The following is a 104360-nucleotide window of genomic DNA, read 5'->3' on the forward strand; positions in this document are numbered from 1 at the left end:
TTTTTAATTATATAATCGATATAAAAATTAATTTTTAGTGCGACAATAACACTTGTCACCGATATTTTGTCCTCTCATAAAAAGTAATGGTCCTAAATTTTAGCATGTGAAACACCATACACCGTCTTGAGTTATTTTTCTTTTGAGAAACATAATTTGCATATGCTTTGCGTTTATCGATTATTGGGTATGGAATGATGGATATGATTGCGACATGGATGGTTGTTTCATTTTATAGTAATTATTGTGTTGAAGATATTAGAAGAGAATCAGATGTCCTTTCCTGTTAGCGTTTACGCTTGTAGGAAATGGGTAACCTGAATCCTGCATTTTCCCTTAGTACTTAGTAATAGAATGGAGTTACATTTATGTAATTTAATCTAGAATAGTCAAAGAGTCTAGAAGGTCAAAGTTGTTTTAAGTTTGTTAAGGCCGGTTTGTTATAAGTTTGTTACAATAATCATTTCTGTTATAAATGTGTAACAATGTTTAATGTAATATAATCCAGGTGTCTTCATTCGGTGACACTATAAATACCTGTAATAGTTTCAGAGAATCTAATAATGAAATTATGTGTTTTAGTTTATTTCTTCATCCTCATTTATCAAATATGGTATCAGAGCCTTTTTAGTCTCACGACAAAAAATGATCCACCATTGATTAGTACTTGAAGTTAATCTTTTCAAAGCAATCCACAACCATTGATGAGTGATTAAAGCTCTTTTTTAAATCAATCCGTTGTTATCTATCTGTGATGAGTGATGGAAGTTTATGTCTTCAAATCTTCGTTCTTTCATCAAAATTTCAAAATCAAGATAAGTTTCTCTCAATTCTTCTTCAATTCGAAGTATTTTTCATTCAATTTGATTCTGGTTATCTTGTTTTTCAATACAAGGTCATCAGAAAGAGTTCTTTGAAACTTTTTTATCCTCAAATCATGACAACTTCAAGTTCTTCTCAGAACATCACCTTTTATAACATCAGTAGCTTCATTTCAATCAAATTAACTAAAGATAATTGTATCTTGTGGAAATCATTGTTCATTCCAGTTCTGTCAAGTTTTGATTTGCTTGGCTTTGTTGATGGTTCAAACCCTTGTCCTAATAAGTATGTTGAAACTACTATTGCGAATACAACTACAAGAGTTATCAATGACAAGTTTCAAGAGTGGAAAAGGGGAGATCAACAAGTTCTAATATGGCTAAATGCTACAATTTTTAAGTCTCTACTTCTTTATGTGGTTGGTATAAATTCTTTTTTTGAGCCATGGTCTGTGTCAGAGAATAGGTTTTCTGCAACTATTACAAGAACACATATGCTTCAATTGAAGAATAACTTGCAGATGATGAAGAAGGGATCTAATATTATGGTTAAGTACTTGCAGAACATCACGGAAACTTGTGAAGTCTTAGCAGCGCCTCAGGCAACATTGTACCAGATAGTGATATCATCTCCTACACTATGAAAGGACTTCCTAATGACTACACTTTGTTGAGCTTCCAAGTGTACTCAGGTGGATGGCCTGGTACTTTATATGCTGAGATGCGGTATATGCATGATAAGATACGGTGCATGCATGAAATGGTATGCATGGAATGCTATGCGTGCAATGGTATGCATGTGTAGATGTGAAAGACATGTTTATTGAAATTTAAAGGTATAAGTAGACAAGGAAAGGTGAATAAATGACTTATCATTGTCATTGAATGGCAAGACCGCTGTTCTTTGGTGGGGTTCGGGTGTTGGTGCGTAAGTCGGTGGTCATTGGGCTTCCAGCCTGTATCATAGGTCATTATGTGGTAATGCTACGAATTCCAATTAATTTCCTTCTTCGAGTTGGTCTTGGATGTAGTGATGTAGTGCGCGACACTACTTGTTCGTTGGGTGGCTGCATACCTAATGAAAACCGCAGTATTGCCGCCCTTTCATTTCTCAGATTTTTCGGATGTCTAGTTTGAACCATCGATAATCGCAAATATGTTCGAGGATGTAGGAAGGACTACGAGTCAATTGGGGTGAAAATGCGTGTTTGTAATCCCGTGTGTGGTTGTGCATCTTCATCGTGTGCTAGTGATGCCACTATGTGGCTGAATAGGAGGCCGTTGTTGAGGGTGAGGGTTATCGGTGTCATTGGGGTGGAGGAGATTTCTAACTATACAAGCTTATTTGCTAGTAAGTAGGCTTGGATTAGCGCGATTTGAGCTTGGAGCACTTCGTTAGCTGATTTGTAATTTGCCATTGTAGGATTGTCGGTACTTTGGTCAGAGAGTAATAGGTCAGGTGATTTGTATAATTCCTCTTGTGACGGCGCCAAATGTAAATATCAAAATGAGTCTATTTAGAACTCACTCTAATATTATACCAAATGAGACTAGGACTAGGCTAATCTGAGTTGGATGGGAAAGGTTTTGGGTGTTTGTTAATGACTGCTCTCCTTGGTGAAAGATGCATACATACCGGTTAGAAAGAAGGATCCGGAATCAAGCCAATGTAGTTCTAAGGTTGGCTTTATAGACCTGATGTGAGCATATGAATCATGATGGTAAAGAATGGGTCATGGCCAAGAATATGGCTGTGTTGTACGGAATGGTATGACTGGACAATGTAGTTGTTGGAGAGGTATGTTGTTGTGGTTGACAGAAGAGATGATGATTGTAGTTGGTGAGGCAAAGGCGTCATGGTGCTGAAATGGTGGATGATGGTTTGTACTTGATGTATGTTGGATGGGGGAACATCCTAGACTTGGCTCAGGGCGTTCTGTTAAACTGTATTGAGGTTCATAGCTCGGTTGGTTGAATGGATGTGATGTCGGTGGAATGGAGAAGACCATAGAATGTAATACTTGAGTTGTAGTTCAGTCGGTCTGAGCGAGATATCTTCTATTAGTAAAGCGATGTTGAGTACATGTAGAGTGTAATACCTAAATGGTAGCCCGGTTAATTTGGTCGAGATGTCTTCTATTAGTAGAGCGGTGTTGAGTATAGGGTGTAAGAGCATCTTTAGGTGAGATACTATCCTAGCATCAAACACCAAATTTAGTTGGTGTTTTTTCATCTTCAGGAGACTCACATGTTGATGAAATCATGAAAACCAAAAAACACCAAACCAAACACCAAATCGGCCAAAATTTGGTTCCAGCTTTAGTGCTGTATCAAATCACTCACGCGGTTTTGCTAACACCGTGCGGTTTTGCCAACACTGCGTGGGCTTGGGCTTCTAATTGGGCTTATATGGTGCGGTTTTCTCAAAACCGCGGTTTTTCTAAAACCGCATACTCTCAATGACAACAACAGGTAAAAAATGGCTATATTTTTCTTTCACTATAAATTGAAACACTCACACAATAGGTTTTACACTCACTTCTTTTCTCCTCTCTACTCTCTACTCTCTACTCTCTACTCTAAACAAAATCACAATGACTAGTGAAGAGCCAAAAACAAAATCTAAAGGGGCTTCATGGATACAAGAAGAAGAGTATTGCTCTCACCAATAGTTGGCTACAAGTTAGTCAAGATGGTGTAGTAGGAAATAAGCAAAAGTCAAACGAATTTTGGAGTAGGATTCTAAATGCATTTCATGCAAATCTAGAAAGAGTGACCGAACGCAACTTGACAAGCATGAAACACCGTTGGGCTCTCATTCAAGCTAATATCAACAAGTTCCAAGCTATTCTTTCTAAGATTCAAGCATCTCATCCAAGTGGCTATAATGACAATATGATTGTAAGTATTTACTTTTTATTTGTTATTTTGATTCACAAATACATTTTTCAATTCTAATTTAGTTTTTTCTTAATTAGTAGGTTGAGGAAGCAATAAGTGCATATGGGATGCATAATGGGGTTTGTAAGTGGATGCAATGTTATAATATGGTGAAAGACTCACCCAAATGGAAGAGGCTACAATTGAGAAATGAATTGCGACCCACCGAAAAGTCGAAGTCAAATAATGGGGAAGGAGGTTCATCAGTTCCAATATCAACTGCGACAACTCAACTAATGGATTATGATCCACACCAAGTTGATGGGCTTGAGGATATGCTTATTGGAAAGAAAGAAGAAAAGAAAAGAAGGCAAAAAAAGAAAGAAGAAGGTGATTCTAAAGTGGAGGAATCCGCTAAGAAACTTGATGATTTTATGGTGGAACTTTTTAAAACCACCAAAGAAGGCTATGAATTGGAAGCTCAAAGACAATTGAAGAAAGATGAGATGGAATCCGAAAAACTTCAATTGAAGAAAAATACGTTGGATTGGAAGCTCCAAATCCAAAAAGAAAAACTTCAATTGAAGAAACATGCGCTCCAAGTTCGAGAAGATGAAAATGATGCTAAAATACTATGAATAAAATTAGAAGGATTACCCAAAGATGAACGCGAAATTTGGCAACTCAAAAAGGCAGAAATTTTACAAAAAATGAATAATCGACTTGGCAATATCACTGGTAGTAGTCAAAGTAGTGCATAGTCTAAATTTGAGTTTGTATGCCTTTTAATTTGAGTTTTTAATTTATGACGTACTTTAATTTGAGTTTGTATTTTGATTTTAATTAGAATGTACTTTAATTGAATATTTTATTTTAATTTGAGTTATCTTAATTTAAAGTTGATACTTTTTATCATTCTAAAAAATTCGGCAGAGTCTACTTTGTATTTTCAAAATTCTTATATACACAAATCCTTTCATAAAACCACAAATACATAGAAATAAACTTGAAACACAAATACATAGAAATAAACTACATAGAAATTGAAACGATAAATAAACACAAAGTCCAAATGAAGTCCAAATAAAAAGAGAAATCAGCGCTGACCACGCCTACTCCACAAATGCTCGACCAAGTCATTATTCAATCTATCATGAACAACTTTTGAACGAACCCTCTCGATGCCAGATCCCCAATGAGATAGAACAAAGTGGCGTCGATCTTCAGAAGCACCTTCTCTACTTGGCCCTTCATAATCAGGAATATACTGCGGGATATCCGTTTCGCGTTCATCTTCCACAATCATATTGTGTAAAATGATGCAAGCCCTCATAACAATAGCCATGGTCTCCAAATACCATAACCTACACGGATTCACTAAAATAACCCAACGCGACTTCAATATACCAAACGCCGCTCTATGTCTTTTCTAGCAGCTTCTTGCTTCTTTGCAAAATATTTGTCTTGTGCAACAGTCGGTTTAGCAATCGTTTGAATCAAGGTGGCATAATTAGGATATATGCAGTCAGCCAAGTAATAGCCCATATCATAATGATGGTCATTCACAGTGTAGTTACACGGAATAGCTTCACCATTGACTATATCATCAAATATTGGTGAGCGGTCAAGCACATTAAGATCATTGTGAGAACCCGCCATTCCAAAAAAATCATGCCAAATCCACGTGTCACGAGAAGCAACCACCTCTAGAATCACTGTTGGTTTATGCACATGGCCAGTATGAGACCCTTGCAACACGGATGGGCAATTCTTCCATTGCCAATGCATGCAATCAATGCTTCCTAGCATTCCAGGCCATCTGCGTTCCTCAGACTCTTCAAGCAAACGCTGAATATCTACAACATTTGGTTTGAGCAAGTATTCACCTCCAAAAATTCTAATAATTCCATCACAGAAATAGCGATGCATTCATGAACAGTTGGCTCAGCAACATGTAACATGTCATCTACTAGATCAGCTGGAGACCCCTAAGCAAGCATTTGTATAGCAGCAATTACTTTGATTTTTTGGTGAATCCCAAATTTACCCGCATTATTAACTTTTTGTTGAAAATATGGTACATTATGGTTAAGATGATTGAAAATACGAGTAAACAATGACTCAAACATACGAAATCAGCGTCGAAAGTCGGGGTCACGAAATATAGGATTTGCATTGAAGTAGTTAGCATTTACACGAGTCAGTGTTGCCTCGTACTGACAATTCTTGCATTTTCTTCCTTTCTTCAAACCACCATGTGGTTTATAAGAAGACTCCGCTTCTTGCTGACGCAATAAACCCAAACAATGTCGGACCAAAGGTAGAGCAATAGCCACTAATTTTTTACTATGCTTAATTGCAGTGTTATCATTTGAAGAGCTCGAGCTCGATAAAGAAGAAGATGATGAATCAGAAGAAAATGAATCAGAAGAAGATGAATCATCTATTGAAAAATCATCAAAAGTTTTGGTAGTTTTTTTTTTTTTTTGCTAAGGAGATGAGTTTAGGATGAGAGGGAACATGAAAAATGAATAGAGCCGTGCAGGATTAGAGGGTTAAATGAGTATAGCACGCAGTTTTTGGAAAACCGTGCAGTTTTGGCAAAGCCGTGTGGGCTTGGGCTAATGGTATGGGCTTCAGTGGCGCGGTTTTGGGAAAACTGCGTGGGCTATATGGCATGGTTTATCCAAAACCGCGTCATTTGACATCGAAAATTTGATGTTTCTCCTAAAGTTGGTTGGTGTTTTGTTTGGTTCAAAAATTTGGTGTTTTCTTGGTTTCTCTCCTAAAGATGCTCTAATACCTGGATTGTAGTCCAAATAGTCTGGTCGAGATGTGTTCTGCTAGTAGAGCGGTATTGATCTGAGTACTCTTGTACTTGCGTTTGATGGTTAAACCTGATGTGCTACTGATCGACTTACCTTCCACGTGTTTTCTTATGACTGGTGCTTGAGGTTGGATGAATATATATACTTATTACAGATCTCATTAATATACTTTATTCTAAACAAGAAAAACTCTCGTTCTCCTTAAATAATGCAAGTTGGGGGATTTTTAAAATCCATCAAAATCTTTAATATATATACTATATTTCAAACAAGAAAAACTCATGAACTTAATGATTCAACAAAGAAATTTAAAAATAATTGATGAAGGATTGCCCCTCATTTAGTCAATTTAATTTTATGTGTAACAGATGTTGGTATTTTATATATTGGCAAATTTGCCCCTAATTCAAATTTGTAAAACTTTTTTTTTTTTTTTTTTTTTTTTGATTTGGCAAAATATTTTCATTATCAAAAGACCTAAGTCAGTTGTTACAAGGGGCTCATCTAAGCCAGAGAAGATACAAGGGATTGTTGAGTGAGAACCTCAACAATATGAACATGGGCTACATCGCCACAAAAAAACAAAACATTTACCACAAAGGAGACAAGGCCTCATCTGCTCACAATAAGGGCGTCCCAATTAAACATAAAGTCGGCAAACGTAAATTGCTTCTTGTCCTTATGAACTCCCATCCAAAACCATATAATCTCCTTGATAGCTTGGATAATGTTTTCAATACACAGGTTGCCATCTCTGAAAATCAAATTGTTCCTTGCATTCCATACTCCCCAAATAACTGCATAAGGCAAGAGTCTCCACATAAGGGTAGTGAATCCATTATGTACAGGTGGAGGCCATTCCTTGAGGAGGTGGCAAATCGAATGAAAAGTGGAGATCGTGACTGGAGATAAGTGACTCCATACTTGAGTTGTGATAGAGCATTGGAGGAAGAGACGTAAGATTGTTTCGTCCCCATTCTTACACAGAGCACATCTATTCGGAATCGACATGCCTCAAGCGATTAAGTTATCCACCGTCAGAATTCTTCCCCATAGAGTGCACCAAAAGAAAAACTTTATTTTAGATGGGATCTTAACCTTCCAAACAATCTCATGTGGAAACGAAGAAGTAATCTCAGCATCATTTCTACTAGCTTTGAGTAGTTGTCGATAGAAGGATTTGATTGTAAAAGTTTTTTCCTTAGTCCACTTCCATTCCCAAGAGTCATCCCCATCCCCAATATGAGCAGTAGAAATAGCATCAATGAGTGCATTGAGAGAAATTGCTTCACTCTCTCGGATATTTCATCTACACACTTGCAGGTTCCAATTAACACCATTCGTGTCCATAGACATATGGTCCATGACTGTGCCCTCCTTCAAAACTGAAATCTGAAAATATTCTGGAATCGCAAGGAAAAGGGTTCCTCTCCACACCAAACATCATGCCAAAACCTGATATTTCCATGACCAACACAGTAGCGAACACCACTGAAGAACAATGATTTAGATGCTAAAATGCCTCTCCAAAGGCTACAACCATAAGTGTTTGTCACGTCAGGTGGTCTGCCCCCCATGCTTTGAGGACCATACTTGGCAGTGATAATCTTTCTCCAAAGAACTCCATGTTCAGTACCAAACCTCCATATCCACTTAGTTAGGAGAGCTTGATTCATAAGCTTTAGATTTCTAATGCCCAACCCACCCTCCTTAGTAGGAGTGCAAACCTTCTCCCATGCTAGGAGATGGAATTTCCTCTTTTCTTCACAACATAAAAAATCTAGCATAATTTTATCAAGCCGGTTCGCCACACTAGTTGGGATGGTTAACAGAGAGAGATAATAGATCGGTAGATTAGACAAAACACTTTGAACAAGAGTTAACCTTGCTCCTTTAGAAAGGAGCTTACGCTTCCACCCACATAGTTTACCATTGAAAGCGTTCACAATCGGATCCCATACCTCGACACTTTTGTATTTGGCACCGAGAGGAAGACCAAGGTACTTACAAGGAAGTGTATCAATATTACAGCCCATGATGTTGGCTAATATGTTGATATTAGTCACTTCACCCACTCCAATGATGGAAGACTTAGACAGATTAATCTTCAATCCCGAGACCGCTTCAAACATAAAGAGCAAAGATTTTATCATGAGCATAGCATTTGGAGTGGCTTCCGTCAAGAAGAGAGTATCATCTGCAAATTGGAGAATTCCAATATTTAAATTTTCAGGCCCAATAGAGAAACCTTTCAGCATGTTCAGCTCCATAGCTTTTTTAGTCAATCGAGCCAGAGCCTCCATCACCAAAATAAAGAGAAATAGTGAAATTGGATCTCATTGCCGAAGCCCTCTTTGTGCTTTAATGTTGGTCTCCGGTGCTCCATCCACCAAAATTGACAAATGAACCGTCGAGACACAAATACGAATCCATTTCCTCTATTTCTCACCAAACCCCATCTTTACAAGAATGCAATTCAAGAAAGACCAATTCACATGATCATACGCCTTTGTAATATCAACTTTGCAAAGGACCCCCTGTGTATCTTGTCGCAATCTGTAGTCAATACACTCGTTTGCTATAAGAACACTATCAAGTATCTGTCGACCACCCACAAAAGCACCATGATGACTAGAAATGATTTTGGAGAGAACGCCTCTTAGTCTTGTAGCGAGAACTTTATATAGAATCTTGTAAATACCTCCAATTAGACTAATGGATCTATAATCACTCAACCCAAGAAGACCTTGCTTCTTCGGAATCAAAGAAATGAAAGTGGTGTTGTTATGCCAATCTAAGAATCCTGAATCTTGAAATTCTCTCACTACTTCCATTATATCTTCTTTAAAAATGCCCCAAAACCTTTTATAGACAAATATAGGGAAGCCATCTGGACTCGGAGCTTTATCGTCAACCATATCCTTAAGAGCTTCTAAGATTTCCCCTTCGAAAAATCTCTTTCCAACCACTGACTCTGGGTTTGATCAAGCATATAAAAATATAGCCCATCTAGCTCAGGTCGTACCATGTGTGTGTCTTTGAAAAGGTTGGAGTAGAAGTCTTCAATGTGCTCTCTAATCTGTGTGCCATCTCTACAAACAGTGCCATCAATCAACATACATGACAAACTATTACCTCTACTTCGCATACTGGCCGTTTTATGGAAGAATTTAGTATTGCGTTCTCCATCAATAGCTAATTGAGATCTGGACTTTTGCCGCCAACTAACTTTTTCCATTTTAAGTAACTCATGGAGATCCCTTCGCAAATTAGCCCTTTCGATCATGTCATCACATGACAAATCATCGTTCTCCTATTTCTTATCAAAGCCTTCTATAGCTGTAATCTTGATCTCAATCTTCCGGTCTACTCTCCTAAAGACTTCTTTATTCCATACTTTGAGCCCAGTTTTAAGCTCTTTAAGTTTACTCCACCACACATAGCTAGGTCTTCCATGGACCACAAAAGATTTCCACCACTCCATTTTCTGGGTGAAGGAAGGGTCCTCCAACCACATGATTTCAAACCGAAACGGCCTCGGCTTTCTAGCTACCAGAGTACAGTCCAACATCACTGCTCTGTGGTCAGAAGTAAACTTCGGTAATGCTACTAATTTTGCATCACTAAAGTGAGTGTCCCACTCTACCGAAGTTATGAATCGATCAAGCTTCGACATAGCTGGGTTAATACGATTGTCTGACCAAGTATAAGTAGCACCTTCCAAAGGATACTCCACCATCTCTTGCATACCCTTTGTGAATCTAGTTCTCCCCCTCTTTTCGAATTCAAATCGAAGTACATTGAAGTCGTTCCAATACACCATGGTAAGTCAGACCAAGCTCTAATATCTTCTAGTTCTTCCAAAAATGTTCCCGATAACTCTTAACACTTGGACCGTAGACACCAGTAATAAGGCACTTATAATCATCATCTCTAATTGAGCAGCAGAAAGAGAGAGAGTAGCCCCCTTTAAGTTTGTCTTCAACCACAATTTTATTAGAATTCACAGCCATAATGATACCTCCAGAAGTTCCAGAGGGTCCAACCGAAGGTATATAATCCCATTCCCAGTCATCTAGCAATATACCACTGTCCTCGATCAGTTCCTGATCAGCAAGTTTAGATTCTTGAATAATTATCACATCACCTTTTGAAAACTTGACAAGTTGTTTCACACTACCCTGAGCTGCTAAATTACCTAAACCCCGTGCATTCCAAGAAACAATTTTAATCGTCATTTGGAGCGGTGTAGCCCCTAAGAACATCATTGGCGTGAGAGTAATTCCTTCTCTCAACCTCATCTTCATTCAATTCATCTGTAGCTTGATCAAATTTCTCTCTGCCCAAAGCATACAAAATTTTCTGCACTCATTCATTTTTAACATTCAAATTTGTAAAAACCCCCCATTCAAATTTGCTCCATTTTTCAATCTCTCATTCATTTTTCTCACCAATTAAATTCAACAACTCAATAAGCTTTATACTATCTTGCGTATCTTCATCAGGCCATTGAAGAATTAAAACATTTTTAATAGCTACATGAACTTCAAGAACCAGTTTATGACAAATCGAAATACCCATACGACTTTGCCCCATTTGCACCAATGAATCCTGCAACAAACCCATTTGTAGTTCCCTCCACCATACCAATTATCACTGTACACCCGAAACTGTACCTCCTACTAACCCTATCACTACACCTTTGATGGTGCCACCAGCAGGCAATCAAGTTCCCTCATTTCTCGCAGTTCCTATTGCACCGCCAACAATCAATAATCCAGTCCTGCATCAGTTGCGACAAGATAAAGTAGATTTGTAAGCTCACCAATACTTGCAGAAAGTTTGCCTTCAAAACTATTTTATGCCATATTCAAAAACTTTAAGCTTTTCAAATTGGAAATTCCTTTAGGGATTTTTCCTGTCTGCACTAAGTTCCTCCAGTTTTTTTCCATATTCCCAATTGTCTTTGGTATTCCCCCCATTGAACTTGTTGTTTCCAATTATTAGATAATCTAGCTAGGCTAGTCAATCTTCCTATTTCTGATGGTATTGATCCTGTAAGTACATTCCTGGAGAGATATAATCTTACAAGTCCGGCCAAACTTCCAATATCTGGGAAGATAGGTCTATTGAATCTATTTTGACTAGCATCCAAGTATGACAACTAGCCCTGTTAGATAGATTCACCAATATGGAAGCTAGATTTCCAAAGAAAGAGTTTACACTGAAGTTCTAGATACTCTAAATTCTATAAATTCACAATCTATGCTGGAAGACTTCCTAAGAAAGAATTAGTGTGTACTGATAATTCTCTGAGGTCTCTGAGCAATCCAATGGTTGATGGTAATTAAGCTGACAGTAAATTAAGTTGTTTTCGTTCAACACTAATTGTTTCAGCATCTTCAGGTTAGAAAGAACTGGAGGAAGTGTATGAGTTTATCCTAATTGTTAGATTGTTCTAAATTTTTGTAGAATTTGGAGTAATTTTTTAGCTGAGTATGAGTTGAGTTTAAACCAACTCTAGTTAAACCGAGTTGACTCAGTGGAACCAATTCCGATATTTTTTGTTGTATACTTTACAGTTTACACTGAGGAAATGAAGAAATGGGTTTGTCCTAATTGTTTGGTAGTTGTTTTGTTCTTGAGTTGTTGAATTTGATTGGTGAGAAAAATGAAGGAGAAATTGAAAAATGGGGCAAATTTAAATGAGGAGTTTTTACAAATTTGAATTATGGGCAAATTTGTCAATATACAAAATATTAACGTGTGTTACATAGAAAATTGACGGAGTGGGAGGGGCAATCACTAATGATTTTGAAAATTGAGGGTTTTCACAAAAAAAGGTACAAATTTTGGGGGCTTATGTAAAAAAACCCCAAAATTTTATGGTATTGAATAAATATTTGTGTATTAGAATAAAAAAATAATTATTAAATATATAAAAGGGAATTATAATTTATAAATTAAGGTAAATGGTTCGACCGGATCAAACCTAGGTTCAACCGGGTCCAACCATTTGAATAGAAAATCGGTTCGATGACTGGTCTGGTTTTCAAAACATTGGTCAAAATTTTGGTTTGATTATCTTGTTTTGTTCAACTCCCACATTATCCAAAATTACGTGAACAACCCGTTAATATATAGAAGTTTTATAGAACGCACTCCGGTTACCGTTTTCTAAACACTGTATAGAACGCATACCGAGAAGTACAATCTTGGTTGAGGCTGTTTTTTCATTTTACATGTGCCAATACTATATTTAACATTCTCGTCCATTATAAATAGATAGCTAAGGAATAGCTAGAGATTGTAGGAGAAAAATGGTTGCCAATGTTGCAGTACTCCTTGTTATGGTTGCCATCAGCAGCAGCCTCTTCATCTCCAAAGCTGTGGCTGTCGAGGCGACACCAACAGTTATCATAGTTGGGGCAGGAATGTCCGGTGAGTATAGTACTAAGTGCTTAGGCTCACCCGAGCTGGTACATTGCACTTGCACGAGCATCTAGCCATGAACGTAACTCCTTCATGAGCCTTCGTTCTCCTACCTCATTTCTAATGCTTTGTTCTTTCACATTTTCAGGGATATCGGCAGCCAAGAGGCTTTCGGATGCAGGAATAAAAGACATATTAATACTAGAAGCTACTGATAGAATTGGTGGTCGTATTCATAAAACCAATTTTGCAGGACTATCTGTAGAAATGGGAGCTAACTGGGTTGAAGGAGTTAATGGTAAAGAAGTCAACCCCATCTGGACAATGGTGAACAAGCTCAAGCTCAAGACATACTACTCTGACTACGAAAATTTAACTGCAAACACTTACAAGCAGGCGTATGTAACGGCAAATCAAACACTTCCACATACTTGCAGCACTATCATAGCTAGTCATATACATTTTTATGCAAACATGAATAGTATTAATAGGCTTAGCCAGCTTGATTTAATGTACTAAGTTTTATGATATATTTGTTCTTATTAACATTTTTTGTTACTTTTTTATTTTGAAGTGGTGGACTGCACGAAGAATCCATTGTAAAAGCAGTCTTTGATAAATCGGATGAACTCTCGGACTTCAGTGAAACGTTATCGACGTCTATGTCATCACGGAAAGAGGAAGATATCTCGATCTTGACATCTCAACGACTTAAAAATAAGTAAATTAAACTCCCTAAACTCTTTCAACATGAATATGTATTATGGCATAAGGTTTTCTCCACGTAGCCTAGCAGCAGTAGTACGGGGAAGAATGCCGAGCGCAACTGTTGGTGCAGACTGTTCCATAGATGCGCCAATCCAATAATGCACTAGAGAATACACATAAATTAATGTTGAGAAGATAAAATCTTGAAAAATGTGATTACAGCAACCCATTAAACATTTTAAAATAGGAGGCAATTTCGCTCTTATGCGGCCACCCGCGTAGGAGTATAGGACAGATAACTCTCTTATGCTAGTATCACTCCACCACAATAATGAATTCTTTTTACTGTCAAGTCTTTTTACTTAATTGGTAGTGGAAAGTTGAAACTACATGCTAAAGATCGATGTCTTTGCCCTTTGGGTTTTATTGTCTTGGTTGATAATTTGTGAATCGACGAGTTCAATAAAAAAAAAGAGTAAAGAAAAGACCGATTACTTCCCAAATATGTTTAACTCTTTCAGTTTCAAATTACTCATGCAGTGTCCCATCAACTCCAATAGAGATGTCTATCGACTACTACAAATATGACTATGAGTTTGCTGAACCACCAAGAGTGACAAGTTTACTAAACACAGAACCTTTGCCTACATTTTCCAACTTTGGTGAGGATCTTTATTTTGTTGCTGACCCCAGAGGGTATGAAAGTGTTGTTCATTTAGTGGCCCAAGAGTTCCTTCAAGTTGACAAATCCGGAGTTATAACAGATCCCCGACTTAAGCTTAACAAGGTGAATAAAAATCAGTACATGGAATTTGATATTTTCTTTTCAAATATATGCTAGAAAATCACTAACATGCTAGAAAATCACTAACATGCCATATAGGCGGTTATAGAGATACGCCATTCAAGAAGTGGCGTGATCGTTAAGACAGAGGATGGCTCAGTATATAGAGCCGGATATGTAATGGTGTCGGCGAGTGTTGGTGTTCTTCAGACTAATCTCATCAACTTTGAGCCCGACTTACCGGTTAGTCTATCTCTTGGTTTACTAACTAAATTAAGTCAATACCTCTCTCTGGATTATAAAATTTTATTTTGTTATTTTTGAATCAGACATGGAAGATTATGGCAATATATCAATTCGACATGGGTATTTACACCAAGATTTTCCTCAAGTTTCCATACAAATTTTGGCCAAGCGGTAATGGCACGGAGTTCTTTTTGTATGCGCACGAAAAGAGGGGTTACTACACAATTTGGCAGGTAAATAGATAAGTATTTTCAACTGAATTTTTTTTTTTTTTTTTTGTATCACCTTCAATTGGATATGACTATATGAGTACTTACGCACCTAGATAGGGCCACTGTTTTGAACCCTTTTCGTAAGGCCCGTGTTTCATTCTTGCAAAAGTTCACCTAAAGCAAGTGGTGTCTAAATTTAAGTCTAAATTGCACATAATATATACGCCTTAACACTATTCAAGAATTGAACATTTATGACTTCGATTTTGTAGCAACTGGAGAGGGAGTACCCTGGAGCCAATGCTCTTTTAGTTACAGTAACTGACGATGAATCAAGAAGAATTGAGCAGCAACCAGATTTTGAAACCAAAGCCGAAGTTATGCAAGTATTGAGGGACATGTTCGGTAAAAACATCCCAGAAGTAACTGATATACTGGTTCCAAAATGGTGGTCAAATAGATTCTACAAGGGCACATTCTCAAATTGGCCGATTGGAGTTACTCGATATGAGTACGATCAGATAAGGGTAATATATTACGTCTCAATTTCTATATCTATATCTATCTATATCTATATCTTTTTTTTTTTTTTTTTGATGCAATCTATATCTATATCTTAATCTTAATCTTAGTATTAAAGCTCCCACAAGAGGTATTTTTCAAACCCTATTAAAATTCCACGTCATCTCCTATTAAAACGGAAATCCTATTTGAAAAACGGAAATTCTTTTTTACAATGAGAATTCATCTCTTATTATAACGGAAATTCTTCTCCTATTAAAACAAATTCTATCACTTTTAATTGAAGCGGGAATTCTTATCCTATTAAAATAGAAATTTCTCCCTATTGAAAATTAAGAAAAAATCTAGCGTATCTAATTAAAACGGGAATCATTCTCATATTAAAACTGAATCTCTCTCCTAATTGAAAAAAACGGGTTTTTAAAACTTAATTTAAAACAATTTGTTATAAAATTAAAACGGGTTAGCAACTAAAACGGTAGTCCCAATTTTTTTTAAAAAAAAAAAAATCAAAATAGCTAGTGCATATACACGGGCCTACAAGCTAGTCTTAATATTAAAACTCCTACAAGGGGTATTTTTCTAGCTCTCTTAAAATTCCACATCATCAATTTCTATTAAAACGGGAATTCATCTCATATTGAAAAGGAAAATTATATCACTTCTAATTTAAACAGGAATCATTATTCTATTATAATGAAAATTCATCCCTTATTGAAAAAGAAAAATCTAACACTTCTAATTAAAATGAGAATCATTCTTCTATTAAAAACGGGAATCACACTTCTAAATTAAAACGGGATTCCTCCCCCTAATTAAAAAATGGGGTTTTAAAACTTAATTAAAATAATTTATTGATAAATTAAAATGGGTTTTTAAGACTTGATTAAAATAATTTGTTAGGAAATTAAAACGGTTTAGCAACGAAAACAGGATTCACGATTTGTTATAATTGTTTAGCAAGTTTTTAAAAGAGCCGGTGCGTATGCACAGGTCTACTTTCTAGTCTATATCTATATCTTAATATTAAAGCTCCTATAAGGGGTATTTTTAACTCTATTAAAATTCCACATCATCTCCTATTAAAACGAGAATTTCTCTTCTATTTGAAAAATGAGAATTCTCTTCTATTATAACGAGAATTTTATCCTATTAAAACAAATTTAACACTTCTAATTAAAGGGAATCCTTCTCCTATTAAAACTTTATCTTTTCCAATTGAAAAAAAAATTGGATTTTAAAACTTAATTAAAACTTAATTTAAAACAATTTGTTAAAAATTAAAACAAATCATTGACTAAAGCGGTAGTAAAATTTATATGAGTTAGAAAAAAAAATCTAAATGTTTTCAAAAGAGGTTGCATATGCACGGGCCTACAAGCTAGTCTTAATATTAAAGCTCCCACAAGAGGTATTTTTCGAGCTCTATTAAAATTTTACATCATCTTCTATTAAAACGGGAATTTCTCTCCTATTATAACCGGAATTCCTATCCTATTAAAACAAATTCTAGCACTTTTAATTAAAGCGGAAATCATTAATATATTTAAAATGAGAATTCCTCCCCTATTGAAAAGGGAAAATCTAAGCATATCTAATTAAAACGGGAATTATTCTCCTATTAAAACACGATATCTCTCCCAATTGAAAAACAGGTTTTAAAACTTAATTTAAAACAATTTGTTAGAAAATTAAAGCGGGTTAGCGACTAAAATGATAGCCCCAATTTTCTTAAAAAATCTAAATGTTTTCAAAATAATCTTATGCATTTACGGAGACTCAAGTTAGTATCTTAATATTAAAGCTCCCACAAAGGGTATTTTTCGAACTCTATTAAAATTCCATGTCATCTCCTATTAAAAGGAAATTTCTCTCTTATTTGAAAAAAACGAATTTTTTATTATTATTATAATTATAACACTTTTAATTAAAACGGGAATCATTCTCCTATTAAAATGGAAATTTTCTCCTATTGAAAAAGAAAATCTAGCATATCTAATTAAAACGAGAATTATTCTCCTATTAAAAAGGGATCTCTCTCCCAATTGAAAAAATGGGTTTTAAAATTTAATTAAAACTTCATTTTAAAATAATTTGTTCAAAAATTAAAACGGGTTAGCGACTAAAATGGTAGTCCCAATTTTCTAAAAAAAATATAATTTTTTTCAGAAGAGCCGGTGCATATACACGGGCTTACAAGCTAGTTTTAATATTAAAGCTCCCACAAGGTGTATTTTTCTAGCTCTCTTAAAATTCCACATCATCAACTCCTATTAAAACGGAAATTCCTCTTTTATTGAAAAGAGAAATTTTAGCAGTTCTAATTAAAACGGGAATCCTTCTTCTATTATAATGGAAATTCTTCTCCTATAAAAAAAAAAAAAAAAATCTAACACTTCTATTAAAACGGGAATCATTCTCCTATTAAAAATGGGAATTACACTTTTAAATTAAAACGGGATTCATCTTCCAATTAAAAAACGGGGTTTTAAAACTTAATTAAACCAATTTGTTAGGAAATTAAAACGAGTTAGCGACAAAAACATGAATCATAATTTGTTGTAAAATTTATATATGTATAGTTATAATTGTTGAGCAAATTTTTAAAAGAGCTGGTGCGTATGCACGGGTCTATTTTCTAGTCTTAATATTAAAGCTCCTATAAGGGGTATTTTTCGAGCTCTATTAAAATTCCACGTTATCTTCTATTAAAACGAGAATTTCTCTACTATTTGAAAAATGGGAATCTTTCTTTACAACGGGAATTCCTCTCCTATTATAACGGGAATTCATTTCCTATTAAAACAAATTCTAACACTTCTAATTAAAGAAGGAATCATTCTCCTATTAAAATGGGAATTCCTCCCCTATTGAAAAGGAAAAATCTAATATATCTAATTAAAACGGGAATTATTCTCCTATTAAAACATGATCTCTCTCCCAATTGAAAAAATGGGGTTTTAAAACTTAATTAAAACTTAATTTAAAACAATTTGTTAGAAAATTAAAACGGGTTAATGACTAAACGGTAGTCCCAATTTTCTAAAAAAAAATTAAATGTTTTCAAAAGAGCCGGTGCGTATGTACGGGCCTACAAGCTAGTCTTAATATTAAAGCTTCCACAAGGGTCTTTTTCGAGCTCTATTAAAATTCCACATTATCTCCTATTAAAACGGAATTTCTCTCCTATTTGAAAAACGGGAATCTTTTTTTACAACGGGAATTCTTCTCTTTTAATAACGGGAATTTCTCTCCTATTAAAACAAATTTTAGCACTTCTAATTAAAGCGGAAATCATTTTCCTATTAAAATGAAAATTCCTCCCCTATTGAAACGGAAAAATCCAGCATATCTAATTAAAACTGAAATTATTCTCCTATTAAAACAGGATCTCTCTCCCAATTGAAAAAATAGATTTTTAAAACTTAATTAAAATTTCATTTAAAATAATTTGTTAAAAAATTAAAACGGGTTAGCGACTAAAACAGTATTCCCAATTTTTTTAAAAAAATCTAAACGTTTTCAAAAGAGCCAGTGCGTAGCACGGGCCTATAAGCTAGTTTTGTTTATTTTTCCCAAAAAATTTAGTATTGTTGGAGTTATCCCTCACATGAGGAGAGAAACAGAGCTGGAGAGAAACGGAGCAAATTCGGGATTCGGATTCGTCAGGGAGCCATGGGCGCCGAGTTCCAAGATCGTAGGGGCGACTGCGCCAAAGGGCGACACCACTTCCACTTTGTTTTAGCCGACGCGCTCGGAAGAAGCGCCAGCGTGTCTAATTTTCGTGGGCTTCGCTACAGTAACCGCGAAATTTGGTTTTTTGGAGATAAAACCAAAATCAAGGTTTTGGAAAACCTAACCAAGTCAGAAGGATTGGAATCCAGACTAAAACAAAGAGAGAGAAACCCAATCTTGAAAGCTATCAAGATTGAGAGATAACATTTACAGAGATACAACCCTGTAAAGAGATAAGAGTGATCTAGTAAGGTGAGAGACTGAAAGGAGAGATTGTAATCTTCCTTCCCACTTTAATAAGAACTGGCTCTTGTGGAAGTAGGCATCATTGGCCGAACCACGGTAAATCTTTGTTTTGTGGTTTGCCTTTTATTGCTTTTACATTATTATTTGTTGTTGATAGTTGTTTAGCGAGTTGGGCATGTTAGTATAGGTAGTTGGTGATATTTAGAATTTATCTGGAGTTGAAGTGTGTTCATACAAGTTATCTGTGTAGTGGGGGAACCGATTGGTATTGGTATAATCCCCAACAAGTGGTATCAGAGCCTTGGTTAGAATAGCCTAGGGTGTTATCCGAATCTTAGTCAGAAGGTGTTTGACAAAATTCCTAAGAGAATATTTGAGGTTAAATAACTTGTAGAGATGGACCATTCCGTAAACACTCGTATGATAAGTTTGAATAGGAATAACTACACCATCTGGAAAGCCAAGATGGAAGACTTGCTATCCGCAAGGACTTGGCACTTCCATTGAGAATGAGGAGTAAAACGGAAAAAGACCGATGAAATTTGAGTGGAAAAAGCTTGACTGAAAAGTGATTGGATACATTCGACAATGGATTGAGGATAGTGTCTTTCACCATGTGTCCCAAGAGACTACAACCCGATCCATGGAAGAAACTTCAAAAGACCATATATATGAGAGGAAGGGGTGGAAACAAAGTGCTAGTCGTTAAGAAGTTTGCGGAACCACGAAGTACCAAGATGGTTCTTCAATGTCCGAAAGCATCTTAATGAAGTACATAATATCATCAATCGGATGCATTTGATGAAGATCGATTTGGGAGACGAAGTTGAGGCTTTGTTTCTATTAGGCTCTACCCGAAAGTTGGGGGACATTAGCGGTTTCTCTACATGGAGCGACCCAAGGATGGAATTGTTACCATGGAGATGGCTACCATGTCTTTGTTGAATGAAGAGACTAGAAGGAGTGCAAAGAAGCGGCTCCTCACCACTCAGAAGGTCCTTTTCACGCAGAAACGGGGAAAGGTTGAAACGAAAAACCATCTCGTTCTAGAGGTGATGGCGGAAATAAATCTAGGGGTGAAGCTAGAACTCCTAAGGCGGAGAGGCAATGTTACTATTGTGCCACCAAAGGCCACTTCGGATATGAGTGCGTAACGAAGAAGATGGATGAGAAGAATAAGCGCGGTACATGAAAACATGGTGCAGGAGAGCGAAACTGGCAGGAGATACTCACCGCACTAGTCGGCGACCTAGTGGGAATTGTGTCGGTTGTGGTGTGTCTTTGTCTTAGTACCTCATGTCGATATACGAGTGGGTGATAGATCTGGGGAGCATCCTATCCGCCACACCGCGATGGGGATTCTTCACTACCTACAACCGCGGGAATATGGTGAAGTAAGGATGGGTAAATGCTGGTGGTGTCTCAAGATTATAAGCATTGGAGATGTTCATGTAGAAACCAATGTCGGCTACACCTTGACACTCGAGGATGTAAGATATGTCCCCGACATATGGTTAAAGTAATTTAATTTGGTGGAAATTAGATGACGACGGCTTTGTAAACCTCGTTTGGTAGCGGGGTATGGAACCGAAAGGCGAGAGGTTCCATTGTAGAAGCGGGAGGAAAGAAAACTTGCTCTCTTTACAAAAACACGGCTAGTTTGTGTAAAGTAGAAGCGCGCGTAAGAAGAAGCTTCATCCGAACGTGGCACAAGAGCGCGGTCACACGGGCATAAAAGGGATGGAAGTTCTTGCTAAGCAAAAGGCCTTGCCGGACATCAAAGGTACACATTTAAATACATGTACTCATTGTTTGGTAGGAAAGCAACACGGGGGTGTCTTTCCAAAGATTCCCGTCTCACGAAAGGACAATCGCCCTAAACTAGTGCACACGCGGACTTATGTGGTCCTATGAGAGTAAAGTCCCACCGGGGAGCTTCGTACTTCTTGACATTCATTGATGATCGTTAAAGAAAGATATGGGCCTATAGTCCCGAAGACCGAGGATGAAGTACTTGGCGTGTTTGAGAAATTCCACTGCATGGTGGAAAAGAGATGGGAAGTTGTTGAAGTGTATCGCGCTCGGATAATGGGGGTGAGTACATTGGGCCATTTGAAGAGTATTGCGTGAGTCACGTGGATTCGTCATGAAAGCGGACCATTCCCCAAGACACCGCAACAAAATGGAATAACAGAGAGAATGAACCATACCATTGTAGAGAGGATGAGATGCATGTTATCTCACTCTAAGCTACCTAGAAGCTCTTGGGTAGAAGCAATCGCATCTGTGCGTGCATGTGATCAACTGTCGCCGAAAGCCTCCGAATAGTAATTATCCGGAGAGTATGGTCGCAAAGATGTTGATTATGGATACTTGAGGGTATTTGGGTGCGGGGCATTTGTGCATATTAGAAGGATGAGAGATCCAAGCTTGATGACAAAGCCAAGCGGTGTATTTTTAAGGTTATGGAGATGAAAAGTTTGGTTACAAACTCATGATCCGATTAACAAGAAGGTAATCCGAAGTCGAGATGTTGTGTTCTTAGAAGACCAAACCATAGCAGAGACTTTGAGGAGGGTGAGAAATTCTGAGGCTTTCACCAATGATCTTGTTGATTGAACCGAAGTTCTACCGTGGAGCGTCGTAAGAGCATTGAGAATGCAGAAGAACCATGAGTTTGAAGCTCATGATGAGAATCCTATTGCTTCATAATGGGATAGAACCTATTGGTATAGAAGATGCGGATGAGATGCATGAACCACCACCGAGCAAGCGAAGTGCATCCTCCCGAGGCACCGGCCAGATGGGGCGAGGAGGTCCGGCGAGAGGGAGACTAGCTTCAACCGGTATCCACCACATAATGCGACGCGTCTACTATCGGATGGTGGAGAACCCATGTACTATCAAGAGGCACTTGAAGGTACGACAAGGAAAAGTGGTTGAAGGCCATGCATGGCGAGATGGATTCTTTGCATAAGAATCACACTTATGAAGTTAGTTGAGAAACCCACGAGGGAGAAAAGTTCTCAAGAATAAGTGGATATACAAAGTCAAGCATGGGAGAACAATCCTCACCTGAGCCAAAGCTTCGCCTTGTTGTGAAGGATTCGGTCGAAAGGAAAGGAATTGACTTTGTTGAGATTTTCTCTCTGTAGTGAAGATGACTTCTATCAGGGTGGTATTGGGTATGACCGCAAAGTATGAACCTAGAGGTTGAAGCGACTAGATGTTAAGACAACTTTTCTTCATGGAGACTTGAAGAAGATGTCTACATGGACCGACGAGGAGGGTTTGAGGTCAAAGGCAAAGGAGCACCTAGTATGCAAGCCGATAAAGAGCTTGTATGGGTTGAAAGCAAAGCACCGAGAGACGGTGGTACATAAAGTTTGATTCCTTTATGGCGAAGCAAGGATACAAGAAGTCCGCTTCGAGATCATTGTGTGTTTGTTAGAGATTTCGGATGGAGATTTCATTGTCTTTATTATTGTATATGTGGATGATATGTTGATAGTTGGCCCAAACATCAACAAAATATCAAATTTGAAGAAAGACTTGAGTAAGTCCTTTGAGATGAAGGATTTGGGTCAACAAAAGCGGATACTTGGGATCGCGGATCACTTTCGTGATGCGAGAAAAGTGGGAAGTTGTGGCTTTCAAGAAAGCTACATTGAAAGGTGTTGAAGAGATTCAACATAGATAAAGCGAAACCCGTCGGTTAATAAAACGGTGGCCAATTCCGCATGACCAAAGAGATGTGTCCAAAGGGTGAGCATGAGCAGAGTCAGATGGAAAAGATTTCTTATGCATCCGCAATGGGCAGTTTGATGTATGCCATGGTGTGTACTAGACCGGATATTGCCTTCGCCATTGGGGTTGTAAGCAGATTTCTGTCAAATCCGGGTAAGGAGCATTGGGAAGGTGTTAAGTGGATATTGAGATATCTCAAAGGCACTTCCAAATCGTGTTTGTGCTTTGGTGGAAGTAAACCCTTACTTGAAGGCTACACCGATCACCGGACATGGCGGTGATGTTGATTTCGATGAAGTCCACCTCCGGCTATCCGGTTACTTTGCGGGGGAGCGGTTTCTTGGCAATCTAAGTTGCAAAAGTGTGTTGCCCCTCCACTTCTGAACCGAAAGTACATTCGCCACCCGAGTGTTGCAAAGAGTTGCTATGGATGAAGAGGTTCTTCGACGAACTAGGGCTAAAAGTAAAGCGGTTTGTAGTTCTATGTGATGACGGTCGAGGCGCCATCCACTTCGAGCAAGAATCCGAAGTTTTCATTCTAGATCCAAGCACATACACGTGCGTTAATTATCATTGGATTAGAGAAGTACTCGAGGACAAGCATTTGTGTATCGAGAAGATCCATACCGACAAGAGCGGGTGGGATATGATGACCAAAGTCTTACCGAAAGGAAAGTTTGATGTTTGTTGTGCTATTTTTGGAATGGCAAAGACCTCCTCTGATTGATTTGGAAATTGCATGGAGGAAGCCCCCACATTTTGTGAGGAGGGGAGATTGTTGGAGTTATCCCTCACATGAGGAGAGAAACAGAGTCGGAGAAAACGAGCAAATTCGGTCGGATTCACGGCGAGGCCCGCCCGCCGAGTTCCAAGATCGTAAAGAGCGACCAGCCTTCGGCTTCCGATGTTTTTAGCGACCAGCTCGAAAAGCGGCGCCAGCGTGTCTAATTTCGTGGGCTTTTCACGGTAACTCTTGAAATTTGGTTTTTTGGAGATAAAACCAAAATCAAGGTTTTGGAAAACCTAACCAAGTCAGAAGGATTGGAATCCAGACTAAAACAAAGAGAGAGAAACCCAATCTTAAAAGCTATCAAGATTGAGAGATAACATTTACAGAGATACAACCCTATAAAGAGATAAGAGTGATCTAGTAAGGTGAGAGACTGAAAGGAGATATTATAATCTTTCTTCCCACTTTAATAAGAATTGGCTCTTGTGGAAGTAGGCATCATTGGCCGAACAACGGTAAATCTTTGTTTTGTGGTTTGTCTTTTACTGTTTTACATTATTATTTGTTGTTGATAGTTGTTTAGCGAGTTGGGCATGTTAGTATAGGTAGTTGGTGATATTTAGAATTTATCTGGAGTTGAAGTGTGTTCATACAAGTTATCTGTGTAGTGGGGAAACCGATTGGTATTGGTATAATCCCCAACAAGTATGTGGAAAATTTAAGCACATGTTATTCATTTGATGTAGGCACCTGTTGGAAGGATTTATTTCACCGGTGAGCACACAAGTGAGCACTACAATGGTTATGTTCATGGTGCATACCTTGCAGGTTGGTAATCAAGATCAGCATATATAATAGTGATTTCAAGTTGCTCACTAGAAAACTGTCTAGTAATAATCATTTGTAGAATTCAGGTTTAACATTTCACGTTTTTTTTCAGGTATTGATAGCGCCGATATGCTGATAAAGTGTGTCAAGGGGAGAATGTGCAAGTATGATGTAATGCCGAAGGGGACCTAGTGTCGATACCAATATTAATTAGGATTATTAAGTATTTAATCTTGCTATGACCTTCGGCGTATGGTCTGGTCTGTTGGAGAGTTCGGCATTTTTCTTTGGGTTTTTTCTTTTTGGCCTTTTTTCTTTTACTGAAAACAGTTTCATCTCAAATAAATAAGCAGTATTAAATTCCGGTGGATAGTAGTAGAGGTCAATAGGACCTTGCTTTCGCTAATATTGCATGTTCTTGATTTGCATTCACATTTATGTTATGGGACTTCTGGGGAGAGATAGATGTCAATCACCATATATCTTCCCAGACGTGGGGACTGGAGGGAAATTGAAGAGCAGTCAGCTCCATCGTATTCCTCTGAGACTCCCAGGATATGGTGATGCGTCAGGCTCAAATAAATTTGAGATCTAGCTTGGGCTTGTAAGCTAAAAATGCGCTAAAATTGCTCGCAATGTATCCAACTATTTTAACTTTCTGGGACTTATTGAGCCTATCACTCTTCCAGGTCCGCCCCGACTCCATAAAATGTGCAGTCGTGCAGAACACCTTCTAACACAAGCCCACAACTACCGTAACTAATCTGCTTATATATATACTTGAGTTGTTGAGTAGGAAGGTAACCATCATGCCCTCCCACTCCAGTTCCCCACAGTGCAAGAGTTTAACTGTACAGGTGACCTTTTCCACGATGCAACAGTTGGTAGTCTAGAGTATAGTAGAAGCACCACAACCTCGATCTAGATCCTACCAAGTCTTTTTGTATGTATGTTTGCAAAGGGTAAATCCTCCACGATAAGATGATGATTGATCAAGTTAATGCTGCACTTCAATAGAGAAATTGGCTGTGTGTCTAAATCTGAGAAGATTCGACTCATTCTAAAGATGAATCTATTTTCCAATATGACAAACCATTCGACTTAAAAGTAATAACCTATTTGAGCAATACCATTATCAAACGTACATATACCGAGTAATTGGAAAGATTTGTGACAAGCAACTGCGATATATATGGTACCAAATCAATAGGACATATATCCACCAAAAAAAATGCCGTGGCTCTCCTATTTTAGGGTGCAAGTGGATATCCAAATATTCGAATCGGATTCGGATATTATTCGAAAAATCGGATATTATCCAAAAATTTCAGATATCGGATTCGGATAATTTTTTATATGATTACGATAATGCCATATCCGCATCCGAAAATATCCTATCCGATTTAAAATTTTAATAGTTATTTATATATAATTTATTTATTTATTTGTTTGTTCTTTTTACGGAGTGTGGAATTTTCACGCTGCAAGAAATTTAGATGGGTGATCAATATAATATTCATATCTCATAGCTCAGCATAATTGCATAATTGTTAATATTTATCCGAATAATTTAATATATCCGCACCCATTCGACGGGTTCAAAAGCTAGTCTATTTGGATGGTTACAATGAAAGTGCGCTATAAATAAGGAGAGAACGATCTCTCCTTATCATTTGCCATAAACCACAAGGCCACCTAAAATTTCAAAGACGACCGTCCTGTATTATCTTTTCCTATAAAACCTAGAGCCAACAGACATGACTATTAGTGCGAAACACATATTGTCTACACAGGCTTTGCTCTTTGCTTAGGGATGCAATTGGCCTCCACTCCTCTCTCTTCATGTCACAAACGAACAACTGATCATTGTGTTGCACCACAAGCTTCAAGTTATTATGTACCTCCATTATATCAACTTCTCTCGGTGCAATGACGCAGACGTCCGTGAACACAAAGTTCCCAGGATTATCTCGTAACAAGTAATCATCAACAGCTGTTTCATTAAATATGGTACCAGGATTATCCCGTAACAAGTAATCATCAACAGCTGTTTCATTAAATCTGAGTTTGACAGTTTCAACATTTAAAGAAACTAAGTAATAGGTATCATCATCCACTACCAACCAATGCAACTCCTTGTTTATAGAAGAGTGAGACGTCCTAGTCAGTCAATTAGAGTGATTATGTTGTCTTCAATGTCCCAAGGCGGATTCTATTGCTGTCCAATATGGGGATTCCTCAATTGTGCACCTTCCAGGATATAACAACCACCGTGGCACCGTGTCAAAAGGGTTACCACAACTTGAGACTGTTTTCTTTCGAAAGAGTTGAGACTCGTAGCATTTTTTTTTTGAACGAAAAGACTTCAACAATGCAATTCTTAATCAGTGTAATAAATTTTTCCAGAAAATGGCCTCTACTACTCGTCTTGATGGTGGTAAGCCCTTCAATTTGTACTCCGTTTGTTGTTTGTTTAAAGGTCGTTGTATCATCAGTTTAGAGAAACTTGCATTAGAGGTATTTGTGGATTGAGCATTTTGGTTTTTGCTAATTTTGTTCTCTATCAATATCACTATCACTAGAGCTTTTGCTATTGTTACCCATTTTGATAAGTTAATGAAGTCTATATTTCTCGAGCAGCAAAAGCAATACTTCTAGGATTCCACAGTTTTGTCCCGCAGAAGTAGTTATCAGTTAAATGACTTAAATCTTATCATCCACAAACTACTGTACTTAGACCTGGTGTCTTTGATGTTTAGGTTGCCAAATGTGTGGAAGCCAGACTGACTAAGCTCATTGTGTTGCTGATATTTTCGCAGGTGATGCTCTTTTTCTGAATCTGGTATACTCAAGACTTTGTTAAAATAAAAGATTACGATCAAATTATATAAATGTTAGACTAATATTTTGAGTTCTAGTTGAGTCATGTACTCAAGACATTGCACAGCCCACCAAGAAACCTGTAAAAGAAATAAATGAATAAAAAATAAATGTCCGTTTAGTGGGTGTAATTCTCAGAGTTCATACGCAGTGTAAACACTTATGTGTGCATACTTCCATCTAAGCTTTCGCTTCCGTAACAAGCAAAGCAGGGAGACCTTCTCAACAAAATTAATCAGTAAGCCAGAATTCTTGCTTCATAATACATTCCAGTATCTGACAGGACCAGTGCATGTAAGAGAGCGAAGCATAAGTCTAATTATGTTATTGATAGAAATTTGATTTGAGGGAAAAAACTAGAAATGACCAGCCCTAATCACCTGCTGTTTTCTGGAACTAGTGGTCCTCAAGGCAGCACGCGTGATTTTTTGGGAGGAAAGTACCAGCTCAAATATATGTGCTCACCTAAACATGTATTCAGTGGTTGAAAAGTTAGATGTTTACAGATGTTCATGGGCATTCGAAAATAAAATGGTGTGAGTGTGTGTACGTGTCCTTTTGTGTGGATATGACGCTTAACTCAGAGTACCCACCAAGAGATATCCAAAATTTCCTACACATGATCAATACTTGGAATAATTTTCTGAAGAAATCTATAAGATGGTCTTGAATTTGAATCACCAGTACAAGATATACAATTTACCAAGTGGAAAATGAATATCTGTTCATCACATATTTGTTGAAGCCTATTAGACTTAGTACATGGTGAAGCAGTTGATATTGAATGTAAATAAAAGCGAAGTGGACAGCCGTAACAAAAGCAACGTAAAACAAAAGTCCAACAGGGAGGATTGAAGGCTGACCTTGATACATTGATGTATCCGGAAGCAATTCTATCCTACATTATTTGTTGGGTAAAGAGGGTCATCAATGTGAATTGGATCGATGCTACGAAAACGGTGTAAAACCATTAACTAATAAAACTTACATAAACTTTACTGAACAAAACAGCTAGGCAAAATATCAAGTTACCTATGCCCACTTTCTCTATTTGCATAAACTCCACTTCCTTGGATGGATATACGCATTTGGCGTGGATTGAACACATTTCTGAACAAGCCACACAAAAGAAAGCTGTAATTTATTTGATCCAATAAATTCTCGGGCCATCAGCCCCTGACTATACTACGGAGTTTTCAATATGAAGACAAGTTAAGAACATCAATTAAATAATGCAATCAGAAATAGATTCCACTTTCAAAACCAAATATATAACATACCCAAAGAAGTAGAGAAAATCCATAAACAGGCTTCCAACGTTCTGCATAAACGCCCAGAAAATGTGACTAATACATGGAAATGATTCTATCACTTTAAGAATTATACAAATATTCAAATATGGATGACATGATAACAATTCCAATGCCTGAGGTAAGGTGGTATCAAACTGCATCCAAAACATTCCTATACTAGTAGGGCAAATACTTCAAGCAGACCGTATGGGTTGGATTGGTCCGGATATAGATAAAACTGATCTGCCTATTAGAGTCCAGATAATTATAGTACATGTTTTAGACTTTTAGAAACCATCGTATAATTGTTTATACACGGAAATATGGAGGAAAATAAAAAGATAATTGTTTATATTTTGCTAAAAAAGATCGGACACAGTCATGCAAAATGTGCCTATTAGAGTCCAGATAATTAAGTTTTTGCCACCAACCTATCAATGAACTCCAGGAGTTAAACCATTCTTCTTCAAAAACCAGGGAAGCTTTCTTAATATGAACAAAATAGAACCTATCACCTATGTAATCACAATATACCTCTCTAAGTTGCAAGGAAGAATTCTACGGTTATCTGTCAATTATACTAAGCACCAAACTCCATCATTTTAGATGGAATGCATTTACGAAGTGGAACATTTATCCATTTCATTTATTCAATCGAAATAACTGTCTATCTAAACTCACAAGAAAACTGAATCAAGCCTTATGTATCAGCCAATGTACCAATTAGGAAACCTCCATATGGACGACTCTCATACCAGGACACTGCTACCAAATGCTTCAGATTAGGGAAGCTCGTCTTGGTCGGCCTCCGTAAAGAAATATTTTCCTTCAATAAAATTGTAGTGTGTAACCTGATAGTTACAGTTTTATGGTTTAATTTCAGATGATTCATGATCCCTTTTCAATCAATACCTTTACATATTTATAATCAATACATTGACATATTTATAATCATGTTCTCAAAAGCCACCTTTAAAATCCACGATACCCTGAATTCAGTAGTTCCATACTCCAGGTCATAAATTTTACATTCTTCCTACCAAAGTTTCCCGTCCACATCACTTTTTGAAGAATCAATCCAGATGGTTTCCTAAACTATCATCTGTAGTGATTCTCCAGGATGGACAACATGTTATGGCTTATAGGCAACCATCCATTGGCATCTATTTCTCCTCCTTCAAGATTGGGGGCTCCATCTGTCAATCCCAGACACACTCTTCTCTTACAAGATGGTACTCCAATCCAGGACAAACTAACATGTCTTAAGCCTGAGAGACTACCCCACACCAGATTATAAGACTTATCCTTTTGCCTTGGAATCTCATTAACGATTTTCTGCCCATTTCAAAGACTTCCATTTTCCCATTATTACTTCCACGCTATGAGAAACCTATGATGCAATTGGGCTTAACAAAAGGAGGTTGCCGACAATAGAACTTGCATACTACTACAACAGTTCCATTTTGGCACCTTATACTTTGGGGTCGATGTAATTTATCTTCAGAATCTTCCCATTCTATAAGATCTTCTATTATTTATCATATCAATCCCTAATGAATCATGGCTGCAGACTTCAAGGAAGTAAAGACGCATAAAATTTGAAAAGACAAGCAAGGATAACAGGATTCAGATGACCGCTTGTAACAGAGATTCAGGGCATTACAAAAACAAATGTTGGTACTACAGAACTTTCTTTTAAAAACATTAAAAAAAAAAAAAAAAAAAAAAAAAACAAAATAACACAAAACTAGCATATTATACTGTTAATTGCATGGGTTTGATGTTGAGCAGTTAAAGTCAATGAGATATATTGACCAAAATCACCAAATCTTTAAGATATATTAAAACTCGGCAGTTTGCCAAATTCACAAGGTTCGCATAAAACTAATCTCAACTAGCACCAATTTGCAACGAAAATTCAAGATTTACTTGGTTAATAGGCCGCCCAAGGTGATACTCATGCTGAAGAAACCATACCATAAAACCTGCACAATAAAATGAAATGATAACGTAGCAAGAAGCCGTGTATAAACCATAAGACACAATATATTTCTAACTTCTTTTCCCTCACATATACAGAATTATGGCATTGTGTACACCATTTCTAAAAAGTCTCTATGGTTTATTCTTTTAAGCTATAAAACACAGTTTTAAACTCTACTTATCTATATCCAGTGGCAGCTCAAGGTAATCGGGGCCATAAGCAAAGTCCCAATAAAATTGTTACATCTTATAGATCGATATGATTTGTTTATATTATTTTATATGAATACAAATGCTTAGTTTATTTAACAAAAAATTTAGAAGATAACAATTATTGTAAAAATTGATCATAACATTTTCTTTTTTCTTTCTTGAATAGTCTCCCCCACAAACATTTTTTTTTATAACAAAAAATTTAAAAGAGAACAATTATTATAAAAATTGATCCTAACATTTTCTTTTTTCTTTCTTGAATAGTCTCCCCACAAACATTTTTTTTTATAACAAAAAATTTAGAAGATAACAATTATTGTAAAAATTGATCCTAACATATATTTTTCTTGAATAGTCTCCCCCACAAACATTTTTTTTTTATAACAAAAAATTTAGAAGATAACAATTATTGTCAAAATTGATCCTAACATTTTCTTTATTTTTTCTTGAATAGTCTCTCCACAAACTTTTTTTTTTAATTGAATTTTATTGATAAAAAAAACATAAATACAAAGTGAAGTAGAAACATAGGAGTGTTGTGAGGGAGATCTTCACATACAGAGAGATCTAAGATAAAGCACCACAAATACATGAGGAAGAGTGGAAGAATAAAAAAATATCCTACACCTATAACATCATAGCAGATCATAGCCAAACAACAATGTCACAAACTTGAAATTTTAATAGATTTATTTAACAAAGAATTACACAAGAGAGAGAGAGAGAAAGAGAGATTCTACACTAAATTAAACAATATATAAAAACCAAATAAGACAAAAGAATGATATAAATAATATTGAAGTGTTGACTTCAATTTGATAAATTGTCATAGGGTGTTGAAGAAGTTTAATTAGTTATGGAGGCATGCATGTTTATTTATTGGAGAAGGCGAAAATACTAGGGAAACGAAGGGGTTTAATGTGATTTTCTAATTTCCAATAAAGCACCATAAATACATGAGGAAGAGTGGAAGAATAAAAAAATGTCCTACACCTATAACATCATAGCAGATCATAGCCAAACAACAATGTCACAAACTTGAAATTTTAATAGATTTATTTAACAAAGAATTACACAAAAGAGAGAGAGAGAGAGAGAGAGAGAGAGAGAGAGATTATACACTAAATTAAACAATATAGAAAAACCAAATAAGACAAAAGAATTATATAAATAATATTGAAGTATTGGCTTCAATTTGATAAATTGTCATAGGGTGTTGAAGAAGTTTAATTAGTTATAGAGGCGTGCCTGTTTATTTATTGGAGAAGGCGAAAATACTAGGGAAACGAAGGGGTCTAATGTGATTTTCTAATTTCCAATTTTTCAATGTAAAACCGTTTATCTAACAAATTAAAATAAATGAAAAACAAATATTGAACTTTTTTTTCACAATAAAACAATAATTGACTTAGAACTGTAGGTGGGCTAGGATATATTAGGCCCCTTGGACTGCGGGCTCTAAGCGGCTGCTTATTTTGCTATAAGGTATAACCGGCCCTGCCTATATCTGACCCTACAAGCCTATGAATCTACATTCATAACTTTATAGAATGCAGCTTATCTATGCAGTATAGTAAATAATAATAGAATTTGAACAAATAGCTTAGGACACGGGATAGGCACTGACGAGTTGAAAACCGTTTGAATGGTAGTCCACCTCTACAAATTCATTTCCCATAGTTAAGATAACCTTCACCTTGCCGCTTTGCGCCGTCTTGTGTACAACACAAGTTATTAGCATGTACAGCGACATCTCCAGTTCAATGTTTGTCCCGAGGAACAGAGTTGAATATTTGGGCGGTCTCTTCTACCAACTAAACTTCACCTTGGCTACTCTGGCATCAGGCCCTGCGGTTTCAGAAAACTCTTTCTAGTGTAAGTAATGATGAAGGCCGGTGGTCTCCAGTCGGCGAGTGAAGTGGCTGCGCTTGGTCTCCCTGCATAAAATGTGTTTGAAAGCACATGAATATCGCCCTTGAAACCAGAATTTCAGGAGCCAGTTTTTATATGAAGTTCGCGTGGAATCAATGATACTGTGCCTCCTTAAATGGTTGTACACGTACATTATGAAAGGTCGTGTGTCTATTACCTCATCAATAAACGCACTTTTGGTTTAGGTGGTGGGGTTCCTATGGGACACATGGTTGCTGACCGATGTAAACATATGAGGACCGCACCCAAGGTTTAGCTCATAGTCTACTGTAGGTAAGAGCCCCTGGTCCAGCATCCATAGCTTGTTACACGCCCTCGTCAAGTCTGTAAGGGTGTGTTTGTTATGATGGAAACACTATGAAAAGGAAAGGAAAATAAGAGTGGTCCACCTTTTCCATAGTTTTGAAGGCGTTTGTTTATCCATGGAAAGGAAATGGGCTTTTCCATATGGAAACAAAATCATAGAAATGGAAAAGGTTTTGTGTCTTTAGCTAACCCCTGAAATTTTTGTGGAAAGGAAAGGAAATAGATAGATAGGACTTACTACTAATACACCCATGACCCAACAATACAATTATTCCTTTCCATAGCTTTTGCAAACAAACATGATTATTCCTTTCCCCAGTTTTTACTTTCCTTTCCTCAGTTTACCAAACACATACTAAATTCTTCATCAGTGACAAGTTCTCCAATGGCCCAATCTGGGTCCATTGAAAATTGAAATTAAAATATACGAGACCAAAAACAAAATTAAAAGATACGAGACAAAAAACAAAAGTTGACAACTACATATATATATAACACTGCATATACATGGCTTTGTCCATCCCACATTAGGCCTAAGCCATCCCACACAGATTAGGAACTTGCATAGCATGGATAGCATGGCTTTGTCCATCCCACACAGATTAGGAACTTGCATGGCTACATGTGCATCTTACGTGGTATATATATATAATTATATTTTTTTAAAAGGGTGTCGAGGATAACAGATGTTGAAATTTATGCATATCATCCACAAAAACTTATCGGTGTGCTCTCTCTCTCCAAACTATTAGATCTTACCAGTGTGTGTGGTAAGTAGGGATATTTACATAAGTAGGGACTAGATATTATGATATGATTAGATCTCTCTAAACTCGATGATGTGTTTTTAGTGGTTCTCCTTCTCGCAGTAATGTTAAAATTATCTTGTTTTCCCTGAACGAATCAAATAATTGTTAAGTTATCAAAATAATAATAATAAAAAAAAAAAAAAAAAAAAAAAAAAAAAAAAAAAAAAAAAAAAAAAAAATCAAATAATTGTATAGTAGTAGCATTATGGTCTTTACCATTGCATACCACTGCCTCGACTCTCAAGAACTGTGTTTCCACCATGTGATCTTCATTGCTAACATGGAAGCCGGATTGATCTTTAATTTGTTGTTATATTGTGGAAGAAATGAGCTTAATGTAATGTAGATTACTTGGCATGGATGCGATTCCTGCGTATAGCCGGTGATTTCACTAATATTTGTGTATCACGTCAAACCAATTTTGAGGGGGTTGTTGCTTCTTTGAAAGAAGTGATCATGTCCATTACGATGTAAGAAAGACTGTAATTCGAAGACGATATAGAGTTTCAATTACTTATGCCACCACTTTGCTCCTGGTTTTCACTGTGTTTCCATGTACTTTATTTTATGGATTGTAGAGTCCTTAAGAAATCATTTTTATGGAAATCAAAGTCTACAGTCTACACCCATTTTTCAATGAAATATAGGTACACTTTTATCTGCTTATTGTTGATTGAGACATGGTTATGGTTGTCACCATTAGAGAACTAATACACTTGATATTGTTAGCCTATCAGTACATACCATTTTATGTCAATTGATAGGTACACTTATTGTTCTTCACATATATATGTTTGGTTTGCGAGTTTTATTTGTGCTGTACCATTTGAATCCCTTGATTATTAATTTAAATCTCGTAATATTATTGTGCTGTACCATTCAATGGCGATGTTTTCTAAAATACCAAAGATTCATTAAAAAATAAAGTTATGGTGTAATTCAATGGCGAGCTCAAATTCCTATTTTAAGTTTTACTTTTGCCACCAGGCTTTTTAGATTCATTAAAAAATAATAGTTATGGAAATCTAATGCTTTGTGCTCACATTCCTGTCGCTCAAATTCCTATTTTAACCTCGAGAGTTTGTCTGATTTGGCAAACCTGCATATTAGGCTTTGATTTATTACTTATTATTGTGGTTACACCATAACTGCACTTGCAAAAAAAATTTCATTTACTTGGGAAAGTTCAGACTGTATGTGTTTACCATGTCATTTGCATTCAGTCAGTATCAACCTACATCAGGATTCAGATTGATATTTTTGGATTTGACTTCATAAATGGCTTTGAAACTAAGTTTACAATTAGTAATTATAGTTACTTGTGTTACTGCTATGTTATTTTAAAAGTCAACTGGTCATACTATTTAGCTAAGAACTTGTTATTGCGCAGATGTAAATCGGTCAAAAGGGGAGAGTTGATTGATATTTTTTTTGATAAAATTCATAAATGGCTTTGAAACAAAGTTTACAATTAGTAATTATAGTGGAAGGTATTCTTGCTATGTTATTTTAAAAGTCATGGCTGGTCATCCCTTTTAGCTAAAAACTTGTTATTCTTGCGGATGTAAATCGGTCAAAAGGAGAGTTCAATGTATTTTTGATAAAATACTAAAGGAAATATGTTGACTTTTAAAAGTTACTTTAATTTATTTTTTTTTCTACTTTAGGCTTTGGTTTAAAAGTGTATAATGGATTCTCTTGGTGTCGAGCTTGGTTTAAAGAGGAACTTTACCTTTTTTGAAGGAACCCATTCGGACAAAACGAAAACTGAATGGCAAATGCTTGAGTATTACAGTTCGGCTTCTGATAAGACCCCCGAAAATAGTCATTCAAGAAAGGTACATCTTGTACTTGTTAACATTCGTCAATCCTCGCCTATCTTCAGTTGTTAATAATTTTATCAGTTGCGTGTTTGTCTCTTAAAGGTTATTTTGACCGTGTGCCGTATCTTGCAGGGGCGGCTCAAGATAATCTGGGGCCCTAAGCAAAGTTCGGGAATCTTCTATGATTAATATATACTAATAAAATTTGTTATATATATATATATATTTATTTATTTATTTTTATTTTTATTTTTATTATTTATTTTTTTTTCTCACAACATCTTATTGATTTGTTTACGTTATTTCATATGATCCCAACTTTTTCTTTTTGTCTTTTTTGAATAGTCTTCACACAAACTTGAACTTCAATTGATTTATTTAACAAAAAATTGCAAATAGAGAAAGAATGTAGAATAATTATACACCAAATAAAACAAATATAAAAAGAAATAGAGATTATAGGGAAAACCCATAAAAGGCAAAAATATGATATATGTAAGATTGAATTGTTGGCGTTATATATACTTGATTATTTGTTATAGGGTGATGAAGAACTTTAATAAGTTATGGAAGCATGCTACTTTTTGTTAGAGAAGGCAAGGGAACCGAAGGAGTTTAAGTGTTTAACACTACTTTAACAAATAAAAAAATTGTTACATCTTTTTTTAATTTTTTTTTTTCTCACAACATCTTATTAATTTGTATACATTATTTCATATGATCCCAGCTTTTTTCTTTTTTTTTTTCTTGAATAGTCTTCATAAAAAAGTTGAAACTTTAATAGATTTATTTAACAAAGAATTGCAAAAGAGAGAGAGAATACGAGAATAATTTTACACCAAATAAAACAAATATAGAAAAAAAAAAAGAGATTATAGGGAAAAACTATAGAAGACAAAAAAAAATGATATAGGTAAGATTGAATTGTTGGTGTTATACTTAATTATTTATTATGGGGTGATGAAGAACTTTAATTAGTTATGGAGGTGTGCTATTTTACTGTTGGAGAGGGGCGAGGGAACAGAAGGAGTTTAAGTGTTTAACACTACTTTAACAAATAAAAATTGTTATATCTTTTTTTTTTTTTTTTCTCACACATGTTATTGATTTGTTTACGTTATTTCATATGATCCAAACTTTATCTTTTTTTCTTTCTTGAATAGTCTTCGCACAAATTTGAAACTTCAATAGATTTATTTAACAAAGAATTGCGAATATAGAGAGAGAATCTGAGAATAATTATACACCAAATAAAACAAATATTGAGAGAGAGAAAGAGCTGAGATTATAGAGAAAAATCATATAGAAGCAAAAAAAATGATATATGTAAGATTGAATTGTTGGCGTATATATACTTGATTATTTGTCATGGGGTGATGAAGAACTTTAATTAGTATTGAGGTGTGTTATTTTTTTGTTAGAGAAGGCGAGGGAACTGAAGGAGTTTAAGTGTTTAACACTACTTTAACGTGATTTTATGGTTTCCAATTTGCCAATATAAAAACGTTTATCCAACAGTGAAAAATAAATGAAAAACAATAGTGGGTTTTGGTTTTAATTTTTTTCTTTATTTCCCCACTAATAAATCAATAGTGGACAATGACTGGATTATATTGTGGGGGCCCTTGAGCTACGGGGCCCTAAGCGGAGGCCTACTTTGCTATAAGGTTGAGCCGGCCCTGGACACTTAGGTGAGTTCATGATCACCTAAAACGTCGAACCTTTTAAGGAAAGGAGATAGTAGTTTCACGTCTATTATTCACCTATTTTTGTGCCTGGCCACACGCCTTGCTTTTGCAAACTTTTGAAATTTCTTGTCTAATCTCGTTGTCTTGCTCATTATTATGCAAAATATACAAAGGCCTAGTTAAGAAAAATGTCAACAAAATCGCATGCATACATTTAACCCAACATAACACTAACATGTCATTCATGACACATTCAATGAATACTTTGGGTCATTCCCGTCACATTCAAGGAATACCCATTCCTACATTCCCGTACACTCAAAGAATACAGTCAACCTGCAAGGTGAATGTCTTAGTTCCTCTCTAAGGCGGCTTTTCACATGACATCATTAGTCATAAACATTTCATTTCATTTCTTTTCATCAAAAAGGTGTGGAGAGATCTAAATATGTGGGCAACACATTTAATTTTTCACCAGACTTTTTACAATACTTTTTAACACCCAAGAGTTATCATATTCATTATAATATTCTCATCATAAAATAAATATCTTCTCACACAGTAGAATTATTAGTAAAGATTCCAAGTACAATAGTCATTCATCTCGCCTTAATATCAATTATATAAACTATATATATCAAAATTCTCAATTATGAATAACACATTAATTAATTAAATGCCTCAATACCTTTTAAACAACCACAATCACGTACACAATTAAGTACTAACATTGTATACATATAGTTATCACAACAACTAACTAATATATAATATATTGGCTGCACTTTTGCTCAAAACTGTCTACGTATCCAAATCTTTCAAGATTGGAATCAAGTCTTCGTAGTTCTTATCAGCCACATAGTCAAAATCAAAGTCCATCAATACCAATATATATAATTGCATAATACCACATCAAATCTTTATTATATAATGACAAACATATTTATATAAGTTTCGACAACATCCTATTATTGGATTTGTCTACTAAGTTCAATATGTCAAAAGTCTGAAAAGTCAACAATCAAAAAGTCAATGGTCAACAGTCAAAGTCAACGATCAACAATCAACAATCAAAGTCAACGTTCAACAGTCAAAGTTGTGTTCAACAGACTCATGGTTCTTGGCTCATGGTTAAGGTCATGGTTCATGGTCATAGCCATGGTTCAAACCCAACTAACTAAAACTAAAGACTAAAACCCAAAAGATAACTAAAGACTAAAGCCAAAAGTCTAAAACAAAAACCCCGGCCCATGACAACTAAAATAGATTCACATAAATAAACACTTAATATGTTAAAGGCCCATCCCACACAAAATTAAGAACCGGCCCCTATAACTAAACCAAGCCTAACTAGAACAGATTCGGCCCAAAAACAAACTCTAACCAAAGCCCATCTAAATTAATAGAATCCGGTCCACTTAAAAATAAAAAGACCCAACACACAAAAATAATAGAAACCAGCCCAACAACTCAAGGCCCATCTAAATTAATAGAATCCGGTCCACTTAAAATAAAAGGACCCAGCCCACAAAAATTAATAGAATCCGATACGAGAGCAGGGTCTACTGGTATCGGCTCCACATTTACTTCCACCAACTCCTTGACTGTCGATATCTTTCGAATTTTATCCCATGCCAAGGTCACTGTGAATCTTTTAGAGTTCCCTATGGTCCACTGAGGACGATTTTTTAACTGTGAAATCGGATCTTTGATAATGATGGAATTAGGGGAGGAAGTAATAGAGTTCTCAAGTCTATGGTTCTATTCCTGCGAACCCACCAAGATTCAGCAGCATAAACGAGAAAGAGGCAGCCAGTTGTGGTGATGGAGTGGGCATCCTTACTTCAGAGACAACTTCTAATGGTCTACAGGTTTAACTGGAAAATTCCGAGCTGCCAGATTTGATGACATTAAAGTGTGGCAAAACTTTTGCCCATTGTCAACATGTACATTGAAGAGATGTAGATGGCTCTCTAGTGTGGACTCAAATGCATGCTCATTCATTCACTTGTGCGTTTGTTTCTAGTATACGTTAGTACTTTGGTTTTTGGTCTATGTTTCTCTTCCTTACAGTGTATTTCCCTATTATAACGTTCCATTGATGATATATTCTCTGGTTCTCCCTTTCATTGTGATACCTCTAGATTTTGAAAAATGAATGTCTTTTTGAACTGAGTTATCTGTCAGACGGGTACAAACACTTACAGAGATACCAGATTATCCCAAGCCGGTACTTTTTGTTATATTCTCCAGCAGTTCTAAAAGTTATTCTCTATAGATTGGAGATAAGATACCCAAGCATTCTTTATGTTTACCACCTTCTTTTACTTCACCGCAAAGGTGGCTAAGCGCCAAGGAAAAACAATAATTCTAGTGTGAATGCAGGTAACAGAAGTTTAGCAGATTGTGTGCTCATACCTACATTACTCTGGGATCTATAACAAAGATGATTCATTGAACTGAAACATACATCAATGAACGCTGAAAGACTACACCAAGGCAATTATTCATTAGCAAAAAAACATTTTGTCCTAAATGCCCCATTTTAAATAAATGGATAAGTTTGGAATCAAAAATTACAATCAAAACCTTAAAAACAAAAAATAACATTGTCATTATCATTCAACATTCAAAACCAGAACAAAACGTTCTGCATATCATCACATTCCGTCCCTAGAAACCGCAAACATCGATTCGATTCGTCAACAACCCTTTTCAAGCAATATACTAATTACACAAAACAACCCTTGTAAGAGCAAGAACAAGGCAAGACACCCCAATAAAAAACAAAGTAACAAAATCTCTTCCAGACCATCTTCTCACAATTTTAGCCTCAACCTTTAAACTCTTGGCCCTTCGAAGCGCGTCAACTTCCTTCAACAGATCAAACTCCACTCCTTTCTTCTTCAATTCCTCAACACATTTTCCCAGAAGCATCCCATCTTCTTTCTCTCTTTCCAGCAACTTCTCCATATGAGTTTCGACAGCAGTCTTATACCTTATAGCCCAAATTATAACCAATGAACACAGAAGAGAACAAAGAGATGGTATCCAAGATCTATGACAAGATTCAAAGTTAGGTTCTTTTGAACTGAAGAGTAGAAGAAGAACAGTTGAATGGAAAAGGAAGTAGAAGCAGTAAAGTTGGGTTATTTCTTTGCGAATGGTGTCGATTTGAGTTTCTTTAAGTGCAACACGAGAAAGTATTAGTTCTTCTTCTTTAAGCCATTGTTTGAGAAGAAGCTTGTGAGTTGGGCTTTCTGCAATTTGGTGAAGTGGATGTTGTGAATAATGTTTTGGGTGTTGTTCAGACATCATTTTGTTGAGAGAAATGAGGGGTGGTTCCGTGGTTTTAGTGAAGCAGAGCAAATTGTGATGTTTGGAGAAGAAGAAGATAAAATATGACCGTTTTATATTTAAATTTCAAGTTTTCTAACGGTCGGATCTGGGAAATAAATTTAGTTTCTGATATTACCCCTCTTTGTTTGAAGAAATGAGAGCATTCCCAATGTAGTGGACTATTATTCACCCTTCATGTAAGCAGTATTTTCTCTATTTTCCACCGTTTTAGTGAAAAACAAGGTGAGGCTGCCTAATGCAAAGATGAATATTAATCTCGGACGGGATGTTAGATTCCGTATGGACAAAATCGAAAAAACGCTCCGGACGGAATGAAACATCCCATTTGAAATTTTTAAAAAAAAACGAAAAAAAAGTCGAATGCGAGACGGAATGAAACATTATGTCAAAAAAAAAACACGAGACGGAATCCAACATCCCGTCCGAAGTTTACAACTCAACCACTATCTCGGTTGAAAGTTTCACCTTCGTTTTGACTTGGGAAAATAGTCACCACCATATTCACCTTTGCATTGGGAAAAAGTTTTGAACAAAAAAGAGGTGAATAAAGTCACAAACCCTCCATATCCACCTGCATTGGGAATGCTCTGGTTTGAGACTGGCCTCCATAACTTATATATTTTCGTTAAAACTTTCTTGGTTATATATATGGGATTAATAACAATGATACTAACTAATATGGGATTTGGATCGATTAACAATGCAGTAGTACTGTAGTAGTATTCTTTTCTCGTAGTATAAAACTATATATGATCTTACACAAATCACAAATGCATTAGGTAAATCCTAGACAAAAATAAATAAATAAACGTTTTAGTTGTATATTAGTAACACTTTATTGACAACATCTCAGCAGCTAATAAAGGAAAATGTGCGACTAGCATGCTGATAAGTTCACGACATTCAGATTGCTAGTTTTACTTACTATCGTGCAGCTAAGGTGCGTGGACTTTTATGCCATCAGCTGCAGAAAGGACTTAAAACAAGAAAAAAGAAAGTGCAATTGATAATGTTAGCCAAAAGGTATAGCAAATATTTACTAACAATCTGATATTGACAAGGCACACTTCTAGATCCATGGAAAAAAACATAAATGTTATAATGGTTCTTATCAAGTAAAGGGAACATCTAATTAGGAAATAACGATCATACCAGAGATTGATGGGGCCAAAATACCATCACTGATAAGCATACTAGTACCCAAGAGTACAGCTAGGAGTAGTAAAATGCGAGAACTGCAATGATTCTTGAAGTGCTGTTTTACTAATAAGCTTGTTCTTTTCCTTCACAGAATTTTCAGAATTGTAAGCAGATAAGTTACCTTCTGCGGCACCGGAAGAGTTCAGAAGGCCCATCTGGGAGTCTCGGCAGAGTAGTGAGTACAAAGCAAAGATTCCACCTGTTTTTTGTGAAAAAAAATCTTAGATACAAAGCAAAGTCTCTTCTCTCACTATTTTAAACAGTGAGTTGATTGCCCATAGACTAAGTATTGGGAAGTACTTTCACCATTGTCATCTGCTCCTAGAACAAATATTATATACTTGCAGAGAGGAATTAGAGTCAAAGTCCAGAAAACCAAAGAAAGTAACCCAAGGATCTCATCATCGTTGTCCTGAAGGCGTGTCCTCCTTGAGAATGTGCTTGTGAATACATAGACAGGTGAAATGCTCAAGTCGGCCAAAAACAACACCAAAGCTCTGATAGGCTCTCAACAGTGTGGTCGAGTAAGCTTTCTGCAAGTATGACAATATGTATCCAGGTTAATAAAGTAACTATTGCATATGCACAATATAATGATGAAAGTACTACAAAGAAAGTGGGAAATCAAGCAGTTGAACACCATAAACAACACCAAGAAGGATACTCTTCAATGGTTACAAATGCAAAAGTGCTTATCACAGTGCCACAGTAGTTGCCGGTTTTTATATATACCAATTAATATCGTTGTCCAACACAAGACCGTAAAAATTCTACTGCGAAAAGTTATGTGATCTATTGCTTATTTGCTTGCATTTTACTTGCATGTGTTTCTAGAGAAAACACATGCAAGTAAAAATACTAAAACATGTCGAAAATCTAAATGAAAAGAAAAGGAAGCAATGAAAAAATGAAAACTCACCAACCAAGATTCACGAGACTGGCTACCAGATTCAAGGACCATTCTCAAACGTCGAGAAACAAAATCAAATCCAATGTTCTCTAGCTACCTCTATAAAGCTCTTCTTTTGGAATTCACAGTGACAATGAAAAACATTCTCACTTCGTTGAAGTTAAAACAGAAGCTAGTTTTTGAGAGAGGAAAAAAACATATTTAAAGACAACCGGGAAAACCAACGAACTGGTCTGGGATAGTTCCAATGTAATACATGCACGTACTAGTACACTTTGAGTTCTAACTCTCCTGCTGACATTCTCTCACAACATTCTGCAAACTAAAAGATGGTGTGAATGGCAGTTCGGCTCACCCATAAATTTGTCCATATGTATCAGCACAGAATCAATTACAAATATATTTTTTGAGTGCAAATTCTTTGACGCATTTTTGAAAGACATCAAAAGTTGTATGTTAATTACAGCCAGAATAGCAGTTACTCAATTGGCAAAAACTTGTTTTCGACATCTCATTTATAAGGTAGTAATCGACATTTTTTTCAAGATGGTAAATTGAATACAAATAGGATCAGATATTACAATTTCAAATCTGTAAAAAGCTTCGCCTCAGGTGAATGAGCTTGATAGATGACGAAGCAGCAATATATCCAGAATGATATAATACTTCCAGCAAAGGGTAACATACATCAACAGCTAAAACAACACACGCTGGTATATTGGTACTTCGACCTGTAATTTTACTGAAGAACGTCTTCCAATGAACAAGGCTTCTCTTCCAATGAACATCTTCCAAATATTCCAAGCAGATTGAGCACGAGCAATGGCACATTTTAACATGATATTCTGAATAATTCTGCTGTTCAAGACTCTGGATCTGTAAAATAATTGGGGCTTTCACCCTCGTCCATATTTGCTGACGCAAAAGACTCGGTCGACGACTCAATTGTCGAAGGGCAAGAAGCACTATCATCAGAATCAGATATACCATCATGAATAATCATATGCCCTTCGTCGTTATCTGATGCTTCTGACCCAGATGTGCCCATGAGAAGCTTGTTGATTGCTGCCTTTGCAGTTTCCACAAACCATTCATCCTCTGGTAGCGCACTAGAAAACATAAAGTTTAAGTAAATTAATGTGTAAGCACAGAGAGAGAGAGAGAGAGAGAGAGATGGACCAGTACTTTTGTGGGTCAATGCCTCTGGCAGAGAACGTTCTGACAGCTCGAGCAATAATGGCAGAGGAACTCTGATGAACATTTCGGGATGGGTAGCCACCACAAACAGCAATTTCCACGATGAAGTGCATGTCAAGAATTAGCTGACAAATGAAAACTTGTGTCAAATTTGAGGCCGGAAAAGAAAAAGAAATGCAGTACAATCAACAAAATCTGCCAAATAAATCTTCATGTAATCCTTAATTCGAGTTTGCATTGCTCAGAGTGTAGAAAAAGCCAAACAACATAACCAGATAAACACCCTGATCTCTATCGATCATGCGCCACAAGTAAAGCTATGTAGCATTGTAGCCATAGTACGCAGTAGAAAAGCCTCCTATGCTTTCTGATATATTTCATGGTAATAGAAAAAGACTATTTCTCAAATGATAAGGGCAGCTCAAAATCCCTGGTGCAAAGAAGTAGATGTCCAGAGCAATTGTCTTAGAGGGGTATATAACGTTGGGACTACAATACTAAGATAACTATTATGGTCATGATTCTCCCAAAAGTGGATATAATTTTGGGGTCGATCATTGTAAACCAGCCAATATATCTACACTTTCTGGTATATCCTGTGCAGTTTAATCGGAAATGCGTTGCTAATGGTCCAGGACCGACTAGCGATTGGCCTAGTCGATCGGGGACTAATCACAATTAATGAAGAGATTCTCCCACACGGCCACACAATCTTTTTTCGGATAATTCTCTCGAACAAGAAGATTAACTAAGGTAAGAGTAAGGTGGTTTTGGGGGCTTTGCTTGTTATGGTAGCTGGTTCCACTACTTAAATACATACGATCAAAACATGGTTCACCTGAAGGTTTTATTGGATTTGACAAAAGAATGTGAAAGTATGAAACTATCCTCATGCTCAACGAGATCGGTAAGAAGTCAAAATTCAAAGAAGATCAATCATACTGATAAAAATAACAATAAAATTAACACACTGCTTCATGTTATGTTACAGAGAATAACTGAGTTATCAGAAGTGAGGATCATTGAGGAGGACAGAGATTTGTTGGAAAGATAACAGACCTGTTGCAATCCAAGTGGTTGTAGTTCACAAGAATCATCTTCAAACACATCCCAAAACTCTTGCTCATCAGATAACCACATTACCACAGTTTCTGTCAGCCTGGCAAGCAAAATTTTCTGTATCTTCTCTTTCCCAAGCAGTACATCCCCAGCAACTGTTGCCAACTGCTGCAATTTTGCAAACAATGCCTGCATACTTGCACAACCTCACTATTAGGGTGTAATTATCCTCAATTTGATTACCAGGGATTTACTTATTCTATATTTCATTTTTGCATGTCACGTTTTGGTAAAAATTAACTTGCATAATGGACATGGTATTGTATGTGATGAGTGGAATGATGACACGACATAATGGATGACTGCATTAACTGTGAGCAAGTATCACTACTATAATTTAAAGAGTGAAGACCATTATAGAGCATCTACAGCAACATAAACAATTCTAACAATAAAAAGACCACCGTAACTTCAGCTGACCAATTAAAGGAATAACATATGCACTGGAAGGCAGAGCCAGCCAGAATGATCTCTATCCCACTGAAATGATGACCCGTTTTGGGTAAGTAAATCCCTGCCCAAGTTTACCTAGGCCTCAAAAGATTGAAAACTATAAGAGAGATTGAATCACCTGGAATGGCAGTGAAGGGAGAGGGTGGGAGTCCCAAAATAGATCATTTCCTTTCCCGCTGAAATATATTTGTGCATCTAACTGCATTTTGCCTTCTCTCGAGTAAATGAAATTCAAAACATATTGCCGACAGAAATGATCTCTGAGCTTATCCAAGGAGTGCTGAAGATGGCGTCTCCAATCCTTGAAGTCTACACTATTACTCGTGGTAGGACCTAAGTTTTCAGAAGGCCCACTTCCTGGTTCTTTGCTTTCACTCTTCCCACTCCAAATTCTTGATACAGCCATTGGTAGCAAGTCATCAGCAACAGTGAAAGCAGTTCCCAAAAGTGAAAGTTGTTGTGCATCAGTTTCAACCCTGAAGTTTAATACTTCTTTATGCTCGGTGAGATTGTCATCTTCAGAGGGCCCAGGTAAAGCTTTAATTAAAGCATCGACATACTTATCAAATAGGTGAGAAATTCTGGTTAAAATAGTTCCTCCAAAATGAGTAATTGCAAATGGCGTGAGCTGTTCAACAATATCCTGTAAAGGAAAATTAACATCTATAACTTGGTATCGGAACATTAACTTTCCTGCTATAAATCAAAGACATTTTAGTTTGTTCTAATGTAAGAATAATAGTGAAAACAGTTCAAAACCCATTAACTTCTAAGACTTTTGCCAATACAGGCATAGACTGATATACACATGCACATAAGATTTTGCAATAGAATGGCCATAAACGCACATGGCCACATGCACATAAGATTTTGCAATAGAATCGCCATAAACGCACATGGCCTTATTGATGTACCTCTTTGGGCTGGGAAACATAGAAGTTGATGCTGTGAGGGCTAATGCTTTTAATATATGGCAAGCGTGTGCATCAGCAAGTGGAGTTTAATATAACAGAAATTAAATAAGTTCTTCCAGCGCAAAAGATAATTTTGTTACAGCAAACACATACAAATGTGCAGATATGTGAGTCAAGGTCAGATTTTCTTCATGGGAACTCAGTTTTATTTGCAAATGTGATAGAGCACAAAGGTACCTAATTTAAATCTCCATGGACCATGGCTACAAACTAGATATGTAAAATGTATGTAATGTAAAAACTAAAAAGATGTCAACTTACTCTAACAATGAACATGAATCTTGTTCCACTATCAATAACCGCATTATCCGATGATACCATGGGAGACAGAGGAGACATGGTGTGAGGCGACAAGGGCAAGGCTCCATCATTTCCTTCCAAATCAAGGACCATTCTTCTAGCTCGCCTAAAATTCATCTCCAGAACCTCTTCAAAATAAGGGCGTAAAAGCGCCTTAAGCAATTTATCAAGTTTCAGGCCTTGTGATTCCAACGTTAAGCAGTGACTAAAACTAGCCTGAACACAAATACTTGCTGACCGTAAAGCAGAAACCATCTCAGATGGCGGTGCATGCTCTTTCACCAATCTTACAAAAGACTCCAGTTCCCATTCTGCCCACTGCAAATTTCTATTTGTATAAGCAGGTGTGTCACCAAATATCAAATGAGATTCCTTCACCATCAACAAGATTGTTGAAAATACAATTTTGGAAAGAGAAGCAGAATACGTTTCAGGATAAACTGAACATGATGGAAGGAACAGCTCAATGTTCTTCTGAAGACGAGATCCATATGCTTTCAGCAGTATCTGATGTGCCAAAGTACCTTTTCCAATTTTGAGTAAACTAGATAAAGCTTTCTTAAGTTCACCAATGCCAACAGATGGCTGCTCACTGATCTCAACAAGTTGATCCATGAGCATTGCTTTCCTTTGCAGGAAAGCCGACTTATATGAGGAGGTTTTGGTAGATGAGGTACCTTCTGCGACATTCAGCTCAGGTGAGTTTCTTTCTTCCGCATTTAGAGACTCCAGCGCTTCTTCAACTTTATGCTCAGCCAAGAGGACATCAATATTCTCCAAGAATGTCAACTTGTGATCTTCTAACTCAGTAATCACTGGATCTTGACGTTGAACTGTTTGAGAGTCTTCTTCCGCTTCTGGACTGTCAGAATCATCTTGGTTCCATTCTTCCAACTCACGGAAAACACCACTCATCAAATCCTGTACAAGAATACCTTGAGTTGACACATGCTTTTGTAGTTCAATTAACTCGTGCTCCATCTCTACAACCTCTTCTGATATCCTGCATGCAATTTGTACGCCAGTGACATACACTGTTTAATAAAATGGATGTGAGAGAAATTTAATATTTCAACCTAATTACTGGACTATATAAGATGCAAGGAACATCCTTTATAGACCATAATATGATGCTTCTCTGGAACATGGATGGACAGAAATGTCAATATTCTTGGGCCTGGCTAGTCTTACAAGAGCCATAACTCTCTGCAGATTGGTCTAGTAAGAACGCAAGAAGAAGCTCAAGTTGTAGCAAATGCTCCTATCACGTCCCACAATCCCCTACCATTAATAATAGTATTCCCTCTAAAAACAAAATGATCAGGGCAACCCGCAAAATAAAAAACAACAAATCAAAGCAAAAACAAAAAACTAAGATCTCAGTGTAGAGTGTATCCTTAAATGGGAGAAGAGATTTAGCAGACCACTGTCACGTGTTATCAATTAAAACCTAAGATGGCTTACTATTGTTTCCGTTTTCTGTAATTTATTTGCTATACCAAGTAACTTATTCTCATTGACCATTTTCATACCTATCAGTCAACAACTACATAATACAATTCCCCAGCTAAACACATCAGTATTTATCAGTAGTCAGCTTCCAATTTCACATATCTGAATACATTGTCATTTTACGTACCTGAATTCACAGGATATGAGTTCCAGCTATCTACATTTTGCAATTAATGTTTCTTGTAAGGAATATTAGCACTTGTTTAAATATATTCTTATCTAACACTGATTAATCATAAAAGACCAAGAGCAGGTTCAGGTATGAGTTCCAAGTTCAAGGAATATTTTCTATCTTTGAGTTTCTTTTACCTCCTAAAATCTCGTGGATACAAACTTCTCTGTATTTGCAAAAGGACCAAGACAAAATTTGATCACCAAATGTCCAACCACCTTGCAGTGGTTCCAGAAGTTAGGGCCTTTTTACCAACAATATACTCTTTGCAAGGTTGATGTAAACCACATTACTACTAGCATATTATTTCAAACCTTTAAATGTGCAATGACTTGTGTAAATACCTGTGATCTATTCTCCTTAAACATAGAAATTGCATGTATTACCTCAGGAATGCAAGATACTTGGACTGCATATTCCCACATAAATTTTCCACTGCATCCTTGAGGTCCAAAAGCTCACAACATAACTTTCTAATTCTCTGCACAAAAAAAAAGAAACATACACACTTCACAATGAAATTGCATAATAAAAAGTGTAGTTAAGCTGAATTGAAATGCTTGTCTTTAATATATCACACTTATAAAAAAAAAAAACCAAACTTGAAATAAAATGCATCTAAACTATTCAAAATGAAGATTTATATGACAAAAGAAAGAGCCCCTTTTGGTTATTTCATGTATTGAAGTTGAAATAATGAGTGGGCCATTTCAAGAAAGAACCTTTTCAGTGTTGGATTGGTAGATGGAGTTAACTTTGGATTGTGGTGTGATCCATTCGTGTGTTGGGAAGTCTTCTTCTTCTTCACTGCTCTCCATCTCTCTCTCTTGCTCACAACACTCAGTGTTGAATGAAGAAGAAGAAGAAGAAGAAGAAGAAGATGGAGTTTTTTTAGGACAAGCCTCAAAATCTCATCTGATATATCGAAGTTTTATATTCAGTTCAAAATTATCGGTTTTCTCGATATTTACGACTATAATTTGAAATATATCGATATATTATATTAGTATACTGCATAGCCGTGGGAGCGTGAGCGGAGCATAACACTTCATTGGACTAAAATACGATCTTATCTTATTATTTAACTATAAATTTTCTTTTGAAAAAAAAAATTTATCACCAGTTGGACTAAAATTAAAAGACTTTGAAAAAAATTCAAAATGTTCAGATAAAAGATTAGGCAAACCACGTAACCATGTTTATTTAAAAGATTGAAATACTATGTTCTATTAATAGGAAAGTGATTGACAATTTCAAAGCTGTGAAAGTTTTAAAAGAAGAGGCCAATGCTAACTTTGAATCCATTGAAATGTTACTAAGTGAAATGGCAAAAGAGAAACCGAGGCGATTTTCATATGGAGATCTCAGAACTGTTACATCAAATTTCTATTTTAAAGTGGCTCTGGTTACTATGGAACTGTCTCTGGGCATGCAATTACCAGTCGAGGGTCTAACAGAGAGTAAATTTAATATTTTTTATTCGTAAATGTCAAAATTTCTTGATATTTACGACTATGATTTGAAATGTATTGATATTTCTCGATATATTATATTATCTTTTTTTTTTCTAGGTTGTTTCTTTTGGTTAACTGTTAACATCAATTACTTTGACTAATTTTATATAAGTGAAGATGGTCGTATTCTTGTATGCATAAATTTATTGTGCTTGTTATTCTCTCAATTGACAAAAAGAATGACTATGAGATATTTTGATGCACACTTTTCTGCTTGTTTGAAGCTTATAAAAAGATTACAATGGTTACAAATAGTCCCACGTTCTTATAGGCTATATATATAGCAGCATTGCAGCAGTATGAGGCTTAACCGCTTAAGACACACTAATTTATGGAGTGTATTCTTCAAGACTTCAACATTTCAACCTACAAATTTCATCTGCAAGCACATCATAAAGTTATTGAAAATATTCAGATCACCATTCCTATTAAACCAGATAAACATTGAAAATAGGAAAACATAAATAATCTAACAAAATAGTAAGTATTACTAATTTACTACCTGCAGAAGCGATATTGAATTCTGCTAGCCTACAAGTCTACATGATATTAAGATAGTTATGAGGTGAACTCTTTCATGTTTATCATCACTAGCTGACAGAAAGAAATAAGACTCAGTCAAACAGTGACCCATGGTCAGAGCTCGAACCATTCTAAAATTCTAATTGTATATGTAAGCACTAAGACATCCAAAATACCTGCTAAGAACAATCATCATCCAGTTTAGTTTCGCAGATAGGTTCAACAGATTCTAAGAAAACAAGTTACATAGTAATCTTCTTTCAGATATATTAGCAATATGAAATGAAAAACATGGAGGTTTACAAAGAAAGAGGAATGTATGTTAGTTTGTTCATCCTTTCAGAGATATGGAAACTTGTTAAAGCTATGTGTTGGGGAACTGAGTGAAACAGAGTCAATTCTACAACAAAACTGATCTATTCAGTAAAGCAATACCACAAACCACCTCCAGGGACGGAACCAGGATTCTAACTCTGGAGGTGCGAGTAGTGGAACTTCTGAAAAAAAGGGTGCAGTAATAGAACTTCTTAAGAACTTTCTGGGTGCAAGTCCTTATTGTTTGGGCATACTTCTAGCAAGTTCCTAGTACAGTGGAGGAGTTTTTTCCAATCTTTGGGGGTGCAGTTGCACCCCCTTAGATCCATCCCTGACCACCTCTCAGCTCTCTCGCTCTCTCCTCTATTCTTTTTCTGTCTCTAGATGTGTAAACTGATGCAACAACACAAAGAAAGAATCAGCATACCAGTAGACACGCCCATACCACCAACATCATATGTGATGATGCTTCTGCAAACACTTTTGCTAGCACAGTAGCACTGACTAATTCTCTCAACTTACTTAGCTCTCTCGTGACAGACTTGGGTTGGCCCTTCATAGTGACATATTGGACACTCAAGTGTGAACAATCTCTCTCCTCCTCCGTTTACTTCTTCCCCATATAGAATCTTCTACCTTCATCTTTCAACAACTACCTATACTTTTACTATAAGGGTACATAGCCTACATCTTCTTTTTTTTCCGTAAGTTGGATTATCGGAGGTTTAAGATACTCTGCAATTCTTCTTTTTTAAATTTGACAATAACACAGCACAGCCCACAACAAATTTGTATAGCTTAGATGTTACTTGCCGCATCCCACCAATCAGGTTGATTTCCAGGATGAAAAACTTTAAATCAAACTTTTGATCGCAAGCTGCTCTTCATTCTTCATCAAACTTTTCAACAAAAAGGATAGAAAAGCATGTTCTTAAATTTGGTGATTAAATTCCAACATATCGATTTCATTAGGGAATTACTGTGTTATTAAAACAATGAAGAAGACATTGTTCGTAAGTCAATGATTGTTGTCGAAAACAGTAACGGTCTAACTCAAACGTAGAGAACCCTAGGAATCCAACCTAAAATTAGTTTCGACTTCAAGTGTATATAACCCTTTCGATTATCTACATTCTACATTGTGGGGAAAACAAAAATGTATGAAGGTCCACTTTTGCATATGTAATCTGCTCATCAATATCTCTAAACATTCTCGCTACAATTTGTCCACATTGCTCTCATACCATCTTTAAGGCATTACACACAAAATTTGTATAGAAGTTAAACCATATTCAATCACAGCATACAAGACTATCATTGAAACTAAATAAACCATGCTTTGAAAGAAGATCAAAAACCATCTATTCTTCTTCCTTCCATTTGTTTCTAACAATTACAACCACATTAATGTAATAGTTTTTGCATTATTAAAATATCCAAAAAAAAAAAAAATTACCAGATGCTATCTTCTTCTTTTGAAGCTCATGATATCCTCTTCTTCACTCAAATTATGACAAGACACTCTCTTCCCTCCTCTACAAACACCATTCCTCATTCTCAACTCTACATTATTAACCCCTAACGCCAAATCCATCCCAAACTTAAACTTCACTTTGGGACGCTTAACCGGCAACAACTCCTTCTTCTTTTTCTCCACATTCACTCTCTTCCTCTCAACATTCCCATCCACTAAACAATCACAAACATTCTTCTCTTCTACAACAACTCCAAACATCTCTTCTCTACAAACCTTAACATCAACATCTTTATAAGTACTAATATCAGGAAGTCTTGGCACCCAAGTAGGAAAATGTGAAAACCTCAAAACTTGATCACCCCTTACATCAAAATCCATTCTTTTACACTTCCCTCTTCTCGGTATCGGTTTTGCAAAAGGAATTTCATCAATTGCGTCAACAAAAATCATTATATCATTCAAAACACTAGATTTTAATAAACCATTCTTTAAATTTGAACAACCTTTAAACCCTTGAACAAAACTCATCTCTTCAATTGCATAAACAATGTCAAAAACATTACTTTCTGTTCTTCCACTTGAATTTGCACTTAAAAAAGCTGTTTTTGAGAGGGTTTTGAGGTAATGAGTTAATATGTTTGATAGTGCATTTAATGCTGATGATTGGGTGAATTTGAAACCAACTGATTGACATATTTGAGATACTGAAATTTTTGCTATTGTTGGTTGGAAGTTTTGAGGTGATGATGATGAAGTTTCTTTCATGGTGGGAGGTTTTTTTTTTTTTGAGGGAGAAAAAAATTATGTGGGGAATCGAACTCTAGACCATTTTATTTTACTGGTTTAGTTTGGGCCTAAATTCGTGTTGGGTGGGTTTCATATCGTGTCGCTAACCGGGTCACGAAATTAGGAGAGCAAACCCAAAAAGACCCTTTTGGGTCATTTAAGGGTTGACCTCAAACCCGAACCCATTCAAATAAATGGGTTGGTTTTCAAGGGTCAAACATGTTAGCGTATATAACCGGATAACCCGTTAGTATACCCGATTAGTTCCCCGGTCCAATAGATCGGGTCATCAGATAACCCGTGAAGTTTTGTTTTAAGTCCTTAAACATATTTATTAATATTTTATTAAATCTCATAATCCCAATTAAGACAAAAAAAAAAATACTAAACAAACAAAATGAAACAACTATATAGCCAAAACAAAAACATAACCAAACTAAACAACAGATATATAATATTATAGATTCATTAAATAAAAAATATATTATTAAATAAACATCAACTATTACCCGATTATATAAAAAATAACATTTTCGTTTTTTTTAAAAAATTTCGATTTATTTAATATAAGGGTTCAATGTTAATAACGATCATATATTTGATTGAATGAATCTATAATATTCTATATGTTTTTGTTGATCCTTCTAAAAAGTTGTTTGATTTTTTTTTTTTTTTTTTGCAGATAATTGGGATTATGAGATTTAATAAAATTTGGAAACATATATATTTTAAATATTCTTTATAAAAAAGGTCATAAGGTACGGGTTGATGGTTACCTATTTAGGAACTAATCGAGTATACTAACCGGGTGGCTTAGCGGGTTACCCATTGTGTGACTCGGGTTAACCCAACCCACAAATTTGACACGGTTTAGTAATTGGGTTAAACGCGACTAAAAGCCTTTTTTTTTCCTCCTAAACGTGACCCGAGTATGACACGATACGAACCCGACCCAACACGACCCATTGCCACCCCTACTAAATTCCACATTGCCGACACACCATATATATTTTACCATGGGCTAGGTGTCAAGGTGAGAGCTTTCCACGAAACTTGACCCAAGTGGTGAAGCCACCCAACCTTAAAGTCTTCCATGTTCCTATGTTTGTTTTGTTCATTTACTTGTCTTAGAAAATGACTTTTGGTCTAAGCAATCTTATCCAACAATCATTTACAAGAAACAGTAAGTCTCTTTGTTACCTTTTTTGTTCTTTAGCTGTTTTTTTGGTTATTGGAATGATAACAACATGGTATGATTGTTACTTATTATTATTATGTATGTATATTGTGTTGTACTACCCCTTTTTGTGATATAGTGTACAATATTGAATTGGGTATTGATAAAAGTTAGTTATGACTTCTGTTGGATCTTGGGTGGTTAGTGATTGTTGTGAATTTTGGGTGGGTTCTTGTTGGGATTATGTGGAAATGTAACCTCCAGTTTTATGTATGTAGGATCTGCTGCATTGTGCTTGTTTAGTAATGCATTTAGGCTTTGGTGTAGCTTTTCAGTGTCTGCTGAATTAGGAGAAGAAAAGGGTGGGTGGCTGTGAGGGGGATCGGGGAGCGGGATGTTCTTTCTGAATTAGAAACTTGGAGGACTGTTTACTTATTACTCAGCGTTTTTTTGTTTGTGTGGATGTTATAGACACTTAGCTAGAAACTTGGAGAATTGTTTCAGTGGATTTTGGTTTGTGTGTGCATTTGATATGGTTTTGTACTATGCTTGAAGACTGTTTTCTGCATTAGTTTTGTTTGGTGGGTTTATATTGATTTCTTTGCTGTGCTTGACTTTTCTACCTTCATGGTGATACAAGGCAGTTGATCTCTGTAAGGAAAAATGACGGAGAGCAGTAGTATTGCGTGTGAAAGTTCTTCCTCTAGTTTTAATAGCAGCCTACAAGATACAGAAGACGATAAAACTATAGCGAGCATCTTGGCGGAAGAAAATTTTGCAGAGAGTGGCAAGCTGGGAAAGCGGCTATCTCATTTGGATTCCATCCCTGTAAGATTGCAAATGAATTATTTGTTTTTCTCAAATAAGATGATCATAATTTCCACATGCCTCTTTCTGTGAGTCGTTTCGTCTAAAAAAACTAGAGTCAAGTTCTGAAGTTGTGCCTTTCCAGAAACCACCTGGAGAAACAGCAAAGGCAAGTAAGCCAGCAAATCCTATTTTATACTTAAGGTGGCATATACCTTTACTGTTTCTCCAACTGGCTGAATGTCAAGTTTGCAATATTGGTTATAAGGGCCTCTTTTAAGGCTAATTACTTAATGGATCTTGTACTCTTCATCCATAATTCAAACTTTACTCCGCCTTGATTGTTTCATCATGCAAACAGTCCTGCAAAACCTTGAAAGTTATTTTCCTGATGGATAGAGCTTTATGGAAGAAAACGTACAACCTATCTGAACAACTTCGTCAACTCAACTGGTTCTATCGTTTTTAGGAAGATTTAATGTGTATATCCACTTACTATGCTGACTGCACTTGCATTTAAGTGCCCACATGCACTAATGAAGAGTCATGTTTATTCATTTATTTGGACTTTGAAGAGTTGTGCAGTTCTCTTCTATGGAAGTTCATTACTCATTGTTTTGTTATATTGACAGCACACTCCTCGAGTCAATGGGGTAATTCCTGATGTTGATGATGCAACATTAGATCATGAGCGACTGTCGGAAAGGTTTTGATTTCCCTTTTTAGAACTACATGTACATTTTATAATGTTCTTGTTGGGTGGAGATTTTGGAATAATATTCTCTTTATGCACATGTTGCATCATTATTAACTTTCACTAAACATCTAGCACATCCGCACTATGAAGCATGGACACTGACCTGACGCATAATTCAAAAAAATAGTAATTCAAAAAAATAGGACACGGATACGTCATGGAATTGGACACGTTAAAAAAATATATATATATATTTGAAATTTAACATTCTCCATCAAATTTTAATCAAAATATGAACATTAGTTTTGAGTATGTCCAACTCTAAAAGATTAAACAACAACATACATGTCCAATAATGCAAGCTAATGCCAACGAAAGAAATAACAATTACAGAAGATTTGTAACAAATACATGTAAAAAGGACTTGCAATCATCAAGTGCAGTCGTGCATTGTGCCTCATTTTTCTTATTTCAAGAGTGAAATAAAACCCCTACCAAGTTGTGTCTACTTTTAAGTATTTTAATCACTTTTTAAAAAATAAGAATAAAATATAGAAGTGTCCCCTGTGTGTCCACGGAGTGTCGCAAATTCTAAAAATTATTTAATAAATCCAACACTCCAAATCAAGTATCGGACATGTGTCAAGGAGTGTCAGTGTCCGATACGTGTCCGACCCGGATACGTTGCTCCTAGAGGAGTGTCCATGCTTCATAGTATCCACACATGCCTTTGAAAATTGGTTATACTTCTTTGGAAGTTTTGCAGCTTCTTAGATTTATCCAAGGCTGCAAAAACATACAAAGAAGCTGAATTGCAAATATCACTTCATTCATTTCTCTTGTTGGATTTCATTTACTTAATAAATTCAATAAGCGTATATAATCTTATCCAGTCCTCAACCATCTATATTTCCTATCAGATTGACTACGTATGGTTTGGCCGAACTTCAAATTGAAGGTGATGGGAATTGCCAGGTCTAATAAAGATTCAGCTACTTATCTATTTTGTATTTATAAGCCAGATTTCTTATTATCTTTTGCCCCCCTGGTTTGGGTTACTATATTTCTACTATGTTATTCAAACAGTTTCGAGCTTTAGCAGATCAGCTGTTCCGAAACCCTGATTACCATAAACATGTGCGGAAGCAGGTTGTGAAGCAGGTGTGATGCATACATCTCTTGTCATACCTTTACTATTCATATACATTTTTCTTATTAGTAAAACTTTTTATTTAGGAAGTGAACATTAGATTTAGTGAGAATCAAGTCCTTGAAAAGTAAATGTAATAGAACTCAAATAGATTTTCGCCTACTTAGGATATGTGAGAGATCAATATGGCAAGATTTCATACATATATATTTTGGATGGTATCATCTCATTTGTAGATGTATACATAAAGAAGAAAGAGTTGTAAAGTGTAAATCAATAATAGATACGTATCAATAATGTTATGGTGGAACTTAAGAATAAAGTGTTGGTCTTACTTTTAAGAGCACATTGGAAGTAGTTTGGTGTTTATTTTCATTTTTTTTTTAATATTATTTGTTTTATTATTATTTTTATATACATATATAAGTTCTGTTTCAAGTCACAAAGAAGCTGTATGTATACATTAAAAAAAGAACAGAAGTTCATTGTCAATTCGAATATGTCTCAAGTGTGATATCCTGTTTATAAATTAAAATGTTCATCAAGGTTAAAAAATACGCATCTTAGCCTTGAGGCACTCTGTCTCTGTGAGGCTTGAGACTTAATTATTATTGTCTTTTAAAATTGAACAAATTTTCCTACAAATAAGGTTATTTTGTCATTTGAACAAAGATTGAGGGTGGCGCAAGGAAAAAAGTTAAAAAAGAGGAAAAAAGGGGTTAAAACTCAGTTTTTTGGATGTTCTATTACTCTACCATTGAGGCTTCAGCCTCAGTGACTCATATATGAAAAGGCTTAAGGCGAGCCTCAAGGCGTAATCCTTAGGCTGTTTTACAAAACACTGATGTTCATGGACACGGATGAATTGATGAAACCAGCAAAACTAACAATATCCAGTTTTCATTTTTTTTTCATTAATCATGAAAAGTAGATTCTTTGGTGAGAGAAATGTATACTAATTTTCCAGGGTACATTTGTTTATTGACATCTTGCATCTTCTCTGCTCGTTGCCATGTGTTTTAACCTCCAATGCGATACCATCTCTAGTATTATGTGATTGTCTATGGCCCTTCATTATACTAATGGAAGTGAACTTTCATTGTGGCTCTGATCTTTTCACTTGTTAGTATTGACTTGTTTATCTTTTGTTGTGCAGCTAAAGCATTGCAAGCACTTGTACGAAAGTTATGTTCCGATGGACTATAAAAGTTACCTGAAGAAGATGAAAAGGTTTGACATTTTTTGTTTAGGATTTGTGGATTTCTTTGTGCAAGCTTTATTGATGTTCTATGCACATTCTCTGCAAAAACATGTATTGCAACATCTTGGTGACGATTTTTGGATAATTTTTTTTATGCCTTCAGATCTGGAGAGTGGGGAGATCATGTTACTCTACAAGCTGCCGCAGATCGGGTAATTTTCTGTTCATCTGCCAACAAATTCAAAATATTCCACATTGATTTGTTTCATTGTCCTACCTATTTGTATAATCATTCTTTTATCTAAAGAGATTGTGTAAATGATTTGTTGATTGAGTTCCTATTGTGAATGATGCTTGCAGTTTTCCGCAAAAATCTGTTTGCTCACCTCCTTTAGAGATACATACTACATTGAAATTGTTCCCAAGGAAAAATCTCCTTCCAGGGGTATGGTTATTAACACCATTTTGTTCTTCTTCATTACTCTTGTTCCTGCATCATTTCGGTTTTTCTTATCTTGCTTGTCTGATTTTCATCTTGCATGAACTGAATCAATGTTTCAACAACTTATAGGATTTGTTTTCTAAAGGATTCATAACTGTTTTTTCGTTTTTGTATGATTGTAATTGTTTTGGTAGACGTGTTGCCGGAGGTCATTGGCCAAAAGAGTGAAAGAATCGTAGATAAATTAGTCTCCCGTTTCAATTATAATTTCAGCAGTGTCTTCTTTTTAATCAATATTGATGGTAGAGTACTGGCTGGCTGCTGGGATGTATGTCATGGGCATGTACTCGCCTTGAAACTTTAATACTAAAGAGACGTGTAATAATTCTTAGATGTTACTCTTTCATCATCATTTACATCCCGAATAGGCAAACTTTATAAGAATTCTTTTGCCTCATTCTGGCCTTCACAAAATGCAAATTACCTGATGTGAGTTACTTCTAAAATTTTGTGACCCAAAAAGTGGTGTTATACCTTTACCGAAACCGTGTATTTCAATGCAAAACGGTGTTAATGGGCATGATAGTTTTTATTAAGTAGGGGAAAGATAGAAATTTGGTCTTCTGTGTCCAATACCAAATTTTAATAAATATATTTTGGTATAGTCGATGATGATCTAGTTCTTCATTTCAGTGCTTTGGCTGAGCTTTTGGAGTGAAGTACACTACAATTCGCTTTATTCAAATGGAGGTGACAGGCTTCTTCCACTTTACTTCTGCCTTCTCTTTCACTGCTTCCCATTTCCCCCTAATATCTGCATACATAAAAGAAACCAATCTTTGGTTTGTTCACAGATGTTCCTTCTAGAGCTCCACGAAAAAAGCATTGGCTCTTCTAGGCTGTTCAATGCCTTGTCTCAAGACGTGATACATGTAAGTGAACCCTTTCTCACTTTTGACAGGTTTAACACCAAATTCACTGCTTCACTGGTGGCACATGATCTTGTTTGAATTGAGACTATTGGTGTATATTAATTTTACATTAAAAAACAATTGCCCATATACATCTTAATTTGCAGAAAGCAGCTCGGACTGTACATATTCATTTCTGAATGCCCATCCTCAAAGCTTCTTAGTTGTTCCACTATCAATATCAGCTCTGATCGAATATGAGGTTATCGCTCAAGTAGTTGATGGTTTGTTAAAGGATGATATCTTCATTTAAGGCGCAGCATTTATGTACTGAGAAATATTACTAGTTGCAAAATGTGCGAGGATGTTATTTTAGTGTTGGTAATGGATGTGTATATCGACCAGGGAGAAATACATTTGTCCCTTTGTAGTGCTTCAGAAACTTATAGCCAGTTGTGGCCAAAAATCTGTATATTGTAAATTCGTTGGAGTTGAACATTAAACTTCAATATTGTTTTGAAGTTTGAACTTACAATGTAACGAAAGATTATTTGGATACTTGGGAAAGTCTCAGCCAAAAAGCATTTCTACTAAGCTGATCTGCCCAAACGTGAGAAGTCTTTTTAATTCGTCAGTTGTAGATATTACATCATGCACTTTGAAAACTTCAATTCCATAAAAGAAAAGGGAAATACTGAGCTCAACCTCGTTAAAAGTGTCAAGTGTGCAAGAGCCCGAGTTGTTAGCAACTGCCAACTGAAGTGGCTACTGCACTGGCAAAGAAGCAGGTGGTGAATCTTTTCTGTTTTAAGGGGATACCAAATGTGATGTAGGATATGAACCTATCACACCGCTCCATCAAAATTTGTTGCCAAGGCATGTAAAGCTGAGTCCAATGGTGTATCACCCTCTATCTCCATTCCACCAAAAACAGTGTTTTAAGGATGGAGAGTCAATTTTGGTGTCCAATGGTTTGGACCGGTGTCCAATAGTTTGGACCATTTTACGCCATTTCAAGTGGTGCCGTTTGGATTGGTGGGGGGACACAAAACAATTGACTCCATTCCACGCCATTTCAAGTGGCGCCGTTTGGGTTTTTACAAACCACCCCATTTCAAGTGGCGTGAAATACACTCTTTATTCCCCAATAACACTTTCTATATATGGAGAGTTATATTGAAATAGAGGGGGAGACCAGAGCCACTATCTCCATTTTGAGTGAATGGAGAGCCATTGCACCCAGCCTAAGAGTTATTTGCTCTTGAAAATGGTTCATGTGAGGTGGTAGTTTGAGTCTTTGAGACAATTGAGGGCATCCCCAGTGGTGCACAGTGCACTCAAATCTCACTTTTTGCTATATTCGATATTACCATTAGGAATGAATATGGCAGTCGTTGTGCAGCAGATGTCTCTAGCCGTACGGCTAATAGATACCCGCACGGTTGGTCAAAAACTCAAAATTTGTTGATTCAAAACACACCAATCGTAACCTTGTGGGTACGTTTTCTTTTCACTTTGCTTGCTCAAAATTCCTTTTAGCAGCGAAGATCAAGATACAACTGGATTTAAGAGACTTGGATCAAGTATACCTTAATTATGGTTTGAACTTTGTACTTTGGACTATGGACTTGATTAAACTCCATATGTATCCCATCTACTTAACTTGTGCACCCTACATGTCGTAAGCCCCAATGACCCCTCCACAATTCCACTTTAGTTAAATTTTCTCTCTTGGAGAGGAACAATTAAATGTTGATAATAAGAGAATTCAAAGATAAGCTTTTCAGGGTTGAAGTAAGGTATGTTTCCAATACCAAAAATATATAATGATAAGTTGATAACTTGGCAGACCAAGAACCATGGGCAGGAAGTTGTCACAACTCACAACTACTTTCGAGGATAGAAGTTGTATTTATTCTTGTTTTTTTTCCTTCCTTTTAACTTTGGTGTATGGGAAGTGGGAACCTTATTCACCAGCATCAAGCCATCATCGCAATCACTTTCCTTATGTGTCGATGGTCAGGGTCATAGAAGAAAATCAACCTTTGAATCTGTTGGGTCCATAGCTTCTTATTTATACAAAAGAAAAGTTCAAATAAAGAGAGAGTGTGAAGTGTTATAGAGATTCTCCCGGAATGGGGTATGAAAAGGAATGAGGGGCCACACGTGGAATAATATACTGAAAATATATAAGTGCCCCACAAGTCAAGGTGCTGCAATTGCCCTAGAAAGGAGGAAGCACAACTACACATGATCCCCCTCTGTCCTTTCCCTCTCACTCTCTATCTCTTTATATGTTCCATTTGACTATGTCGATTTGTTTGAAAACAAAAAGATTAGCACACTGCACACCTAGCTTGAAGAGCACATTTATGGACATCCCACCTTTTAGATGCCATATTGGAATACTCCTTTTTAGTTTAACAATGTTACTAGAGAGGACTATTTAGGTTGGGTGCAATGACTCTCCGTTCCTTAAAAAACGGAAGGAGTGAATGTGTTTTTCTTTCTATCTCAATATAACTCTCTATATATAAAGAGTGGTGTGGTTTATAAAAACCAAAACGGCATCACTTGAAGTGGCATGGAATTGAGTCAATTATTTTGTGTTTCCACCAAGTCAGAAACTAATTATGATTAAAATTGTTTTTTGTGTCCCACCAATCTAAATAGCGCCACCTGAAGTGGCGTAGAATAGTCCGAACTATTGAACACCAAAATTAACTCCCCATCCTCAAAACACGGTTTTTTGTGGAATAGAAATAGAAGGTGGAGGCACCATTGGACTTGTCCTTAGTATTTACACATCGACTCGTACCGCTTAATACTACTTAACCTAGCTTAATCTAAATAATAGGAGTCTTACAAAAGAAATGTCTAAACCTATATATATCACCAGATTAGTGTTTTCTGTAGATAGTCAGTGAAGTTAACATCTTGTCAAGGTAGTGTGATTTTAAACGTATACACCCACCAGATGGGTTTATAGTTGGTTGTACCTTTTGGAATTAGGAGGTCGTGGGGTCAAGTCCTATGACATATAAATCACCTAAATGGTCCATACTGTTCTGCCTACCAATTAATGTGGTGGCCTTTCATGGTCTTCCAACCCTTGTACAATCCCTCTCCCACAAGTCCACAACCCAAAAAAGCAAAATAAAGTTAAATGAAAAAATTATGCAGGATATGTGAGCAATTTTAAGTGTGGTAGCCTGAGGGGGGAAATGAAATTAAAAGTAATATAAAATCCATCAATAGGATATTATGTTGCACTTTTAAGGGTGGTAGTTTAAAGTTGTGCTCTCCAAGCAAAATATCAAATCTTTTTTCAAACTTGAGTATCAATAAACTATGAACATTCCCACTCATCATAAAAGGTGCATGTATATATCTTTTACAGTATAAAAATCTACATGTGAAGTGTTGGTTGCAATCCAAGTCACGCACTCCTTTCTTTTTCTATACTTTGAGGTTCTTTTGATATAGGTCATAAAATAAAGTAACTTGATGATACGGTTGGGTTGATGGGAGCAATAATAGAATGAGTGGGAATGAGGAAAAAGAGCGTTGTCAATGGAGAATCCATCCATCCATCTACCACATCCACACAACCTTTAATGGCACATTTGCTCTCTTTGCTTTTACTTCTTTTTAAAATTTTCTCTTGTTGCAATAATTTAGAAAGTGATGTAGGGGCATAACCATGGCAAAGTGGGGGATGCTGGGATGCTGATGGAATCATATTAATTTTCTTTTCTCCCTATGTCTTGTATGTCTTGTGTTCGTACAACCTTGACTCATACGGCAATGCAAAGCATATAAAAATATTCATTATCATCTAAACCATTCCTTAAAGCAAATAGTTGTCAAAAGATCTAAAATAAGAAAGTTTTTAATATAGGAACAAACTTAGTTATAAGCGTGGGTCTCACGACAAAAGGTTCAAAGAAAGAGAAACTTGATATCCAACACCATTATTGTAGGGTTGATCTTGAGAGATAGTGACTCTGAGAAGAAAAATACTAATTAAATAAAAAGTGTGTATCACTTTACCTCAGTATAGACTATACAACAATTACCAAACTTAAGAAAATATGAACAAGAACAATGTATACATAAAAAGTCACACTAATGATCTAGCCATCTCCACAAACAAAGCTACATATCCAAATTCCGATCCTTGTGATTATAGAACAGCTAAAGAAGTGAACTTAAATTCCTAGATGAAAAGGATATAAAATGTTCCTTGTTTAATCATCGCACAATGGAACAAATTGTCTTTGAAGGCTACCTCGTAGCTACTTTTGATATAAAAAATAAAGTTACTATTAACCTATTAACGCCAATTCATTTTTTCAACACAAATTAAAATATTCAATATGATATAATAACACAAAGGGAAAAGAAAACAAAATTGAGTTGTGAATAAAACACCAGTTTTTTAATACATATAATGTTCTTATCAGCCACCACACCTAGTGAGTTGCCTCTCATCCAAAGTCCAAACTAAATTAAGCAAGCAAGACAAAAAAAATTGTCCCTGGCGGCCTTTGTGCAATTCACTAGTGCTACTGTGCTAGCTAGTATTCCTCCAAACTCAAATCCAATAATGTCGAGTTGTCGACTATAATTTTCCTTTTTTTTTTTCCTTTTTCTCGTACTTCTTTTTTGTTTTTTACGTGAAAAACGAGCCTAAATCTTTCTTAAGAGCATTCCAATGCAAGTTATTATGGTGGGTTTATGACTTCATTCACCTCCAAATGGTTTAAAATCTTTGTCCAATGTAAAGGTGAATATTAAGATAACTATTTTTCCAAATCAAAACGAAGATGAAACTTTCAACCGAGATAGTGGTTGAGTTGTGAACTTCAGACATGATATTGGATTCCGTTTCGTGTGTTTTTTTTTTAAATAGATTTTTTTTTTAAAATTATAAAAATAAAAATGGAATGTTTCATTCAATTTTTACATTCGTTTTATTGGACGAATATTTAAAAGTATTATTGTTGAAAATTTTTTTTTTTTTTTAATTTCAAATGGATATTTCATTCAAGCGCATGATTTTTGATTTTTTTTTTTTTTTTTTTTCAATTTTTTCATCCAGACAAAATCTAACATCCCATTCGAAATTAATATTTACATTTACATTATATAGTTTTATTTTGTTTTTTGCTTTTCAAAAAAACCAGTGAAAAAAAAAAAAAAAAATGAAGAAATGAAAATGAGAAAATAATGAATTGCCAGATGCCAAGGGTGAAATGCTCTAAAATCTGATTGTCACGAGTCATGACTAATAAAGAGTCGTAAGTTGTATAACACCTTCATCTTCAACTATTCCAAGTCCCATCAAAAAGAAATGAATGAAGTACTATAGAATCATCTTGGTTTTTTTCGAAGTCATTAAATTGAAACAAGGTCAATTTCTTCCTTAAAGTTATCATTGGGCACAAGAAGACAAAGTCCTCGATGTAAGAGAAAAGTCAGGGAAGGGTGGTTTAGTTACAGTCCAAACCCCAAGATCTAATATATGTAACGTGCGGGTCCCACCACACGAGTTTTTGGCCCCACACAGTTATGGGCCCAACAGTGTCCTTTTTTTTTGTCCCCATCTCTCTCTCCTTTCACACGTGCGATACTGGGTCCCACGAAACTTCACGTTATTCAGCGGTGATGACGTGGCATACTGTAAAAAGCACAAGAGTCAGGTGGAAACGTGGAAAAGATATGGTCAGTTTTAAATGACGCCAAAAAAAACTCTGTTTCCCACGAAAATAAAGCTTTATATGACTTAATCCAAAAACAATATAAAAGGTAAGAAAGAGCCTGTAATTCCGCAATAGCCCCTACATAATCGCTCGTATTCCGGGAATGACCATTGATATGTACCAGTTCCGTAATTTATGCTGAAAGGGTTCTTATGGTAAAAGTCAAAACAAAAAGGGAAACAAAGGTGGCGAATAACGTTGGAAGTCTAATACGCAATTTTTTAAAAGAGTTGCATTTCTACAACCCACATAACAAAGATAAAGAACAAACATGGTGTTAAACGTATTTAAAAAAAAACAATCCCTATGGGCATATTTGTGAGGCTATCAATCGTTGTTTAATTTCATTCAGTTTCGACACTTTTAATTTCTTAGCACAACAGTCTGTTGAGGTTTTTTAAAAGATTGTAAAAGTTATAAACAGTAATGTAATGACAGCTAATTTTAACAAGTTTGTATTTATAAAAATAGAATTTGCTATTCAGAAAAAATTTGCAGCTCAGTTTGTTACACATTTGTTTTAATTATTTGTAAAACTCGTTATTATTATTAATAAAAATTTCTACTTAAAAATAAATAGTAGTGCAACGGTACATTGCCGATTGCCATTATTTCAAATACTTTTTCAACAATTTGATAAAGATATAGTCCCCTAGACATTGAATAACGAAAAGTTTCTTGCTACAGGAAACATTTGTTGTAAGTTTTTGGATGATGATGATTACTATCCATAATAACAACATCTAAACATTTGTTGGTTTGAATGATGAGAGAAATTCATATTGCCATGACGTATTTTATGCCACGAGTGTTAGTGGATGGTTGTGAGCGTGTTGCTAAGACCAAACCGAAAGAAGAAGAATCTATAATGGGGTTGCATGGTATCAAACTTTTGAGGAGGTGGTGGTGGTGGTACATTTCCACCTCAAATAAAACACCAAAATCCCTTGTGTTTCTCTTTTTCAACATATCCACATTTGTTTAACAATATTATATTTTCCTTTGCTTTATATAGGACTCGTAATTTTTTTCTCTCCATACCAAACCTCAAATAAACCTCTCCTCATTCATCACAACCTGACTTTGCCATATTTATTTCATGTTCTCCTCATTCACTCATCGTTTTCTATACAACTCCTAAAAATCTCTTCTTTCTCTCCTATAAACCAACACACGAAAAAGAACACGTACTCATCTTAATGGCCATTGAAGCTCATCAACTCAACTACTTCCCTTCTCATCAACAAATCATCCATACTAGGTAACACACAAGAAACTAACCAACCTCTTTCTTTATATTCTAGCTAGCTTATATAGTTTATATATTGTCCATGTTTTTGTTCTTACTTTGGTTTGTTTTGCAGAGAAATCATTAACAACTTTGAAAACAAGGCAGCAAATATGGAATATGGTTTATCAGGAATGAGTGGTGATCAAACTTTTATTCCTTTCTACAACTCTGCACTTGTCAACATGGTTCCAGAAACTATGGAAACAACAACAACAATGAAAGCTGAAAGTGGTGTTACTTATAACAACAATCTATGTTCTTCGTCTGGTGCAAGAAAGCGTTCTAGAGATTCATTTGCAATAAGTATTAATAATCCATTAATGGACTTATCGGGTTCTCGAAAGCTTTGTCGAAATAATACAGCTACTACTTTCTCATTTCTTGGCGAAGACATTTCATTGCAGATTCAACAACAACAGTTAGAAATGGATTACATGATTGCCCAACATGTAAGATTTCGAAAAAACCTTTCTTTTCTCTTCAAAGGGTGTCCAACGAACTTTTTGAGCTTTTTTGTCACCCCTTCTCTGTTTTTTTTACCATTGTAATATAACTTGGGCAGTAGTTATTTACATTTGGGAATTTTTTAAATTTTGCAGATGGAAAAAGTTAGATTAATGATCGTAGAGACGAGAAAGGAGCATACAAGAAGACTGACAAGAGTTATAGAGGAAAGAATGATGAAAAGTTTGAGAGAGAAAGAGGCAGAGATTGAAAGAACAGTGAAATACAATTGGCTTCTTGAAGAAAGAATAAAGACTGTATGTCTAGAAAACATAATGTGGAGAAACTTAGCAGAAACAAATGAGGCTACAGCAAATGCTCTGCAAAGTAACTTGGAACAAGTTTTATCTCATAAACAACAAGTTAACAATGAGGAACTAGATGGTGTTGCAGAAGATGCACAGTCATGCTGTGGGAGCAGTGATTTTGGTGGAGAAGGAGCAGGGAAAGAAAAGAGTTGTGGGACCAGTGGTAGAAATAGTAGTAGGAGGTGGTGGTGCAGAAAATGTGGGGAAGAAGAATCAAGTGTTGTTTTACTACCTTGTAGACACCTTTGTCTTTGCACCTTTTGTGCACCAACAATTCATAAGTGTCCCATTTGTGATTCAAACAAAAATGGTAGTGTGCATGTTAATATGTCATGAAATGAGATGAGACATCATTTTGAAAAAGAAAAAGAGAGAAAAAGAAAAGTAGAAATAGAAGTGTTCAATTCGTTTATTCTTTTTGATGTAATGTGTCTATGGATCAGTTTGATTTTTAGTTTTAATAGTTTTAAGAGATGTCTGATGTGGTTGATACTTGATAATTACAGATGCGGTCTCTTTCCCCCCACTAGAAAGTTGTTTCAACATCCAACAAGGATATATGAATTGCTTCGTAGACAATGTTCATGGGCCAAAATATGGTCATTCATTGCTGATCACGACTGCCTCACCATTATATTACAAACTTTGTTACTTTGCAAGTTTGCAAAGTTGAAAAATGAAAGCCTACGATTTTTTTTTTTTTGCTTGAATTAAGAAATTTTGATGTATTCAGTATTCACCACATTTTGTACTTTTGCCCGAGGTACATGTCATTGATTTTGTTTTATTTTTTCTTCTTGTGATTTTTCGAAGTAAATGCTCATAATGTCTTGCAGAAACTAATGTAAAAAATCTCAAAACGTAGTGCTGACTGCTGAGTGCTCACCATTCATTTCTCAGAAACTGTTGTGAAGGACTGGAGGTTAGAAATTCGAGATGCTGCTTTGATTTTGGTCATGATGGTTTTCGTTATGAACAAGTCCTCGTACTAAAAAAAGCAAACCATTGTTGAGTGCCATATGCCATGTGTTCTGTATATCCTAATTTAGTTGGACAGAAGATCTATTTAAACTTTAAAGGGAGAAAGGAAGGAAAAAGAACATTTACATAATTACGATCGATTTTAATTTGTGATTTTTTAGCTGGATGTTCTTAAAGTCAAATTGCGAAATTATTCCATGTCTTTGAATAAATTTCAACCAACCAAATTTTCCCACAAGTATCTGAGTATCGTAGCCTTCTTTTTTGGCAAGGAAAAGAATCATGATATGCTTTCATTTTAGGTCATGATGATTTTCATTATGAACATGTCATAATACTAATAGAAGTTCAAAACATTACCAAGTGTCCAAGTTCAATGTATTTTAAAATTTAAATAAACTAAGGTTGCACAGTTTTGTGCCCTCAGTGGACACAACTGTTTTGTGAATATGAAAAGGAAGAAAACAAATGAAGTTATGTTCATATAGGCATGGCACAATATTGTGTACAATTCAATTTTCAGAAACCTTTTTTTTTTTTTTTTTTTTTTTTTTTTTTTCGGTAACCAACTTACTCCTAACTTTGTTCTTATTCTTATTGCTCAACGCGAGTGATGCGATTATTTTTGTTGTGTAATCCATGTCAGCATAAAGATATAAACAACAATTCAAAATTATATGCTTTTTTTTTTGCCATGAGGGTACAGAATTATATGCTAGTTACTACCTATTATGGGTGATTTCGGATCGGATCAGATTGACCTCTTTCATAAAATTTTTCCAAATATTTTTGGAACCCAATATGCAAACCAAATTCGATCCAATTTTTTTTCAGAATCAAAATATTTGTCTGGTAAATTTCATAAATCTCTTTACTTTCTACTATTTTTGGAAAAGATAATTTGACTAAACCAATTTAAAACTTCAAAAAACCAAAACTTTACATGTCATAGTGAGAGAGAGAAGTGTTTGAGAAGAGTGGGAGAGAGAGGGAATGAAGTAGCTACTAAAATTTGTTTAGTTGTTTGTTTTGTTTTGCTAGTGTAGAAAACTAGCATATGAATAAATGGTCATGATCTTATCAAATAGACAATAGAGTTTTGTTGTATTATAAGTACAAGGTTTCACAAAAAATCAGAAATAATATCGAAAATTTTGAATTGGTTATATTTTGAAACTTTCAGATTGGATATCGGATCGGATTTGAGAGTTATATCCGAATCCAATCGATTATTTTACAGAATTTTTGAAAATCAGAAAATTGGTTATCGGACCATGAAAAATAGATCCAAAAACAGACCAATTTCGGGTTGGAATTCGACAAAATCGGAAATTCAACAAATAGAGACACCCACTATCTATCAATTAAGATTTACCAACCTGTGCAGGATACATTAAAACCTTGTAATATATACTATTGCCAAAATTTATTTCAGGTGATCTTTTTTTATTAAGAAATCGTCGTGTTAAGTAACAATATTTCCATGATATGTCTCTCCAAGTAAGCTCATAAAACGCAAGCCAATGTACACATAAACTTTACATATATATTCTCCTAATTTCCTAGTTTTCATCCTGAAAGCAGTTTGTTAATACTTACGAAAATATGTGACTTGGATTCTGGCAAAGTGTATAACATGGAAACTATTACTTTACTTCTTTGATATACTAAAAGAAAATGATTGACTTTTATAACGGTTATTTCGAGCATTTCCATAATTTAAACTCCATAGAAAACGACTTACATCTATTTTGTTTGCTGTATAAGTTAATTTAGCAACCATTCTTTAAGATAGCAAAAGCAAGTTGTATTTGTATATATGGTATATGTAGTTATGCTATCAAAATCACTAGCGAAGTGTCAAGGTCGCCAATTACTCTTGTTGATTTGCGGAATTTTATTGATATCCAGAAGGAGTTTGAGGATAGAATATAAGTGGGACACACACCTAAGCATGGGGTGGATTTACGTCAAGACAATGATAATGTCTACTTAATCCAACCAAGTTACATAAATTAGATCGAGATTTCCCTTGATTGTCAATATTGGACAGAAATTTATACGAAAAAACACATGCTGCACATTCTTAGTCTAAAATTCAACATAATTAGTCAAAATTTTCTCCGCAAAATGTTTTGTTTTTATTATAACAAACGCAGCCTATGTGGAGAGTACTTAAGAGAAGTTTGTCTTGTCAATCCTAGATTTGGAATCAAAGATAGAACACAAAATCAGGTTGGGCTAACACAAAGAAAACTGAATTTGAGCGTGGAGTGTTGTTATATATAACTTATAAGGTTCATGAATGTCTCATGGACAATGACAAAACTTCAACCTCCATGGCGCCATGTGAACCAATATGGACTCACAGTGGGCTCCATGTGCTCTAATCCATCTTCAAATTTTTCAATAAAGTTTGGTGAATATGTCAATTTCAACTAAAATGCCAATTCAAGGGGATACCATATGAGCCAAGTAACCAACCAACAAGCTATAAAACCAATCACAACCAACCAAGACACACTGCAATAAACCAACAAGTCACATTTCATGATGAACCATAAAGTTGTTTTATTAATTTCATTTCTTTTTCAAGGACAAATTGGCAACAATGATGAAAGGGTGCGCTTTACCAAAACATGGGTCAAGTACCCCAATAACTCTACCACTACCTTTACAAGAACAGTTCCATGAGTAGTCATTTCACTCATTTGTGGACCTGCTGTGGCCTATTAAAGAAAATGAAATGGTACAGAAGTTACCAACGAAGTGTTTCTCACTGGAATCAACTAGTGGAATCATCGTGGTGCATTTGTGCTGTTTTATTTCGTGAGCCTTGCTGCTCCACTTCACTGAAATGAGTTTTCTACTATAGTCAAAATACACAAATAGCAACAATGTGTTAAGGGAAATTCAATAGCTGAGGGGATAAATGACTCATATTCGAGACTCCAGAACTTCAATATTATTGTTAGCTATGGGCCACGAACTATTTATTTTGTCACCTTCTTATTGATATCAACTTCCATTTTCTGTCAGTTGCCTCTAGCTTTCAATGTGAATATATCAAGGACATTTTAGGGGACAGAAGATCGCGCATGTGGCAGAATCAATGCCAATAACTCATGCTTCTAATCATGGTACACTTAAGATCAGACAGCTTGTCATGTCTTACATATGCCTATAGTACGTCGCGCAATTACAATAGGTATTACCAATTTACCACCAGTAACACTGGGTCCTCCTCTGGGTAGTGGGATTGCACAATTGGATGCTGCTTCCATCTCATGTCCCATCTCAGTACTGCCAGGAGTGCCAGCACAAACAGAACTAAAGAAGATAGGCAGCAGAATATTTTATTATAGTGAAGAGGCTAGACAAATCGATAACCACATTTCTGAACATTGCTGATCCACTCCCACATTATGCATCTGTAATTTTTTTTTTTTTTTTTTTTAAGTGAAAGACTAGGCCTTCACATTATTGCACAAACATAAATTACAAAGCAAATGTCACAAAAAACAGTCTTATCTATATAACAAAAGAATTTGTTTTGTATTGCCAAGAACAAGAATTGTATTTTATACAGCAGGAATGTGATTCACTTCCGTACGCAACTAAATACAGTCCCATCGTATCTGGAAAGGAATCTGCATATTACCATTGCTAAAAATAATTAAAGTACATCATCATCAAATATATTCTTCTTCTTAACGAAGGGCATGTCATCCTTCTTCATAACTGCAGGCATGTCTTGAAATCACCAAAAGATACTTGAACTTTTCATTCAGTCACTCGTGCTTCAACAATATTCATCATGTGGCAGAGTCATATCCATTCAGAAAATATTAATATTCATCTGTACATGCACCCAGGTCGAGACACATGGTCTGCCATAAATTATATGCCAACTCCAGAAATAGGGTCCGTATCTTTCACTAATGAAACTACCTCTGAATGTGCACGTCCGAGGTTTCAAGAAGTCACCTTGCAGTCCACTTGTTTTTCAGAACCAGTTTTTGACATATTACATGCTTCTGCACTTCATCACTGTGGACGACTTACCTTGGTAACGTCATAGCAATGTATTGAACCTTCTCAAAATGTAAGAATGACCATCTTCTAATTAGTACCTTGGTTCACTTTACTGGTCGTACCCCAACTGTGCGTACACGAAACCGATATTGAGGAAGTGATTCTTCTTCATCGTCTTCTTCACTGGAATCATCTTCAACTCTGTCCCAGCGAGAATAATCCAACCTAGAGTGCCCCTTTGGTGTTGGGATTTCTTTACATCCTTCGGAATGTAGACAGTCTTTGATGCTCTGTGTTTGAGAAGAGGCGGGAGCTTGGGTATTAGGAAGAGCCGTTGAAATCCCTGTTTTCCGATCACCGAGTGCAACTACTGATTCTTCCTGTTGTTTTCTTTCTTCTACTACTACTACCGTTACTTTTTCTTCTTCTTCCTCCTCTTCTATTTCTTCCACATCCTCTTCTTTGAGTTCAGACAGAAATGGTTCTTCTTCACATTCAGGAATTGGAGCAAGTGACTTTCCTCAAGAGAATCACATGGTAATTAATGTCAGTCTTAAAATACATTGAATAATCTCCATTTTTACCTTTCATTTAAAAAATACCAATATCTACTAAGATATACAATAATAAACATGTCATAACATTAACAACAGAATAATCTGTAAAGGTTAAAACTTGGACCAGCCATTCGATAGGCTAAACACAGAACTAGATAGTCAATGACCCAAATAAGCAAACTATGTTCAAAGAAAAACATAAGAGATTCAATATATTGAGAGAAAGCTCAGTGGCTAACATTATAAATTTGAATGGTTTCCAGTCTAGAAGATCTCCCATGTTTAACACATCAAAAGGTAGTTATGTACCCTCGAACTTTGGAGCTCTCATATTCATTGTATTCATTGGACTTTGGAGCTCTCATATTAGCCCCTCGAACTATCAGTACAATGGGAGGAACCTTAGACTTGTCCCAAAGCACAAGACTTGAAATTATGAAAAAAAGTGAGCAAGAAGGGGGCAATACCAATTGTGTCTTCAAACGGGCTTGGAGGTTCTGATACACATCCGATGATGGATTTAGCTCCATAAGCCTGTTAACATCGAAGAGTGCCGATTGGTACTCCTTGAGGGTGACCAGTGTCTGAGCCCTCAACATCAACGCTCCAGTGTGGCTGTGATCCAGTTCGAGCACCAATGTGCATTCTTCTGCTGCCTACGATGATTGTCACCTTCGTGTCAAATTGAAACGGACAATACAATCAAAAGGAATAGGACAAAATCTTTAGAAAAGTAAATTTAATAAACATTTTCATATAACAATACCCAAGCACACACAAACCATAGATAATTCCTGTATGAGTTACATATAGACGAATTCTCTACTAAAATCAATATGCAATTCAACAAAACTCTAATTTGGCCAAAGGCCTACTACTCATTAAATAAGACAACTTCTAAACTAGACACAATGTCTAATTTGTTTACAGCTCTTAAAATCCGTAATTAAAAATAACCCTAGACTAGATAATCTCAAAATAGCAGCTAAACATACTTCGAATAACCCTTAATATAAACTAATGTGAGATCAAATTATGGGCTCTGAACCCTAAATCAGATGCAGACTACTCAACAACCGTCAAAACCCTGACAAACCACATTCATAAAACATTCTGTGAACAAGGTAAGCCATAGCTTCAGCCTTCAGGGGCAAAGAATATCCATTGATACCAAGAAATTGCAAGTGCTTCAGCGGGAAGGATCGTAGAAACTGTGTGCTTGTTCATCTAAGTGTCTAACAATGCATTAAATAGGAACATGAGCATTTAAATTGACAAGGTAAGTGGCGACGGTTTCCGAATAAATGGATTGACATGGTGACAATCAAAATCTGATATAATACTTAACGGGAACCAACTTCTTAGTAACGAGATGTACAAGATGGTATTCAAGCTGTAAGTATTTTGAACTTGATGTGAATAGAGAATGTAAACAAAATTATGTTGTGTTTCTTAAAAACAAGTGGAAGAGTTCTAGACTACTAGATTTTCAATCTCTACTGTCTATAGAGACAGGTCTTTGATGCCTGTGCTATTTACAGAATGAACTTATTTGAAACTTTTAATTATGAATCTATCACGAAATATATTATTGTATAATGTAAAATCAGTAAAAATTTACATCAATTAAAGTTGAAAAGTGAGTTCACAAGGAAATGAATGAATATAACAAGATATTGCATTATGTTTGATGAAACTTATAAAGATAATGTCTTATGTTCATTTTTTTGTGAAATAGTTTATTTCTTTGTAAAGACAGTCAGGATTTTTTTTTTTTTTTTTTAAAATTCTAGATAGCACAATGGCAATAACAGGTTAAGTTATAGAATTCAACTTAGTAATATTCCCTTAAATTCATTGCATTACAGGCATCAAACTTGTACCAGAGGTAAGGATCCTTAGAACACTAGAACTCAAATCCTCTTAAGGTCGTTTTTCCAAAAAGCACAATATTTATGTTTATTTACTTATCATTCAGATCAAGTTTGTAAGTTTGTAATGGGCAGAAAAAGTAATTGTCCATTGTCAACCTAAGAAACTTGAGCTATTTTCGGTTTTTCACACACGTTTCAAGGTCATCTTTCATAATATACGATTGGTTCCTGAAACATGATTTAGCATAGCACCTATTGTAATTATAAAGATAAATGACTTAGGAAACATTACAATACACAATGCAGTATCCAAATCATCAATCTCTTTCGTGTCGTACCTTGGGACATAATAACAGAATTTTCAAATGTTCAACTTCAACCACTTTTACCAATCTAATTTCAAATTCTACTATGAAATATGAATTACACCCTGGGAAGAAAAACTTCTATTTCGATTAACACATTTCCTCCCCTTGTAACACCACATACAATGATACAAGCCATGCCTAAAGCATGAAAAGCAAGAGAAATTTGCCCAACAACTACAATTAGACATATATTCATTAAAAAGATTACAACTAATGAATCAAATGTACAAGAAATGAATGGGCATGTACTCAAAATGAAGTAAAAGTATATAAAAAAGAAACCTTTTTGAAGTCATGAAGTTTCAAGTAACAAGCAGCACGATTACTATGCAAAGCAATCTTCTGAGCTTTAGTTTTAGCCAAGGAAAGTGATTCAGTATAAAAATCCAAAGCTTCTTCATGTCTTCCATCTCTGTACATCTGATGAGCTTTCTCTATCTTGTTTAATGACGCCATCATCATCATCAATATTTCAAAAACAGTACAAGCTTGTTTTTGCAAGCCATTTTTCTTTCCTTGTTTTCTACACCATTTATATTTTTAGTCTGGTATATATTTTTGTCGAAATGTCTGAAATATATCGAGAATATCAAATTTATCTTCCAACCAGATTTATATGCCTCTTTTGCCCTCTTGTTCTGAAAAATCATTCGAGGTTCTCCCACACAAGGCCCAAAATATCGATATCGATGAATATATCGGTATATCCAAAAACCGATATATATCAGATATATATATTTTTTTGGTGACCAGTCCAAATTATTTAAAATATCATAAATATCAGATATATTGGGAATATAATATCAAAAATATCGGAAACATATCGGAAATATATTGGAAATATCGGATTTATATAAAAAAATGGTCAAAAACCGATATATATAAATTATATTGGAAATATCGATTATATCGCCGATATAAAGTTTCATATCGGAAATTCCAATATATATCGAAAAAAATAGTTCAATATTCGGTAGATATATATCGAAAATATCGATATCGGTATACCAATTTATCACGATATATCGATATATCGAAATATTTTGGGCCTTGCTCCCACATAATGGTCCTTCTACTAAGTATTCGTGACATGGATTGTTTCTTGGTTGTTTAGTTATGGAATTTGTTTATGGAGAAGAGTTGTGAATTTGAAGTGAACAAATTTGTGCTCCCTTAGGGCATCACCAATGCAGGCCCCTAAAACCCATGTCCACGTCATATTTTTGAAGTGCCACGTTGGACAAATGAAGAGCATTAAAGAGGAGCTAAATCTCAAAATGGTTTAGTGTTCCAATCTAGATTATCATTTCTTCTTGAGGTTGTCTACCCCGAGGATGTCTAACACTACTATTTTTCATTTTTTTTTTTGGGGATTACCATTGTATTTTTTGGATCCTTGAATGTGTGATCCAACAGTTTAAAAATATAACATCCTCTCATTTTTTCTCTCATCCTTTTTGTTTTTATTTTCAAACCATTGGATCACACATCCAACGGTTCGCGGACCATTGTCTCTATGAGGATATTCTCAGGTTAGCTCGAGCCTTTCTTCTTTTAAAATTGTGAGAATAACATAAATTTGATTCAACCGAAGTCAGGTGAGTTTTTAAGTTGAGTCATATGCATATGTTCTGGGCTTGGGCTCATTCAAAAAATCTGTAAGAATGAAGACATATATATAAGAATGATAAAATTGGAAGCCCATTTAGGGGTTGCGTTGGAGGGGGTTGTTTTTTTTTAAAAGGTTCGTCATATTTGAAGGTAAAGGTCCGTATCCAAGCATCATTGGTAATGCCCTTAATGATTTGATCTCTCAAAGAGCAAGAACGGAACATATTTTTAAGTTAATTTTACTCGTTACAACTTTACCTCTATAATTCACTCACATGTCACATTTGTCTTCAACTAAAGAAATAATTATCGCGCACTATATTCTCTTATATTTATTATATTTCTAAAAATTACAATATCTATATTCCTTTATGTTTTGGTCCGTCTATTAAAGCGAGCAATTCTAGCATTTTCTAACTTATTAGCCTCTCCAGTGATTGTTTAGAAAAAATACGTCATATATATGAATATATGAATAGCACTACACACACACAAACAAAAAAAATGTTAGAATAAAATATCACGCACACAAAGTTAAAACTTGATCTTACCCCCAATATGAATATTTTTTATTAGCTTTTGTAGATTGTCATATTACGTCTGTCGGTTGTGTATTTATTTGTGAATCAGTCCCTTAACCATACATTGTGCTACAAAAAAAAAAAATAAAAATAAAATAAAATAAAAACAAATAAATAAATAAATAAGTATGTGTTAGTGAGTGAGAAACATACAGTTCGTATTGTCAGGTTTCAAGTTTATAAAATAGTATTTACAAATTTTTTTAAATAATTATTATTGTGAGGTTTCAAGTTTATAAAGAAATTTATTACAAACATAAATAAATTATAAAATAAAAAATTATAAAGTAGTTTTTGAGGTTGAGTATACTTGAGGATTCAATTTCTAAGCTTTTGGAACCTAATTATTTTATTCGACATAAGCTAGTCCTTGAAAGTACAGGGAGTGACTATCCAGGACAGATCGAGAAAAAATAACTTTCATAACCAATTTATTTTTTAATCACTCAGAAAGACGGGGTAGATGAAATGTCAAGTATATTCTTGACGCGAAATTAAAAACGGCTCGGGTAGATGAAAAATCAATTATACCCCTGACACAAAATAATAAACAGCCCAGCCCAACCGAAACGACCCAGTGTATATAGTATGAACAATCATTGTTCATACATAAAAAAAATGTATGATAAAGTAAAAATACCTATGAACAATTATTGTTCATACATTAATATATTGTATGAGTTATGTTACACCTATTTGGGTGTTCATACATCAACATAAGATATAAAATACTCATTATTAATAACAAAACGACAGAAAATGTAAAATAGAAAAATATTTCTGTCGGGGAATTTTTTAGAATTTTATAAAATTTCTGAAAAGCTGAAATATATTTTGGAATTTTGGAAACTCGAAATGTATATATGGATTGGCGCACAAGGGTTTAAGGAGGGGTTTGTAAGAAAAATGGAGACAGAAAAAGAAGAGATTCCAAGAAATGGAATAATGGGAACCATCATTCTTCAATCCAACTCTGATTCATCATCTGAAATCGTTGACTTAACTAACAAGGTGCATCAGCTTCCTTGTTGTATCAAGCACAATGGCCCTTGCACTGTTTCTCACTACTTCAAACCCAGTAAAACAGGTACAAATTTCCTTTCTTTTATTGATTTTTGTTTGTTTTTGTTTAAGTTGTTGTTAAATGATACATTGTTTTGATTATTAATAGGTGTGGATGTGGAGGGGTTAAGTGTTGAAGAAGCTTGTTTTAGAGGAAGGAAGTTGCAAGGAGCTAAAATTACTATTCCAGAAGGTTATTCTGGTATGTGGAGTAGTTCAAAATTCGATACATTTGTAAGTGCCTCATTTAGTTTACTTGGTTGAAAATTGTAGAATGTTGGTTTTACAAGCCCCATTTGGTTGATGGAAACATATGAGAGATAGAGAGAGGGAGAAATTATTATCGCCCCGGGCTACAGACGAAATTGAAGTCCTATGAATATTTTTTTTTCCAGGCTTACATAAAGTACTTATGCTAACATTTTATACAAAATATAGGTCACAAGTTAACTCAAATGTTCAAATTGTTTGGCCTAGCAAAGTATAGAGAAGGTGTAAAATGATACTTAATACGGCAAAAAATAATTCATAGATTTCTCTCTATTGTGCCGGGGCCGGTGCTGATCTGATAGTGGATTCACTATATTTCTCTATGGTAACAACAATTTGCTCTGATGGTAGAGTTTTTTTGGGTATCTGAAAATGGGAAAAGGGAAGTAGGGGATTAGGGATTTGTAAATTTGTTTAAACTATACACAAGCTCTTTTCTAATTCTACCTGGCTAAGGCCCAATTACGTACTATTTACATGTAACAATTTCCATATCCCAATTGCTCTCATGGTCGATGGTACATTCAACCTGAATGTAGCAGTATCAAACATTTTTTCTTTTTTTTTTATAAAAGCAGTATCAAACTTCAGTGAGAATGGTCAATGGGTATTTCCAAATCACATAAAACACCACTTTTCAAGCATATATAGCAGCAAGAACTAGTACTTTAAGTTTAAATTTCCCAAAATGTTACCCGGTCTTCAACCCAGGGAAGCCCTCTCCTAGCTCCGCCCCTGCTTGAGGGCACAGTGTTCCCGAGGCATTTTACTTTTGCTGAGCATCAAAAGGATACTGATTCTATACACACATGTAGACACAGTCGGAGCCATTTTTATATTTTTTTTATCCTTCAATGCATTTTACTTCCCCTGGGAAATCTAAAGGTAAACTGTAAATAGAACACCAAATACTCCCTTGAAGTCTTGAACCCTGCTACAAGGTCTCTCTATGCTGATGACAAGTTAATTTTGTGGTGCTTCTAGAAGGGGAAAAGAGTTGTTGGTATGCATTATAATAAATTAATAATGCACCTGCAACATGTACTTCTGCGCATGTTTTGCCTTCAATCAAGATTTGCTAGTATACATTTTGGAGTTCACCTTATTTACTTCACTATTTGTGTGTGATTATACCCTGTTTGTCATCAGATTATGTATAGTAAGACTCAAAAATTTGACACTGATGCAACTGTTTTGCAATTTCCTTCCGATGCCATGTTGCAGGTTTTGTCTTGGGAAAGAAGAAAAGTCAAGGAAAAAGAAAAGCATCAGAGACTTCTGAAGAGAACTTGAGCCACTGGGAAATGCGTGCAAGATTTCAGAGCATCAACTATTGGAATCATGACAGTCTTCCTTCACACAGTGATGCTTTCTTAAGAAGTCTTCACTGGTTGCCGGTCGCAAATGCTGTAAGTAGTTTCTTGAGTCTCAGTTCTGGATATTCAATCATTGATGTGGAATGTTTCACTTTTTAATCCTTTTGTATATATGCTTTTATGTATTTGTTATACTTTACACCATGGGCCGTGTAATATGTTTCAGTGTCATTAGATGTGATGATCCAAGGAGGTAGTTGTTTATTACTATTAGCTTATAATAATTGCATTTAGGCACACATTTGTTTTCTAAAAGATCTAAGAATTATCTTATTCCATTTGTTTTTCCAGTAATTTCCTATCATCAAACAATAATAGGCAACAAACACATATAGGTGTCTGTTTTAATAGACCAAGAGGTAGGGTTGGGTTGTTGTTTAAGTTACAGGTAAGCATTCAATGGATGTCCACAAGTTGATTGATAGATTAGGTTCATGAAATGGTGCTTGTTCTCCTTTTCATAAATGAAGACTAAGAGTCCAATTCTAGAAAGGCCACTATCTAATGTCACCCCGCTTGATCTTTTTCTACATTACTGCAGTTACACAAACCTGTCAGTGGGGATGACTTAGCTCATGCATCTAATCTCTTCGGAGTGAAGCTGGATTGATTGAGGGAGGGAGCAGATTGTGAGTGTTAAGCTACATAACATAGTGTAGGTCTCTTCTCCAATATAGGCTGAAACTCGATTTATGATCTCCAACTTCTGCCTTTGATGTAATGTCACTGTACTATGGTTGAAATGTTGAGTGTGTTTCCTCTCTGAAACCACATAAATAGCATCTGTTTTACTTTTAACTTGCATCTGACTAGTTCAAGGAGTTTGTATCTTTTTATGGGGCTGTGAAATTTGTATTTTATATTACTTCTGTCTTATCTTTGAGGTTGGATCATTAGGAACCTCTTACTAATGTTAATTCAAAGCCTTCAATAATCACTGGACAGTATTCATATGTGGCAATCACGTATAACACTTATTTTTAAATCTCTCTTATTTTTGGATAACATTTAGGTGAAGCAGATTTCAGAATATTGTACAGAGTTTAACCTTACCAGGAGCTACACCAATTGTTGCAATGGAGGAGAAATAAATAAGAGAAAATCAGTGAACTTCACTTGTAACGTTTTGTATGTACACTTTTAGACATTTGTATTGAAAGGCACAGGGGCAGCTGATCTTGGGGCCATCTATTGTTAGATGGCTCTTTGAAACATGTCCACCATCACTCCATCAGTCAATCTATTGTTAGATATTCTTCAGCAATAACGGAACACACAGTCAAATCTAGCGATCTTCATTTTTTCTACACCATGTGAAACTAGTGAAATAATTGCATTCTAGCATTCTGACGTTGTCTTTTCTATTCAAAACCAAGCTTGTTTTGTTAGAATCTCTTTTTAATTGATCGAATACGTAAACATACTCATTTACCGACTTCATAGAGGGAAGACAACTATGAAATACAAAAGATAGGTATAGAGTGTCCAATGTCTTTGTTAAAGAGATGATACAAATTCTTAATTCTAAAGGTTCACGCTAAGATATCTGTCCTCTAGTTCATGCAAAAAAGTAAAAAGAAAAAAAAAGTTTGGATAGTGGTGCATGTTATTAAGGCATCCAGATGCCTTAATACATGTTGCCAAAAGAAAAGTAAGAGAACAAGATCAGTTGTTGCTGCCGTGTGAGAATATTCTTCTTTAATAAAGTGTTCAGAGATCAGGATGACTCATGAGGACACCATGCAAAACCTTATTCACGCTAAAGTGATTACAAGTTGCAATATAATCATATCCAAGCTCGCATTACAAACAATCGAAACTCTCAGCTCATTGGAGTTAACTCGTGTTTTAGTTCACAATTTTGTTCGTATCAAGTAGACAAAACTATAACATTATGAACGAATGTGAACAGCGAGATTGGAACTCAGGTCGTCATTGGATTGCGGTAAGTTAAATGCATCTTACTTGTTGGTTTTGATTCATGTTGTTTTAGATGTTTTGAAGTAGATAAAATCGTGAGCCAATGTGCCTCTAAACTCTTTCAGGAGCCTAACCTGGTGTGTGTGTGCTTTTTTTCCCTCCTAGAATGACATGATTATAGAGGATCCACAATACTCGGGTGTCGTTCGTATCTCGGCAAAGGCTCTAAACATCACCTGGGGAAATGATAAAAGATTTTGGCAATGGATCAATCTATGTAAAGAAGAATCTATGTGAGCATTTCTCCTTACATTGTTTCTTCTTATTTAATCAAGTATTTGGCATTGCTTAAATTTTAGTATGCCTGTGTAAGAGTTTCAGTCATTAAGTACGCTACGTAATCTTCATAGTAAATCTAGCTATTGTAAATTAACCACTTCTCAATAAGCAATCTGCAAAAGCATATAAAATTTTTGCTTCTGTTAATTGCTTGTTAAGGCTGCGACATGTACATCGGTTTCTTACAACGACGTCAACTCAGTTGATTGGCGTTGTTAGCTATAGTTTTAACTTTTAACTAACTATATTTGTATGTGAAATTAGTTTTGAGACAGGTGCGGACTTACTTCAGGTTAAATGGATTCAGATCACTCGAAAACTGGATTTGGCTAATATGAACCTATCTCCAAGCACTACATACGAAATATTCTACATAGTCAAATTTAAGGTTGATGCCTTTGGTTGGCATTCTGCTCCAATTATATTCATGGTTCTAGAAAATGGAAACCAGATGAAGACAAGTGAGATATTGGAACCTTATATCAATTGTCCTGATAGTTGGCATGAGATTCCTGGAGGCCAGTTTACTGTACCAGCTGACAAGAATGGCCTTGTTGAGTTTGGCATGCTTGAAGTTGCTACTGATTGGTGGAAAGGAGGTATGGTTCTTGAAGGGGTTAAGCTTAAGCCTAAAGGAGGTATGGTTCCATAAAAATTCTGGTTTTGTGTGTCAAAACTTCAGAATTGTTGAGTGTGGTTAAGAGGAACCTCACTGGATCACCACCTTTCTGTAAAAATATTAACAGATAGCCTGTTGTTTCACAGGCTGTTCTACCATCACAATCATATTTCATATTTCAATATTGTTAAGAGTTCTGTAACATTATTATAGAATTAAATTCCCAACAGGCATGAAATAACTCTATGCCTCATACCAGATTTCGGCAAGTGCATTTAAATAAAATAAAATTCTTACAAGTTGGACACATTAGTTTCTTCCCAAAGTCCAAGGGCGTGTTGCTCACAAATAGATTTTTTAAAGAAACGGTTTCAAATCTGAAATATGTATCAGATTTGATTCTAAAATCTAAACTATTTTAAGTTTTTTTTTTATTCGCTATTATATTTTAAGTTTATAGATAACTGGAAGCAGCTAAATGAGCCAAAAACAAGAAATCCTTTGGTAAGCAACAGTTGTGGAATCGTCATTTTCTTCAGCACACGCTCACTAAGTCACTAGTGACCGCTACGTGACTAGATTGGATCAATATGTCTCTACTCTCTAGTCTCTACTACCACTCTATGACATGGATGTTTGGGGTCCTTGGTATATATTGTTCTTGACAATTATTGCACCAAGTATTCTTAAAATATGCGTTCTAGAGTCTATATAGTTGAGTTTCCTGGTATCTTTGGAAGAAATAAGAGTACGCCAATGACTGTAAAACAAAATTCCTATAAAAAAGTGACTGTATAACATGGTCGAAAATTTAACCTCTAAACTATCGATAGAGATTGTTGTGGACAACTGTATAAGTAAATAAATTACAAAATTTACAATATCAATGGCACCGACGTCTCATCAAATGCAAAATATCATCACATTATAAATTACTATCACATTATGTGACTTTTACAAATCTTTAGTAGTACGGCTGCCCCACACACTCCCTAGTTCCATCTATAGATACTACAAAAATGTTGCTATGACATCTTATTTTCTTGTATGCGAAAAACCTCGATCCGTTACATTCATTGAAAATAATTGTCCAACTTATTCGGTCGTAGTAGAAAAATTGGTCTCGATCCGCTACATTCATGGAAAATAATTGTCAAACTTTCTTCAGCTGTAGTATAAAAATTGGTCAATGATGGCATCGACTTAAGTTGTGATTCTATATAGGATGATGACTGTATCAGAGACTTAGACTTTTCCAGAATCACAAGGCATCAGCTGGGGACATGTGGGGTTGTCCGACATGTGCTATAGTCTTTGCGGTAGGGTCTGAAATGGATCAGTTATGTCCAGTCCTTATGGCACCCAGAAAGGCTAGAACCTTAACCACTAGCATGAGTCTCAGTTCCTATCAGATTTGCCTTTTGGAGTTTTGGTAATAGCAGTTCTAGCACTGGTAGGCATAAATCTGGGCTCTTGTACAGTATTTCGTGATGAAATATACACTCATTTTTTGGTGTGATGAGTGCCTCAATTGACTATACCACTCTCTCTATTGTGCACACTAGATTTTCTCTTTTGGTAAAGGGTCTAAATCGTTTTAGTCCGATAATATTTTTATCTGTGACCAAATTAGCAAACAAAATGACAATTATACACCCCAATATCCGCAATCAAGTAGGATGGGTCATATATTGCAAGAAGCTAAAAACGGGTTTGAGAGCATTTTTAATGAAATAATTTGATTTAGAGTATAAGATGATATTATCCATTTAAAAGATCGTTTTTTTTTAAATATAAAAAATAATTTACACAAATGTATCACACTTTATAATATTGTTTAATATTAAAATTTATCAAATAGACACTATCATTGAATTTTAGAAATTATTAAAAAAAAAATTTGTTATTTGTACATGTGATAAACGCTATGGGGCAGCATAGACAATTAGTATAGAATGGCACTTCCTAAGACCAAATCAAATTCTATATTTGATCCCAAAATAGAGTGTGGTGAGTTATCTACTTCATATAAACACATGGGTTGGTGTGGATTGGTGTGTAATATTTGAACTACACACTCAGCCTAGATAACTCAACTAATTAACCAACAATCTAATGGATGTTTTGTTCTGGCTGCTTAGGAGGTTGGAGAAAGTATTCAACTGGTTCAAAGATTGCAGAAAGTAATGAACAACAACAGATACATGTATATATTCAAAAGGATCATTTTCATTGAGGGCCTTAGGGGCACAAGTTAGTCGGTAAATAGTAAAAAAGTGCATCAAAAGATTAAAAACCACCTACCAAACTAACCCACACAAATTTCACCAAAATTAAAAATTTGGAGTTCATCCTAAAAAAAACTAAACCGGATTCCAAACCACAAACTCATCAGACAATCCGATTAAAAAACAGAGCACAGCCATGCAAAAAGAAGATGCCCCTAGATTTCTTTGATCAAAAATATATACAGATCCCTTACATAACAAGATCTAACTAAACCCAGACATCACTAGAGAAGTGTTGTTTAAGTACATCAAGATCTCTAACACCAAACTGTAAAGCATCAAGAACTTGTTTAAAGACAACAACTCTACAAGGTATCCTCAACACACCTTGTTGTTCATAACCATATTCTTGTGCTGACTTCTTCAACAGTTCTATAAATATAGGATGGTTTAACAACTCAGCACTTACTACAAATCTTTCCTTTATCTCTTCTTCCCCTACGTAAACTGGTACGTGCCCTTCTGGTACAGACCCACCACTGGCCTTGGAACGCCGGGTTGTACGTACAGAGTTAGAACGTAGGAGTGTGTAGTTTGTTGATGATGATGATGAGTCAGCCACTCGGGAAAGTCGGCGAATGAGTTGCCTCATGGTGGTGTTTTTGGAGAAAAGAGGAAGTGTTTGTTTTGAGAGTGAGGAATGGAAGAGAGGGTGTGGTGTGGTAGGCGTGAAGGAGTATTTAAAAGGGTTTAAGGGGGATGTTGAGAGGTACAGATAGCAGTACTTGCCAGGTACACCTTTGAATATGCAATGCAAAGGTGAGATAATGAGATTTTGATTATTTCTCATCCTATTTTACTTCGAGATTTAAGACTTTTACTAATACAAAAGTTGTTGAGGTACGAGTATATGACTTCTGGCTGGTCTATGATGGTACACTGCTTATTGATTGGAGATGCGTCGTTGGTAGTCCCTAATTAACAAGTTTTCCGTCTCAATGAAATCCATTATTCTCCACTGTCAATGGATTGGTTTATATAAGAAAATTGGGAATCCGAAACTCAACCGAATCGATAAGAAAATTGAGAATCCAAAACCAAACTGAATTGATAAAATATATTACAAATCGATTCGAATCGAAAACTATAAAATTAATTATAAATATTACTAAAATATTATTTTATCGGTTCGGGTTTATATCAATTTTAGTGGAGAACAAATCCGAAACCAAACCAATATCTTATCAGTTTGATTTCCAATCAAAAGACAAACCAAATTACTATAATCCAAACCATTTTTTTATCGGTTTGATTCGGAGAGTTGGTTATCGTGTTATCGAAACTCATTGATAATCCTAATTCTCCAGACAGCTTTAGTTTGTGTTGTTTTCTTCCTTTTAAGTGAATCATTTTATTTTTTACACCAAAAGAAAGTTAATTATTGCCATTTCCTAATTAAAGAACAAGTTTATAAACCTACAATTGATACCCAAATTTACGTCCTAAAGTTTTTAAATAATTGTCAAAAAAAGTCAGTGATCTCAATATTAATGATGTCATATAAAGACAACAACATGGCTTCCCATGACTCTCACATCAATTATTCAATTCGATTCCATGACCCAAAAATAGCATCTCACGATATGTATGAAAAATTGGATTTTACCGAAATTAAGGGGTAACGTACGGATATAACGACGGAGGGACAAAAAACGTTGGATGCGTGATTGTCGGTCTTCGTTTTTTGGTTTTATTTACTTTCTCTCTCCTACTTTTTTTCCTTTGTCTTGTTCTCTCCGTATTCCAATTCAGTACAATTTCCGTGATATGCGCGTCCTTTGACGACTTGTCTTCATTCTCTTTTTTTTTTTTTATTTCTTTTTTCCACACACCTGATAACTTCGAGGTCCCTTTTTTCGTTTTTATCGAAACACATTTTTACGTTTCTTTGATGGGAAAGGACCTTTTTTTGAGCTGAAATATTTCCCTAGGAAAAAATACACTAGGTGGTGTTTGGTAAAACCAAATTTTACTTAATGTTTTGAAAACTGTCTGAAATTATTTGAAAAATCTTAGCTTAACTACAATAATTGGTCAAAAGTTCATCAAGTCACTTTTTGGTAGTTAAAAATTATTTCTCAGACCATTTCTACATGGTGGTAGTATTTCTTTCAAATTTGAAGGTGAAATTTGGAAAGATTGGACGCAAATTTTGACTAATTCTAAGTGGTCGCAAATATCATTCGCAAATTTAGAATAGAGAGTACATTGTGCGACATTGATAATGTTGTCCTCAAAGTGAAAAAAAAAAACTCACGTGACATTTCCACTGTCGCATCAAATTGAAAAAGTGAAAAAAAAAATAACTCGCGTGACATTAGCAATGGCAATGACAAATACCACACCAGTGCGGATGGTGTTGGTCAAAATCAAAAAAAAAAAAATGGTGATGATATTCTACATCTACATTCTCATCCAAAATACCAAATTTGCGAACAAGAATGCGGTTGGACAAGTGATGCGACCGAATTTGCTTCCACATAAAGTTAAAATTCCGAAAAATTCTAAGTTTTGAAAACAAATTTGAAAATTTTGAAAAATGATACTACAACCTAGAGATGCTCTTAAGTCTTAAAATATTGAATTTAATTAAGATTTGAAGCTCTTAATTGAATTGCTAAGATATAGTAGGAACGTATATACCTCGCGTCGAAGTGCTAGAAACTATACGGAAAATTTGAGCTTCTAAATATATTTTGTACAAATGGTACATCACATTCAAGTTCAATCAATCTTCCCAGAAAATTCGGAAAATTTTATGACTGCAGGTAGGAGGGAAATTGCGTGTACAGCATGGGTGGGGATGGTATATAAATGTGCGGTCTTACGAAATCAATGGTGTTTGATGGTGATTTATAACCCCCGAATCAATCAACCACATGTCCACATGCGTGAAATAACCAAATATGATGAGTTTAAGCAATTGCTTGGTCTCAAATATTGTCAAAAGAGATCACGTCGTGTTGATAGCAAAGAACGGCACGGAAAATACTTATTATGGAAAATAAGTTTTCCAACAAAACACATCACTCTTAATCAGGCTACAAATCTGCATTTAGTGGGAGGGAATATCTTTGGCATTTTGGCACATTTATTATATTATCCACGAGTGAACTTTATAGGTGAGGAACAAAAGGTGCAGTGGGTGACTGACTGACTGACGATGATTTATAACCCCCAACTAAGCACCAACAGGTTTTTAGAAGTTTGACTCGATGAAGCTATTTAAATTTGCTGAGAGTCGGAGACTTGATTCAGTCTGCTAGTAGGGCTGGAAATGGAGTGGGTTAGGCCGGATTCTCACTCAAAACTCTTTATCATATTAGAATCTATTCAGATTCGGATCGGATTTCAGATATCCAAATCTATTAAAAAACACCAAAAACTATACTATTTTATTGATTTTCATATATAATTGTATAAATCTTATTAAAATAGTTTGGGTTCGGATCGGATTCTAATCACAAACATAAAAACCATATCCGGTAAAATAAATTCGGATTGCAACTTCGTCCAATAAACTTAGCAATGGTATTCCAAGACTGATTTTCATAATCCCATCCAGGATACAGAAGCAGAATAATTCTTTTACATACCAGAAAATCTACATACATGATCAACTACAATTGATTGAATGGATTAATGAGCGCTTCTACAGCATTAAGATAAAATAACCAAAAAGAAAAGCATCGTTACAATCATTGAACTCCACTTACTAAACAGGAAGTATAGTTGATATTAGCATACTACTTTTCATCCTTGCTCCTTTTAAATCTATATTGTTTACAAAAGCCTTCAGGACCACATCAGATGCTTGGTGACTTTTCTTCAACATTACAAAGGCCTTGATGTGCATCCACCGATACACATGAGGGTTTGCAAAATTATAGGTCAAAAGTACTGAATACTGGTAACTAGTGAGGCAATACCATAAGAAAAAATAAGTACCAAAAACATCAGTTGATATGAAAACATCATATGTCGGCAACGACTCTTACCACTTATTACATCTATTTCAACTAGTTCAGAATGCCAACTTGCTTTATAACGATAAGCAAACAACAAAATGTACCACTATCACGATTCACAGATAGATGTTCTACTTATAACCATGACTTCTACTTCCAAATGGATGTAAAATAACCATCCTTGCTTTCCCTACACCACTGACTTGAACAAGCTTAAACAGAAGTGCAAATTAAAAAAAGCTTTGCAACAGACCTCTGTACACCCTATTTCAAATACACTTTCAACTCTCTGTTTGGGGGTTCCAACAGAGCACCAGATCAGTCCAGAAGAAAAACGCACAGTCAAGACTCTAAAAGAGTTTGAACATATAACACATGCATAAGAGAGAGGGAAGAGAGGAGAGAAGAGAGAAGAGAGAAGAGAGATGAGGGGTGCTTTACAACACCAGCTTTCCCAAAAAAAGTGTCGAGAGCCTGCAATCCAAAAGTAGCAGGTTCGAAGCTACCAGACAGCCAATTACACTTGGGTCACTTACATGATCCTGTTGTCTTGCAGTTTAGTTAACCAGGCACTGATTCAGAATTTAAATGGCCGCCGCTGCTCCCACCATGGCTATTAAACCCAGTTACAGGCATAGAGCGCTGAGCAAAATCCATTAAAAGCTTGCGCTGTTGTTCATCAGTGTGAGGAAGACTGGCACGAAGGAGCTCCACTGGCATCTCCTTACTAATAGCCCTTGCTGCTTCTGACCCAATAACTGCTGCATTTGGAGGGGCCTGCATAAGCAAAGATTGCATGATACTATCGTACTTCCCCATACAGTACTTGGTGAGTAGACTGAAGAATGCATCAAACGATGCCTGCCATAGAGCGGGATTAGGCACACTGTAGCTTCTAGCAACATGAGGATCTGTTAAGAGGTCAGTTGCCCTCTCAAGAACGGATTTTAAGATAACAGAAGCTCCATCTCCGGCAGAGCTTCCAAGAGGACGAAGTGGAGGCTGCTCTGAGGAACAAACAACGGCAGCAAGACAAGCACTGAGTGCACTAAGATCCATGCCAGCCATACAAGTAATAACCGTCCTTGCTAGACTATTTGTAGTCTCAGCTGCTCCTTGATCAGATGGAAGCCCACCAAACAAGAACCTTAGGTGACGGAAAATGGCCATGCACACTACACGAGCTAGCTCACCACCGGGGAAGAGGAGCTGAAGGTACCTTGAGAGAAGTTTCCGGCCTTTTGGAAGAGAAACTAGCCGTAAGAACACCAGGTCATCAATTCCAACTGTGTGGCCACCTTTCACAAGAGGGTCAACCAGCTGCAGTGAGGCAGCAAGACCCTCTAGCAGAACCTGCCGCCTCCGTCTCAGCTGGGATCCTCCGTCTTGGGGCTGACTGAATTGTAGGAACCTGTCGATATCATCTACATCAAGAAGAAGACACAGGCCATCCTCAATAGTAATTCTGGCAGCAAGCATTGGTTCCTGTTCAAGGGGTTTCTCAGAAACCTTTTGGTCACCACCACCTTCAATAGATGCAGCAGATGGAGGATCAACTTCAAGAAGAGGACGAGGCCTGCGTATGGAAGAAAATGGAACCCTCCCAAGAGCATCGACCTGAAGGTATGCATGCGGTTCATTGTTCGCACGAGCTCGGGGTGGGAGGTCTCTAAGATGCGTAGGGCAAAAATGATGTCTCAGCCTAGACCCAGTTGACTTTTTCGCAAGACAAGCTTGATGATAGTAATCATCTACATATGGGTCATTGCTGTGTGTTGCAGCATGCTGCATCCTCAGAATGCTCTCGATCTCTTCAGCCGTCATATGCTTGGACCTGAATTGTGGCCACCCGTTATCGCTTTTCTGGCTACCAGTATCGGAGCCCTGTTGAGAAAAACGGAGGTTCTGTCTACCTCTTTGTGCTGATTTTGGTCTTTGATCTCTGAAATCATTCATTCCAAGCATTGCTTCGTACTTGCTGAGTACATGAAGGGGAGGAGAAGGATGACCATTGAAAAGCTGGGACTGCAGTGCTGAAAAATGTCCCAAAGATGATTGAACTGGATGATGCAGTCTCTGCTGCTGTGGTGACATTAGCTGCGGTGGCATTAACCCATTTGATTGTTGTTGCAACAAATTATTCAAAAGGGCAGACTGATCCCCTGGGAATTGGTTACCCTGATTGACCCAGGGGTTTTGGGGCCGGCTATTAATGGCGAGTCCTGGCGAGATGAACTGGGGCATGTTTCCACCATAATGCATTCCATGAGGCAATCCTGATAATTGAAGGCGAGGATTAGAGAAAGAGGAGAGGTTCGGCGGAGAGAAAGGTAGCTGAGGTCCCCCAGTAAGAGGTGCAACATTCATGTGACGAGAATGGTGGTTGTTTGGGGAAGCCTGCTGAGATCTACCACCAGGAGGCGGGTAGGAAACAAATGATGTTTTCGGCACTAGGATTGGTTCACTGGAGAAATGCTGATGTTGCTGGGGCTCCTGAGGATATGATGATGTTCTGTACAAGGGTTTTTCTGACAGACGGATGTCAAGATGTGGCTGCGATGACCATCTTTTTCCTTCCTGAAACTTTTCAATGTCAAACATATTCTGATCCAACCAATCAGAAAATCCCGGCTCCTGAGTCCATTCTGCAGCCGATGAACCTGAAGGGGGAGACAATTCTCAAGTTAATATCCTCACTTAACAGTCGAACCACAAGAATAAAATAGATACATGTCTAACTAAATCAAGAGATACAAATTTTCCAACCAAGATTTGTCAATAACCACATATTAAAGGATATGGTCTGATGCTAAACTCTTCATACCTATTTTTAATTACTATAGGTGATTGGCTTCTCCAATTTATAGCAACTATACCTCAATAGCAGAGTAACGAAAAATTACAGAACTTGTAACAGCTCAAAATGTCTTAAGAAAAGGCCTGAAATTACTTAATGGAGATAAAAAGACCAATTGGTAGATAGGCAAAATTTAATACAATGAAACTTTAAGAAATGTGAAAGAAATATACATACAAATTTAACAATGTTTAGCAAACCAGCTCATTGACATCCAATTTAAGTAGAAACAATCGCCTTCTAAAGGTTTATGTTGTTACCCCAAATGTTATTGATGGGAATCATGTGGTGGACCTGTCTAAGTTCAAGCCCAAGTCTATATCTTCTTGTTGTTATTGTTTTTACTTATTTTAATTAAATTGGCCCTTGTGTCATTACACTATTGGTTTGCATTGTTGTCAAGTAAACCCTAGATTATAAAAAGGGCTCCACAGATTAGAAGTTAGTTGATTTTGGATCACTGAAAAAGTGTCAAGGCTGAGGCTTTTAGGATTTATTTCACTTTTCCCTAATTGTAGTTTAGGATTCTATCTATCAAATTGATGCTGGATCATATGATCGAAGCTTCAGCTGATTAGATCACGTCAGTTATACATGAATCTAAAGCTACCAATGAGATAACAATAAATATACATATCAAAGTTTAACACGGTGAAACAAAATTTCATCAATTATTAAGGATGATACCAGCTCTTTAGCAAGGCGCCTGTCAGTAAAAATCCAAGCACAAGATAGCAACAAGAATGACAGAATAGACTAAACCAAGACTAAACTGTCCCACCTAAACACGAGTTTTCAATTTTCAGGCCCCACTCTAGTGTCAATAGATGTCCAAACCCAAGACAGAAATTTACATCACATTTTCTCAAAAGAGAACAGAATATAGAACAACTACAAGCTACATTTTGTCTGCCACAAGTATTAACTCACTTTAGAAGATGTGATTAAAGGGAAATAAAAAGAGCAGCCTCAAAGCAGTAAGGTTAATTTGCTAATGGTAACAATAATAAAAATAATGATGATAAATAGCAGTAGTAGATACTATACAGTAATAATACTACTACCAATAATAACAGTAAACAAAATCGTTAAATCAACAATAAGAATACCAATAATTGTAATTAGTTGACTGTAATCACTCTTGAGGACATAGGTCGTCTTTTAGTAATATCCATATCTGGAAAATATAATATGACATCCATATTTGAAATATTTTTGGGAAGAAAGAAAGTTCATATTCTCCAGCCTCGGAGGCAGGGTAATGCTGGAGGAAATAATGTGTACCCCACTTAGTCTGCAAGAAGTAACCTTGACTGAACACGCCATAATCATTCGTAAACCAACAGAAGAGAAGTTATTCTTACTTTCCCTAGAAAATGATCCTCCTCTATCACCAATTACTCCAGCATTCCTTGGCTCACTAACAGATTTGTTTAACACTCCACCACTTCTTGGCTCACTAACAACCTTGTTTAACTACAGGGAAAAAGAATAACACTAGAATTACAAATAACAGATTATAATGCAAACTAATTACATAATGATAATGACAATTGGAAAGAGAAGCAAAAGAAAACAGCTATCGGGGTCAAAGGATCGTTAATAGCAATGCGACCTTTGATCTATGCAGCATCAACCGGCTAATATAATTTGATCAAGAAAATGTTTTGCGTCTCTGTAACTCAACAGGTCAAAAAGGACCACAGGATAATGCAATCAATCCATCAAATGCTGCTTGGGACTGTTTATTTTTCATATGCAATTGAATGGCAACTCTCATTAGGCACATTAAACAGCTTCAGGAGAAGAGCTAGTTTTATGATGTGAACTAGAAATTAGTAAGGCGGCATGAAGCTAGAATGGTTGAGAAAAACTTCCATGATCAAAACCCCTACATTCTGCCTTGGTTACTTATCCAACAAAGTGTAGAAACTAGAAAGCATAGAACCATTTCTTGACAAAAGTGTAGAAACTAGAAAGCATAGAACCATTTATTGACAAAAGTATAGTCACTAGTAAGGCTTTTTTATTTTTTGCATTAAATCTTAAACTAGATTCCCAGGAAAATTTTGGATTCAAAGGGTACAACACTGTATCTTCTAGCCCATGATCTGATCTGCCTCTTTCACACATCTAACATAGCCAAACGAATATAAAGGTTGGAGGTACAGTATTTTCACTTTCAAGAAACTGAACTGACCTTTGAAAAAGTACTTGCAAGATCATCAATATCAGATAAAGATCCTAAGCGCTCATCCTGCAAATGTCAAAACAAAAATAAATAAATATATATATACCTTGAATAATGTATATATATATGATCAATGATATGAGCTCAGTCCATGCTCCAAAAATATAACACTTCATATATACATTATTCGAGGTAATACCAAGAGTAGCAGTTCGAAATTGTGCATTTATGAATGAACACTTCAACAAAAAGTTTTAGTTTAACCATATTCTCCAGACAAAACAAACTGAAGAGCATACGCTACACAGATTCAAACAGATTGGGTGAAGGATGAGATGAAGATCAAAGGAAATTGAATGTTAACTGTATAATCTACGGAAAAAAAAAAAAAAAAAAGATAACTCCAGATCTGGAAACCAAAAGCATGCCAAAATTATCGAGGAATATAATTAGGCAGATCAATTTTCGACCTAGAAACCGCTTACGGCATACAAGGTTTGTTAACTCATTTTCAATGAAAGTAACGTTATCCTAAGCAAACTGAACATAAGAACTGGTAACTTCTTGGTGACTAACTTTGCGACTATAAATTGCCTCCTAGTCATTAGTTCTCTCAAGAACAGTGCCACCAGATGCAACGAACAAAACAAACAAGCTATGTAAAGGGCTATGTTCGAGGAAGTACCAAACACAATCATACATTTCACACAACAAATAAGAACATGTAACAAAACATATATACAGAGAGACCATATATGTATACAAAATCAACTACATCATCTGTTCTTACATTGAATTAAATGTTTTATATTACCTCTTCCCTCTCCGAGAATCGATATTCTTCATCATCAAATCCAACTAGTTGATTACTCTCATCATCTTCTTCTAATCCTCCCAACTCAACTTCCTCCACAACATCCTTACCAAAGAAGGCATACTGTGAAGCATCAAATAGTGCATTTCCTGATAAGAATGAAAAATCAAATTAAATTATCAAACCTCATGGCACCAATACGGGGCCCAAGCAACAATTCAACTATAAAATGATAATTATTAAATAATGAAGCCCAACATCAATAAATTAGATCTAATAATAAAAAAAAATATGAAAACTTGAGCTAACCTGAAGAAGAAGAAGAAGAAGTGTATGTAGGCAATTCATGAAAACTAGCCCGTGTATCAAATCCATCCATTTTATATAAAAAACGAATCTTTATGTGATAATATAAACCTTAGAAGAGGAACATTGGGGAGGAGGTAATAATATTGGAAAAAAGAGGGGAGATCTGAGTGAAGTGTGGCGTTTGTTGAAGAAAAAGATGAAGAGAGAGAGAGAGAGAGAGAGAGAGAAAGAGAGAAGGGATGATTTTGGGGGGGTTGGATAATTGCCCCCCTCTCAAAAATGAAAACAAAAAAAAAAAAAAAAAAATGAGATGAGAATAAATTAATTAAAATGTGTTACATGATGAGTGTTGTCGTTAGTTTAATTTAATTTAATTTAATTTAATTCAAGTTAGCTTGATTAACAACAACTAATTATGATTATCTATAGGTCATGAGTCTTAAGTAGAGAGATAAAATCGAGTACATTCTGTTCTAAGTGTACAACTTTATTTCCATTCCATTCCATAGTAGAGTATTCATGTTATTTTCTTTTCTTTCGATTAGCTAAAATTTAACAAACACATCCTTATTATCGATTTTGCATATGAAGGTAAGCGTTATCGTATCGGTCGGGTGTGTGTGCAATGAAATTTGTTTCTAACATAGATGGTTTTCACAATGAAATTTTAGTTAAACTAAGAAACTATATGAGTTTATGAAGAGATGTTATGGCAACTAGGCAATGAAATTAGTACGAGGACTTGTAACTCAAGTGAGGGCATTAAGGGTGTGTTTGTTAAATTTTAACTTATGGAAATGCCCATTTTTTTTCCATGAGTAAACCAAGTCTTAAAAACTATAGAAAAAGTGGACCATTTTTATTTTTTTTCCTTTCCATAGTGTTTCAATCATAACAAACACACTCTAAGAATTTAAGATTATATATTCAATATATATATATATATATATATAATGTATTGAGCTCCTCAAGAGACTTAGAAAATTATGGGCAGTAACGTTATGACAGCTGGTTATAACGAGTTTGTTTTTTAGAAATATAGGAACTGCTTATTCATAAAAGACTTGCGGCGCAATTTGTTACACGTTTGTCATAATTATTTTACATTATCGGAAAAAAAATCATAATTGTTTGTAAAACTCATTATCATTATCAATAAAATTTTTACTTCTTTAAAAAAAAAAGTAACTTTTAGTGATTTTTGGAACAACAATGGTTTGTTGATTCGGATCAAAAGACTTCAAAAAGTTATGAACGAAGAATGTGTTGTTATGATAAATTTGGAATGGGTCTAACGAGGCAGCTTTTTAAAATAATAATTTGCTATTCATAAAAGGACTTCATGGTTTATTTGCAGATTTCATTAATAATTATTAATTATTTGTAAAATTAAGTTATCAAAGATCAATAAAATTTTTTTAACTTAAATAATAAAAAAAAAGTGGTAGAGTTATCCCCAAAAAAAAAGTAGCACCAGATACCTTATTATGGTTGAGAATATTGTTGAAAATTTTGAAAAGTAGGAAAAAGAAGAAAATATACCTAAAACGTGACTAAAGTTTTAGATTGTACAATTGAAGCCCAATACATCAGTAATTGGGCCTAGAGCTAATTCAAAAGCCCGCCATGACAATCTTGTTTATATGACTCGCCACAAACTTCAAACCGTGAGCTAATTATTCTTTTTTTTTTTTTTTTTTTTTTTCCTTTGCTAAACTGGTGCTCGGGCCAGCTTACACACACCTCGACTAATCCCATGGCCTTGAGGAGAATCGAACCAGTCGATAGAAATGCCTCCCAAGACGGACATATAACAGAAAGGAACATTTTCATTGCGACAACATTAATGTATTTTGGCTCTCATGATGGTTTCCAATTTTCCTAACTATCTTCAATAGAGTTCGAATGTGGATTGCAATGGGGATGACCTATTTGAGTGGGAGTATTTGAGTGGTTTCATATATTAGACTGAATTTAATGAATGCTCCTTTTTAATGACTATATGAAAAATGCAAAACAGTCGTGCACTTGTGCTCAGTTGCTAACCGATAAGATATGCAACTTGAAAAGTGCAAGTTTTCCTTGGAAAGGATGGGCATAGTGGCCTTTTGAAATAGTTAGTAGTGGGCCGAGAAGTGGCTCAATGAGTGGTGGATCAAAGTTTTCAATTCAACAATTATCATTAGGGAAAATCACCAACCTTTTTTTTGGTTAGATGGGACCTTAATACGAATCATATGACAGATTTTCCTCAAAGCCCAGCCTCTAGTGTCATATGGCAAGTGATACATAGTTTCTTTGAACAAATTCGAAGCTTTACACTTTTTTTTTTTTTTTTAATTTGAAATGATCTTTATAAGTTGGAAAAGGAAGGATGAAAATTATGTGATTGAACACTTCAATGAATTTATATATGGTCATTTTTTCTTTAAATGCCGACGGTCGAGCTCCAAAGCGTAAAAATAAAGTGTACAATCTACTTAGGGCATTTCCAATGGGAGTGTAAACTGTACAGAGTGGAAATTTTACATCCCAAATATAAAAAAAAACTCTTTCCAATAGGGGTGTTATACCGTAGGTAATAGTGTATTAGCTAATAGAGAGGGTGAGAAATTCTCCATCTCGCTCTATTAGTTAATAAAAAGTCCAGGCGACATTCGAACTGACGTCTGAGTTAAATAATTTTTGGACGTCATTTGGAGTAACATCCTTTTCTAATTCTAAAATAATTTTTTAACTCGGATGTCACTTTAAGTGAAAGTGACGTCCGAGTTTAAAAATTTTTTTTTTTTTACACTTCTCTATTAGAGAGTATAGAGTGTGGATATTTATAAGCTATATAATAATATATAATTAGAGGTGTAAAATCCTAATGAGACCTACGTGGAGCCTAGGTGGAGGTGTAATTTTACACCCCCCATTGGAGATGCCCTTAGAAAGTAGCGTAGTTTGGGATTTCGAAATTATCGGAATTCCGACAAATCTAAAATCCGAAATTCTTAAATTTCAACCCCAATATATTTGGAATTATCAAGATTTCGACTCTATATTTGGAATTCTGATTTTTTAAAAAATTGAAATATTAAGCAAAATTCCGATATTTCATTCGGAATCACGAACACCGGAAAGGAGACAGTACCTCAAAACTTCAGATAGCTATATTCTCTGAAATGACTTAAAATGGAAGAATGCCTGAAGCGATGATATGCTGATGAAGGTTAACTCACATTCTCAAAAATGGTTTTTGGCTTCTGTGACTAATGTGTAAGTTCATACAAGTTTTTTTATTGTCATTATGACGTTAACAATAAGGTATGAGCAGACTTGTCCTGGTTCAATTGTACTCGCTCTGTTGTGTTAATTAATATCATTGTTTGTTGATCAATCCACTTCCACATAACATAAAATTTGCTAAAATTAAACAAGGAGTTAAACAATGTTTGTTGGTGTGTTAGTATATATGGTGTAAGTAATTTTTACATTGGCCTTTGGATGCACACAACACACCTACTGACCTACCTACATTTGATCCAGCAAGATGCAATACAGATAGGAAGACATTTTTTTTTTTGATAAAGAGATTAGGAAGACATCACTGCTGTACTATATGCCATAGGTAGGTAATGTTATTTTTGTTTGTTTATTAGCAACTGGGAACAAGGTGGTCCAACTCCAATCCATCGACGATGGTAATTTAGAAACATTTCTCTCTTGCAAAAAACTGCCACTTGTCCCACGTTTATGCACGAAGTACCCTCTCAGAAAAAACAAAGTCACACTCGGATTCTCTGACCAACTCTTCATGGCTTTGGCTTCCAAGTTTCCTAGTTCCAAAACTGAATGCCCAATGATAATGAGATGTATAATTTAAAAAACAATGGAATGTGATTGTTTTATAAAATAAATGTTGATGAAACCAAGGTTAAAGAAGTTCAAAGCAACAAATGAGAAGTTGCATTAATGCCACCCATGCTAAAATTTCACATGGAAGCACATAATTTAAGAATAAGAAGATACTTTGCTAGATCAAAAATTAACACACTGAATATCAAAAAGCCCGTTATCCGTATTATAATGAACTCCGCCCTTAAAAATGGATCTATATAAAAAATAGATTTATAAGATGAATTAAGAGGTGATTTTTAGTGAAGATAGTCTTATTAGAATGGAGAATATTTCTATAAAAAATTAGTCAAAATGAGAATGTTTAACCTTGTCAAAAATTATTTTGAAATTTGAAAAATCTTGACCATTAGATAATTTTATAACATTGTAAATTAATTTTGATATGTCTAGACATTTTCAAATGTCTTTATTTTTTTTTAGAATGATCTATATTGTGGGAGAGAACATCTCCTCTAAAAATCAACTTCTAATTCATTGTTTTTCATTGTAAAGTTTTTTTGGAATTTGTATAAGTCAAATTCATATAATGGGCAAAAAATATCAAATGCTCTGTGGTAAGGTATGAAACAATAGTCAGTTTTTTTTTTTTTTTTTTTTTAAATTATATTTTCTCAAAATAACTCCCAAGTCCAAATCATGCGGGTTTGAAGGATTTTTCAAGCTTTGCCATCTATCTATCTATCTATCTATATCTTAATATTAAAGCTCCCACAAGGAGTATTTTTCAAGCTCTATTAAAATTTTACGCCATTTGAAAAATGGGAATTCCTCTCCTATTATAACGAGAATTTCTTTCCAATTAAATCAAATTCTAGCAATTCTAATTAAAGCGGGAATCATTATTCTATTAAAATGGAAATTCCTCTCCTATTGAAAAGGAAAAATTTAGCATATTTAATTAAAATGAGAATTATTCTCCTATTAAAACATGATCTCTCTCCCAATTGAAAAAACAAGTTTTTAAAACTTAATTAAAATTTTATTTAAAACAATTTGTTAGAAAATTAAAACGGGTTAGCGACTAAACGGTAGTCTCAATTTTCTTAAAAAAATATAAATGTTTTCAAAAGAGCCGGTGCGTGTGCACAAACCTAGAAGCTAATAAGTGTTTATATTTTGTTTGGCATTTTATGTATAAGTTGCCGTGGTGATTACCAAAAAATAAAGTAAATAATTAAAGAAGGTTTTGTCTTGAGCTTATGTTGATTCCGGACTCAACTTGAATACTTGAAGTGCCAAACGAATTAGAAATTTCTAATCATCTAATCGTGTGACGTAATCACGTAGCTGCATAATTATAAATTGATTTCTATATCCCTAAATCCTGACTCATGAGCTAACATTTTATTGTTTATCAAAATGCCAACTCCCCATAAAGGGTGGCCAGAGATATTGATTTTTATTCTTCACAATGCACAGTTTCAAAATCCGGATTCATTTATTTATCACAGTCCTTCTCTTTGCCGGTGATGACTGCTTCAATTCCCACGCGTGCGTGACAATTGCTTTTCCATGGCGTAGGCAATTAACACCATACTATACCAATCTCATAACGCGTTCCACCAATCTTGATGGCATAAGCATGAGTGCTACTTTAACGTATGGGGTCATTTTGCTTCAGTAAGCAGATAGAACCCTTATATCTTTTGCCACGCGCTATATACGTGTGGCAAACTACAGGGGATTGGAATGTGCTCAAACTTGAAAATTACAACCCCGTCAATTAACTCAAAATCACCCCCTCACCCTAATTATAGGCAACATACAATGTCTAAAATTACATTAAAACTTTTGTTTTCGACTCTTCTACATGAAAAATACAACAGATCCCAACAAAACATCAGTGAAAAGTACTCCAAAAGTCTAAGAAATTTCGTGTAGTACTTGTGATCTTGTGGGGATATTAAAAATTTGTAAATTGTCTTTAGCCAAAAAAAAAAAGGGGGTTAGAGCATCTCTACTTTAACGTATGGGGTCATCTTGCTTCAGTAAGCAGATAGAACCCTTATATCTTTTGCCACGCGCTGTATACGTGTGGCAAACTACAAGGGGATTGGAATGTGCTCAAACTTGAAAATTACAACCCCGTCAATTAACTCAAAATCACCCCCCTCACCCTAATTATAGGCAACATACAATGTCTAAAATTACATTAAAACTTTTGTTTTCGACTCTTCTACATGAAAAATACAATAGATCCCAACAAAACATCACTGAAAAGTACCCAAAAGTCTAAGAAATTTCGTGTAGTACTTGTGATCTTGTGGGGATATTAAAAATTTGTAAATTGTCTTTAGCCAAAAAAAAAAGGGGGTTAGAGCATCTCTAGGTGGTGGTAGTATACTCTTCAAATTTGAAGAAAAATTTTGGAGAATCTGGTCGCAAATTTTGACCAACTCTAGGTGGTCGCAAATATCATTCGCAAATTTGGAATAGGACTACCTTGCGCAACATTGATACTATTGCTTCTAAGTTGAAAAAAAAAATTCACGCGACATTCCCACTATTGCACCAAATTGAAAAAGTAAAAAAAAATAACTCGTGCGACATTAGTAGTGGTGGTAATGACAAGATATCGCGGTGGTCGGGTCGTCAAAGCCAAAAAAAAAAAATTGGGATATTTGTGTCGCCCAAGATCTCAGATCCAAATTGCCAAATTTATAACAAAAAAATGCGAACGAACAGATTATACGACCGAATTTACTACCACCTAGAGTTGAAATTCTGAAAATTCGAATTATTCCTTCAAATTTGAAGGATTTGACAGGTTATACTACCACCTAGAGATGCTCTTAAGTAGTATTACCCCCACTAGATGAGTCAATTAGAATTTTCTTCCTACTAGATGAGAAATTAGGGTCTCCCATCCCCCTTCCTAAATATACACAAAAAAAAAAATCAAATTGGATTGATAGTGTGTTTTTTAGTGTGCATTTAGGGTGGAGACCCTAATTTAACCCAAAAAATAAAAATAAAAATGGTAAATTGTAACTATGATCCGAGTAAACATGGTCTATTCTAATTGAAAATGATAGGCCAATCTTGCATTGTTGCAGTAGGGTCCAACTTTTAACAAAGTGCAATGCAATTGGATCTCATGAACGAACAGCCAATAGTGCTGGCCACACCCAAGCAAAAACCTAGTTAGTAGCTACATCCCTACATCTATCTACATGCATGTACGTCCATTATGAACACTTGGAACAGTGTAGGTACTGCGACGTGTGTGGCACACATGTTCACGTCTACTTGCACTTTATATCCTTGAGAAGCAGCCATCATTTGTATTTTAGATAGACATACATATAACATATTATTACCAATTCTCCATCTACGACGTTCTAAGTGGTAACAATTTATTCTTTCAATTAGAAAAAGGCTACCTCAGAGGCTCAGATATGAACCAACTTTTAGCTGTTGTTGTACAATGTTTCATCAGTCAGAAGCTAGAATCATTCTCCATTAGCAGAAAAATTGTCTTGGTGAATCCAATATTTTAAAATGATTATTCTTTTTGCTGTCGTTTACTAATTGCTATGTCAAATGGTTTTATTAAGCAAAAAACAGAACACAGAGAATATGGCTAGTGAATTGAACTAAAAACAACACTCACAGAACAAGAGCTAAGCTCCATCCTAATATTAAGATAAAATTTATCAAGGTAGGTACTGATTTCTTATTAATTTAACTCGACACTGCTAGTTAGGATACATGCTTAGGATACACTGTTAGGCCAAAGTCAAGTCATGCCCTAAGCAATTGTTTAGCTGGCCGGGCTAGATACTTACTAATTAATGCTTCCAAATGATGCCACTGTCAGCGTTGAAAGAACTCAAAATACTAGGTCTAAGCTCAAACCAGGGTTTGGAGATGGATATGTTAGACTTGGCCACATGTTTGAGTTGGCCCCATATATGTATCTTGCTTCTTTTAAATTGAATTGGTAGCTCCAGCAGGATGAAAATTAAGTTGATGTGATAAGAGACTGAGAGTGAGTAGGCTAAAGAGGGTATCTGCGAGCTCGAATTCGTATTTCTTCATCTACAACTTGATGAGACATATAATTCCCTTCAAGATGAACAAGCTAGACAAGCTTCAGTTAATTTCTGTTCCATCCATATACTTGCAATTTGACATTGGAATTCCTTTCGGCCCTCACACGTGGTGCGATCATGTCAGTAACAAAGTAAATGATAAATGATTGAACTATATGTATTTCCAATCAAATCTAATGGACTTCTAGTTACAATCAATTTTCACCAAAAATCAATACCATCTTGACTATATTATAAAAAGAATAAATGAAGTGCATGTGTCAAATAATGAAAATGATAGATACTTAAATAAACAAATTGGAAATGAGCTTCCAAGTGGGGTGAATCGCAACTATGGTTGGAAGTGTTATTTGCCGGGAAATGCGGCTACTTGCCACCACTTTTACTAATTTTCTATGTGCTTTCTGTTATGTACCTATCTTTTATTTCTAGCTAGTGCATCTTTAATCCACGGATCTTTCAGTGAAATTTACACCATTCCATCAAAGTCTTGAATACAAGCTAGAGAAACAATATTTTAGTGTACAACAAGAAGTGTTCCACGATTGCTTATATCAAATAAAATATATGAATTTAAATCGTAATTTTGGGCTATCTATCACACGAAAAGTCTCACTGAAAAAGTTACATATCATACTGATTTTATGTACAAGTGAAGCATAGAAAATCT

The 104360-nt window shown here is 35.5% G+C and overlaps 10 protein-coding genes and 3 long non-coding RNA genes across 18 annotated transcripts; 5 read left to right on the forward strand and 8 right to left on the reverse strand.

The window, feature by feature from the left end:
* Positions 1-12746: 12746 nt before the first annotated feature.
* Positions 12747-25082, forward strand: LOC147479052 (polyamine oxidase 1-like). Its single transcript, XM_086583264.1, has 9 exons — positions 12747-12970; positions 13110-13359; positions 13536-13682; positions 14210-14456; positions 14553-14696; positions 14783-14932; positions 15184-15438; positions 24638-24719; positions 24832-25082. The coding sequence occupies exons 1-9, from the start codon at positions 12850-12852 to the stop codon at positions 24909-24911; spliced, it is 1476 nt and encodes a 491-aa protein (XP_086439390.1). The 5' UTR covers positions 12747-12849; the 3' UTR covers positions 24912-25082.
* A 1804-nt stretch (positions 25083-26886) lies between these two features.
* On the reverse strand, positions 26887-28297 carry LOC147479053 (uncharacterized). Its single transcript, XR_015209086.1, has 3 exons — positions 28193-28297; positions 27980-28064; positions 26887-27875 (listed from the first exon to the last, which is right to left on the reverse strand). It is a non-coding gene; the product is annotated as an uncharacterized LOC147479053 (long non-coding RNA).
* Positions 28298-28381: 84 nt separating this feature from the next.
* LOC147479054 (uncharacterized) lies at positions 28382-30927 on the reverse strand. The gene is made up of 4 exons (XR_015209463.1): positions 30821-30927; positions 28880-28920; positions 28632-28709; positions 28382-28547 (listed from the first exon to the last, which is right to left on the reverse strand). It is a non-coding gene; the product is annotated as an uncharacterized LOC147479054 (long non-coding RNA).
* A 9400-nt stretch (positions 30928-40327) lies between these two features.
* LOC147479055 (uncharacterized) lies at positions 40328-41263 on the reverse strand. The gene has a single exon (XM_086584995.1). The coding sequence runs from the start codon at positions 40961-40963 to the stop codon at positions 40373-40375; it is 591 nt and encodes a 196-aa protein (XP_086441121.1). The 5' UTR covers positions 40964-41263; the 3' UTR covers positions 40328-40372.
* A 2338-nt stretch (positions 41264-43601) lies between these two features.
* LOC147479056 (LOW protein: exocyst complex component-like protein) lies at positions 43602-49751 on the reverse strand. 2 transcript variants are annotated; one of them, XM_086582481.1, is made up of 7 exons: positions 49565-49751; positions 49229-49323; positions 47120-48161; positions 46003-46527; positions 45372-45560; positions 44301-44437; positions 43602-44213 (listed from the first exon to the last, which is right to left on the reverse strand). In XM_086582481.1, exons 1-7 carry the CDS (start codon positions 49658-49660, stop codon positions 44207-44209), a joined length of 2091 nt encoding a protein of 696 aa, XP_086438607.1. In that variant the 5' UTR covers positions 49661-49751; the 3' UTR covers positions 43602-44206. The 2 variants fall into 2 exon arrangements, with proteins under 2 accessions (XP_086438607.1, XP_086438606.1); XM_086582480.1 differs by having other exon boundaries at positions 43602-44224; positions 49565-49750.
* A 731-nt stretch (positions 49752-50482) lies between these two features.
* Positions 50483-53479, reverse strand: LOC147479057 (uncharacterized). Its single transcript, XR_015209101.1, has 2 exons — positions 52650-53479; positions 50483-50735 (listed from the first exon to the last, which is right to left on the reverse strand). It is a non-coding gene; the product is annotated as an uncharacterized LOC147479057 (long non-coding RNA).
* A 963-nt stretch (positions 53480-54442) lies between these two features.
* On the forward strand, positions 54443-60401 carry LOC147479058 (Cysteine proteinases superfamily protein). Of its 3 annotated transcripts, none has more exons than XM_086583209.1 (11): positions 54443-54639; positions 55274-55461; positions 56073-56146; positions 57058-57112; positions 57224-57298; positions 58444-58517; positions 58652-58700; positions 58849-58933; positions 59624-59680; positions 59785-59862; positions 60009-60401. In XM_086583209.1, the coding sequence occupies exons 2-10, from the start codon at positions 55297-55299 to the stop codon at positions 59826-59828; spliced, it is 678 nt and encodes a 225-aa protein (XP_086439335.1). In that variant the 5' UTR covers positions 54443-54639; positions 55274-55296; the 3' UTR covers positions 59829-59862; positions 60009-60401. The 3 variants fall into 3 exon arrangements, with proteins under 3 accessions (XP_086439335.1, XP_086439336.1, XP_086439337.1); XM_086583210.1 differs by having other exon boundaries at positions 54504-54639; positions 55278-55461; XM_086583211.1 differs by lacking the exon at positions 54443-54639 and adding an exon at positions 54642-54706.
* Positions 60402-66464: 6063 nt separating this feature from the next.
* BRG3 (SBP (S-ribonuclease binding protein) family protein) lies at positions 66465-68183 on the forward strand. Its single transcript, XM_086583111.1, has 3 exons — positions 66465-66867; positions 66971-67346; positions 67497-68183. Exons 1-3 carry the CDS (start codon positions 66806-66808, stop codon positions 68043-68045), a joined length of 987 nt encoding a protein of 328 aa, XP_086439237.1. The 5' UTR covers positions 66465-66805; the 3' UTR covers positions 68046-68183.
* Positions 68184-72217: 4034 nt separating this feature from the next.
* LOC147479060 (Tetratricopeptide repeat (TPR)-like superfamily protein) lies at positions 72218-76058 on the reverse strand. The gene is made up of 3 exons (XM_086584008.1): positions 75807-76058; positions 73750-73938; positions 72218-73240 (listed from the first exon to the last, which is right to left on the reverse strand). Exons 1-3 carry the CDS (start codon positions 75987-75989, stop codon positions 72830-72832), a joined length of 783 nt encoding a protein of 260 aa, XP_086440134.1. The 5' UTR covers positions 75990-76058; the 3' UTR covers positions 72218-72829.
* A 2526-nt stretch (positions 76059-78584) lies between these two features.
* LOC147479061 (ribonuclease H2 subunit C-like protein) lies at positions 78585-81731 on the forward strand. Of its 3 annotated transcripts, XM_086582155.1 has the most exons (5): positions 78586-78803; positions 78888-78980; positions 80273-80457; positions 80966-81079; positions 81437-81731. In XM_086582155.1, exons 1-4 carry the CDS (start codon positions 78623-78625, stop codon positions 81032-81034), a joined length of 528 nt encoding a protein of 175 aa, XP_086438281.1. In that variant the 5' UTR covers positions 78586-78622; the 3' UTR covers positions 81035-81079; positions 81437-81731. The 3 variants fall into 3 exon arrangements, with proteins under 3 accessions (XP_086438279.1, XP_086438281.1, XP_086438280.1); XM_086582153.1 differs by lacking the exon at positions 80966-81079 and having other exon boundaries at positions 78585-78803; XM_086582154.1 differs by lacking the exon at positions 81437-81731 and having other exon boundaries at positions 80966-81361.
* Positions 81732-82095: 364 nt separating this feature from the next.
* Positions 82096-83609, forward strand: LOC147479062 (uncharacterized protein PHLOEM PROTEIN 2-LIKE A4-like). Its single transcript, XM_086582157.1, has 3 exons — positions 82096-82369; positions 82510-82637; positions 82948-83609. The coding sequence occupies exons 1-3, from the start codon at positions 82319-82321 to the stop codon at positions 83333-83335; spliced, it is 567 nt and encodes a 188-aa protein (XP_086438283.1). The 5' UTR covers positions 82096-82318; the 3' UTR covers positions 83336-83609.
* A 2118-nt stretch (positions 83610-85727) lies between these two features.
* Positions 85728-86515, reverse strand: LOC147479063 (auxin-responsive protein SAUR71-like). The gene has a single exon (XM_086582156.1). The coding sequence runs from the start codon at positions 86378-86380 to the stop codon at positions 85799-85801; it is 582 nt and encodes a 193-aa protein (XP_086438282.1). The 5' UTR covers positions 86381-86515; the 3' UTR covers positions 85728-85798.
* Positions 86516-89533: 3018 nt separating this feature from the next.
* On the reverse strand, positions 89534-95939 carry LOC147479064 (protein PAT1 homolog). The gene is made up of 5 exons (XM_086582079.1): positions 95730-95939; positions 95421-95569; positions 94616-94672; positions 93780-93891; positions 89534-92218 (listed from the first exon to the last, which is right to left on the reverse strand). Exons 1-5 carry the CDS (start codon positions 95797-95799, stop codon positions 90120-90122), a joined length of 2487 nt encoding a protein of 828 aa, XP_086438205.1. The 5' UTR covers positions 95800-95939; the 3' UTR covers positions 89534-90119.
* Between the last annotated feature and the right edge of the window lie 8421 nt (positions 95940-104360).

The sequence above is a fragment of the Coptis chinensis genome, chromosome 9, assembly GCF_015680905.1.
Source record: "Coptis chinensis isolate HL-2020 chromosome 9, ASM1568090v1, whole genome shotgun sequence".
NCBI classification, from domain to species: Eukaryota; Viridiplantae; Streptophyta; class Magnoliopsida; order Ranunculales; family Ranunculaceae; genus Coptis; species Coptis chinensis.

Coding starts and splice junctions, on each gene's coding strand:
- LOC147479064 (XM_086582079.1), bottom strand. CDS start 95,799: ATGGATGGATTTGATACACGGGCTAGTTTTCATGAATTGCCTACATAC. Junction 94,673..95,420: donor GATTCTCGGAGAGGGAAGAG/GTAATATAAAAC, acceptor TGACATTTGCAG/GATGAGCGCTTAGGATCTTT. Junction 92,219..93,779: donor AGGATCATTTTCTAGGGAAA/GTAAGAATAACT, acceptor CTCCCCCTTCAG/GTTCATCGGCTGCAGAATGG.
- BRG3 (XM_086583111.1), top strand. CDS start 66,806: ATGGCCATTGAAGCTCATCAACTCAACTACTTCCCTTCTCATCAACAA. Junction 66,868..66,970: donor CAACAAATCATCCATACTAG/GTAACACACAAG, acceptor TTTGTTTTGCAG/AGAAATCATTAACAACTTTG. Junction 67,347..67,496: donor ATTACATGATTGCCCAACAT/GTAAGATTTCGA, acceptor TAAATTTTGCAG/ATGGAAAAAGTTAGATTAAT.
- LOC147479058 (XM_086583209.1), top strand. CDS start 55,297: ATGACGGAGAGCAGTAGTATTGCGTGTGAAAGTTCTTCCTCTAGTTTT. Junction 58,934..59,623: donor GGAAAAATCTCCTTCCAGGG/GTATGGTTATTA, acceptor TCTTCATTTCAG/TGCTTTGGCTGAGCTTTTGG. Junction 59,681..59,784: donor TTCGCTTTATTCAAATGGAG/GTGACAGGCTTC, acceptor GTTTGTTCACAG/ATGTTCCTTCTAGAGCTCCA.
- LOC147479052 (XM_086583264.1), top strand. CDS start 12,850: ATGGTTGCCAATGTTGCAGTACTCCTTGTTATGGTTGCCATCAGCAGC. Junction 13,683..14,209: donor TCTCAACGACTTAAAAATAA/GTAAATTAAACT, acceptor TTACTCATGCAG/TGTCCCATCAACTCCAATAG. Junction 14,697..14,782: donor ACTTTGAGCCCGACTTACCG/GTTAGTCTATCT, acceptor TTTTTGAATCAG/ACATGGAAGATTATGGCAAT.
- LOC147479060 (XM_086584008.1), bottom strand. CDS start 75,989: ATGATGATGATGGCGTCATTAAACAAGATAGAGAAAGCTCATCAGATG. Junction 73,939..75,806: donor AACTTCATGACTTCAAAAAG/GTTTCTTTTTTA, acceptor CAATCATCGTAG/GCAGCAGAAGAATGCACATT. Junction 73,241..73,749: donor CCCGTTTGAAGACACAATTG/GTATTGCCCCCT, acceptor TCTTGAGGAAAG/TCACTTGCTCCAATTCCTGA.
- LOC147479062 (XM_086582157.1), top strand. CDS start 82,319: ATGAACGAATGTGAACAGCGAGATTGGAACTCAGGTCGTCATTGGATT. Junction 82,370..82,509: donor CAGGTCGTCATTGGATTGCG/GTAAGTTAAATG, acceptor TTTCCCTCCTAG/AATGACATGATTATAGAGGA. Junction 82,638..82,947: donor CTATGTAAAGAAGAATCTAT/GTGAGCATTTCT, acceptor ATGTGAAATTAG/TTTTGAGACAGGTGCGGACT.
- LOC147479055 (XM_086584995.1), bottom strand. CDS start 40,963: ATGATGTCTGAACAACACCCAAAACATTATTCACAACATCCACTTCAC.
- LOC147479063 (XM_086582156.1), bottom strand. CDS start 86,380: ATGAGAAATAATCAAAATCTCATTATCTCACCTTTGCATTGCATATTC.
- LOC147479061 (XM_086582153.1), top strand. CDS start 78,623: ATGGAGACAGAAAAAGAAGAGATTCCAAGAAATGGAATAATGGGAACC. Junction 78,804..78,887: donor CTTCAAACCCAGTAAAACAG/GTACAAATTTCC, acceptor GATTATTAATAG/GTGTGGATGTGGAGGGGTTA. Junction 78,981..80,272: donor TATTCCAGAAGGTTATTCTG/GTATGTGGAGTA, acceptor GCCATGTTGCAG/GTTTTGTCTTGGGAAAGAAG.
- LOC147479056 (XM_086582480.1), bottom strand. CDS start 49,660: ATGGAGAGCAGTGAAGAAGAAGAAGACTTCCCAACACACGAATGGATC. Junction 49,324..49,564: donor ACCAATCCAACACTGAAAAG/GTTCTTTCTTGA, acceptor TTTTTTGTGCAG/AGAATTAGAAAGTTATGTTG. Junction 44,225..44,300: donor AGAGGCATTGACCCACAAAA/GTACTGGTCCAT, acceptor TATGTTTTCTAG/TGCGCTACCAGAGGATGAAT.